Consider the following 127571-nt stretch of genomic DNA (forward strand, 5'->3'; position numbering starts at 1 on the left):
GTTTTTACTGCTTACATCAACTCTTCTCAATCCTCTTACACCGTAATAACCACTGTGTTATATGTTTAACAAAAGAGACAGTTGATTACTTCTTTCATCACTGCATTTACCATTTAGTTTCTAAGAATGTTAAAGTCATTAAATTAAAAAAATAATAATCCTATTGGGTTATTATAGTTACATTTACTTACCCCAGCTGTTTGAGTGTTCTGGTGGGTACTCCAGTTAACTGCTCGTTGGTGATAGTGGTGATAACTCCATGCTTAAAGTTAATGAGTCACAGGCACTTAAGAGTTGGTGAGGACACCAGATTCCACTTTTTCCATGATACCCTCATTTATTTTAAAGTTTACCATTAAAAAAAAAAAAAAAAAGGAGTGCAATGGTCGCTGGACCCAAAGCTTTATAATAGAGTTAGAGTTTTTTCCTCCTTTTTATTTGGAAAGAAAAGTGAGGGGACTGTAAGATCCAACACTGAGAAAGTTTACCAACCCCCATATGGGGTTTGGGGTTGACTGTAACCAGGTATCTGTAAGATTATGGAATGTTATTTTCTTAGAGATTTTTATTCTACTTTCTAAAATACATGGCAATAAAGGTTGGTTTCCATCCTTTGAACTGCCATTTTATTTCTATGCTTTTGAATTCATGTTGCTTCCTTCTAAAAAAAGTTTAAAAAAATCATCTATGGCCATAAATATGAGTAGAGTACTGAACTTAATTCTCAATATTTTTTTTTAAATTATTTTTATTTATTTATTCATTTTTTTAGAGGGGGGGAGAGAGAGAGAGAGAAAGAGAGAGAGAGAGAGAGAGAAGGGGGGGAGGAGCAGGAAGCTTCAACTTCCATATGTGCCTTGACCAGGCAAGCCCAGGGTTTTGAACCAGCAACCTCAGCATTCCAGGTCAATGCTTTATCCACTGCGCCACCACAGGTCAGGCTCAATATTTTTTATTAAAATAGTTGTGGTGGAACAAAGGATACCTGGGAAAAGGAACAGTTGATTTTCTCTTTTTAATTGGTAAAAGTAATACCTTCTTTCCCAGATAATTAATCAAATTCTTTCTTAAATATTTAAATTCTGCATAAAGGATGAAGAACCCTTGTATGAACTAGGATTCACCATAAGAACTGTAAAAGGTTAGTCTAAGGGGTCATTAACATCATCAGGTTCACAGCTTCATATTACACCATATTTTTGAATAAGAGAAAAATCTAAGTACCATTATTGTAATGACCCGATAACTATAAAGTTGTAGACCTCCCTTTGAAGGAAACATTTTGATTAAAGAGTTGAGAGTTCAGAGAGCCTAAATTTTTCTTCCATAAAAATGAGACATTAGAGTGAATGAAACCCTAAAGGATACACCCAAGTGTTATGCATTAAAGAAATAATAGAAATAACCTTTTATACCACTAGAGCATGCATTCACATTCAAATATGAAAAATACCACACAGAAAACAAACATTTTTATAAAAAGATTTAAGATCATAAATAGGTCATTGATGTCACAGCACATTTCAGAATTGAATAAACAAACATTTTGGCATTTTAGGAAAAGGATTCCTTTAAAAAAAATCAATTCCCTCATACTGAAAGGACTTGTACATTTTTTAATTTCCAGTCTCTAAGGCACAATATTTATTTAATTGGAATGCGAGTTTCACCACACTGCTGTAGCAAGAATAAGAGGCAAGATATTAGCAATAAGAAAAACAGGAGATTTTATGAACAAAATCATCACTCATTTAAAGAAAAAGAACAAAGAAACAGACCAAGTGATGATCATTTAGTTCAGAGGTCCCAGTGTTGTTATATAGGACTTGATGTTAAAAAAATTTTTTTTAATCACATATTTTACCTCAAACAGATTTAATTCACCACAAAGGAGCTATGAAAGAAAATGGAGATGGTAAAATACAGTATACTTTCTTTAAAAAAGACTTGGGAGGATAAAAATCAACTTAGAGAGTGGATGGAGGGGCAAACCTTGTATGGAACCCAGATCAGAGGCCTAGTTTATTTCTAGTCTTCAGGCAGATCCAGAAAATAGGCAGACAGACTAGGTAAACACAGTACCTAGGTACATACTATAAGGCATCTCTTCCTTAATCACACAACCCATTCTAGCCTACCACCCACCAACTGAGAGGCCATGGTATACTAGAGTCAGATGCTTAAAGTATCTTAACCTAACCAAAAAGTTCTTTAAAATTTAACAACCTAACCAAAAAGTTCTTTAAAATTTAACAAATGTAAAATTCCTCATTTTTAACTCTACCTTGCTTTGTCCTCTGAACGTCAAGGTTTTGTATGTACAATGTGGTGATTAATATTACTTTTAAAAGGAAAAAACCCACAGAGTTAGTGATTGTCCACAGATGAAACATGGGTGAGGTTCATAACTGAATCAATTATGGAGTGTTATGTTAATTGTAAACTCTTGCAAATTAGGACCGGGAACTATGTGCATCAGACACATCCGAGTACAGCAGGAGTGGAAGAGAAGCCTGTTTGTCATTCCAATTCTGACAAGGTGCATGGCCTTCGAAATTCCTGTCCACGTTCATGGAGCCATTTATTGGATACTGTGAGAGAACAAAATATATTAATTTTTCTCACTAGTATTTAATTCACTGATAGGATCCAGGTCTATAATAAAATTTTTACATGGGCTAAAAGTTCAAGATCAAAACTAGATAAAGAGAGATGCTACTTAGGCAGTCTTTTAAATACTTCACTGAATGTTGGGAACAGATTTTAGGTATATGTATAGTTGAGAGTCTATGTATGTGCATTTCCTAAAGTTTATGTTTAACATAAGACTTGAAATGAAACAGATGAAATTAAAAAGTAGGGAGAAACAGAACACTGTTCCACCTGTTTGCAAAATATTACCTCTAATACAAAGATATTTTAAAAATGAACATCAACTCTTCATTCTGAAGGAGCAACTCTATGATCAATCACTACTATCATGTGCTCACTGTTTCCTTGGTTCCAAGTCACTGTTTCCTAATGTAACCGCAAAGAATTAACATCCTATTCCTGCTCCTATATCATAGAACCTAACCAATGGCATGAACATGTACAAAATATCTGAACTAGGACCCATAAAAAGGGTCAAAAAAACCCCCAAATTCTCTACTCTCTTAACTTAGCTCCTATATCAATCTTTTATTCATCAAAGCCTGTCAATTTTCTTCACATCTCTTGAATATATTCTTTGCTCTCAAATCATTTTGCTGCTGCCTTAGTTCAGGCTTTCATCATCACCCACTTAGACAATGGAAAGAAGTCTTTCTAAAGTGGTCTCTCCTCCACTAGCCTCTTTTCATTCTACTCCAGTGATTCTCTAACATAATCGCTCGGGAAGATTTTAAAATCCTGATGATCAAGTGTCACTCCTCTATCTTCTGATGTCCAATACAGTAGCCACTGGACGCATGTGGCTAGTGACATATATTAAAATGAATATGTGGCGTTAAACAATATGTATTAAAATAATGTTTCTAGTTCTTTTTTTAAATGTGGCAAATCCTGCACTTCATGACCTTGACAGTGAGTGCCTCTCTCAACTCATAATGATCCTGGACCTGGTTCCTAACATGCCTGAACTATTGCTCTATTTCCAAGACCAAATTTAAAAATTAAGCTTTGAAGAAGCCTCTGCAAATGTAAGAGGTTGCCATCTTCTGTTTGCATCTCTGTATTAGTAGGTGCTACACTATCATTTATCCATAGTATGTCTCATTCAGAGACAACTTTGAACCCCTTAAGGGAAAGATATTATCTTATTCAACTTTGTGTCAATTAATGATTCTTAGAATAACAAGTGTATTAAAAATAAAAACTGTCAATCAAAATACTGATCTGTTAAAAAGTGAATTTATATTAAGATCAGAAACTTGCTGGGGAGAATCCCATTCAATGTTAAAGTCATAGCAGGCAAATCTGTTGAAAGTTCTGTTTCCAATTTCTTTTAAGATGTAGATTATAATTTCAAAATATGAAACGAAAATCATAAATTCTATTGAGACTACAGGAAATATTTACCCCATTTGTTTCCAACGAGCACTGGACAGGCTGCGTGCCGTGTGCTATAATCTCCTTCTCCACTGGCAAACAGGTTATACCAGAAAACAGCAGTTCCCTGTGGAGAGCAACACAGAATTATCCCCAAAGAACATCTCAGGTCATACTTTTGGAAGTAATTAAACCTCCCTCTGCTCCTGTGAGAAAGATCTTCTATAGCAGCTATATCTTCCTCTAGTATACTTCTGAGGATAGTCTCATCATTTACAAAATTTTGGTGATCACATGGAAACATTAGAACTACAAAGTTGCTCGACAGAAAAGGGTATTTGTCAAAAATAAAGCTAACAAATCTTACAATAGTAGGATGGGGGGAACATCATATGGAACCCATTTTAGAAACGAACACTTTTAAATACAAATCACTGGTGGTTCTCTACCTCTAGGTACTCATGGCAAATTGTGCCATAAAACTGTCCACAGTTTTACCTAGAGGCAATGTGGTCCATAAGTATACTACTACCTTTAAAAGTGTAATTCATTAATTAGACCATGAGATAAAGGTGCAGCTCTTCCTTAGGAAAAAAACAGACACAAAGATTAAACCAAATTTACCTTCTTGGGCCAAACACTGGCTCCTACTTCAGGAAAAACAGTGGCGCCTCCTGCCGACACGTCACTCATCTATAAAGGTAAGAGAGCAGTAGAATAAAGATAAACATGCCACTGTGAGGAGACTATGACATTGAATACTAGAAAATAGATGTGTTGTGGATACTATTCAGTTTTTTAAAGAAACAAACAAGATGCTGTTTAGATTTACTATATATATAGATATGGAAATTACAAAGTCATGTAAGGAGATGGGGATATAATTTGGGATAGGAACTCCACTTACAGCCGGAGGTAAAAAGGATAGTTTAAAACTGGTAAGTAATAGGGGTATAAATATATATTGTATTGGACTAGAATACAATCTTCATCTGTCTTGTTCATTGCTGAGCTTTCATGTCTAGAACAGTATCTCAAAATATTGTAGGTGTCAGTAAATGAATTTAAACAAAAACCAAGAAAAAAATAACAATAAACTAAAATCAGTTGTCATTTCTTGTGGTAGAGAATCAACACATATTAACTGAGAAGTAGAAGATTAAGGGAGTATATAAAGTTATAGTCTTACAGGTGACCTAGAATAAAAACAAACCTTCCAAATTAACCAAGGAAGTACATGCAGAAAACATGGCAAAGAAAACGAATCATACAGTGAAGATTTTTTCAAAAGCAACTTAAGACTATATAGACAAGGACTGTACCACAAAGCAAAACCAAGAGTCACACCGAAAACAATGAAACCAGAAAGGTAAGATTTGCCAGGCAAATGCTGTACTGAAGAAAACAGTATGATCTTAATATCAGACACGGTCTGAACAAGGTAAAAAGCATCAAGTGAAATAAAGAATAAAAGCAATAACAAAGAGCTAACAGCTCTTAAGCAATGAAAAATAATTTTGGGGAAATTTAAAAGTTGTGCATGCGACCCACCTAGGAATAGTATTTAAATAATTAGGGGTGGGGGGAATGAATAATAATCTAATCCAGGGGTCTCAAACTCGCGGCCCGCCAAACAATTTTGTGCGGCCCGCAGACTAATCCATTGAACTTCGTGAGACCCTTGAATCAAAATGTTATGTAATTAGAAGAGGGATATAATAATTAAATAATCTAACATATAATCTAATATAGAGGGATACTGGACCAAATAATATAGCTTCATAATATTCATAAAAGCAAAGAAACAGGCCCTGGCCAGTTGGCTCAGCGGTAGAGCGTCGGCCTGGCGTGCAGGAGTCCCGGGTTCGATTCCCGGCCAGGGCACACTGGAGAAGCGCCCATCTGCTTCTCCACCCCACCCCTCCTTCCTCTCTCTCTCTTCCCCTCCCGCAGCCAAGGCTCCATTGGAGCAAAGATGGCCCGGGTGCTGGGGATGGCTCCTTGGCCTCTGCCCCACGCGCTAGAGTGGCTCTGGTCGTGGCAGAGTGATGCCCCGGAAGGGCAGAGCATCGCCCCCTGGTGGGCGTGCCGGGTGGATCCCGGTCGGGCGCATGCGGGAGTCTGTCTGACTGTCTCTCCCCGTTTCCAGCTTCAGAAAAATACAAAAAAAAAAAAAAAGCAAAGAAACACAAGAAGAAACAAATGCAACCCAAAACAAATGTTTAATGGCTCTTATTCAACCTCTCTAATCAGAGAAATTCAAGTTAAAGACACACTAACTGCCAATCTGGTAAGTGAAAGGTGTATAGATCAAAAAGTTTGAGAAATATATCACATGTAAAGGTGGGATAAAAATTGGTAGAATCTATGGTGTTAATCTCTAAACGTTATAGAAGACACACACAGCATAAATTTTGTATAACGTATCATCTTCTCTCCTGGTTTTCCCTATGTGATCATTTGTTCTCATTTTAAATTTATCATGTAAGTCTTAAATCCTTTCTTAATCCTAAATCCTTTCTTTATGGTACCTTAAATCTTTTTTTCCCCCCTATAGTATCTTAGATCTTTTTGGAAACAAAAAGTTGTGAGGAGGAGAAATGTGAAGGAGGAAGAGAGATGAGGAGAATGTGAAGGAGGAAGAGAGATAAGGAAGGATAGTAGGAGGGTGAGGTTGGGTTGGATACAGGAAGGTTGCAAGGAGCAAGGAAGAAAACAAAATGAGTAGAAACAGACGCATTTGGTAGGGACCGAGGTCCAGCAGATAGCAAAAAGAGATGCTGTTTTATATCATTCAAATGGGTAGGTGATGGAAAGAGTGATAAAATAAGCAATTCTAAGTCTACATATAAAACATCGTTTTATAAAACAAAGATTACATTGCAGAAGATTTTTAAAATATAATGTATCCCAATCTATCCTGTCCTACATGCTCTTTTTACATTAACACTGACACTCTTCTTGAGTGGTAAGGTCTATGTCCCCTCCCCCTGAACGTGGCAGGCATTTGTAATTGCCTCAATTAGTAAAATAGAGCAGAAGTGACTCTATTTGATTTGCGAGGATAGGTAATGAAAGTGCCCCGCATTTCTGCCTTGGATTGGGGGGATACTTGCTCTTGCAAGACAGTCACCATGTGTGAGGGAGCCTCAGCACATGCAGGTATTCTAGCCCAGCAGCCAGCCTCAATGTCAGCCTTCGAGATGGACCCCAGCGCTAGTCATCTGACTGCAAACGCATGAGATCCAGGACCATGAGTGAAGCCAGTCAACCTCACCACCATGACAGATAAAATTATTTTAAACAATACAGTTTGGGGGTGATTTGTTATGCAGCAGTACTTAACAAGGGCAAATATTATAGCTTATTTTTTGTATGTATGAATATATACATTTTTAAAAAGATCATACTGTTTTGAATCTTCAATAAACAACGTGAGAAAGATTACCCTTGATGGGGCTTCTCAGGTGCCATAACGTGCTACTTCCCAATCTGGATGCTGCTCTGCCAGGTGTGTGTTCACTTTGTGAAAACTTGTTATAGACTAATGATTTGTATACTTTTCTGATATATATCAATAAAAATTCCAAACCTATGAAAAAATTCAAAACTAAAAGTGTATCTGCAGTCATCATATGACTGCAAATATGTAGATTCATATAAACATAAGAAGATATTTATATATACCTAGATGACTAAACAGTCCATACTAAAAAATATTAACAATGACTGTCTCCAAGTAGTGAGATTATCAGTAATTTAAACTTTATTCTTCAGGCTGTAATATTACAATTGAAAAAAAAAATTCTAACTCTCTTTACTAAGCTGTAAAAACTTTAGGATGCTAAGAGCAACCATCTGAACACATCAAAATAAATAAACCATGTATGTGCTCAAATCCCAATTTAAAATAAAAAGTTTAGGCCCTGGCCGGTTGGCTCAGTGGTAGAGCATCAACCTGGTATATGGAAGTCCCGGGTTTGATTCCCAGCCAGGGCACACAGGAGAAGTGTCCACCTGCTTCTCCACCCCTCCCCCTCTCCTTCCTCTCTGTCTCTCTCTTCCCCTTCTGCAGCCAAGACTCCACTGGAGCAAAGTTGCCCCCAACGCTGAGGATGGCTCCACGGCCTCCTCCTCAGGCACTAGAATGAATCTGGTTGTAACAGAGCAACGCCCCAGATCAGTGAGCATCGCCCCCTGGTGGGCATGCCAGGTGGATCCCCATCAGGCGCATGCAGGAGTCACTCTCCCTCCCTGCTTCTCACTTTAGAAAAATACAATACAATACAATACAATACAATAAATAAAATAAGAAGTTTAGCTGTAACTTACATAAAACAGCCATGTGGCAATTCTGTTTCCTGTCCCCAGCTCTTTAAAAGCATCTGGCTCGTCTTTCTGTAAATAAAACACAACTAATTCAATGGTGTAAAATTCAGTAAAGCAAATTCTCCAGTGATGAGTAAACATTGCTAATGTGCTGAAGGGTATGCCAAAACAGCCTAAAGTTTCCTTTATAACATCCAGTGCACGATACACAGCAGGCATTAAAATATCTGTTGGTTGCTGATTCAGCCTGTACAATGATTACTTTTGATAAGACCAGTGGAGGAAAACCCCCAGATTTATTCACCTAAATAATGAGAACCAGCCTGACCAGGTGGTGGCGCAGTGGATAGAGCGTCGGACTGGGATGCGGAAGGACCCAGGTTCGAGACCCCGAGGTGGCCAGCTTGAGCGCGGGCTCATATGGCTTGAGCAAAGAGCTCACCAGCTTGGACCCAAGGTCGCTGGCTCCAGCAGGGGGTTACTCGGTCTGCTGAAGGCCCGCGGTCAAGGCACATGTGAGAAAGCAATCAATGAACAACTAAGAAGTCGCAACGCGCAACGAGAAACTGATGATTGATGCTTCTCATCTCTCTCCGTTCCTGTCTGTCTGTCCCTGTCTATCTCTGCCTCTGTAAAAATAAATAAATAAATAAAAAATTAAAAAAAAAAAAGCCTTAAATAATGAGAACCAATAGCTACTATCAAAAAACTGTTTAAAAAATTAACATCTGTAGTCTCAGCTTCCAAAAAAAACAAGACGTGAGTCTCTCAGCTACATTCATGAAGTCTATCCTCTGTGGGTAAAAAATTCACCTCGAAATTTACTTTGAACTCATGATCCATTCAAATGTTTTCTTTCTTTTGGACAGTCAGCACTTTGCCCTCGCTGGAGAATTCCTATCTGGCTATTTAAACTAAATTAAAATATATCTCTTGGAATTTATCGCATAAAAATGAAAATGTATTTTCCACACATAAATTTACATACTTCTTTATTTGTAACAGTCCAAAACTGGAAAGTACCCTAATGTCTGTCAGAGTGAATGACTAAAAAAAACTGTGACATGTTCATACTACAGAATACTATTCAGTAATAAAAGGGATACAATACTGATACTTTCTGTCAGACCTGGATAAAGTTAAAGGGAATTCTACTGAACAAAAAGACATTCTCCAAAGGATATATACTGTACAGGCATTCATATTACACTTGTGAAATAACAATTATACAGAAGAACAGAGTGGTGGCTATCAGCAGTGAGAGACGGAAGGCACACGGATTTGTGTATTACAGAGCAGTGCTGCAAGGGAGGCTTGTGCTGGTGTGGCTATGCATCTTTACTGTAGTAGTAGTTACATGAGCTACACATGTAATAAAACTCCAAAGACACACACACGTGCAAGGATAACTGCTGAAATATGAATCAGCCATGCGGCTTATGCCAGTGCAGTTTCCTGGTTCTGAAAGGGTACTATAGTTCTGCAAGATGCTAACACTAGGGGAGGCAGAGAGAGGGTGCATACATGAACTCCCTGCACATTTCTTTGCGACTTCCTAGGAATCTATAATTATTTCAAAATAAAAAGTTAAGAAAAAACATTAGCTACACTAATATCAGGACTTGAACTGCAGTCTTTCACATCAACCAAGACCCTCAGACATTTTTCAATAATTGAAAATAGAATAAAAGAGACTAAAAACATATTCTTTGCTAGCCCACATAGAAAAAGAGTCTAAGATTATGAGATTAAGCCATCCAAGGGTTATAATACAATATATAGACTATATTTTCTTTCAAAAGAATATACCTTTAAAATGGTAAAAGATCAAGAAGATTATTAAAATACCTGGCACATTCTTTAGAACTCATGTAATTACAACAAAGCTTTAATTAAGATTTGGTAATGCCATACTTTATAGCTCAATGTGTTAAAGAATAAAAAAGGTCCAATATTTATTAATCTTAAGTAAGAGTACTTGGGCAACAACAGCTTTTTAGCAAAGCGCTTTGATATTTATTCTCCAGTCTCTTTACACCTATTATATATTTTTATTATAATTTCTTCAGCTTTATCAACCAATTATTTATACATTTCAGCTGTCTCTGTTTAAACTTATCCACTAAATTTTAAATTTCAACAATTACTTTTTTTCAACTAGAACTTATTTTTAAAATATGTTAAATTATTTTGAGGTTATTTTTAGCTTATCTTTTAGTTTTTAAGTGTTATATAGTTATTTTATATTCTGCACCTGATAATTGAAGTATCTATCATCCTGAGGTGTCTCAGTCTACTGGTTGCTTTAGTCTCACCAATGGTGTTTTACTACCACTTGTCATTTTTTTAAAATGAGTTCATATTTAGCCGAACTTAATCTTTAAAATTTCCAGGGTGCTAGAATGAAAAGGTCTCTTCAGGGAGCCAAGTACCAAGGAACACTACTAAGCTGAACACCTTTAAATTAGTTTCTCCTTTTCCAGGGTAGTAAAAATGCAAACCTGAGACTCATGTGAGGGCAGGGGACACTTTCAGACTCCCAGAAGTAGCTCCCCACGCACACCACACTCCTGAAGGCTCCTGACAGAGAGCGGATTGTTTTCAAAGCCATTCTTTCTTTCTCCAAAGGGGTCATCCTTTTGGAGCTTTACGTTTTATGTGGTGGTTCCGGTTCTGTAGCTATGCTGGGGCAGGTCCTCTCATAGAGCAGTTAATCCCCCAAACTCTAGATTCCTGGAGACACATGCCTCCTGCCTCAGCTCTTTTTGTCCCCTTTAACTCTTTAATTTTAATCTCTAGGTTTTCTTTGCTCAGTTTGCCTTTGGGAATTTCCTCCACTTTCTTCCAGATTCAGCCATTCATTTAAAAGCATTCTAAATTCTTTACTGTGTATCTAGGTGTTGTTAACTGCTAAACAGGCTTTACAGAGTACTTACCCACCATGCTTCTATGAATTCCAAATAGGCTATGAATTTTTAATACTAAAGAACAGAATGAACGTGTCATGAGGTTTCAGGGGAACCCCTACATTTCTCTTTCACTTACCCGTGCAAAGTCAAAGTGGGGCTCATACTGCCCTCCCACTCCATAATTTGCTACCTAAAGGAGAGAAACAAAGCATGAATAAAAGAACTACCAAGATTACTATTCCAAAACTCTATGAGCCCCATTTTGGCCTCATATATAAATCATGGTTCAGAGAAATGAGAAGCAAGGCACTTAAATCAAAGAGCGTTCCTAAGAAACCAAGGATGAAAACCTATAAATAGTTATTATATGCTATTTTAGAACCTTGGTTAATATACTTTTATTTAGCAATGTTTGGGGGACATATTTTCCTCTAAAATACAACTTAAACTAAAATTTGAATACGAATTTTAGAATGAAAATTTCCTAGAACTAGAATTATAAGATTTCTATGATTTTCACTAAACACTTTCCTTTGGAATTTAAATTAAGACAAAGCCGAAAATGCTGGCAAACTCCTAATGTACTTTAATAAAATCCTTTTCCCCACATATTTCTGTCCCCTACTAAGGAAAAGAGGGGAGACGTTAACACCAACTCAATGACTCCTGTGGGAGGGTGGTAACAACTTCAGATGGTTGTGACAATGTCCTAGTCTGAAGCAGCGAAAAGTTAAGAAAAATATTTGGTCCTGAGTTCAAGTTCCAGCTTTCTCAGTTACAAGACATGTAACTTTGGACACAAGCTCAATTTTCTTACTTATAAATAAGAAAAATGTCACCTTCCTTTACTCTCTTCTTCCATCCTAATATGATAAAATGCTAACAAAAATGAAAGTAAAATGTGACTTAAAAAGTAATGCTGATGAAATGAGAACATAATTGAAAGATTGTTGCCTACAGCGAAGTCCAAGTCCAATATAAATTATTATTACTTTGGATATTTTACTTATGTTACAGATACCTTGGGTTGGATCAGCCTATTAAGCAGAAATATATCAAGTAGCCTGATGAGCCTGTGAAGGTTAGGCAGGTGAAAATAAATACAGATCAGGAAAGAAAAATACCTATTAAAGTGTTTCTAATAATCTGGCGAATACCAAGGAAGTGGTGGATTACCATGGAATAAATAACAATTAAGTAAATTTAAATATAGGCAGTCCTCAGAAAAATTGAAGTTGTACCAAGCATATTTTCTGATCATAAAGCCTTGAAACTAGAATTCAACTGCAAAAAAGAGGAAAAAAATCCCACAAAAATGTGGAAACTAAACAACATACTTTTAAAAAATGAATGGGTCAAAGAAGAAATAAGTGCAGAGATCAAAAGATATATACAGACTAATGAAAATGACAATACGACATATCAGAATCTATGGGATGCAGCAAAAGCAGTGATAAGAGGGAAGTTCATATCGCTTCAGGCATATATGAACAAACAAGAGAGAGCCCAAGTGAACCACTTAACTTCCCACCTTAAGGAACTAGAAAAAGAAGAACAAAGACAACCCAAAACCAGCCGAAGAAAGGAGATAATAAAAATCAGAGCAGAAATAAATGAATTAGAGAACAGAAAAACTATAGAAAAAATTAATAGAACAAGGAGCTGGTTCTTTGAAAAGATCAACAAAATTGACAAACCCTTGGCAAGACTTACCAAGGAAAAAAGAGAAAGAACTCATATAAACAAAATCCAAAATGAAAGAGGAGAAATCACCACAGACACCGTAGATATACAAAGAATTATTGTAGAATACTATGAAAAACTTTATGCCACTAAATTCAACAACCTAGAAGAAATGGATAAATTCCTAGAAAAATACAACCTTCCTAGACTGAGTCAAGAAGAAGCAGAAAGCCTAAACAGACCTATCAGTAGAGAAGAAATAGAAAAAACCATTAAAAACCTCCCCAAAAATAAAAGTCCAGGCCCTGACGGCTATACCAGCGAATTTTATCAAACATTCAAAGAAGACTTGGTTCCTATTCTACTCAAAGTCTTCCAAAAAATTGAAGAAGAAGCAATACTTCCAAACACATTTTATGAGGCCAGCATAACCCTCATACCAAAACCAGGCAAGGATGGCACAAAAAAAGAAAACTACAGACCAATATCTCTAATGAATACAGATGCTAAAATACTAAACAAAATACTAGCAAATCGAATACAACAACATATTAAAAAAATAATACATCATGATCAAGTGGGATTCATCCCAGAATCTCAAGGATGGTTCAACATACATAAAACGGTTAATGTAATACACCATATCAACAAAACAAAGAACAAAAACGACATGATCTTATCAATAGACGCAGAAAAGGCTTTTGATAAAATACAACACAATTTTATGTTTAAGACTCTCAACAAAATGGGTATAGAAGGAAAATATCTCAACATGATAAAGGCCATATATGATAAACCATCAGCTAACATCATATTAAATGGCACTAAACTGAAGGCTTTCCCCCTTAAATCAGGAACAAGACAGGGTTGTCCACTCTCTCCACTCTTATTTAATGTGGTACTAGAGGTTCTAGCCAGAGCAATCAGGCAAGACAAAGAAATAAAAGGCATCCATATCGGAAAAGAAGAAGTAAAGGTATCACTTTTTGCAGATGATATGATCCTATACATCGAAAACCCCAAAGAATCCACAAAAAGACTACTAGAAACAATAAGCCAATACAGTAAGGTCGCAGGATACAAAATTAACATACAGAAGTCAATAGCCTTTCTATATGCCAACAATGAAACAACTGAGAAGGAACTCAAAAGAATAATCCCCTTCACAATTGCAACAAAAAAAATAAAATACTTAGGAATAAACATAACAAAGAATGTAAAGGACTTATACAATGAAAACTATAAACCATTGTTAAGGGAAATCGAAAAAGATATAATGAGATGGAAGAATATACCTTGTTCTTGGCTAGGAAGAATAAATATAATCAAGATGGCTATATTACCCAAAGCAATATACAAATTTAATGCAATTCCCATCAAAATTCCAATGACATTTTTTAAAGAAATAGAGCAAAAAATCATCAGATTTATATGGAACTATAAAAAACCCTGAATAGCCAAAGCAATCCTAAAGAAAAAGAATGAAGCTGGGGGCATAACAATACCTGACTTCAAACTCTATTATAGGGCCACGACAATCAAAACAGCATGGTATTGGCAGAAAAATAGACAGTCAGACCAATGGAACAGAATAGAAAGTCCAGAAATAAAACCACATATATATAGTCAAATAATTTTTGATAAAGGGGCCAACAACACACAATGGAGAAAAGAAAGCCTCTTCAATAAATGGTGCTGGGAAAACTGGAAAGCCACATGCAAAAGAATGAAACTGGACTACAGTCTCTCCCCCTGTACAAAAATTAACTCAAAATGGATCAAAGATCTAAACATAAGACCTGAAACAATTAAGTACATAGAAGAAGACATAGGTACTCAACTCATGGACCTGGGTTTTAAAGAGCATTTTATGAATTTGACTCCAATGGCAAGAGAAGTGAAGGCAAAAATTAATGAATGGGACTACATCAGACTAAGAAGTTTTTGCTCAGCAAGAGAAACTGATAACAAAATAAACAGAAAGCCAACTAAATGGGAAATGATATTTTCAAACAACAGCTCAGATAAGGGCCTAATATCCAAAATATACAAAGAACTCATAAAACTCAACAACAAACAAACAAACAATTCAATAAAAAAATGGGAAGAGGATATGAATAGACACTTCTCCCAGGAAGAAATACAAATGGCCAACAGATATATGAAAAGATGCTCATCTTCTTTAGCTATTAGAGAAATGCAAATCAAAACGGCAATGAGATACCACCTCACACCTGTTCGATTAGCTGTTATTAGCAAGTCAGGTAATAGCAAATGTTGGAGAGGCTGTGGAGAAAAAGGAACCCTCATACACTGTTGGTGGGAATGTAAAGTAGTACAACCATTATGGAAGAAAGTATGGTGGTTCCTCAAAAAACTGAAAATAGAACTACCTTATGACCCAGCAATCCCTCTACTGGGTATATACCCCCAAAACTCAGAAACATTGATACGTAAAGACACATGCAGCCCCATATTTATTGCAGCATTGTTCACAGTGGCCAGGACATGGAAACAACCAAAAAGCCCATCAATAGATGACTGGATAAAGAAGATGTGGCACATATACACTATGGAATACTACTTAGCCATAAGAAATGATGACATCGGAACATTTACAGCAAAATGGTGGGATCTTGATAACATGATACGAAGCGAAATAAGTAAATCAGAAAAAAACAGGAACTGTATTATTCCATACGTAGGTGGGACATAATAGTGAAACTAAGAAACATTGGTAAGAGTGTGGTGGTTACGGGGGGGAGGGGGGAATGGGAGAGGGATAGGGGGTGGGGAGGGGCACAAAGAAAACAAGATAGAAGGTGACAGAGGACAATCTGACTTTGGGTGGTGGGTATGCAACATAACTGAATGACAAGATAACCTGGACTTGTTATCTTTGAATATATGTATCCTGATTTATTGATGTCACCCCATTAAAAAAATAAAATTATAAAATAAAAAATAATAATAATAAAAAAATAAATAAATAAATAAATATAGGCAGTCCTGCTTTACATAATTCCAAATGCACAAATCTCTGATAACATGATTTAGCTAATGATTAACACCAGGCCCCAACTACACAGTTGAAGTTTCAGCTACCATGGTATATTAAATATGAGTAATGCATACAGTACAAATGTCGCTGCTAGGTCTTCAGTCCACAGATTATCTTTATTATATGCAGCTTAAGTGTCTGTCTGTCGCCGATAGCTTATTGGTTGCTTGCGTAACTGTACTAGCCAATGGGGTGAAGTTGCCACGGCATTCAAATAGTCCCACCTTCTGGCATGCCACCTCACAAATTGAGGTTAAAGATTGGAGCAATTATTATGCTGTTAAGAAATCTTAACACCAGAAGGGGTCTTTGCAATGGTACAAGACTAGAGGTTCTCCAATTGAAAAATAATGTCATAATAGCTAAGTCTTTGACTGGCTCCTCTAAAGGTGAAATACATGTCATTTCAAGAATTGATTTGGCTCCATCTCAAACAGGATTGCCGTTTCAATTGAGACGTAGACAATTTCCTGTAAAACTTGCCTTTGCTATGACCATCAGTAAGTCTCAGGGCCAAACGCTTAAGCGTGTTGGCATTTTTTTACCTGAGCCTGCATTTGGACACGGTCAACTTTATGTTGCCTGTTCAAGAGTTCGTGAAAGAACGGACATAAAATTAAAAATAATTGATGGTCCTCTGCAAGGCGAGCTTAAAAATGACAGAAAGATCTACACAAGAAATGTGTACAAAGAGATCTTTGACATGTGAATTAACATTTTATTATTTAAATCACCTTTATTTATTGAGCTAGCGGTGGCTCTTAAGAAATGTACCGCCAGTGGTTTTCTTCATTGCACTCTACTTTAAGCAATTAAGCAAGTAGAAGGGGGAAACCCCGTGGGGCAGTAAGCAAAGGGGCGTCCTCGCCACCTGCCCTGGGTAATTCAGTTTGAATTAGCAGACACCTTTGCACAAATCATTTTAATTACAATTTATATCTAGAACAGCGGTCATTTCGTATGACCGCCGGGCTTTCTAGTTAGGTAAATAACAGCTGCACATCAGGATCAATGACCAATCACATCACTTCTTTCAAAGTCTGTCAGTGATTAGTCACTGCACATCTATTATTCAGTATATATAACATACAGCAAATCATATAGTTATATTGCATCCTTCTCTCTCAGTGAAAACCCATGTGATATTTTACAAAAATCTATAATTGAAAGAGGGAATTAACAACAAAGTCTGTCAGTGATTAGTCACTGCACATCTATTATTCAGTATATATAACATACAGCAAATCATATAGTTATATTGCATCCTTCTCTCTCAGTGAAAACCCATGTGATATTTTACAAAAATCTATAATTGAAAGGGAATTAACAACAAAGATAAACTACAACAGAAAAATGAAAAGCAATAATGCTTTATGTGAAATTCAAATTGCACTTACATGTGGAGTTATAGAAGAAATAGCTACAGGAAATGCTTCTACTTTTGCTAGTCAAACAACTCCACATATTTTGGAGATGGCTGTGGAGTAGGTGGAAACTACACTCACCTCCTTCCAGTGCCAAACTGGATTTACAGCTAAATCATAGAGCAGTCAACCTGAATAACCAACTGAAGGTTAGCTGAACAGAAGGATTATAACCAAGGATTTACAGAAGCCACATCGAGACTGGTAGGAAGGGCAAAGATGTAAAAAGGGCTGCTCTTGCACCCACGTGTCATGGTTGAGAATCTGGAGGGATCTGGCTGTGAAAATCAGCTGGGACTCTACCTGGAGGAGAGGGGAATCTGCTAGAAACTCAGGTGCTCTCTTAAAGGACCAGTGCATGGGATCTTGCTCTCTCAGACACTCATCCAGGGCTCTGGCAGAAGAAAGGTGACTCAGGGTATATGGAAGTCATAAAGAGAAGATCTGGGTAGCATGGTCCTGAAGAGGGATCTGCAGGGTCAGCCTCTAAGGTCCCTGTGCTGAGTTCCTATCCTGCACATGCTCAGATGCCATCTTCCCAGGGTTGAGCACTCCTATTCTTACAGCAGCAGCTGGGGAGCACACTAGCCCAGTCCTCCAACTACTAGCGACACCACCCTGCTAAGCAAGGGTGGCTTGGCTGGAGCCCCCCAGTCAAGGCACATATGAGAAAGCAATCAATAAACAACCAAAGTGGCACAACTACGAGTCAATGTTTCTCGGCTTTCTCCCTTCCTGTCAGTCTCTGTCTGTCTCTCTCTCCTTTAAAAATAAAGAAATATATATATAAATAACTATGTATGGCATCCAATGGGTATTAGATTTTTCAGTGTTATCACTTAATAAGTTATGTAAGTGTCTAATCACTGGGTTGTACATCTGAAGCTAATATTGTACATCAAGTGTAATTAATAAAAAAATATTAAAAAGAAAAAAGTTTAAAAAGTATATGTAGACTAAATACACACATACACAATGGAAAAAAAAAAGAACACTTGAGATTCATGGGAAGAGGCCAAAACAGCAACATTAACAGCAGTTTGGAAGAAGTTGATTCCAACCCCCATGGATGACTTTGAAGGGTTCTATCAGTGGAGAAGTAACTGCAGATGTGGTGCACATGGCTAGAGAGCTAGAATTAGAAATGGAGCTTGAAGATGAGACTGCAGTCTCACGGTAATGAGATACTACAATCTCAGGAGTTTTCTTATAGATGAGCAAAGAAAGTGGTTTCTTGAGATGGAATCTACTCCTAGTGAAGAAGCTGCGAAGACTGTTGAAATGACAATAAAGGATACAGAATATATATACTTAGTTGACAAAGCAAAGGCAGGGTATGAGAGGATTGACTCCAATATAGAAAAAAGTTCTACTAAGGTTCAAATGCTATCAAAAAATATTGCACGCTATAGAGAAATCATTAAAATAAGCTGTCTTATTTTAAAATACTGACAGTGCAACCATCACCCTGACAGGTTAGCAGCCATCAACACTAAGGTAACAGCCAGCAAAAGACTGCTGAAAACTCAGATGGCTTTATCATTTTTTAGCAATGAAAGAAATGTACATGTGCTTGCTTCGGCAGCACATATACTAAAATTGGAACGATACAGAGAAGATTAGCATGGCCCCTGCGCAAGGATGACACGCAAGTTCGTGAAGTGTTCCATAAAAAAAGGAAAAAATGTACACTGTTGGGGTTATTTTTAGACATAATGATACTGCACATGTAACAGACTACAGTATAGTGTAAACACAACTTTTATATGCACTAGGAAACCAAAAAATTGGTTTGAGGTCACGTTATTGTGATATTTGCTCTACTGCTGTGATCTGGAGCCAAACCCACAATGTCTGTGTGGAATGCCTGTACTTGAAGTAGATGAGGTTTCTTTTGAGGTTGATGAAAATGTTTTGGATTAGATAGTACTGGTGGTTTCACAACCATGGGAATATAACAAAACCAGGGTAAATTTTACAGTATATGAATTATATCTCAATAGAAAAGGGAAAAAAATATTTTTTTAAAAAAGAACTGCCCTGGTTACCTGCCAGGTCTAAGAAAGAAAAAATAATTACATGCCTCACCAGGCAGTGGCACAGTGGACAGAGTGTTGGACTGGGACACAGGGAACCCAGGCTCGAAACTCTGAGGTTGCCGGCTTGAGTGCAGGCTCACTAGCTTGAGTGCAGGGTTGCTGGCTTGAGCATGGGATCATGGATGTGACCTCATGGTCACTGGCTTGAGCCCAAACGTTGCTGGCTTGAGCAAGGGGTCATTTGCTCTTCTGTAGCCCCACGGTCAAGGCACATATGAGAAAGCAAATGATGAACAACTAAGGTGCTGCAATGAAGAATTGATGCTTCTCATCTCTCTCCCTTCCTGTCTGTCTGTCTGTCCCTATCTGACCCTCTCTCTGACTCTCTCTGTCAAAAAAAAAAAAAATTACAGTGTATTTAATAAATATCAGTGCTAAAAATTTTTCATTTCCCTATGAATTTATACTTGACAGTAAGTTTTTAATGTTTTAATAAATTTAAGCACAGAACAATCACAATTTTCCCACTGATTATTAAAATCACTGCATTGCATGGGCTCAGCTTGATTCTTCACCCTTATAGTCCCAACCTCTCATGTAAACTGAGTACTGCTTGTGCAGTATAGGAAATCTCATCTGAAGCATCTTTTGAAGAAGTGGAAAGATAACTTTAGGACAATGTGAAAGCCTATAATTCAAGGATAATGTGATTACCCACCTGTAATTCCTCTGCTGTGGAAACATCTAATCCTGTTAGATCTTGTATTCTCATATTAATTCGAGACACCACAGGGTTTTCATAGCCAGAGAGCCAGGCACTAAGAACAAGAAGAAAATATTAGTTTTACTGATAATGTTTCAATACATGAAGACCAACAGCTGTCATTTAAAAAGCTATGATATAGAAGACAATAAGCTGTTATCTATAGGCAGTTAGTTTATTTGCTTAATATGATTCTTATTAATAAATGCTGAAATTCAAAAAAGATGTTATATTTTATAGTTAAGAGTTGGAAAGGAGAAAACTAATCTCATTTATTACAGTTTCTATGAAAATAGTTAGATTAATGTAAGAAAGCTATATAGGGCTATCTACATTGAGAATTTTTTTTTAAATTCTGGAAAAATTCACACCGAACTTAAAACAATTGTTCCTTCTAGGTAAGGTATAAGAATTGCCTGGGGTGGAGGTCACAGGGTTTTTAGCATGATTTATACAATGCTAATATCTTATAGGAAAAAAATTAATATATTACTTGCATAAATAATTTTTAATAAGTACCCAAACACACCCAGTAAGATGACTGTAATAAAAAAGATGAACAGGCCCTGGCTGTTTGGCTCAGTGATAGAGCATCAGCCAGGTGTGTGGAAGTCCTGGGTTCAATTCCCGGTCAGGGCACACAGGAAAAGCGCCTATCTGCTTCTCCACCCTTCCCCCTCTCCTTTCTCTCTGTCTCTCTCTTCCCCTCCCACAGCCAAGGCTCCACTGGAGTAAAGTTGGCCCGGGCGCTGAGGATGGCTCCATAGCCTCCACCTCAGGTGCAAGAATGGCTCTGGTTGCAACGGAGCAATGCCCTAGATGGGCATGCCAGGTGGATCCCAGTCAGGTGCATGCAGGAGTCTCTCTGCCTCTCCATTTCTCACTTAAAAATAAATAAATAAATAAATAAATAAGATGAAAATGACAAGTGTTTGGTACATATGTGAAGAAATTGGCACTCTCATACACTCTTGATAGAAATGTAAAGTGGTGCAGCCACTTTGGAAAACAGTTTGACAGTTCAAGTTGTTTAATACTGTGTCATCATCTGACCTAACAATTCCACTCCTCAGTATACACCCAAGAGAAAATTAAAACATATTCATACAAAAATGTGTACATGAATGTTCATAGCACCATTGCTAATGGCCAAAAAGTGAAAATAAATCTAATCTCCATCACTGATGAACAGATATATAAAATGTGGTTATGGATTATCATGAAAAGTAATGCTACAATATGGATGAACCTTGAAAATACTATGTAAGATAAGCCAGATACAAAGGCCACAAATTATGACTTCACTTATATGGTATGTCCAAAACAGACAGACTGACACACAGAGTAGCTTAGTGGCTGGCAGGGGAGGAGGAAATGGAGAAAGGCTCCAAAAGGGCACAGAATCTTTGGGGGGTGGGGAGTGGGGGGGGGTGATCAAAATGTTCTGGAATTAGATGACTGCACAACTACAAAGGCTCAAAACAGCCAAACTGTACACCTGAAAGGGTAAATTTTATGATATGGGAACTAGTTCAATAAAAGAAAGGCACCCCTAAATTCAACTACTTCCTTTCCATGTGCTCTTCCCAGCCTATCAGCCTTTTCTTTCTTCACCTCTCTTCTCACAAAGCTCTGATTTCCTGACCTGCCATTTCAACAACATCCTTGCTAAAAGCCTCAATCCAACTGTGGCAAAACACAATCCTGAAATTTTTTCTTCTAATTTATACCTGTGTCACAAAACCCTATTGAAGCAAGCTGTGACATTGGGTGGACAGAAATACATGAACACCAAGTTCAAATGAGCCCTGACTCTTACCCCCTGCTGTACTCTGAGCCTCAACCCACCTCAGCCTCTCCCTTCACTCAGTACATAAAATTATCTCCTAACTCACAGAGAAAACAGAAATCTACCTACATGTGCATCTATCTGTTCCTTTTATCTCATTCTAGTTCCTTCATTCCAGTTCCAAGAGATTTCTCTCCATTATCTAAGGTTAATCCTCTGCCTTAGATTCTATTAGTTCCTGCCATTTTTGGAACCATAAATCACTAATTAGCCCTTCTACTATAATATCAACTTTCTCCTCAAAAACTCCTCTCCCAGCTTTTTTTTTTTTTTTTCATTTTTCTGAAGCTGGAAACAGGGAGAGACAGTCAGACAGACTCCCACATGCGCCCGACCGGGATCCACCCGGCACGCCCACCAGGGGCGACGCTCTGCCCACCAGGGGGCGATGCTCTGCCCATCCTGGGCGTCGCCATGTTGCGACCAGAGCCACTCTAGCGCCTGGGGCAGAGGCCACAGAGCCATCCCCAGCGCCCGGGCCATCTTTGCTCCAATGGAGCCTTGGCTGCGGGAGGGGAAGAGAGAGACAGAGAGGAAAGCGCGGCGGAGGGGTGGAGAAGCAAATGGGCGCTTCTCCTGTGTGCCCTGGCCGGGAATCGAACCTGGGTCCTCCGCACGCTAGGCCGACGCTCTACCGCTGAGCCAACCGGCCAGGGCCTCTCCCAGCTTTTAATTGAGCTTACGTCTCCCCATTAAATAAATAAGTTTTCCCCTCAGCTCTCTAGCTCCCTCCAGCTACCAAACCCCTCCGCCCCCCTCAAGTCGACTTTTTCATAGACTCCTCATATTTCAATCTATTCTATCAAAAGTTTTCTTGCTAATATCACCCTCGCTACCAAATCTAACAAGATTTTCTAATTCTCATTGTATCTGTTCTTTTGCAAACATATCACAATGTTCACCTTAAAACTCCCCTACTCCCTCACTCACTTTCCGGGTATGCCCTCAGTTTCTGGCTGCTCCATCCTGGTCTCCCTTACAACCTCTACCGCTGTATCCTGCTGGGCCCCGCCACACAAAGAACATGTTTCCTCTAGCCCTTCAGCTAGTGCATATGCTCTTCTCTCTGCCAACAATACTCTTCTTTGTCACTGTGCAAAGTGAAGCCTTTGGATTAGCACTCTAGTCATCTTCTCTTCTTTGGTCTTCCCCATGCCATACTAGGTCAAAGCTTGCTTTTTTTTTTGAGAAGGGGAAGGCAGAGGAAGTGGTTTTTACTAATCATAATGTGAAAATGACATGACATGCTATTAGAACTGAACCAGAACAAACTGTACTGCTATAAAATTTATATTTCTCAAAAAAATAAAAATAAATAAAAATAAAATTTATATTTCTCACATCTATTTCAAAGGAAAATATATTAGGATTCTTTTTCATGCCCCAATTTCAGTAAAATCATGTTTTAAATAGCAACATTTTCTCAGTGTGCTAAAAAGTTGTCAGAAAGGCAACTATAAATCTATAAAAATAAAAATAACTAACAGGGTTAAGACTGTTCTGTGAACACTAAGAACCACATCTGTTTTTGAGCGGTTAATACCAATGTCCTTTCCCATTGGTACAGCAACTGTTTACTGTGAATGACACCATGGTCAGCAATTTCTTCTTAACACATTGTGGACCAGTAGTTTTATTGCTAGCTTTACCCAGGGGCCAGACAAGTTTCTACGGAACGGGTACAAAAAACATTTTACATAAATGTTAAAGGCATGCTTTAAAATTAAATACTCATTGAATTTTGAAGTTATTTATTACATGGTCTTATGAACTAATATCTTTTTAAAAGAAAATCTTTGTATCTTACTTGGCTTTCTGGATTGAGCACTTGATAAATCCTGAATGAATTGAATAGTCAACAATTAATCAGGTAAAGCACTACTTTCTTCATCCATTTTATTGTTTTTCTAAGGGTACTACATGTTGAAAGATACTGGTCAGCAAGATCAACACCTTGCATATATTTATAGTTATTATACTGTACAATGGAAATTGGCTTATTTCCTCTCCAGTGTGCAAGTTTGTCTTTTCTGTTCTCAAAAGGAAGCATCATAGATAGTTGAAATAATTCAAACTTCTCTTTTATCCTTCCAAATCAATAAAATGTCACCTTTTCTTCAGGAGGCTATTTCACCTCTTTTAAGTGTAGATGCTTCATCTTTCAAACATTTTGGCAAGCCTCTATTTGTTTGAATTGTTCTGCAACCGCTTATTTTATGCAGTAATAAAGTGTCTGTAATTGAAATGCTATTGCAATAGTTATCTTGGTATATGTGATGCCCCACTTCCAGATATGGCCAAAGTAGTGACAGAATAGTCATTCAATTTTTTTCCTTCACCTGTGTAAATTTTCATATTGTGAATATACCCAGTCTTCTCTCACATACCATTCTTATAAGTAAACCATATTTGGTCATTTTAGCTGGGTTGTAAATTCAAAATAGAAGATGTCACCTCCAGGGAATCATGCCTTCATCTAATGATAATTCTCGCATAGGTTTATATGTTGTTTGAAATTTACTAATAAATTGGTCAAGTACAGATTGAATTTTAAATAGCCTGAATGAAGATTTAGTCATGTTTTCATTGTCACTGAAATGCCAATAAGTTCAGATTTGTTCAAAACCATTTCGACTCATCATCTGAGGAAATATTGGAACAGCTAGCACTGGATTTGTAGACCAATATTCTTTCCAAGTATCCTTTTGAGTATGCTCCAAGAGCAATATAAGCCCTAAAAAATTTTTCATGTCTGTTGGAGTAACAGGAGACCACTTTAATTGCTTTCAAAATTTTGTTCTTCCCCAAATTTTGGTTATAATATATGTTCGACTGATGACAAAATAGTTCAAACAGATTGTTGTCAAAAATCAAATTGGTGAGCGTCGGCCTAGCATGCGGAGGACCCGGGTTCGATTCCCGGCCAGGGCACACAGGAGAAGCGCCCATTTGCTTCTCCACCCCTCCGCCGCACCTTCCTCTCTGTCTCTCTCTTCCCCTCCCGCAGCCAAGGCTCCATTGGAGCAAAAATGGCCCGGGCGCTGGGGATGGCTCTGTGGCCTCTGCCTCAGGCGCTAGAGTGGCTCTGGTCGCAACATGGCGACGCCCAGGATGGGCAGAGCATCGCCCCCTGGTGGGCGTGCCAGGTGGATCCCGGTGGGGCGCATGCAGGAGTCTGTCTGACTGTCTCTCCCTGTTTCCAGCTTCAGAAAAAAAAAAAAAATCAAATTGGTGACTTCAATGATGTTCTTAGAATCAGACAGTATAACTGTAACCCCAGAATTATCTTCAAATTTTTCCAAGTTAGGTTGAAAGTCCTCTTTTGACCAATCATTATCTCAGCAACCAAGATGCAAATTACACTCAAAATCATGTGTGGCCCAGGCCGGTTGGCTCAGCGGTAGAGCGTCGGCCTAGCGTGCAGAGGACCCGGGTTCGATTCCCGGCCAGGGCACACAGGAGAAGCACCCATTTGCTTCTCCACCCCTCCGCCGCACCTTCCTCTCTGTCTCTCTCTTCCCCTCCCGCAGCCAAGGCTCCATTGGAGCAAAAATGGCTCGGGCGCTGGGTATGGCTCTGTGGCCTCTGCCCCAGGCGCTAGAGTGGCTCTGGTCGCAACATGGCGACGCCCAGGATGGGCAGAGCATCGCCCCCTGGTGGGCAGAGCATCGCCCCCTGGTGGGCGTGCCGGGTGGATCCCAGTCGGGCGCATGCGGGAGTCTGTCTGACTGTCTCTCCCTGTTTCCAGCTTCAGAAAAATGAAAAAAAAAAAAAAAAGAGAAAAAAAAAAATCATGTGTGGACAACAATCAAAACAGCATGGTATTGGCAGAAAAATAGACACTCAAACCAATAAAACAGAATAGAAAGTCCAGAAATAAAACCACATATATATGGTCAAATAATTTTTGATAAAGGGGCCAACAACACACAATGGAGAAAAGAAAGCCTCTTTAACAAATGGTGCTGGGAAAACTGGAAAGCCATCTGCAAAAGAATGAAACTCGACTACAGTTTGTCCCCTTGTACTAAAATTAATTCAAAATGGATCAAACACTTAAATATAAGACCTGAAACAATAAAGTACATAGAAGAAGACATAGGTTCTAAACTCATGGATCTTGGTTTTAAAGAGCATTTTATGAATTTGACTCCAAAGGCAAGGGAAGTGAAGGCAAAAATTAATGAATGGGACCACATCAGACTAAGAAGTTTTTGCTCAGCAAGAGAAACTGACAACAAAATAGATAGACAGCCAACTAAATGGGAAATGATATTTTCAAACAACAGCTCAGATAAGGGCCTAATATCCAAAATATACAAAGAACTCATAAAACTCAACAACAAACAAACAAACAATCCAATAAAAAAAATGGGAAGAGGACATGAACAGACACTTCTCCCAGGAAGAAATACAAATGGCCAACAGATATATGAAAAGATGCTCATCTTCATTAGTTATTAGAGAAATGCAAATCAAAACTGCAATGAGAGACCACCTCACACCTGTTAGATTAGCTATTATTAACAAGACAGAATAGCAAGTGTTGGAGAGGCTGTGGAGAGAAAGGAACCCTCATTCACTGTTGGTGGGAATGTAAAGTAGTACAACCATTATGGAAGAAAGTATGGTGGTTCCTCAAAAACTGAAAACAGAACTACCTTATGACCCAGCAATCCCTCTACTGGGTATATACCCAAAAAACTCACAAACATTGATACGTAAAGACACATGCAGCCCCATGTTCACTGCAGCATTGTTCACAGTGCCAAGACATGGAAACAACCAAAAAGCCCTTCAATAGAAGACTGGATAAAGAAGATGTGGCACATATACACTATGGAATACTACTCAGCCATAAGAAATGATGACATCGGATCATTTACAACAAAATGGTGGGATCTTGATAACATTATACGAAGTGAAATAAGTAAATCAGAAAAAAACCAAGAACTGCATTATTCCATACGTAGGTGGGACATAAAAACAAGACTAAGAGACATTGATAAGTGTGGTGGTTGGGGGGGGGGGGGCACAAAAAAAACTAGATAGAAGGTGATGGAGGACAATTTGACTTTGGGGGATGGGTATGCAACATAATTGAACGACAAGATATCCTGGACATGTTTTCTTTGAACATATGTACCCTGATTTATTGATGTCACCCTAGTAAAATTAATTTTAAAAAAAAAAGGATATCAATTTTAAACTTTTAAATTAAAAAAAATATCATGTGTGGAATTGTTCAAATTTTCAGGTTTGGAATAAGTTGAAATTACTATTTTTTGCCTTTTTGAAGGAATAACTATATCACTGCCACTGTCAGGTTTCATCAGTTTTACTTGGAATATCTGATAAATTGTCAGCAATTACATCCAGAATTTTATCATGTTCTTTGTCAGTATCCATGATTACTGAGCACTTTAAAAATATCAAATTGATATAAAAGTTTTTATTACTAATGACAAGAAATTAATCACTTTTAATTCCTTTTGTACTTTTTAACTTCAGTGAATGCATTTTCCGTTATACTGTTTCTCTCTAACAATGAAAAGCCAAGAATTCTGTGATTGGCCACAAGCCTTAGAAAAGAAAACAAGAGAATTCTTGTGATCCGTCCACAATGTGTTAAGTAACAGATACTTAATTGTTCAAGACGGAAGTGAGTTTTCTATATAATTTTGCCCTCTTTTGGAGCACAAATATCTTTGGCTTTTGTATATATGTAGGGAAATACTGTAATATGCAGCTGTTGTAATCTAAATTTTTTCCCTCACAATTACACAGCAGCAATTAATTATTATAAGGAATATACCTTTGTAATGCTTCCAGTTTTTAAAATAGCAAAGCTTCTAAATAACTTCTCAAAACTAACATTCCATTTTGGCACATGACCTGATAACATTACAGATTTGATTTGTATTTTAGTAATTTCTTCTCTTGAGTATACTTTGCACTCAATAAAAGTTAGTGTTGTGGTTTCAAACAATTTTTACATATTCTAGATCTTAGGTTTTCATTTCACCAAACTCAGTTTTTTTCATTCATGTACTTATAGAAGGTAATATGAGCACACATATTTGCATATTTATTTTTAAAGTAAGTTATTTTTACCATTAAAATAAAACTAGAGCCTGGCCTGTGGTGGCGCAGTGGATAAAGCGTCGACCTGGAAATGCTGAGGTCGCCGGTTCGAAACCCTGGGCTTGCCTGGTCAAGGCACATATGGGAGTTGATGCTTCCAGCTCCTCCCCCCTTCTCTCTCTCTGTCTCTCTCTCCCTCTCTGTCTCTCTCTCCTCTCTAAAAATGAATAAATAAAGTAAAAAAAAAAAAAAAATTAAAAAAAAATAAAAAATAAATAAAACTAGACTAGGCCTGACCTGTGGTGTCGCAGTGGATAAAGAGTCGACCTGGAAATGCTGAGGTCGCAGGTTCGAAACCCTGGGCTTGCCTGGTCAAGGCACATATGGGAGTTGATGCTTCCAGCTCTTCCCCCCCTTCTCTCTCTCTGTCTCTCCCTCTCTTCTCTAAAATGAATAAATAAAAAAAATTTTTATATAAAAAAAATAAAACTAGACTACATGGCCAACTATGAGAAACAATTTGTCTTCCTTAGAAATCCTTTTTTAGGTTGAGGAGGGACAGTACTCCTCCACGTGTAGCCCTGCCGCTGTCTCAGTACCGCGTCTTTCAGTCTAGAGACACTGCAGCACATGTTACCCAGCACAGCCTAGATCATCTAGCACGAGCCAGCCACCCCCCAGATGCTGCAGGGACCAGAACCCCTCAGCCCACTGGGAATCCTCTTCAGCCTATTTCCTCAGAAGATGGAGGTCTTGCTGGCACTCCACTTCTTTCTAAGGGGAAGGCAATTATCTTTTCTCTCGTATAATTTTAATATTTTCTTTGATGTAATGAAGTAAAATGTTCTTCATACTTTCGCTATCTAAAGAATCACAGTGACTTTGTAGGCACCTGTTGAGTACTACGATGGGAATCACTCCAGTGGTTGGGAGGGTGGAGAACGGTGGCTCCAGTACCGTGATCTGAGGATTCTCACAGCCCTCCATTAAACTCAGAGCTGGCAACTGCCTGCAGTCTGAAGCTCCTCAGGAAACGGTTAATTCCGTACACCTGGAAGTAGAGCAGGTGGCTGCTCCTAATATATTTTTATAGTGCAGGTACCAAAGAAATTGTACATTCATTAATTTGACTAAAGTAAAATGTCTTCATTAACTACTTAGTTCCAAATACATGTAAATACTGCTTGGTTTTGCTCACCACTATACCACTATACCTTCAGAATCTATTACAGTGCCTGCCACATAGGAGATACTCAATAAATAGTATTTTTTGAATGAATGAATAAATCTTGAAGACTTAGAACTAATCTAAGATTTACTCTATTTTAACATAATGATTTGTCCAGTGATCTCTTGCAATTAACATAGACTGGCTGAGTAGAATTACTCAGTGTAGCAGAACTAGGAAGGATTCAAAAATTTTGTTATCAAGGATGTGGCTAATAAATATACTAAGAACTTATTTCTCCCAAAAGCTGACTGAGTTCCTAACATATTATGGAAGTACCTACCTTTTCTTCCCGTCAATAATTTGATAGATTTTTGAACTTTATGAGCAAACAACTACTGACAAAATTTTTATAATTGTAAAAGATTTGCAAGCGTTCTAATAAAATTTCACACTAAATACACCTTGATAAGACAACTTTTCCTATTCCATACCAAAACCAAACACCCAGAGAACCTGCCTCCTACTTCTGATATCTTCAACTTCTTTCCTTGCTATCTCCAATGTTTAAGCAGCTATTGTTACCTTTCCTCTTGCACTTTGGTAAAAGCATTGTTCTTCAGCTTCACAAAAGCCGGTTCTTCTACCTATGCTTTTGAATTTGCCCTTTCTAGCTCCACAGGCCTTGCTGCACAGTTATTGCTGCCCTTATTCTAGTGAATTTTTCCTTTGACAATGCTTGCTTACTCTGCAGCCTGAAGTCTCGTGCTACCAAGAACACCTTCCCTTTGCCATTCTAGCAATTACCATTTCAGACTTTCACTTTACACTTGCAAAGACAAGAAATGCTAGTTATATTTTTAGAAATGGTCCTAGAACATTGGATAAGCACATTCAAAAGAAAGAAGTTGGACTTGGCTTGACCTGTGGTGGCACAGTGGATAAAGCATCGACCTGGAACACTGAGATCACCAGTTCAAAACCCTGCACTTGTCTGGTCAAGGCACATATGGGAGTTGATGCTTCCTGCTCCTCCCCCCTTTCTCTCTCTCTCTCTCTCTCTCTCTCTCTCTCTCTCTCTCTCATTCTCTCTCCTCTCTAAAAAATGAATAAATAAAAAAAGAAAGAAGTTGGACCTGTAAGTCTCACTATAAAAAAAGTTAACTAAAAAGGGATTAAAGACCTAAATATAAGAGCTAAAATTATAGATTTCTTAACAAAAACATAGATTTATTTCTTTGTGACCTTAGATTGAAAAGTGGTTTAGTTGTGCTATCAAAAGACCAAGCAACAAGTAAAAAAATAAATATCATCCCCTCCCCCCCAAAAAACAACTTGTGCTTCAAAGGATACCATAAAAAGACAACTTACAGAATAGAAGAAATTTCTTCAAATCAAGTCTAATAAGGACTTACATCTAAAATATATAAATAACTATTATAACTCAATAAAAGAGAGATAATTTTTAAATAGGCAAAGGATCTGAATATACAGTTTCCAAAGAAAATATACAAATTTCCAAGAAGTACATGAAAAGATGCTTAATACCATTAGCCACCTAGACAATGCAAATCAAAACCACAATGAGATAACATACCATACCCACAAGGATGGCTGTAATAAAAAAGATACTATAGCAAGTATAGGTGAGGACATACAGAGAATGAACACCCTCCTCCCCCCATACATTACTGGTGAATATGCTTCAACATAAACTTACGATATGGCCAAGCAAGTCCATTTCCAGGTATACACACAAGAAAAATTTAAACTTATGTTTACACAAAAACTTGTACATGAATGTTCGGAGCAGCATTATTCATAATAGTCAAAAACTAGAAACAACCCAAATGTCCATCAGCAGGTGATGAGAAAGATAAAATGTGGTATTTGCTTACAATGTAATATTTGTTTAACCACGAAAAAGAATGAAGTAAGTACTGATACTTCAACATGAATGGACCTTGCAAAAATTATGTTAAGTGAAAGGAACAAGATACAAAAGACCATATATTATAAAATTCCATTTATATGAAATATCCAGAAGAGGTAAATCCATAAAGACAGAAAGAAGATTAGCAGTCAACTAGGGCTGAGTGGGGGAGGAGGTCGAGGACTCGATGGTTATGGCAAAGGTGTGCAGAATTTCGCTCCGGGGTTATGAAAATATTCTTTGGGTTAAACACTGATTGTGGTGATACAATTCTCTGAATATATCTAAAGCCACTGGATTGTACTCTTTAAATGAGTGAATTAGGTGGTATATGTTTATCTCAATAAAGCTGTTTAAAAAAATACTTCTAATACTTTCAAACAATACCAAAATATTTACGTCCCTTTCCTAGTCCCACTCTTCAAGGTAAACACTATTAACAAAAAGGTATATAAGCCTTTCAACATTTTTCCCTATATATAAACAAATATAAAGAGAATTTTTTTAAAAATAGGAATCCACCCATCCTTCAATCTCCCACCTCAATATACACATGTACTTTTTTCCTGAAATACTTCTGACATCTTTCCTAGTCAATACATACAGCACTGCCTCATTTTAAGAAAATTACTGTGGCAAAAAAACCATAATATAAAATTAACCCTTTTAACTATAAAATATACATGACAAAATCTACTATCTTAATCATTTTAAGTGTACAATTCAGTGGCAGTAAGTACATTCACAAAGTAGTGCAAGCATCATCACTATTTCCAGTTAGATACAGTGTCCTCAAGGTTCATCCATGTCAGAACATGTATCAGAATTTCATTCTTTTTAAGGCTGAGTAATATTCCACTGCATGCATATACCATATCCATTCACTCATCAATAGATATCTGGGCTTCTTCCACCTTTTGGCTATTGTGAATAATGCTGTTGTGAACGTGAGTATACAAGTACATGTTTGCACCCTCCTTTTAAATAGAAGTAGAATTATTGGATCACATGGTAATCCTATGTTTAACTTTTTTAGGAACTGCCAGACTATTCTCCACAGCAACTGTACCACTTTACATTCATTTTCCTCATTGTTTTATAAACTACTGCCTTTTTTTTTTTTTTTTTTTTAAGAGAGACAGACAGACAGACAGGAAGGGAGAGAGATAAGAAGCATCAACTTGCGGTTCGAAACCCTGGGCTTGCCTGGGCAAGGCACATAAGGGAGTTGATGCTTCCAGCTCCTTCCCACCTTCTCTCTCTCTGTCTCTCCCTCTCCTCTCTCAAAAAAAAAAAAAAAAAAAAAAAAAAAAAAAGAATAAATAAATAAATAAAAAAGAAGCATCAACTTGTAGTTGCATCACTTTAATTTTTCACTGATTGCTTTTCATACATGCCTTAACCAGGGGGCTCCAGATGAGCCAGTGACCCCTTGTTCAAGCTAGTGACCTTAGGCTTCAAGCCAGCGACCTCTGGGCTTAAGCTAGCAACCATGGGGTCATGTTGATGATCCCATGCTCAAGCCAGCAACGCCATGCTCAAGCTGGTGACCTCGGGATTTTGAACCTGGGGCCTCAGTGTCCCAGGTCTACATCCTATCCACTGCGCCACCACTGATCAGGCACTACTGCTTTTCTTTTTAAAAATAAAATACAGTTAATTCCAAAATGATACTGAAAGTCTATCAATGGAGCACTGGTTACATATGGCTATTTTTTTTTCCCTATTACAAACAATACTATAACAAAAAAAATTCTAGCCCGACCGCAGTGGATAGAGCATCAAACTGAGACACGGAGGACCCCTCAGGTTCGAAACCCTGAGGTCGCCAGCTTGAGCGCGGGCTCATCTGGTTTGAGCAAGGCTCACCAGCTTGAGCCCAAGGTCACTGGCTTGAGCAAGGGGTAACTCAGTCTGCTGTAGCCCCCTGGTCAAGGCACATATGAGAAAGCAATCAATGAACAACTAAGGAGCCACAATGAAGAATTGATGTTTCTCATCTCTCTCCCTTCCTGTCTGTCTGTCCCTATCTGTCCCTCTCTCTATCACACACACACACAAAAATTTCTATATATCTTTGAACACTTGTGGGAAGATCACTATAGGATAAATTACTAGATGTGGAACTACTTGATGACTTTTCCATTTTGATAAATACTGTCAAACTGCCCTCTAAAAAAGTTACAGATTTACTGGTATACTCCTAAAGACTGTGAGAGTGCCCATTTCATAAAATACTTGCCAGTATTGATCTTTTTAAATTTTTGCCAATCATAAGAGGCAAAAACAGTTTAAATTTTTTATATATTTTTAAATTTTAAAATTTATTATATCATAAATGAATCTCAATATAAGGTTTGAAGCTTAGCAGTTAAAGATTGCAGGTTAAAAAAACTATTATCTTAATTGTGGTTCTATTACAGTCACTAGAGAAGAAAATTCTACTGATGCATTGGAAGTTATTTCGCTTAATTTGACTTTCATGTGAAAAACCTATATATTCAAAATATAGTGAGAATCTTAGCTGAAGAACTCCATACATTTAAAACATTTTATTCATCTGAATCCCATCTTTACACCATTATTTCGAATGTCTTTAATATTATTGTAGACTTAGCCAGTAGTCTAATAAATTAGCTCTGAATTCACACTGTTGTAACATCACTAAAATTTGAGTGAAGATGACACTGTAATACATGTTAACCATCTATTTTTCAGGATCAGGAAGTCTTATTGCTGCCTTAAATTAAATCCTCAGAAATCAAGGTTCTTTCTTCTAGTACTCAGCATCTGAGTTAGTTTGAATGTCAAGTCTATGGCGGTGCAGTGGATAGAGCACCAATCTGGAATGCTGAGGTCACCAGTTTGAAATCCTGGACTTGCTCAGTCAAGGCACATAGGACAAGCAACCAATGAACGGCTAGAGTGAAGCAACTACTTCTAGTCCTTCCTCCTGATCCCCCCTAAAGTCAATCAATAAAATCTTTTTAAAAATGTAACATTGTAGCATTTATTGTAACAGGAAAAAGCAAATGAAGAACACATCTTTACCTTGTTTACAATATAATTGAATTGTGAACTAAGTTTTACTATGTTTTTTCCATAAAACACAATTTTTTTGCCAGAGCAAAACAGAACTCTTTGTCCAGATAATTTTGTATGTACCACCTTTTCCCCATAATGAGATAACCCAAAATATCTTCCATTTTGTCTTAAAAGACAGGAACATGAGAGCTAATTTGTACATGCAGAGTAACATTTCAACATTTTTTTCTTTCTAATGAGTTTGTTGTTTAAAAAAACCTTTTATTCTTTTAGTAGATGATTTTTCAAAGTATCACTGTAATGCTTTATCTGAGTAAGAACCAACATTCTCAGGTTACATGACTACATTTTTAATACATAGTAGAGAAAGCATGCTCAAGTAAACAGACAATACCATTTTGGAGGTTTCGAAGACAGGGTACTGATCTCTTTTCCCTTAGACTGTCAAAAATGACAACAGTCAACATAACAATAGCTGGTACGAATGCCTTATCTTGAACAATAAATACAGAAATCATATAATAAAGTTGCATGTTACTGGTCATGTCACATAATAAGGTTGCATCTCATTGGTTAATTCAAGGTACCAGAAATCCTTATATACAAAGTATAGGTACCTGATTTTTTAAAAAGTCATTCTGGAGCAAAAAAGGTAGATAGTTACTATTATTATTGTTTTTGTAAATCAATCAAAATCATACCTAATTTTTTTTGTCAGATCAACAAAATATATTTCTAGGTGTGCCACAAAATTTTAGTAATTAGTTTATGTGTGCCATAAGATGAAAAAGGTTGAAAATTGCTTATCTAAACTAGTCCCTTTTGTTCTTAGTGGTACAATTATGCAATAATATTATAGGTCTGTCCAATTCAGTTACCTCAATCTGAGGAGCACTGATCAACCCAAAAGAGGCCAATGTTCTTGTTAAAAGTTATTCCACCCTGGCCGGTTGGCTCAGTGGTAGAGCGTCACCCTGGTGTGCAGGAGTCCCAGGTTCGATTACCGGCCAGGGCACACAGGAGAAGCGTCCATCTGCTTCTCCACCCCTCCCCCTCTCCTTCCTCTCTGTCTCTCTCTTCCCCTCCCACAGCCAAGGCTCCATTGGAGCAAAGTTGGCCCGGGCGCTGAGGATGGCTCTATGGCCTCTGCCTCAGGCGCTAGAATGGCTCTGGTTGCAACAGAGCAACACCTCAGATGGGCAGAGCACCGCCCCCTGGTGGGCATTCCGGGTGGATCCCGGTTGGGTGCATGCGGGAGTCTGTCTGACTGCCTCCCCGTTTCCAACTTCAGAAAAATACAAAAAAAAAAAAAAAAGTTATTCCAGCTGGACCAGGTGGTGGCGCAGTGGATAGAGCGTCGGACTGGGATGCAGAGGACCCAGTTTCGAGACCCTGAGGTCTCCAGTTTGAGTGTGGGCTCATCTGGTTTGAGCAAAGCTCACCAGCTTGGACCCAAGGTCGCTGGCTCAAGCAAGGGGTTACTCGGTCTGCTGTAGTACCCTGGTCAAGGCACATATGAGAAAGCAATCAATGAACAACTAAGGTGTGGCAACAAAAAACTGATGATTGATGCTTCTCATCTCTCTCCATTCCTGTCTGTCTGTCCCTATCTATCCCTCTCTCTGACTCTCTCTGTAAAAAAAAAAAAAAAAAAGTTATTCCAATTTAAAAAAACAATGAAATCATTCAAATTCAATGAATAGTTCTTTGTATTTGTCTCTACATTGTAAAAAATATCAATATAGTTTTGTACTGTATTTTATTAACATGAGTAAGTTAAATCTCAAGCACAATAAAATATCTTATTGTAGGAAATCTGTACTTCAGAGTAAAGAAATAAAAACCACTTCCAAGAATAACCCACCACTGACCAGGCGGTGGCGCAGTGGATAGAGTGTCAGACTGGGATGCCGAGGACCCAGGTTCGAGACCCCAAGGTCGCTTGTTTGAGTGCGGACTCATCTGGTTTGAGCAAAAGCTCACCAGCTTGGACCCAAGGTTGCTGGCTTGAGCAAGGGGTTACTCCGTCTACTGAAGGCCCGTGGTCAAGGCACATATGAGAAAGCAATCAATGAACAACTAAGGTGTCACAATGAGCAATGAAAAACTAATGATTGATGCTTCTCATCTCTCCGTTCCTGTCTGTCTGACCCTGTCTATCCCTCTCTTTGACTCTCTGTCTCTGAAAAAAAAAAAAAAAACCCACCAGAAACAAAGCTTTTTTTACTACACTAAATAGATTATTTACATATCTTATTTATATTTTTTTACTAGACTTCATGAGCTCACATAACTAAACTGTCTTTTCAGGGCACATAACTGAATGCTTACTTTTCAAAAACTAAAATTCCATTCCACTGATTTAGCCAAAATTATTAGCTTCTCTATTAATGAGCTGTAGTAAATATTTAGAGTACTTTTTTTAATATTGGCAAAGACATAGATGACTAGCCAAAAGTTCAGTCAAAAAAGTAAATAAAAACTTTATGTTGTTTAAACAGTAATGGACTTCCATACATACTTTTGCCAAAGAAAATTCTATTTTCTAGAACACTGGAACATATTTTTACTTCCAGAAAAGATGATGCAACCACTTAGAAATTTCTCAAAATATGGATATTTGAAATTCCCTTCTGACCCTCTCAAAATACAGATGTTCCCAAAGTGAAAAGGATAACATTAATTAACATCAATACATATAAATCCATTCATTTTAGATGCCTTTTTCAAAGGGATAATATATGAAGGAAACATAAAACATTCATTGATTTCACTTGTAGGAATCTTCAAAATTCAGTTTTACAGTGATGGGTAGAAAATATCTCGACATAGCCATTAAATCCCCAGAATAGTAAAAACTTTTTCTTTGTTAAAATGTGAAATGTATTGGATATTTTATAGAGTAAATTCCTCTTTAACAGTTAAGACTCTCTTTCAACATACATTTATAAGATGGTTGCTGAACAATTTTCCCAAGAGTAAAGATAAAAATCACTATGCTATGGAATTCCTTTTTCTACTAGGTTGTTTTGGACAGAAACACACACACTCTTTGTATACCTTGCCAAGACTGGTGAACTTACTCTGCTGTTAGTCTTCTAATGCTATTCACTCACTATTTTCTACTGCTATATACGATATAAAGAATGGGTTGTGCCTTTCTCAGAAATCTGTAAAACTGCCTCTCAGAGCCATAAAACTAGAATATTTAAAAAGGAAGCTTAAAATGTTTAAAATCATTTAGTCTTTTTAAAAAAATGTTTGTAGGTCACTTTTCCAAGAATAATTCATTTTGACTTGTTGGTAAGAGTCCAATGACTCTATAAGCTGGCATTTCTTCAGAATGTCTACTGTATATATAAAAAATTTCCAAAAAATGACTTCCAAAACACTAATAAGTTCATGACATTTTGTTTTATATGCTTCCTAAAAGCATCTAAATCTGGAGAATTTGGATATAAGCCTTATGACAGTAAAAATGCCGAAAACCATGCAATAATCTTCAATAAAATATATAAATGGCTCTTTTTTTTTTTTCAAAAATAAATAAGCAGACCTGGCCAGGTGGTTACGCAGTGGGTAGAGCATCGACCTGGGATGCTGAGGACCCAGGTTCAAAACCTCGAGGTTGCTGGCTAGACCACAGACTCATCTGGCTTGAGCATGGGGTCACTGGCTAGAGCATGGGATCATAGACATGATCCCATGGTAGCTGGCTTGAGCCCAAAGGTTGCTGGCTTGAAGCCCAAGGTCACTGGCTCGAGCAAGGGATCACTGGCTCGGCTGGAGTCCCCTGGTCAAGGCACCTATGAGAAGTGATCAATGAACTAAAGTGCCGCAACTATGAGTTGATGCTTCTCATCTCTCTCCCTTCCTGCCTGTCTCTCTTGCTAAAAGAAAAATAATAAATAAATAAATGGGGGTTCATTGTTTTTTAGACACAAACAAGGTTCTGTAATAAAATGAAAAATTAGCTTAAGCTCAACTTAAAATCAGAGGTAATTACAATGCACAATACAAATCAGCTTCTACAAATCCTTACCATTTATTAGTACTCCTGAATCAAAATCATACTGTAGGAAATTTAATTATGTCTTTTCACTGGGGCCAAGGGGAAGATAGTGGTATAGAACAGACAGTTTAGAATCCAGAATGTTTGTGGAGATGAGGAAAGTTAAAATGTGAAGACTAGACAGCTCTGCCCAAAGCAGAAGGAAACACATCAATGCAATCTATCCAGCCTTTACAGTACTTTTGTTTTGACTTAGAGCAGTAATACTCCAAATTTTTGTTTGAATACTTCCTAAAATAGTTTTTAAAATCTACATACTCCTTTGCACAATTCACTAGTTGAAAACTAAAACTTTTTTTTTGAAAACTAAAACTTTTTAACATAATTTCATAGGATTTAATTCTGTCATACTGAAAATAGTGGTAATTTCTGAAAAATGATTACTTTATAACATATCCAGTAAACTAAATACCATGATTTGACGCTATCATTTACTTAAAAAATACATAATGTGTTCATTAATACGTAACAATTTTACATCATTCTTTTTTTTCCCCTTGGACTTTCATTTTTATTCCATTCTTATTACAGTGGCTCTCAACAGGAGTCCTAGGGAATATGGGTAAAGATTTTGCCTACCAGGCGACACTTGGCAATGTCTGGAGACATTTTTGATTGTTACAACAGGGATGAAAGGTGCTATTGGCATCTACTGGGTGCCAGATATGCTACTAAACATCCTACAAAGCTCAGGACAGCCCCCAACAATGAAGAATTATCTGGTCCAAAATATCAATAGTGCCATGTCCTACAATAAAATATTTCTATGCCTAAAAGTCTTTTTTTAGTCATATTACACTTCTCTACAATAAAAATAACTATATAAATTGATAAAATATAAATTTCTTATAACAAAGGACTACATGTTTAATATGTCTTCATATAATTATTAGTAATATATATTATAATTAATAATATAGTTAATCTAAATAACACAAATAATCATTATCAAACATAAAAATTGAAAATATATTAAAATGTTCCTATTGAGATGGATAGGGCTATTTTGTTACTGTCAACTAAGTATTTTATCTGTGGATTACTTATTGTTAGAATAAGACTAAATTCAGCTCAATGTTTCTTTTTCATTTTTATGATAGCTAAGAAACTATCTTTACATAAATAGATGGAAAAGGAGTTCTGTTGAAATAATCTCACTTTTTCTGTGAGCCCCTTATACCTTACGTACATGATTTACACAGTTACCTATTATTAAAAACTATTTCATTGATCCAGACTTAAGTAGATTCTCTTTAAACACTGTTAAAGGAAGAATTTAAAACCAATTGACTTGCAAAGGATTTGTTATCTTTGAAAGCATTTACTTTCTTAGTACCTAAAACTACTGGGTGACCAGAGATTTCTAAACCCCTTCTTTATTTTCCAGAGCAAGTCAGGCCTTGTCCTGTGAAGGGTCTTTGGGAACTCCTCTTCAATGTAAGAATATAACTTTGCTCAGCAGGTAGGGTTTGGGGACTCACAGCAGGGATTTTGAAATTTAATAAGTAACTTTGGAAAATCTGTATTAATTGCCCCATAACCATGTCTGCTTATTAGTCAATCATGAAAATTCAAGCGTAGCTGTCATCAAACACCTATGCCTCACAGCCTAGGTCTCTGAAACCATATATGGATTTTACGAAAATTAGATTCCCAATAAAGAAAATGGTCCAGATATGACTAAAATTCTCTCCATTTCTCCCTTACCTCTTAGATACTCTGTACTGTGCTGTGGTCAATTTTCCAGTCTCAGGGTCATGTACTGTAGCTCGGCTCAGCTACAAAAAAAGAGAAAGGACAAGGACTTACTCACGTAGCAGGCAATTTTGGACTTTGTTTGGTTTGTTTTGTTTTGTTTTGCCAAGCCACAGGTGATCAGAAGGGTTCAGATTGATCTGGATGCCAGGTAATGGTTTCAAATCAGCAAAAACATTTCTATGTGGCAGCTAGAAAAGCCACTTTCAAATCTTGAGAAAACGAGTTGACAAATTTTTATTGTAGCTTTGTTGTCCTTTCACTTTTTTTTTAAATCATTTGAAGCTGTATGTAAATGATTTATAGAACTGCATTTCACAGGAACTTTCTCAGAGCTAGAAGTTCAATGTTCTTTAAACATTATGACAGAAGAATAATTAATAGTGTCTAGAAATTAATTTTTAAGACTCTCACCAAGACAAAAAGTCTCTCTGGCAAAGTAAAAAGCAACTTAATTCATAAGTAATTGCAGTTGGAAGACAGATCAGAAAAATAACTCTGTTCTTTCCATTGCCAACTTTTAAGTCAGCAGGTTTTTTAAAATAAAAAACTCCAACAGGCGGAATACAGATTACTACAAAATGACAATGATATTTTACAAGACATATGAACAAATGCCAATTAAACTACCATGAAGGATGACGTGTACTCACTGCAGCATTTACGAATGTGAAAGAGCTGCATAAACAAAGACTACTACCAGATTAATCTGGGCTGCTTTTTCTTTTCTTTTTTCCCCCTTTGATAAGAGAGAAAGAAAACAAGTATCAAGCCATTTCCTGGATATTTAATTTCTGACATGAACAGAGGTGCAAAGCCTATTAATTCCTTAAAAATAACACACTAATTAACGATTGAAAACAGAACTTCTAGTTAAAGGGAAAGGCCTGTGAAACACAAAGCAGGTTATCCATATGTATATAATAAACAGGTGGTGACTTGAGCTGGAGACTAAAAATGACCTACTTCCTTTAAATGAGTAATTCTTGCAGGATGTACAAAATACTCATTAGAGATCAAAATATGCAGCATACACATCTCTTACCTTTTGCTAATTCTGTAATGTACCGTCTCCAAGTCTCCTGTTATTGGGTTTGAAATGGTGGCTCGCCTCAGCTGTGAAGCCAACCATCAAAATACTTGCATTACACAACAAAAAAATGAATCACATTTACCCAACCAGTCAGTTCTGGGATTTTTTACAATGGAAGCTGAAAAGAGAAAATAACTCCACAGACTTCCAGCTGCTTTATGTTGAGCTTTGAAAGCCAGTGTTTGTTTATTTTTTAGGTTTTTTTTTAAGTTAAATTTTTTTTTTGTTTTGCATGAATAGAGGCTACATAAAAAATGAAATTAAAAATTAAATTTCTTTCAATGCTCAGAGAATGTGACAGTGAGGAAAAATTTCTAAAATCTGTAGTCTAATTTATAGTTATAAGATGGCTATTTAAAATTGATCCATTCCAAGATTTTGGTTTTCATTTTTTTTAGTGACAATACCATTTTCCAAAGGTTAATTTCAAGGTCAATCTTTTCTTCCTTCAAGATATCTGTTCATATATTTCACATATACAGTAAAATATCTTGGACCAAGCACAATGAAAATGAAAAGGACTCATAAATGCCAAAAGAAATTAAAGATGACAGCCAAGATAGTGATTATAAACTTTTTTAAAATGGAGGATGTTTCTGAGGTTAATGAAAAGAATATGAAATTTTTACTGCCATTGAATCTCTTTATCAAAATAATGTAACTGAGGCATCCCATCTGAAGATTTTGGCTTCCCAAACCTAGAGAAATAAGAATCTCCAAGCTGAAATGAACTCTTAAATATTCTACCAGATACTTTGGTTTACTAACCACAAATAATGGACTAAAATAGAAATCGAAAAGAAAATGGTAGAATATAATGTATTATAAATATAAATTTATAAGAATTCACTTGTACAGCATTCATATTTATTAGGCACCTTTCCATTTAAACTGTAATCTTTGGGGCACTGGCTGGTTTGCTCAGTGAATAGAGCATTGGCCCAGTGTGCAGATATCCCAGTTTTGATCCCGGGTCAGGGCACACACGAGAAGTGACCATCTGCTTCTCTTCCCCTCCTGCAGCCAGTGGCTTAACTGGTTTGAGTATCAACCCTGGGCACTGAGGATAGCTTGGCTGGTTCAAACATCAGACTCAGGCGCTGATTACAGCTCGGTTGATTTGAGCATCAGCCCCAGACGAGGGTTACCGGGTGGATTCCGGTTGGGTACATATGGGAGTATGTCTCACTATCTCCCCACCGCTCACTTAAAATAAATAAATAAATAAATAAATAAATAAATAAATAAATGCAATCTTTGGTTAAAAAGAAAAGTAGAAATTTGGAATAGTAAAATTTAACAACAACAACAAAAATTCTAACTTTAAGGTCATTTTGCAGCACAGACATTCAGATAATTCAACCTTTCTGATATCACAATGATCAGCGAACAGTGGCCCATGGCCCAAATTCATCCTGCCATCTGCTTCTGGAAATAAAGTTTCATTGAAATATAGCCACACTCACTTATGTACTTTCTATTGTTGCTTTTGCACTACAACAGCAGAGTTGAGTGGTTTTGACAGACCAGATGGCCTGTAAAGCCTAAAACATATTTACTATTTAAACCAGTGGTAGTCAACCTGGTCCCTACTACCCACTAGTGGGCTTTCCAGCTTTCATGGTGGGCAGTAGCGGAGCAACCAAAGTATAAATAAAAAGAGATTTAACTATAGTAAGTTGTTTTATAAAGATTTATCCTGCCAAACTTAGCGAAAATCCAACATAAAGTACTTGGTAAGTAATTATTATTATATGCTATAACTTGCTGTAACTCTGCTTTATAAATTTTATAAAGTTAAGTTACTTCCTTACTTTATAAATTACCATTACTGTGGAACCGATGAGCGGTTAGAAAATTTTACTACTAAGAGATACAAAAGTTGGCAGTAGGTATAAAAAGGTTGACTAGCCCTGATTTAAACCTATAAAGAAGAAATTTGCCAACTCCTGTGTGAATGCCTAGTGTTTACTTAACAATTTCTTCATGAAAGTGATGGCAGTTTGTATTTTACTATCAAGAAGTCTAAGAACATAAAGGGTAGTCTTTCTCATATTCTCACAAAAGAAGAATTTCTACACTAAACATTATTTATAGGATAGTATTTATGTTGAATTGTTTTTCTTATTAAGATAAATGATGTGAGTTGAAACCATAAAACTATGATGTGACTATTTCAAATTAGCATGATGCTTGTGTGTAACTGTATCTTTCTAGTAATAATGTGTCTAAAAGATAATAAAAATACTTCAAGTATTCTTTCAGATAAAAATACAGAATGAAAAGTTGGTTTTTGATTAGTCTGTGAAAGTAAAGACTCCAAAATACATAGAAAACTTTTTCAGGAAGATGCTAAAACAAATTTGGTAAGTGTGAAATAAAAATATCTGTAATTTTGACAATTAAGAATTTAAAACCTATTTCCATATACAATGTTATTAACCAATGTCACCCTAATAAATTTAATTTAAAAAAAAAACTATTTGCAAGATACATTATTTGTGTTTAGAGCAAACTGAGAAAAAACTGGTATAAATACAGCTTAGTTAATAACTCCATTATGATGTGGCAACAATATCTAACACTATCTGTGAGGTTACTGCCTTATCAATTATCATTTCTATAATCTTGCAAAGGAAAAACATACACAGGTATAATAAATTGAGGAGAGAAAATTTAAAGCAAGCTATTTACCCTTGGTTTTGCTAGATCTTTGACAATTTCAATTTCTGCATCAGAAATAATATCATGGAAGCGAATAATACGAGGCTTGTCCCACTCATCCTCCTGTTTGACTGGAGCCAGAATAAATTTGGGATTCCGGTTTCCATCATGGTAGCGGCAAAAGAGTTTTTTCTGTCTCCGAGGAGTCTAAGCAAAGTAAAAAAAAAAAAAGATATGTTAGAGTAATAATATTTCTAGTGTTTGTTTCTATACAAAAAAGAAACAATAGTCATGCTCATGTATACACAGAGTTATCTGTAGAAGAAGACACCAAAGAAACGGTTCTCTGCAAATATTTTGCATCAAACAGGACCTTCAGAATTTAAAATTCTTTATTAAAAGTATTTTTTGGAAGAGAGATTGTAGGTCTCAAATAAGAAATAAGGTAGGGTTTCTCTTTTAACAATCCTCTCATCAAACAAAGTGCAGGTGTTATAAATATGAAAAAATGTTTATGGAAATATGAAATGAATGATCAGCATTGCTCCAAGCTTCACTAAGTAACTAGGAAATACCTAGAAAGCATCTAAAAGAAAAAGACAAAACAAAATCTAACAAAATAAAAATTTAAAAGCTAAGGTGAAATGGGTAGCTCTAAACACGAGAAAATAAGTTATTAAACAAAGAAGTCAGGTGTTTTTATTAGTGGTTATTTAAAACAGAGCAGTCAACAAAACAAATAAATGTTTCTTTCAGTTGCCTGTGTATTAAATTAATTAAATAAGTTATTACATTGCTGACTGTTCTCTTGATTTAACAAGTATGTCATGTATGAAGTAGGAATAATATTAGTTTTTCTTTGAATTTTTAGTTAAGATACTTAAATAATGATTCATGTTTATTCTCCATGTATTTTATTTTCCTAGAGTAAAATTCAAAGCTTTATATCAAATAAATCTTTTATATAATGAATTTATTCTGAAGAAAAAGATGGACCTTTGATCTTGGGGAGGGTTGACATGTGTGTCACATTAACAAACTGGAAAATTAGCAGACTAATGTTTTATACTTATAGTTCTCTTAATAACATATTTATTAAGGGCAACAAAAAATATGCTATTGGAAATTTGAACACTTTAAACTAGATATTTGATATTATGAAAACACTGTAAACTTTTTTACGTATGATTATGATACTGTGATTATTTAACTATCTTCAAAAGATAAAATATTTAGATGTACAATAAAAAAGAATGTTTCATGAGTCTAACAAAGTGTTATTATCCTTGTCTTTACTCATTAGCTTAAACACTCATAAACTTAAAACACTCAAAAGTGTCAACATAGATATGATCTACTTATTTTCTATTACAGGTTATGCTGTCAACAGTAAAGCACTGAATATCAAAAAGTCATCAATACCAAAATGTAAAGCCCAGTTTGAGTTTATTAGTTGAAGAAAAAAAGTTAAACACTATTCAAATGTTTACACTTAAAAATACTTAATTTAAAAATTCACTAATTCACTTCCTTCTATAAATATCCACATTCAAATGAACACTAGACTAGTACCATACGATATTCCTTAAAAGAGGTTTCCATTATCAGTTCATGTTGGGAAGCAATGTACAGCATATCCATAATGCACATTATCGTAAAAGCAGTCTGAAAATCCTGAAGCTGAACCTATGTTTCCTGGGCTTGATTGAATGCTTTTGTTTTGCACTATTATCTATTACTATTCTAAAGCACTGGTACTCTAAGTTATAAATACACAAATACAGAGGCACAATAAACAAAGGGATATTTATAGACATATTTTAGTATTTCAAATAAATCTTAAAGCCAAAGTCTCTTGAAAATATTTCTACATTTTTAACATTTCTGAATTAGACAAACATTCCACTAAGCAATCTTGTCAAGACTGACTAGGAGCAAAACCACAAAGATGACTGTATAGATGAATACACTGTTTCACAGGCTGGATTGGAATGGTATATTATTTCTACTGAAAATGGCTGAAATCTCTTTTGCTTTAAGATATAAAATAAAAACTTTGCCTGACCAGATGGTGGCACAGTGGATAGCGTCAGACTGGGACACAGAAGACCTAGGTTCGAAACCCCAAGGTCACCAGCTTGAGCGCGGGCTCACCAGCTTGAGCACGGGGTCACTGGCTTGAGCGAGGAATCACAGACATGACCCAAAGGTCGCTGGCTTGAAGCACAAAGTCGCTGGCTTGAATAAGGGGTCACTCGCTCTGCTGTAGCCCCCAAGTCAAGGAACGTACGAGAAAGCAATCAAGGAACAACTAAGGTGATGTTTCTCATCTCTCTCCCTTCCTGTCTGTCTGTCCCAGTCTGTCCCTCTCTCTGTCTCTCTCTATCGCACACACAAAAAAAGATATAAATAACTTTATCACTTCCCTTAAATTATCTGTTGCTTCACCTTTTAATCTATGAAAAGGGTAATATTACCAAAAATGCATGTAACGGATATATGATTCACAAGCTTTATTTCAAAGCTATTTCATTAAAATTTGGAGCATATTAAGTGTGTCACTCACAATAAGGTGACGTGACATACTATAATACTTTATGCTGCAATTCTGATTTCTATCACAGAGACTTAAATATAAAGGAACTTGACTCTCTAGAACTATGTACGACACATACACACACTTGCACACACACAGTTGGCTTTTCCACTTTACCATTTTGATACCCTCCCCACGGCACAGCATTTCGTACTTCTGTCTCTCTGGCAGGTAGTCCACAGCAGCCCCTTTTTTCTTCTGGGTGCTTTTCTGATCAGACTGGTCATCTGAAGCAGACTTATTGGCATCTTTCTCTTTAGCCATTATATACTCAAAATATTTTAAATTACCATTTGCTCTCTGATGTTCAGGATCTATTAGAAGAGAAAGAGCATGTTCATGAGTGAACTTCCAGTTGTTCAAACATCAGGATACAGTACTATAAAAACAGAGGACCACAATTTACCTTCCAGGATGGTTTTGAGAGTGAAGAAGGCAGCAGAGTTCTGGGGACAGAACTAGCCATTTATTTCAAAGTAGCAATTACTGCTTCTACTTTGAGAACTTACTAATTAGCCAAAGGAACTATATGTGATCATTTGATGTCAAATGAATTTTTTAAATATTCCCAATTCCTTTTTTCTTTTTCCTCAAGTGAGAAGCGAGGGGGCAGAGGGACAGTGTCACACAAGAGTGCCCGACCAGCATCCACCCGGCAAGCCTGTTAGGGGGCAATGCTCTGCCTGTGTAGGGCGTTGCTCTATTGCAACCAGAGCCATTCTAGTGCCTGAGGCAGAGACCCTGGAGCCATCCTCAGCTCCCGGGCCAACTTTGCTCCAATGGAGCCTTAGCTGCGGGAGGGGAAGAAAGAGATAGAGAGAAAGGATAAGGGGAAAGGTAGAGAAGCAGATGGGTGCTTCTCCTGTGTGCCCTGGCTGGTAATCAAACCCGAGACTTCCACATGCCAGGCCGACGCTCTACCACTGAGTCAACTGGCCAGGGCCCCGATTCTTATTTAAAGCAATGGAAAAAATTTTTTTGAGACTAAAATGTAATTACCATGGAGAAGACACTATATAAGTTCAAAAGCAACCTTTACCACAGATAAATTATAAATGCAGAACACAGCCTACTTCTGAGGGCTGAATAGATTTTAGGCCAAACTTCTAAATGAGACAGAAAAGAGAACTAAAGATGTAATTTTCAAATAAGCCAGAATCCACTAATTGTCTCTGAATTGCTAGTCATAATTTTTAGCTATCTCTTAGGAGGGGAAAAGACGACTTACTCCACCCATCCGGAAAGGGGGGGAAAAACAACCACACACAAATAAAAAAGGAAGCACAATATGTAGAAACTTCACTTGCGACATTAGTTGAAGTGTTTAGGAAACCTAGACTTATTTGTAAAGAGTTCTTATCTTTGAGAAATTCCTCACAATATATGTAGTGGTATACAATATATGCCTAATTTTGTAAAAGAAAGGGAAAACTGTATGCAAAGGGTGTGTATACAAAGAAATAAAATTGTTGGCATTGTTGGGTGTTTAGTTAATGAAAACTCTACTTTATCTTTTTTTATTTTAAAACTTTCCTACAGCCTGACCAGGCGGTGGCACAGTGGATAGAGCGTCGGACTGGGATGCAGAGGACCCAGGTTCGAGACCTCGAGGTCGCTAGCTTGAGCACAGGCTCATCTGGTTTGAGCAAAAGCCCACCAGCTTGAACCCAAGGCCGCTGGCTCCAACAAGGGCTACTTGGTCTGCTGAAGGCCTGCGGTCAAGGCGCATGTGAGAAAGCAATCAATGAACAACTAAGGTGTTGCAACGCGCAATGAAAAACTAATGATTGATGCTTCTCATCTCTCTCCGTTCCTGTCTGTCCCTGTCTATCCTTCTCTCTGACGCACTCTCTGTCTCTGTAAAAAACAAACAAACAAACAAAAAAAAAAACCCTTTCCTACAGTGAGTCAAGTTTTTTTAGGTCAAGAGAAAAAAAAAATCACTAAAAGATATTGGAAAAACCCTGACCAGGCAGTGGTAGTTAACAGGCATTGACCTGGGATGCTGAGGACCTATGTTCAAAACCCTGAGGTTGCCGGCTTGAGCGCAGGCCTCACCAGCTTGAGCGCAGGGCTGCTGGCTTGAGTGTAGGATCACTGACATGACCACATGGCGGCCGGCTTGAACCCAAAGGTCGCTGGTTTGAAATCCAAGGTCGCTGGTTTGAGCAAGGGGTCATTAGCTCAGCTGAAGCACCTCCAGTCAAGGCACATATGAGAAAGCAATCAATGAATAACTAAAAAGTGCCACTACTACAAGCTGATGTTTCTCATCTCTCTTCCTTCTTGTCTGTCTGTCCCTGTCTGTCCTCAAAAATAAAAATAAAAACTGGAATAAAAGGCTACTTGAACTAATATCTCAAGTTATTCATTCAATAACCAAATTATCAATATTTCACTTTCAGATGACCAATCCTTTTGAACAGTTTCACTCTTCTGACATATACCTATTTATTCATTCATAAAATAATTTAATTTTTAAAGTGTTAAAGCTTCATCATATACCAAAGGCTGCCTGAATTTATTAGTATACAACTCTAGCTCCAAAGATTCTGAGTAGGTCTGAGATAGAAATCAAGGAATTTCCATTTCTAATAAGTATCCAAGTAATTCTGGTACATATAGCCCCTTGGTAGTACTTGAGAGAAATGCTACATCTCTGTTTAAAAAAACTAGTAGTAAAATACTCATAAGATATCACATTTTCCTATCATTTGAATATGAAAAATATATTTTCAATCTATTTATTTCAAATCTTTAAGTATGAAATGGAACAAAAACATCCTTCAAAGGAAACTGGTTAATATTTAATAAAGTAACATGATAAAGAAACATTTTGACCAAGTTAGTTAGATTAGGTCCAATTTTGAAATTCCTGAAGAACACGGAGCAGAGAAACAAAGCCACTATTGGAGTACTATTTAGGTGAGAAAAATCAATTGCCATTTATCAGAGGATAATCAGAAAGAGGATTAAGTATGTCCAACAAATGAAGCAAATGAATTCTAACATAAAAAGTAGCAAAGCTGCCTGACAGATGGTGGTGCAGTGAATCTAGTGTCGACCTGGAAGGCTGAGGTCCCACGTTTGAAACCCTGAGGCCCCTGGCATGAACATGGGCTCATGTGGCTTGAGTGCAGGCTTGCCACCTTGAGCATGGGGTCACTGGATTGAGAGTGGGATCACTGACATAATCTCAAGGTCACTGGCTTAAACCCAAGGTCGCTGGCTTGAGCAAGGGGTCACTGGCTGGTTTAAACCCCATCACCACCACCATCACGTATGAGAAGCAATCAGTGAACTAAAGTAACACAAGTTAATGTTTCTTATCTCTCCCTCTCACCAAAAAAAAATAAAAGTACCAAAGCTGTATGATGAGATACACGGTCATATATCTATAACCTTAAATTAGGCCAAGTTAACATACCTAGTTCAAGAAGCTTCTTTGTGAGTAGAAGTGCCTTATCAAGGTCTCCCTGCTGGTACACTGCATAGCTCAAATAATCTAGAACAGAGACTTTATCAATGGTGGAAACTTCGCCTTCGTCCAGCTGCCTCAGTGCTTGCTCCATCCACAGTTCTGTGTGGTAATAATCCGCTTCCGTATAGGCCACTTTGCCCAACTCAAAACAGTCCTCAACTGTTAGAAAAGATTTGTGTTTTACTCCTATGAAAAGAAAATACAGAGAACTTTAGAATTCTTATTACTCTATATTTATTTAGGACTTTCATTTGAATTTCACAACTATCCTCAGGTAGGAAAAGCAGGAATTAGCTTAAATTTATAAGCAGAGAAAACATTTACAAGGTTTCATTACATGGTAAGAATCACGGGCCCTGGCCGGTTGGCTCAGCGGTAGAGCGTCATCCTGGCGTGCGGGGAACCCGGGTTCAATTCCGGGCCAGGGCACATAGGAGAAGCACCCATTTGCTTCTCCACCCCCCTTCCTTCCTCTCTGTCTCTCTCTTCCCCTCCCCCAGCCAAGGCTCCATTGGAGCAAGGATGGCCCAGGCGCTGGGGATGGCTCTTTGGCCTCTGCCCCAGGCACTAGAGTGGCTCTGGTCGCGGCAGAGCGACGCCCCGGAGGGGCAGAGCATCGCCCCCTGGTGGGCAGAGCGTTGCCCCCTGGTGGGCGTGCCGGATGGATCCTGGTCGGGCGCATGCAGGAGTCTGTCTGACTGTCTCTCCCCGTTTCCAGCTTCAGAAAAATACAAAAAAAAAAAAATTAAATTAAAAAAAAATTAATCACACAGCTAAAAGGGGACATGGTACCTAGATATCACAAGACTTCAATTATCAGCCATCATACCAAAATGAAACATCAATTTAGTTGAAGCAAGCTGTTTTCTAACACAGCAGGAATCCCCATCTGAGATATATCTATCTCCTTCCTAACCAACGATCTGGGCAAGCAATATACGGACAGGAAGAGAAGCAAACTTGCCAGCTGGTTCCCTTCCCTCCTTCTTCTCTTTCTCTTTCAACAGCATTGACATGTAATTTACACACCATAAAGTTCATCCATTAAAAAAAAACAATAGAAGTGACGTCACGGAAATGGCGCCGTGAGCAGCGCGTCCGACAGCTCTCCCCTAAATCACAACAAATTTATCAACTAGAAACAGAAAAATTTATCCTCGGAGCATTCCGGAGTTCCACACAAACTGATAGCGAAAGGACTGTTATCACTTGAATCTGAGAGACGAGGGTGTGGAGGAATCTACCACAGGGACGTTCTTTCAAACCACAAGGAAGTGCGCCTGTGGTGAGTCAGCCCATATACTTGGGAACCGCGAGCCGCCACCGCGAGCGGCCGCCGCGAGCAGCCGCGCACGCGCCTGGTCCGGTTAAGCACCGCTGACGTTCCCAGCGGCCCGCACACTGCGAGTGGGGGTCGCCGGCCACCAGTGCCCGGAGCGCCCCATTCGCGCGCGTGCCTTGGGCATTCCACGCGCCCAGGGCGCCCTGCCGGCCCGCACACCCAGGGGGCTCCATTATCCTGCGCCTGGTGCGGTTCAGCCGCCAGCAGCGGGGCGAGTGGGAGAGGCTTGGGAGATTCTCTCCGAGGGCGGGGCACCTCACCCAGCCATTCAAGCTAACAATCAAGCGTTGGGGGAGGGGCGCGCGCAGGCAGCCTAAAATACCTTCGGAAACACAGCTGCGACCCAATCACTGAAATTAGCTTAACCCATAAAATCTGCGCACCCTCGGTTCTAATTGATAAGATCTCTCTCAGTTCAGCGATCCAAGACAAGAGGCGTGATATTTTTTAGTGCCTCTCGCTAAAGGGGCGGGGGCAACTTCTGATTGATAGAGCCTCCATATTCAGGGATAAACGCTAACAAGAAGGACTTGGCAGATAATAAGGTCTATACTACACTAGTCGTAAGCAGAGACTAGTGCCTCTTCTTCCCTGCAAAAACAGGCTACAAAGTGTGGGAAGCCTGGGTTGAGAGGTCCAACTAAATGATAGGCGCTGAACAGTCACCTTGACAACAATTGACTCCCACCCCCGCCTGATTACACTGGAGGCCCTGATTGTCAGAGCCTTTCCCAAAGCCTTGCACTGAGTGGGGATAGAGTGGGGATTTCCCAGCTCTTTGAGCCTCTTACTACCCAGGCAGAAGCAGTTGCAGCCTTATAGCTGGATCACCAGGCTGCTAATTCAGAAAGGGGGGACTAGGAGAGAGAACCCAGGAAAGCAAACTCTCTCATCCTTGGACCCTGCAAACGCCAACAAGCCTTTACTTCCAGCAAGACTAAAGCCAATTATATGACATTGCCATAGAATCCCATCAACTGCAAATCCCTACCTAAGAGTGACACAGGGGCAGAGCCTGGGGTACAGAGTCACCGACCAGGAAGAGGGAGAGAAAAGAAAAAGGAAGAAGTTAACCTCTCAAAATCAAGAAAAACCCACAGACTTTACAACTTGATCCACTAATTTTTTTTTGTTGTTGTTGTTGTTTGTTTCTTCTATCTTTTTGCCTTTATTTCCTCCACCTCGGTCCTTCTATTCTCTGCCCATCTTATGCTTCCCCTTTCTTGAACTACACTACCCATGAGTGTTGCATTTTATTTTTCTTCTTCATCCTCACCTTCCTTTAAGGTTATAATCCAAAACACTTAACTCTCACTCTCTCCTCTTTTGTTTTGTTATTTTGTCTTGCTTTATTTTGTTTTTTTCTCTTCCTATTTTATTTCTTCCTTCGTTTTTCTTTTTCTTATTTTTTCCTTTCTATTCGTTTTTTCTTTTCTCATTTTACTTTCCTCCCATATAATCCTCAATCACGAACAAATTAGTTAATTTGGGACTCAAGGCTTTTTTTTGGCTTTATTTCTCTTTTTTGCTTTTGTTTTTATTTTTTTTTTCTTGTTTGTTTAATTTTGTGGCATTTTGGGTCCTCCCAACCCAAGGTCTCCATTGTATTTAGTCTTCGCTACACTTAATACAACAGATTTTTACTTATTATTTTTATTTTTTTCTTCTTTATTATTCTTTTTTGGTCCTTTTTTCTGGTTCCCTCTTATCCCTCTCATTATATCTCTTAGTTGACCATCACATACAAGCAAATCATCTTATGCTTGTCTAAGATTTTCTTCCTTTTTTTTTTTTTTTTTTTTGCATTTAGTAGGTCCCTACTCCCTATTTTTTGCCCCTTGAACTCTTCACCCTAAATCAGGCCCTCCATTATAGGCACGATATTTCCCTGAGGAGGGGAGAGGAGGGAAAGAGAAGAGAGAAAAAAAGGGGGAAATAATAAATTATTACTGTTTTTTTTTGTGGGGTATTTTACCTTTTTTTTTTTTTTTTTTTTAACTTTTTACTCTTTATTAATTCTAATTAGTGCTATCAATAAGACCACCCTCAGATGCCGATAAGAAAGAGGAAATCGAATATTATGGATACAAAAGAAAGAGGTAACACAAATAGATGTGGAAAAATCTATGGAGAAAAGACTTAACATATTGGAAGCCTTGGAGCTAAATGACAGAGAATTTAAACTAGAAATCTTAAAAATACTCAGAGATATACAAGAAAACACAGAAAGGCAATATAGGGAGATCAGAAAACAACTCAATGAACACAAAGAATATATTACCAAGGAAATTGAAACTATAAAAACAAATCAAACAGAAATGAAAAACTCAATTCACGAGCTGAAAAACGAGGTAACAAGCTTAGCTAACAGAACAGCCCAGATTGAAGATAAGATTAGTGAAATAGAAGACAAACAACTTGAGGCACAACAGAGAGAAGAAGAAAGACTCAAAAATAATAAAAAACGAGAAAGCCCTACAGGAATTGTCTGACTCCATCAGAAAGAATAACATAAGAATAATAGGTATATCAGAGGGAGAAGAGAAAGAAAATGGAATGGAGAATATACTCAAACAAATAATAGACGAGAACTTCCCAAGCCTGTGGAAGGAACTAAAGCCTCAAATTCAAGAAGCAAACAGAACACCAAGTTTTCTTAACCCAAACAAACCCACTCCAAGGCACATCATAATAAAGATGACACAAACCAATGACAAAGAAAAAATTCTCAAGGCAGCCAGGGAAAAGAAGAGTACAACATATAAAGGAAGGCCTATTAGATTATCATCAGATTTCTCAGCAGAAACTCTACAAGCTAGAAGAGAGTGGACCCCAATATTTAAAGCCCTGAAAGAGAGGAACTTTCAGCCAAGAATACTATACCCATCAAAGCTATCCTTCAAGTATGAAGGAGATATAAAAACATTCACAAATACAGAAAAGATGAGAGAATTTATCAACAGAAAGCCCCCACTCCAGGAAATACTAAAGGGGGTTTTCCAACCAGATTCAAAGAACAAAAGAAAACAACACCACAAGTAACAGCTCCACCAAGAACACAATAAAACCAAACTTAAACTGTGACAACAAAGGAAAAAAAAGGGGGGAGAGGATGGAGATTAACAGTAGCAAAGGATGATGAAGTGCAGAAATACTTATAAGATAGGGTACTACAATGAATATGGTAGGTACCCTTTTCATTACTTAATGGTAACCACCCTTAAAAAAACCACCACAAAAACACTTGACTTAAAAAAGGTAGCAACAGAGGAAAGAAGTATGGAACACAAACAAACAAAAACAAATGATAGAAAAACAAAAGAGAAGAATCAAACTAGATACAAAACTAACAGAAAGCAATTTATAAAATGGCAGTAGGGAACCCACAAGTGTCAATAATTACACTAAATGTAAATGGATTAAACTTACCAATAAAAAGACACAGAGTAGCAGAATGGATTAAAAAAGAAAATCCAACTATATGCTGCCTACAAGAAACACATCTAAGCAACAAGGATAAAAACAAATTCAAAGTGAAAGGCTGGAAAACAATACTCCAAGCAAACAACACCCAAAAAAAAGCAGGCGTAGCAATACTCATATCTAATAATGCTGACTACAAGACAGAAAAAGTACTCAGAGACAAAAATGGTCATTTCATAATGATTAAGGGGAAGTTGAATCAAGAAGACATAACAATCCTTAATATATATGCACCAAACCAAGGAGCACCAAAATATATAAGACAGCTACTTATTGACCTTAAAACAAAAACTAACAAAAATACAATCATACTTGGAGACCTCAATACACCGCTGACGGCTCTAGATCGGTCATCCAAACAGAGAATCAATAAAGATATAGTGGCCTTAAACGAAATACTACAACACCTGGATATGATAGACATCTACAGGACACTTCATCCCAAAGCGACAGAGTATACATTTTTCTCTAGTGTACATGGAACATTCTCAAGAATTGACCAGATGTTGGGCCACAAAGACAATATCAGCAAATTTAGAAAAATTGAAATTGTACCAAGCATATTTTCTGATCATAAAGCCTTGAAACTAGAATTCAACTGCAAAAAAGAGGGGGAAAAACCCACAAAAATGTGGAAACTAAACAACATACTTCTAAAAAATGAATGGGTCAAAGAAGAAATAAGCGCAGAAATCAAAAGATATATACAGACAAATGAAAATGAAAATACGACATATCAGAATCTCTGGGATGCAGCAAAAGCAGTAATAAGAGGAAAGTTCATATCACTTCAGGCCTATATGAACAAGCAAGAGAGAGCCGAAGTAAACCACTTAACTTCACACCTTAAGGAACTAGAAAAAGAAGAACAAAGACAACCCAAAACCAGCCGAAGAAAGGAGATAATAAAAATCAGAGCAGAAATAAATGAAATAGAGAACAGAAAAACTATAGAAAAAATCAATAAAACAAGGAGCTGGTTCTTTGAAAAGATCAACAAAATTGACAAACCCTTGGCAAGACTCACCAAGGAAAAAAGACACAGGACTCAAATAAATAAAATCCAAAATGAAAGAGGAGAGATCACCACAGACATCATAGATATACAAAGAATTTTTGTAGAATACTATGAAAAATTATATGCCACCAAATACAACAATCTAGAAGAAATGGATAAATTCCTAGAACAATACAACCTTCCTAGACTGAGTCATGAAGAAGCAGAAAGCCTAAACAGACCAATCAGCAGGGAGGAAATAGAAAAAACTATTAAAAATCTCCCCAAAAATAAAAGTCCAGGCCCAGACGGTTATACTAGTGAATTCTATCAAACATTCAAAGAAGACTTGGTTCCTATTCTACTCAAAGTCTTCCAAAAAATTGAAGAAGCAATACTTCCAAACACATTTTATGAGGCCAACATAACCCTCATACCAAAACCTGGCAAGGATGGCACAAAGAAAGAAAACTACAGACCAATATCTCTAATGAATACAGATGCTAAAATACTAAACAAAATACTGGCAAACCGAATACAACAACATATTAAAAAAATAATACATCATGATCAAGTGGGATTCATCCCAGAATCTCAAGGATGGTTCAACATACGCAAAACGGTTAACGTAATACACCATATGAACAAAACAAAGAACAAAAACCACATGATCTTATCAATAGATGCAGAAAAGGCTTTTGATAAAATACAACACAATTTTATGTTTAAGACTCTCAACAAAATGGGTATAGAAGGAAAATACCTCAACATGATAAAGGCCATATATGATAAACCATCAGCCAACATCCTATTAAACGGCATAAAACTGAGGACTTTCTACCTTAAATCAGGAACAAGACAGGGTTGTCCACTCTCTCCACTCTTATTCAACGTGGTGCTAGAAGTTCTGGCCAGAGCAATCAGACAAGACAAAGAAATAAAAGGCATCCATATCGGAAAAGAAGAAGTAAAGCTATCACTTTTTGCTGATGATATGATCCTATACATCGAAAACCCGAAGGACTCCACAAAAAGATTATTAGAAACAATAAACCAATACAGTAAGGTCGCAGGATACAAAATTAACATACAAAAGTCCATAGCCTTTCTATATGCCAACAATGAAATATTAGAAAACGAACTCAAAAAAATAATCCCCTTCACGATTGCAACAAAAAAAATAAAATACCTAGGAATAAACATAACAAAGAACGTAAAGGACCTATATAATGAAAATTACAAAGCATTGTTAAGGGAAATTGAAAAAGATACAATGAGATGGAAAAATATTCCTTGTTCTTGGATAGGAAGAATAAATATAATCAAAATGGCCATATTACCCAAAGCAATATACAAATTTAATGCAATTCCCATGAAAATCCCTATGAGATTTTTTAAAGAAATGGAACAAAAAATCATCAGATTTATATGGAACTATAAAAAACCCCGAATAGCCAAAACAATCCTAAGGAAAAAGAATGAAGCTGGGGGCATTACAATACCTGACTTTAAACTATATTATAGGGCCACGATAATCAAAACAACATGGTATTGGCAAAAAAATAGACACTCAGACCAATGGAACAGAATAGAAAGCCCAGAAATAAAACCACATATATATGGTCAAATAATCTTTGATAAAGGGGCCAACAACACACAATGGAGAAAAGAAAGCCTCTTCAACAAATGGTGTTGGGAAAACTGGAAAGCCACATGCAAAAGAATGAAACTCGACTACAGCCTGTCCCCGTGTACTAAAATTAATTCAAAATGGATCAAAGATAGGAAGAATAAATATAATCAAAATGGCCATATTACCCAAAGCAATATACAAATTTAATGCAATTCCCATGAAAATCCCTATGAGATTTTTTAAAGAAATGGAACAAAAAATCATCATTTATATGGAACTATAAAAAATATAAGACCTGAAACAATAAAGTACATAGAAGAAGACATAGGTACTAAAATCATGGACCTGGGTTTTAAAGAACATTTTATGAACTTGACTCCAATGGCAAGAGAAGTGAAGGCAAAGATAAATGAATGGGACTACATCAGAATTAAAAGTTTTTGCTCAGCAAGAGAAACTGATATCAAAATAAACAGACAGCCAACTATATGGGAACTGATATTTTCAAACGACAGCTCAGATAAGGGCCTAATATCCAAAATTTACAAAGAACTCATAAAACTCAACAACAAACAAACAATCCAATAAAAAAATGGGAAGAAGACATGAACAGACACTTCTCCCAGGAAGAGATACAAATGGCCAACAGATATATGAAAAGATGCTCAGCTTCATTAGTTATTAGAGAAATGCAAATCAAAACTACAATGAGATACCACCTCACTCCTGTTAGATTAGCTATTATCAACAAGACGGGTAATAGCAAATGTTGGAGAGGCTGTGGAGAAAAAGGAACCCTCATTCACTGTTGGTGGGACTGTAAAGTAGTACAACCATTATGGAGGAAAGTATGGTGGTTCCTCAAACAACTGAAAATAGAACTACCTTATGACCCAGCAATCCCTCTACTGGGTATATACCCCAAAACCTCAGAAACATTGATACGTGAAGACACATGTAGCCCCATGTTCATTGCAGCACTGTTCACAGTGGCCAAGACATGGAAACAACCAAAAAGCCCTTCAATAGAAGACTGGATAAAGAAGATGTGGCACATATACACTATGGAATACTACTCAGCCATAAGAAATGATGACATCAGATCATTTACAGCAAAATGGTGGGATCTTGATAACATTATAAGGAGTGAAATAAGTAAATCAGAAAAAAAACAAGAACTACATGATTCCATACATTTGTGGAACATAAAAATGAGACTAAGAGACATGGACAAGAGTGTGGTGGTTACCAAGGGTGGGGGGGGAGGGAGGACATGGGAGGGAGGGAGGGAGAGAGTTAGAGGGAGGGGGAGGGGCACAGAGAACTAGATAGAGGGTGACGGAGGACAATCTGACTTTGGGCGAGGGGTTTGCAACATAATTTGATGACAAAATAACCTAGACATGTTTTCTTTGAATATATGTACCCTGATTTATTAATGTCATCCCATTACCATTAATAAAAATTTATTAAAAAAAACAATAGATTTTTAAAAGGGTAAAGGATGACTGTTTTCAATTTAACACTATTCTGTTACATTCTTATGACTCCCCATTATTAATAAAAGTTCAATATACTACAAAAAAAATACAATAGTGTTTATTATATTCAGAGTTGTGCAACCGCCATAGTCTAATTTTAAAACATTTTTCTCACTCCAAGAAGAAACCCTGTAATGATGAGCAGTCACTACCCATCATCTTTCTCTCCCTATCCTAGCCCTCAACAACGACTGTTCTACTTTGCGTATCTATAAATTTGCCTATTCGGGTTATTTCAAATAAATGAAACATTAGATCTTTTCTGACTGTCCTCTTCACTCAGCATGTTTCAAGGTTCATCGATACTGTAGCATCCTGTTTATTGCCAAATAATAGTCCACTGTATGAATAGACTATATTTTGCTTATTAGGTGAAGAACATTCAAGATGTTTTCACTTTTTTGCCTAACCTGTGGTGGTGCAGTGGATCAAGTGTCAACCTGGAATGCTGAGGTTGCTGGTTCAAAACCCTGGCCTTGCCCAGTCAAGGCACATATGAGAAGCAACTACTACGAGTTGCTGCTTTGTTTCTCCCACTACCTTTCTCTTCCTCTCTCCTCTCTCTAAAAACAATGAAATCTTTAAAAAAAAAAAAGGCGGGGCGAAGAGGAGTCCTGACCGGTTGGCTCAGCAGTAGAGTGTTAGCCCGGCGTGTGGAAGTCTCGGGTTCAATTCCCGGCCAGTGCACACAGGAGAAGCACCCATCTGCTTCTCCACCCCTCCCCCTCTCTTTTCTCTCTCTTCCCCTCGCGCAGTCAAGGCTCCATTGGAGCAAAGCTGGCCCAGGCACTGAGGATGGCTCCATGGCCTCTGCCTCAGGCTCTAGAATGGCTCCGGTTGCAACAGAGCAATGCCCCAGATAGGCAGAGCATTGCCCGGCCCCTGGTGGGCATGTCAGGTAGATCCCAGTCAGGCACATGCGGGAGTCTGTCTGCCTCCCTGCTTCTTACTTCAGAAAAATACAAAAAATAATAATAATAGGGTAGGCAAGGATACAAAGAAATGGGAACTCTCATACTTTCTTATACTTTCTCATACAGTGAAGTATAAATTGGTGCATCTGCTCTGGAGAACAATCAGGTCACATCCATTTACCCCGACTTCTTACACCCTAAACTCTGGCATGTGTGTACATGGACATAAACAGAGATGTTTGCTGAACACTTATTTAAGGTTTCAAAAAATTGAAAATAACCTAAATATTCATCAACCCACAGAAGAATTAATAAATCAACATATGCTACATACAGCAGTTAGAGGATTTTGATGAACATGGATGAATTTACTGAAACACACTGCAAGGTTACAGAAAGATATAGAGTATAATATATTATTTGCTTAAACTTTAAACACACAATAATATAATAAATGTAGTTCAATATAAAAGATACACACCAAGTTCAGAATAGTCATTACCTCTAGAAAGGAAGGGAAGGCTTACAACACGGGGCCTTCAAACATATATGTGATCTTTTATCTGTTAATACCAGAGTAAGGGCTGGAGAACAAAAAATGCCTAAAAACTGTTTACTAGTTCACTCTGGTGTTATTTTTAGCACTTACAGGATATAATTAATATGCTTAGAAAATTTCAGTTACTATATTATAATGAATCTGTGTGAAAAGATAATTCAGTAAGAATCAGCCCAAAACAGTAACTTGAAGAAGAGAAGTCAATAAGGAGATACAAAGTGCATGAGCAAAGATGAAAAAAAAATTGAGATATTGTCCATCAATAGATGAGTGGATAAAAAATTGTACATATATACAATGGAATATTACTCAACCATTAAAAAAGAATGGAATCTGCCTGACCAGGCGGTGGCGCAGTGGATAGAGCGTCGGACTGGGATGCAGAGGACCCAGGTTCGACACCCCGAGGTCGCCAGCTTGAGCGTGGACTCATCTGGTTTGAGCAAAAGCCCACCAGCTTGAACCCAAGGTCGCTGGCTCCAGCAAGGGGTTACTTGGTCTGCTGAAGGCCCGTGGTCAAGGCACATATGAGAAAGCAATCAGTGAACAACTAAGGTGTTGCAACGCGCAAGGAAATGATTGATGCTTCTCATCTCTCTCTGTCCCTGTCTATCCCTCTCTCTGACTCACTCTCTGTCTCTGTAAAAAATAAATTAAAAAAAAAAAAAAAGAATGGAATCTTACCATCTGTGATAGCATGGATGGACCTAGAGGTTATCATGCTAAGTGACATAAGACCCAGTGAAAAATACTTAGAGTGGTTTATTTTCAGTCATTCTCTATGAAAGTCTTACAAACTGACCTCTAGATTAAAGGCTAGGTGCTTACAAACTGACCCCTAGATTAAAGGCTAGGTGCTTACAAACTGACCCCTAGATTAAAGGCTAGGTACTTACAAACTGACTCCTAGATTAAAGGCTAGGTACTCAGAGGAACTAACAAATTTCCTAAGACTAAACACAAGAAAATCACGGTTAAATAATAATGCCATTTTGAAAGAAAGATAATAAAATTTTAAATAAAATATAGTAAACTAAATGAAATATATTATCCCACATACACCAAATCTGTTTCTGTTGTGTTCTCTATTTTCCAGAATGGGATCCATCTAGCTGCTGAAGAAGCCAGAAACTCATTATACTATTTTTCATTTTCTGTTGCATGACCTCATATAGAACTGTTTCTATATATTTCCATATATTTCTATATATTCTATATATTTCTGCATCACTCATTTCAAATCTGAAATCCATTTTTTGGTGCATGCTCTAGTTTTTATGACATTTTAATTTCTTTCTGTTACAGTTAATGGCATGCATTGGTTTTTAAATTGGAGTTAAAGGGCAATGGCTCTTGGATTGAACATAACCATAAGGCAATTAATGTTTTACAAACATCACTTTTACAAAATTTAGTTGTTTTTAAATGTAAAAAATTATTATCTGATAAAAACACCCTCTTATTTTGTTTTAAGATTAAATCATGTAAACCATCAGCTAACATCATACTAAATGGCACAAAACTGAAGGCTTTCCCCCTTAAATCAGGAACAAGACAGGGTTATCCACTCTCTCCACTCTTATTTAATGTGGTACTAGATGTTCTAGCCACAGTAATCAGACAAGACAAAGAAATAAAAAGCATCCATATCAGAAAAGAAGAAGTAAAGGTATCACTTTTTGCAGATGATATGATCCTATACATCGAAAACCCCAAAGAATCCACAAAAAGACTCCTAGAAACAATGGCCAATACAGTAAGGTCACAGGATACAAAATTAACATACAGAAGTCAATAGCCTTTCTATATGTCAACAATGAAACATTTGAGAATGAACTCAAAAGAATAATCCCCTTCACTATTGCAACAAAAAAAATAAAATACTTAGGAATAAACATAACAAAGAATGTAAAGGACTTATACAATGAAAACTATAAACCATTGTTAAGGGAAATCGAAAAAGATATTATGAGATGGAAGAATATTCCTTGTTCTTGGTTAGGTAGAATAAATATAATCAAGGTGGCCATATTAACCAAAGCAATATACAAATTTAATGCAATTCCCATAAAAATTCCAATGACATTTTTTAAAGAAATGGAGCAAAAAATAATCAGATTTATATGGAACTATAAAAAGCCCCAAATAGCCAAAGCAATCCTAAAGAAAAGGAATGAAGCTGGGGGCATTACAATACCTGACTTCAAACTATATTATAGGGCCACGACAATCAAAACAGCATGGTATTGGCAGGAAAATAGACACTCAGACCAATGGAACAGAATAGAAAGCCCAGAAATAAAACCACATATATATAGTCAAATAATTTTTGATAAAAAGGCCAACAACACACAATGGAGAAAAGAAAGCCTCTTCAACAAATGGTGCTGGGAAAACTGGAAAGCCACATGCAAAAGAATGAAACTGGACTACAGTTTGTCCCCCTGTACTAAAATTAACTCAAAATGGATCAAAGATCTAAACATAAGACCTGAAACAATAAAGTACATAGAAGAAGACATAGGTACTAAACTCATGGACCTGGGCTTTAAAGAGCATTTTATGAATTTGACTCCACAGGCAAGAGAAGTGAAAGCAAAAATTAATGAATAGGACTACATCAGACTAAGAAGTTTTTGCTCAGCAAGAGAAACTGATAACAAGATAAACAGACAGCCAACTAATTGGGAAATGATATTTTTAAACACCTGCTCAGATAAGGGCCTAATACCCAAAATAGACAAAGAACTCATAAAACTCAACAACAAACAAACAAACAATCCAATAAAAAAAAGGGAAGAGGATATGAACAGACACTTCTCCCAGGAAGAAATATAAATGGCCAACAGATATATGAAAAGATGCTCATCTTCTTTAGTTATTAGAGAAATGCAAATCAAAACTGCAATGAGATACCACCTCACACCTGTTAGATTAGCTATTATTAACAAGACAGGTAATAGCAAATGTTGGAGAGGCTGTGGAGAGAAAGGAACCCTCATTCACTGTTGGTGGGAATGTAAAGTAGTACAACCGTTATGGAAGAAAGTATGGTGGTTCCTCAAAAAACTGAAAATAGAACTACCTTATGACCCAGCAATCCCTCTACTGGGTATATACCCCAAAAACTCAGAAACATTGATTCGTAAAGACACATGCAGCCCCATGTTCATTGCAGCATTGTTCATCGTGGCCAGGACATGGAAACAACCAAAAAGCCCGTCAATAGATGACTGGATAAAGAAGATGTGGCACATATACACTATGGAATACTACTCAGCCATAAGAAATGATGACATCGGATCATTTATAGCAAAATGGTGGGATCTTGACAACATTATACGGAGTGAAATAAGTAAATCAGAAAAAACCAGGAACTGCATTATTCCATATGTAGATGGGACATAAAAGTGAGACCAAGAGACATTGATAAGAGTGTGGTGGTTACGGGGGGAGGGGGGAGAGGGAGAGGGAGAGGGAAGGGGGAGGGGGAGGGGCACAAAGAGAACTAGATAGAAGGTGACAGAGGACAATCTGACTTTGGGTGAAGGGTATGCAACATAATTGAACGACAAGATAACCTGGACATGTTATCTTTGAATATATGTATCTTGATTTACTGATGTCACCCCATTAAAAATGGAAGGAAGGAAGGAAGGAAGGAAGGAAGGAAGGAAGGAAGGAAGGAAGGAAGGAAGGAAGGAAGGAAGGAAGGAGATTAAATCATGGCTTCTTCGAGTAGGAGTAAATGTAACAATCCTGACACCTTCTCTTATATATGTGGCTGTTACACATTTCAATGTCAAAGGCTCCATATTTCATCATTTGTGACACGTGCATATATTGCTTATTTTCAAGTTCCCCTTGGCGATCAAGACAAGAATTGGGCTCCTCATACTGTGCGTCACAATTGTAAGGAAATGCTTCGTGACTGGACAAAAGGAAAATGCAAAGGAATGCCTTTTGGTATTCCCATGGTTTGGCATGAACGTAAGGACCATAGCAATGACTGTTATTTCTGTCTGATCCATACAAAGGGCAGCAGCAAGAAAAAACAGCATATGATCGCATATCCTAATATTCCTACAGCAATACGACCTATCTCACACTCTGAAACACTCCCGATTCCAGTTTTCAATGGTTTTATTTCTTCTAAGGATGAAGAAAGTGAACATGGTGATCAAGTGTATTTTGGTAAGATGCATGAGGAAATGGTTGTAGAATCTGAAGGGTCTTCTGATGCCAAGCAGTCATTAACCCCTCAGCAGTTTAGCCAACTCGAATCAAATGACTTAGTAAGAGACTTGGGCCTGTCAAAGAAAGCAGCTGAGTTATTAGCCTCCAGGCTTCAACAAAAGAATGTACTTCACCGGCAGCTAAAGTATTCCATTTCAGGATGCATGAACAAATTTTTGTGGACTTTTTTCCCAAAGACAAACAGTTTGTTTACTGTCATGATATCAGTAGTCTTCTCAGCCAGCTAGATGTTACCACTTACAGTCCAACAGAATGGCGGCTATTTCTTGACAGCTCTAAACGGAGTCTGAAACATGTTCTCCTGCACAACAGTATTGTCTATGCAGAGGTTTCAATTGGTTATTCAACTCATCTGCGAGAAGATTATAATGACATAAAAATTGTCCTCAACTTTCTGAAGTATGAGGAGTATAACTGGATCATTTGTGTGGATCTTAAAATGTTAAATTTCCTGCTAGGACACCAGAGAGGTTTCACAAAGCATCCTTGCTTTCTGTGTTTGTGGGACAGCCGAGCTCGGGAGAAACACTGGACACAGAAGGAGTGGCTGAAACATGAAACTCTGGAAGTAGGGATGCAAAATATTGTGAATGAACCTGTAGTTAATTGAGACAGGATCATTTTCCCCCCACTTCACATCAAACTTGGCTTAATGAAGCAGTTTGTTCAGGCTTTGAATAGAGAAAGTGAATGCTTTCAACATACTATTTCTGCTTTTCCTGTCTTATCTTTTGAGAAGATAAAAGCAGGTGTATTCGATGGACCTCAAATTCGAACCCTCATACATGACAAAGAATTTGCCAGGAAAGCCTGACCAGGCAGTGAGTGGCACAGTGGATAGAGTGCCGGATTGGGATGTGGAGGACCCGGGTTCGAGACCCTGAGGCGCAGGCTCATCTGGTTTGAGCAAAAGCTCACCAGCTTGGACCCAAGGTCGCTGGCTCGAGCAAGAGGTTAGTCTGCTGAAGGCCCGCGGTCAAGGCACATATGAGAAAACAATCAATGAACAACTAAGGTCTCGCAACGAAAGACTGACAGTTGATGCTTCTCATCTCTCTCCGTTCCTGTCTGTCCCTATCTATCCCTCTCTCTGACTCTGTAAAAAAAAAAAAAAAAAGAATTTGCCAGGAAGATGAATAAGGAGGAGAAAGCAGCATGGCAGTCTTTCGTGGCAGCTACAAAGAACTTCCTTGGCAACAAAAAAGCAGAAAACTATGAACTTATGGTTCAAATGATGCTGTTGGCTTTCTGCGACATTGGATGTAACATGAGTGTTAAGATTCGCTTCCTGAACAGTCACCTTGATAAGTTTCCCAAAAATCTTGGAGCTGTCAGTGATGAGCAGACTACTGCTGGAGCATCAAACGAGATTGTCCTCAACAAGTACACAAACGCAAGGGCTACAAAAGCAAATTTTTGCCTGAATAGAATTTAAATAAGTTTTGTGCAAATTTTATGATTAAAATAAGTGTTTTAATATGTTCTATTTTGAAATTGTAGACAAATTCTGATGCAATCGTATCTTTTAGTGTATTAGTGTATTTATCGCATTATATAAATTATATTTTCACAAAGATGATATCCAAGAAGACATTCTACTTCATTATGTTAAACTAAATGTTGAAAATTTTACAGTAAGATGAAAACCTAAAATCTTGAATTGCAAAAAAACTGCAGCTTACAGAAAAAAACTAATTTCAGATTTGAGATCAGCACACTAAAATTAGGTAAGAACAAGTGTTTTTGTTGATGCAACAAAAATTTTGTTCCCCAGTGTTATCAATTTCCTCATCAAATTCTACCATTCCATCTCCTAAGTAGCTTTAATAACCTACCCACTAGCTACAAATGTCTTCGCTTACTTAAATTTTTACAACAGCCTTCTCCCTGATTTCTTTGTCCCTATCTTCAGTTCTCAATCCAGTCTCTATTTTGCAGCCAGAATATATCTAAAAAAAAAAAAAATCTTATAACTCTATTTAAACCTTTTCAGCGGCTTCTTATTGCACTCATGTACAAACCCCACATGGCTTACAAAGCCCTTCAACAAGACTTTTGATTACTTAGCTAGCCTCATCTCTCACCACTCTCACAAAGGTATACCCCCATCATTCCCAACTCATATACTACCTCTTGAACAAACTTCTAGTTAGATAGCTGATATAAAATGTTCTCTCCTCAAAAGAAGGAAATCTAAATTTTAGTGACAGTATGAATGGACCTGGAGATTATTAGCTAAGTGAAATAAATCAGTCAGAGAAAGACAGGAACCATATGATTCCACTTCCATGTGGGACCTAATGAACAAAATAAACTAACAAACAAAATAGAAATAGACTCATAAATACCAAGAGCAGACTGACAGCTGTCTGAGGGGGTGGGGGTTGCAGGGCTATATAAAAAAGGTAGAGGGATTAAGCAAAAAAAATTTATAGACATACAACAGTGTGGGGCTGCAGAGGGAATCGGGGTAGGGAAGGTGGAAAAGGGTAGACGGGATAGATGGTGATAGAGGAAGCCTTGACTTGGGGTGTTGAACACACAATGCAATATACAGATGCTGTATTGTAGAACTGTGTACCTGAAACCTGTATAATTTAATGACCAGTGTGACACCAAAAATTCAATAAAAATTTAAAATAAAATGCGCTCTCCTCCTCTCTGGCCTTTATACATGTTTTCAATGCTTGGAATACTTTCTTCATACCCACTCTCCTCCTTACCCTATTTTCCTGGGAAATTCTTATCCATTATGTCTCAATATTTTATTGTTCATTTGTTTTATTACAGTTTGCATTCAACATTTTTTTGTATGAGTTTCAGATGTATAGTATAGCAGCTAGACATTCATATAGGTTACATTGCTTCCTCTAATAATTCAAGGGCCCAACAGTCACCACAGTATTGTTAACTATATTCCCTACACTTTACCTTACACTCCCATGACTATCTTACATGAAGTACTAATGAGTACTTCTTAATTCCTTCACATTTTTTCTTACTGGTTTTTGTTTTTGTTTTTTTAACAGAGACAGAGAGTCAGAGAGAGGGACAGATAGGAATAGAAGACAGGAAGGGAGACAGATGAGAAGCACCAATTCTTTGTTGCAGCACCTTAGTTGTTCAGATTGCTTTCTCATATGTATCCTGATTGGGGGCTACACTAGAGTGAGTGACCCCTTGAGCAAGCCTGCAACCTTGGGCTCAAGCCAACCACCATTGGGTCATGTCTATGATACCATGCTCAAGCCAGCAATCCTGTGCTTAAGCTGGTGATCCCATGCTCAAGCAGGCCACCTCAGGGCTTTGAACCTGGGTCCACTGGGTCCCAGTCTGATGATCTATCCACTGTGCCACCACCAGGTCAGGCTCCTATCACACTTTTTTACCCTGTCCCACAACACCCATCCCTCTGGCCTTCATCAGTTTGTTCTATGTGTCTATAAGTCTGGTTTATATTTTGTTTGCTTATTTTATTCTTTATATTCCAAATATAAGTGATATCATATGGTATTTGTCTTTCTCTGTCTGGTTTATTTCATTTAGCATGATACCCTCTAAGTTCATTGATGCTGTCACAAATGGTAAGATTTCACATTGATGCTGTCACAAATGGTAAGATTTCATTCTTTTTTATGGCCAAGTAATATTCCATTATATATATGTACAACTATATATTTTACCCACTTGTCTACAGATGGACTATTTCTCAATGCTGTTGTGTTCTGTTGTTTTTTTAAATTATTTTTATTTATTTATTCATTTTAGAAGAGAGAGAGAGAGAGAAGGGGGGAGGAGCAGGAAGCTTCAACTCCCATATGTGCCTTGACTGGGCAAGCCCAGAGTTTTGAACCGGCAACCTCAGCATTCCAGGTCGACGCTTTATCCACTGCACCACCACAGGTCAGGCTGTGTTGTTTTTTGAAGAGAGAGAGGAGAAGCATTGACTGATAGCTGAATCACTTTAGTGGTTCACTGATTGCTTCTGATACATGCCTTGACAGGGTGTCTCCAGTTGAGCCAGTGACATTGGGCTCAGGCCAGTAACCATGGGATCATGTCAATGATCCCACACTCAAGCTAGCTACCCCATGCGCAAACTGTTGAACCTGCACTCAAGCCGAATAAGCCCACACTCAAGTTGGCAACCTTGGGGTTTCAAACCTGGGACCTCAGTGTCCCAGGTTGATGTCCTAACCACTGTGCCGCTACCAGTCAGGTTCAGTGTTTTCAATGTCATGTCTTCCAGGAAGTCTTCTTTTATGCCTCTTATCAAGTCTTAAATTAGGTTTCCTTCTATGTGCTCCCATAGAGTATTCTAAATTATCCCCAGCTATGCATTCATCATGCTATATCATAAATTGTAAGTATCCTAAGGGCAGGAGTAGTGTCAGCCTTCTTTAGTACTGCATCCCTAGTACTGAACACAACTAATAGCTATTAAATAAGTTGATGCTTTAAACCAGAGCCAATTTTTAAAAATAAGTTTATGAGGCCCTGGCCAGGTAGCTACATTGGTTAGATAGTTGTACCTATATGCCAAGACTGCAGGTCAGGGCACATACAAGAAGCAACAAATGAAGCATATGAAGTTTATACAAGAAGCATAAACACAATATTTCCCCATATATAAGATGCACCTTAATTCTGGGGCTGGAAATTAAAAATAAAAAAGTATTACATAGTTATTGAACTCAATTGTTATTCATCATAAAATTCATACAACTCCTCATCACTGTCAAAACTTCCATCCATTAGCTTGTCCTCATCTGTGTCTGATGACAAATCACTGTCTTCATATATTGCCTTATCCTTGGTTCTATCTATGGCATCTGAAATGCCACACTTTTTTTATTTTTTTATTTATTCATTTTAGAGAGAGAGTGAGTGAGAGCATGAGCAAGAAGGAGGGAGGAGCAAAAAGCATCAACTCCCATATGTGCCTTGACCAGGTATGCCCAGGGTTTTGAACCGGCAACCTCAGGGTTCCAAGTCAACACTTTATCCACTGTGCCACCACAGGTCAGGTGAAATGTCACACTTCTTAAATGACTTGACAATGATCTCAATCTTGGTATTATCACAGGATCTTTTCACCCAGGTCTAACTTCTCCTATAGTTGGTTTCTTCACTCTTCCTGTTGGTGTCAAATTGTCCTCAGAAGACTTCATCCATTGGTTCCATTTGTCTCTCATGGCAGCTTTGAAGGGTTTGTTAATGCTGACATCAAGTGGTTGGAGTTGAATGTCAAGACTCCAGGTAGGGCGGCAAGTTTTGTTTTTTGCTCTGCAGCAATCTTTGTGTTTTTTGTGTGTGCCCAGAACTGCACCAATAGGGCAGGTTTGTGTAAGAAAGAAAATATTAGAGACGAGGTAAATAAAATAGAGAATAGAAAAATAATAGAGAAAATTAATGATTGGTTCTTTGAAAAGATCAACAAAATTGACAATCCTTTAGCTAGTTCAACCATAAAAAGGAGAACATTCAACTTATCAAAATCAGAAAGAGTGGACCTTATGACAAATTCTACTGAAATACAAATAATTAGGGACAGCTGTCAGAAGGAAAGAAGATGAGGGGATGAAATCAGAGAAAGTGAAGGTATTAGTGAAATTATATATACATAACACATACAGATAACAGGACAGCAAATCCCAAAGGGAAGTGGAGAGTTAGGGGGAGGGGGGCAACGGTGAGTAATGGGGGACAATGAGGTAAGGGTGAGGGAGTTATATTGAGCGGGACACTTGAATACATATTAACACAATAAATTAAAATTAATAAAATATTTTTAAAAATTTTTTAAAGAAATACAAAGGATTATAAAAGAGTACTAAGAAAAACTTGTACACCAACAAACTGCATAATCTAGATGAAATGGACAAATTCCTAGAAATATAAAATCTACCAAGAAAGAAATAGAAAATCTGAATAGACCTGCAACTAGTAAAAAGACTGAGTCAGTAATGAAAAGTGTTCTGACAAAAGCCCTGGATCTTATGGTATCACTGGAGAATTCTATGGAACATTTAAAGAACTAACATCATTCCTTTTCAAACTTCTCCAAAAAACTGAACAGGAGAGAATACTTCCTATCTCATTCTATGAAGTATTACCCTTATACCAAAGCCAGGCAAAGACACCCCAAGAAAAAAAAATTCTAGAACAATATCCCTTACGAACACAGATATAAAAAATCCTCAACAAGGCCCTGGCCGGTTGGCTCAGTGGTGGAGCATCGGCCTGGCGTGCAGGAGTCCCGGGTTCGATTCTCGGCCAGGGCACACAGGAGAAGCGCCCATCTGCTTCTCCACCTCTCTCCCTCTCCTTCCTCTCTGTCTCTCTTCCCCTCCCGCAGCCAAGGCTCCATTGGAGCAGAGACGGCCCGGGCACTGAGGATGGCTCTGTGGCCTCTGCCTCAGGCCCTGGAATGGCTCTGGTTGCAACACAGCAACGCCTCAGAGGGGCAGAGCACTGCCCCCTGGTGGGCATGCCAGGTGGATCCCAGTTGGGTGCATGCGGGAGTCTGTCTGACTGCCTCCCCGTTTCCAGCTTCAGAAAAATGCAAAAAAGAAAAAAAAAAAACCTCAACAAAATACTAGCCAACAGATTTCAGTAGCATATTAAAAGATTATAAACCATGACTGAGACTTATTCCTAGAATGCAAGAATGTTTCAACAAATGAAAATTCATCACTGTAATATGCCACATTCATAGAATAAAGGAAAAACACTACATGCCTATCTCAACTAATGCAGAAAAATAATTTGACAGAATTCAACACTCTTTCATGATTAAAAAAAAAAAAAACACTCAACAAACCAGGAATAGAGGAAATTACCTTAACATAATAAAAGTTATATTTTAAAAAGCCACAGCAAACATACTCAGTGGCAAAAGAAAGAGCTTTTCTTTTAGATCAAGAATAAAAACAATAAGCACATTTTCACCTTCTATTTAACTTAGTACTAAAGTTCAAGCCAAAGCACTTACGCAAAAAAAAAACAATAAAAGGCATCCAAATTGGAATGGAAGCAGTAAAATGATGTTTGCAGGTGATATTATTTTAAATGTGGAAAACCTGAGATATTCCACAAAAAACTGTTGAGTTAATAAATTAATTCAGCAAAGTAGCAGAATTTAAAGTCAACACGCAAAAATCAGTTGCATTTCTGTATCTTAACAATGTATAATCTGAAAAGAAAATTACTAAAATAATTCTAAGAATAAAATACTTAGGAATTAACCATGGAAATGAAAGACTTAGATAATTAAAACTACAAAACATTGCTGAAAAAAATTAAAGACATAAACAAATAAAAACATATCCCATGCTCATGGACTGGAAAACTTTTATCATTAAGATGTCAATTATTTACCATACTTCCTAAGCAATCTACAGATTCAATGCAATCCCAATGAAATTTTTGCACTAATTAAAAAAACCATCCTAAAACTCATATGGAATTTCAAAGGACCGCAAAAACCCAAAACAAGCTTGAGAAAGAACAAAACTGAAGGTTTTATACTTCCTGATTTCAAAACTTAATACAAAGCTACAGTCATCAAAACAGTATGGTATTGGCATACAGACAGACATTTAGATCAATAGAACAGAGCCCAGAAATAAACTCCCACATGTATGGTCAAATGATTTTTGACAAGGGTGTCAAGGCCATTCAATGAGGAAAGGCCTTTTCAACAAATGGTGCTGGGAAATCTGGTTAGCCAAATGCAAAAAAATGAAGTTGGACCCTTACATAACAACATATGCAAAAATAAACTCAAAATGAATCAAGAACTGCCTGGCCTATAGTGGCACAGTGGACAGAGCGTCAACCTGGGACACTGAGGTTGCCAATTTGAAACCCTGCGCTTGCCCAGTCAAGGCATATACAACAACAAGACTTACCCTCTCTCCCTTCTCTGTAAAATCAATAAATAAAATCTTTTTTTTTTTTTTAAAGGAGCAAGGATGTAAATGTAAGACCTAAAACAGTAAAACTCTTAGAAGAAAACACAGGACAAAAGCTTCACAACATTGGATTGAACAATGATTTTTGTACACGATCCTCAAGACAAAGGAAATAAAAGAATAAACAAATTGAACTCCACTAAAATTTTGTAATTTTGTACAGCAAAAGACAGCATCAATAGAATTAAAGCAACTCACAAAATGGAAGAAAATATTTCCAAATCATATACTATTAATACCTCCTAAGGAATTAATATCCAGAATATGTAGGGAACTCCTAAAACTCAACAACAAAACCATTATTTAAAAATGGGCAAAAGATTTGAATATATATTTTTCCAAAGAAGTTATGCAGATGGCTGCTAAGTACATCAAAAGATGCTCAACATCACTGATAATAAGAGAAATGCAAAACCTTAACAAGATAGCACCTCACATCTATGAAGATGGTTACTATAAAAGAAAAAGAAAATAGCAAGTTTTGGCAAGGATGTTGAGAAATTGTGCACCGTTGGTGGAAACATAAAATGGTATATCTACTATGGAAAATAGTATGGCTGTTCCTCAAAAAGTTAAAAATAAAATTACTATATAATCTAGCAATTCCATTTCTGAGAATATACTCAAAGAATAGAAGACAGGGTCTTAGATATTTGCACATTCATGTTCAGAGCAAAATTATTCACAATAGCCAAAATGTGGAAGCAACCCAAGTGTCCACTGATAATAAATAAGCAAAATGCAATATATACATACATATAATGGATTATTATTCAGCCTTAAAAAGTAATGAAATCCTGACATATGTTACAACATGAATGACCTATAAGGACATTACACTAAATGAAATAAGCCAAGTTACAAAAAAGACAAACACTGTGTAATTCCACTTATGAGGTACTTAAAGTAGTCAAAATCATAGAGAAAGAAAGTAAAATGATGATTTCCAGGGGCTGGGGAAAGGGGGAAATGGGAGTTATTGTTTAATGGGGATAGAGTTTCTATCTTACAAGATCAAAAGAGCTATGGAGATGCATGGTGGTGATGGTTGTACAACAATGTGAATACATTTAATGCCACAATTAAAATTGATTAAGATAGTAAATTTCATAATATAAAATAAAAATTATATGATAAAAATAATTTTAAGTAAATTATCAAGAAATAATCAGGTGTAACTTTAAAAAAAGGGTTTTGCCGAAAATATGTCAGCAGGATGTTCTACATTGCAGAACACTTTAAATTCTGTGTATACCGGTGACGTCAGAGAAATGGTGCCGTGAGAGGTGCTCCCAATCTCTCTACTTGAAATTTCAACAAATTCAACAACTAAACACAGAAAAAAATCTCAGGAGCACCTGAAATATACACACACCAGACAAAGTTATGATTGGGTGAAAAGGTGGCTGAATATATAAAGCACTCTGAAGGAAATAAGACGGAGAATGGGGAATTTCGCTTCCCTCACTGATCTGAGGAATGAACATTTTCGTCTGAAGCAGAGGGTCTGAGGCAGAGGGAGAAAGCTGGGTTAGGGTGGATGCTCAAGCAAAAGAGAGAATATACCAGCTCTGCCTGAGATCACGAACATGGGGCACCCACAGGCAGTGGACTCCACCTAAAGTTACCGGTGCAGGGTACCCATGTGAGCCGGCACTCGCGCCAGCAGCTTTGTGTATTCCTGGCTCCACGATCACTGGCGGTGTGCGAGTGGCTCCACCTGGCACCAATGGCATGGGCGCATATACACATGCAGGCTGGAGAGCTTAGCTCAAGATCAGCAATAGGCACCTGCATGGACTATTGCCAGCGTCTTTGTGCATTCCTGGCTCCATGATCACCAGTGCGGGGCACATGCATGGGCCGAAATCCTTGGGCCTGGGACTGCCTGGACAGGGCACCTCCAAGGCCAATGCAGGATTCTGAGTGTATTCCCGGCTCTGACTGAGATCACAGGCGCTATGCACCTGAGAGGGCAGGTGCAGGCCTCTGTGTGCATTGCTGGAGTTATGGGGGCTGAGTACACACGTGACTTGCTGTGGGCTACCAACCAGTGCACAGGGGAGAAGCCTGTGGAGATTAGACCTGCAGCACGCTGAGGCATGATAGGCATGCCCCCACACCCTTAGAAAGGCGCCAGATCTGCAATCAGCTCCCAGCCCACAGCACACTGAGACATGCCAGACCTGTCAGCAGGCCCTTAGAAAGGTGCTTGATCTGCAATCGGCTCCCAACCCCGCCTGTTTTCGCAGGTGGCTCTGGGTGACACAGCTTTACCCAGAACTGTGCTTTGAACGGTACTGGAGGAAGGACCTGGCTGCTCTTAGAGCATCTTGCTCTGCAAACAGTTGCTTGGGAGAACCTCACAGCTAAGTCCCCAGGCTGCTAGATCAGGTGGGAGAGACATGGGGAGAGGCACCTGGAAAACTGAGAATCCCACTGTCAGAGGCTCCAAGCCCTAACAAGCCCCGCAAGCCAATGGGACTGAGGCCCAGTCTATGTCATTGCCAAAGCAACACACCAGCAAACCTCTGCCCAAGAGAACCTGTAGTACACTGCCACCTGCCAAAAAAAAGGAAAAAAGCTACCTCTCAAAACCAGAAAAAAATTACATTTTATAACTTTTTTAAATTAATTTTGGTCATTTTACCTTCTTTCTTTTTTATTCTTTCAATTTCCTTTTGAACTTCATTATCCATAGTTGTTACATTTTTCATTCTTGTTTTTTATGAGTTTCATTTCAGAAACCTTTTTTTTTCCTTTCTCAATTGATCATTATCATCAAATTATTATATTTTGGATGCCATATTTTTCTTGTGGCATTTTGCGTGTTTTCTACTTCATTCTTTATATCTCTTGTCATTTTTCCTCAGTTCTTACTCCTTATTCTCTAGTTTTTGTTCCACTTATTATAGAACTTTCAGTTTTTCACTGTATCTTTTTAATTTTTATTTTTTTAATTATCTCTTACTAGTGTTATTAACAATACCACTCTGAAATGCCATTAAGGAAAAAGAAATAAAATATCATGAATACAAAAGACAGAGATGTAGCTCAGATACATGATGAAAAATCACAAGAAAAAGTTTCAATTACTTAGAAACCTAGGAGTTAAATGACAGAGAATGAAAAACTGAAGTCCTAAAAATAATCAGGGAAATACAAGAAAGCTCGGAAAGGCAATTTAGAGAGCTCAAAAAACAATTTAATGAACAAAAAGAATACTTCACCAAGGAAATTGAAACTATAAAAAGGAACCAAACAGAGATGAAAAACTCAATAGGTGAACTGAAAAATGAGGTAACAAGCTTAGCTAATGGAACAGGTCAAATAGAGGAGAGAGTTACTGACATAAAAGACAGGCAACTAGGGATATTACAGACAGAAGAGGAGAGAAAATCATGAATTTAAAAAAATGAGAAAGCCCTACAGGAATTGTCTGACTCCATCAGAAAAAGCAACATAAGAATAATGAGTATATCATAAAGAGAAGAGAGAGAATAAGGAATGGAGAACATATTCAATCAAATAATCGAGAACTTCTCAAGCCTGTGGAAAGAATTAGAGCCTCAAATCCACAAAGCAAACAGATCACTGAGTTACCTTAACCCAAACAGACCTACTCCAAGACACCTCGTAATGAAATTATCATAAACCAATGACAAAGAAAAAATCCTCAAGACAGCCATGGAAAAGAAGAATACAACATATAAAGGAAGGCCCATTAGGCTATCAACAGATCCCTCAGCAGAAACTCTACAAGGCAGAAGAGAGTGGACCCCAGTATTTAAAGAACTAAAAGAGAGCAATTTCCAGTCAAGTATGCTATATCCATCAAAGCTATCCTTTAAATACCAAGGGGGGAAATAAACATTCACAGATATAGAGAAGATGAAGGAATTTATCACCAGAAAATGTTCACATCAGGAAATAATAAAGGGGGTTACCCAACCAGATACAAAGAACAAAACAAAACAAAAATCACAAGTAAAAGCTCCAACAAGATCACAATAAAAACAAGATTAATCTGTGACAACAAAAACAAAAAAGGGGAGAGGACAAAGATTAGCAGTAGCAAAGGAGGATGGAGTACAGAAGCAGTCATGAGATAATATACTACAATTAATATGATATATATCCTTTCTAATGGTAACCACCCCTGAAAAAAACCACTACAGAAACAAATGGCTTAAAAAAAAGAAACAGAGGAAAGAAGTATGGAATACAACCAAACAAAAACAAATGACAGAAAAACAAAAGAGAAGAACCAAACAAGAAACAAAGCTATCAGAAAGCAATACTATACAAAATGGCAATAGGAAACCTTCAAGTGTCAATAACTACATTAAATGTAAATGGATTGAACTCACCAATAACAAGACACAGAGTAGCAGAGTAGATCAAAAAAGAAAATCCAACTGTATGCTGCCTTCAAGAAACACATCTAAGCTACAAAAATAAAAACAAATTCAAAGTGAAAAGTTGGAAAATGATTCTCCAAGCAAATAACATCTAAAGAAAAGCAGGTGTAACCATACTCAAATCTAACAATACTGACTATAAGACAGCAAAGGTAATCAGAGACAAAGATGGTCATTTCATAATGATAAAGGGGACACTGAATCAAGAACTCATAATACTTCTTAATATGTATGCATCAAACCAAGGAGCACCAAAGTATATAAAACATCTCTAACTGATCTAAAGATAAAAACCTACAAAAATAAATCATACTTAAATACAATAAAATACAACATCATTTTATGTTTAAAACACTAAACAAAATGGGTATAGAAGGAAAATATCTCAACATAATAAAGGCCATTTATGACAAACCATCAGCTAACATCGTATTAAATGGCAAAAAACTGAGGACTTTTCCTCTAAAATCAGGAACAAGACAAGATTGCCCACTCTCTCCACCCTTATTCAACGTAGTGGTGGAAGTTCTAGCCAGAGCAAACAGTCAAGAGAAAGAAATAAAAGGCATTCATTTTGGGAAAGAAATAAAGGTTTCACTTTTTGCAGATGATATGATCCTGTACATAGAAAACCCCAAAAACTCCACAGAAAGACTATTAGAAACAATAAACCAATACAGTAAGGTAACAGGATAGAAAATTAATATACAGAAGTCTATTGCCTTCTTATATGCCAATAACGAAACTTAAGAAAATGAACTCAAAAAAATAATCCCTTTTACAGTTGCAACAAAAAAAATAAAATACTTAGGAATAAATATAACAAAGAATGTAAAGGACCTATATAATGAAAACTACAAAGCATTGTTAAGGGAAATCGAAAAAGATACAATGAAATGGAAATATATTCCTTGTTCTTGGATAAGAAGAATAAATATAATAAAAATGACCATAATACCGAAAGCAATATACAAATTTAATGCAATTCCCATCAAAATTCAAATGTCATTTTTTAAAGAAATGGAACAAAAAATCATCAAGTTTATATGGAAGTATAAAAAACCCCGATTAGCCAAAGAAATCCTAAGGAAAAAAACAAAGCTGGGGGCATTACAATCCCTGACTTCAAATTATATTATAGGGCCACGATAATCAAAACAGCATGGTATTGGCAGAAAAATAGACACTCAGACCAATGGAACAGAACAGAGAGCCCAGAAATAGAACTACATATATATGGTCAAATCATCTTTGATAAAGGAGCCAAAAACACACAACGGAGAAACGAAAGCCTCTGTCAATAAATAGTGCTAGGGAAACTGAAGAGTCACGTGCAAAAGAATGAAACTAGACTACAGTTTGTCTCCTTGTACCCAAATTAATTCAAAATGGTTCAAATACCTAAATATAAAATATGAAACAATAAATTACATAGAAGAAAACATAGGTACTAAACAAATGGACGTTGGCCATAAAGAGCATTTTATAAATTTGACTCCAAAGGCAAGGGAAGTGAAGGCAAAGATAAATGAATGGGACTACATCAGACTAAGAAGCTTTTTGCACAGCAAAAGAAATTGACAACAAAACAGCCAATTAAATGGGAGATTTAAAACTACAGCTCAGATAAGGGTCTAATATCCAAAATATACAAAGAACTCGCAAAACTCAACAAAAAACAAGCACACAATCCAATAAAAAATGGGAAGAGGACATGAACAGACGCTTTTCCCAAGAAGAAATACAAATGGTCAATAGATATATAAGATGCTCATCTTCACTACCTATTAGAGAAATGCAAATCAAAACTACTATGAGATACCACCTCACTCCTGTTAGATTAGCTATTATCAACAAGACAGGTAATAACAAGTGTTAGAGAGGCTGTGGAGAAAAAGGAACCCTCATTCAGTGTTGGTGGGAATGTAAAGTAGTACAACCATTATGGATGAAAGTATGGTGGTTCCTCAAAAAATTAAGAATAGAACTACCATATGACCCAGCAATCCCTCTACTGGGTATATACCCCCAAACTCAAAAACATTGGTATGTAAAGACACATGCAGCTCCATGTTAATTGCATCATTGTTCACAGTGGTCAAGACATGGAAACAACCAAAATCCCTTCAATAGATGAATGGATAAAGAAGATGTGGTACATATATACTATGGAATACTACTCAGCCATAAGAAATGATGACATTGGATCATTTACAACAACATGGATGAACCTTGATAACATTATACTGAATGAAATAAGTAAATCAGAAAAAACTAATAACTGTATAATTCCATACACAGGTGGGACACAAAATTGAAACTCATGGACATAGATAAGAGTGTGGTGGTTACCAGGGGGAGAGGATGGGAGAGAGGGAAGAGGCGGGGAAGGGGAGGGGCATAAAGAGAATCAAATAAAAGGTGATGGAGGAAAATTTGACTTTGGGTGATGGGTATACAACATAATCAAATGTCAAAATGATCTGAAGATGTTTTCTCTGAACCTATGTACTCTGGTTGATCAATGTCACCCCATTAAAATTAACGTCTAAATAAAATAAAAATTAAAGTTAAAAAAAAAGAAAAAAAAATTCTGTGTATACTCAACAGGTCTTGGTTTTTAAATTACTGACCACGTCTCTCGCTCACGTTCTCTCTCTCTCCCTCTCCTCCTCCCCCTCCCTCCCTCCCTCCTTAACCTTGCTAAAAAAAAGAAAAATAAATTACTGACCACATAAACTTTTATTATCAATTTCTTTATAACATACAAACATTGATTGTTCTAAAGAAAAACATTTGGAAAAATGTTTCTTTTTCTTATACACTACAACTGCCTACTTAAATACAGTCCCTATAATTATAAGCTTTCAAAGTAACAAGCTAGCAGTTTATCCACAACTTTTAAGCCCTATCGAAATGAAGGGTTGTTTTGTCCTCAAAGACTGTAAAACAAGCTAAAGTTAAAATCTTAAAATGCAAGTCTTTTTAAGGTTAACATTGTCCTACTGAACTGAACAGAGAAGTCAGGTAATAGGTGTTTTATAGAGTAGAAGCATTCTTACCTGGAAGATTACCCTTTGAGATGGTATCTGTATCCAAATTGTAGGTGTCCTGGAGACGCAACAAAGCTTTGGCTGCCCCAACCTGATCTTCATCGTTAGGGAAGTACTGTCTCTGAACAGTTAGGTTAGAGATAAAGCCTTGAAATAAGAGGGGGGAAAAAGACTGTAGAACCTCAGAAACTTCAAATTTCCAATATAATCTTTACAAAGATTTTTCAAAATTAATTTTAGTATAAGTTTCCACCATTCTACGTTCCACATGCTCAATGAGAAAAATTAAATACATTGAATGAGACTTGACATAACTCTAATTCAGGGGTCCCCAAACTATGGCCCGCAGGCCGCATGCGGCCCCCTGGGGCCATTTATCCGGCCCCCGCTGCACTTCTGGAAGGGGCACCTCTTTCATTGGTGGTCAGTGAGAGGAGCATAGTTCCCATTGAAATACTGGTCAGTTTGTTGATTTAAATTTACTTGTTCTGCCCTGGCCGGTTGGCTCAGCGGTAGAGCGTCGGCCTAGCGTGCGGAGGACCCGGGTTCGATTCCCGGCCAGGGCACACAGGAGAAGCGCCCATTTGCTTCTCCACCCCTCCGCCGCGCTTTCCTCTCTGTCTCTCTCTTCCCCTCCCGCAGCCAAGGCTCCATTGGAGCAAAGATGGCCCAGGTGCTGGGGATGGCTCTGTGGCCTCTGCCTCAGGCGCTAGAGTGGCTCTGGTCGCAACATGGCGACGCCCAGGATGGGCAGACCATCGCCCCCTGGTGGGCAGAGCGTCGCCCCCTGGTGGGCGTGCCGGGTGGATCCTGGTCGGGCACATGTGGGAGTCTGTCTGACTGTCTCTCCCCGTTTCCAGCTTCAGAAAAATGAAAAAATAAATAAATAAAATAAATAAATAAATAAATTTACTTGTTCTTTATTTTAAATATTGTATTTGTTCCCGTTTTGGTTTTTTTTACTTTAAAATAAGATATGTGCAGTGTGCACAAGGATTTGTTCATAGTTTTTTTTATAGTCCGGCCCTCCAACGGTCTGAGAGACAGTGAACTGGCCCCCTGTGTAAAAAGTTTGGGGACCCCTGCTCTAATTCATTCAATCTTCCTAATCCCTTTCTAATGTTGCTGAATCTGAGGTCACTGCATAAATTATGCTTATATGTATTAGTAGATAAAGATCAACTAACATAATTGAGCTTTTAGTTAAAAACATAGCCGTCATTGAGATTGAAAAATGAACAATTTATGGATTTAAAAATGATATTCACTGGTAATCAATTATACTTTCAGATAACAGATGGTAAGTAAAATGTAAGCTCTTAAATTCTTTATTTTTTGCCTGACCTGTGGTGGCGCAGTGGATAAAGCATTGACCTGGAACACTGAGGTCGCCGGTTCAAAACCCTGCACTTGTCTGGTCAGGGCACATATGGGAGTTGATGCTTCCTGTTCCTCCCCCCTTCTCTCTCTCTGCCTCTCTCTCTCACCCTCTTTCCTATCTAAAATGAATAAATTAAAAAAAAAAAAAACTTTAAAAAAATTCTGTGTTTTTCTTCCATATGCCACACATTATATAAGGATGTAAATATACATAGTTTGGTGAAATTGCCTGACCAGGCGGTGGCGCAGTGGATAGAGTCATCAAATAGGGATGCGGAGGACCCAGGTTCGAGACCCCGAGGTCGCCAGCTTGAGCGCGGGCTCATCTGGTTTGAACAAAGTTCACCAGCTTGGACCCAAGGTCACTGGCTCAAGCAAGGGGTCACTAGGTCTGCTGAAGGCCCATGGTCAAGGCACATATGAGAAAGCAATCAATGAACAACTAAGATGTCACAACAAAAAACTGATGATTGATGCTTCTCATCTCTCTCCATTCCTGTCTGTCTGTCCCTATCTATTCCTCTCTCTTTCTCTGTAAAAAAAAATAAATAAATAAAATATCAAGTCTTCTTAATCAAAAAAGTGTATCATAGTTTGGTGAAATTTTTTTTTTTTTTTGTATTTTTCTGAAGCTGCAAACGGGGAGAGACAGACAGACTCCCGCATACACCCAACTGGGATCCACCCGGCACGCCCACCAGGGGGCGACGCTCTGCCCACTAGGGGGCGATGCTCTGCCCCTCTGGTGCATCGCTCTGTTGCGACCAGAGCCACTCTAGCGCCTGGGGCAGAGGCCAAGGAGCCATCCCCAGCGCCCGGGCCATCTTTGCTCCAATAGAGCCTCGCTGCGGGAGGGAAAGAGAGAGACAGAGAGGAAGGAGAGGGGGAGGGGTGGAGAAGCAGATGGGCGCTTCTCCTGTGTGCCCTGGCCGGGAATCGAACCCGGGACTTTTGCACGCCAGGCCTACGCTCTACCACTGAGTCAACCGGCCAGGGCAGTTTGGTGAAATTCTTTAAAGGGAGAAAGTTATTAATGATATATTTAAGATTATCAGGTAAGCTAGTTTATTAAAATATATTTAGATCTATTTAATCATTAAATATAGTGTTTATCAATCAAGATTTGTCCTATGTAAAACTTAATTTTAAAACTTCGTATGTAAAAAATAAATAAAACTTTGTATGTAAAATACATTAAAATCAAACTAACAAACTAATTACTGGTAAACATATACCCCTTAAGGAGAATGTATGCTAAACACTCCTTAAGCAAATAAAAAAAAAACAAAAAGTGATTTAAAAGTTTAATAATATGTCATCGTTTGCTAATAAAAGTTTGGTATGTGACTTCCCTTCCCTCTCATTTATTCGTCAATCAGCAAAGGGCTAGGATTTTTATGTTAATGAAAATGTAAAAATGGCCTAACCAGTGGTGGCTCAATGAATAGAGCATTGACATAGGGTGCTCAGGTCCCAGGATTGAAATTCCAAGGTCGCCAGCTTAAGTATGGGATCATAGCTTGAACCCAAAGATCACTGGCTTGAGCAAGGGGTCACTGGCTTGGCTGGAGCACCCTGGTCAAGGCACGTATGAGAAGCAATCAATAAACAACTAAAGTAACACAACTACGAGTTGATGGGTCTCATGTCTCTCCCTTCTTGTCTTTCTCTCTCTCTTGCAAAAAAAAAAAGAAAAAGAAAGAAAAAAAGAAAATGTAAACAACTGGACGGAAGAGGGCTAAAGTTCATATCAAACATATTTTTTGTTTTAAGACCAACTCTCAGTCACAATACCCACATGGAATTTAACAAGTAAGTTTTACAGATAATTTTAAAGTTTTTATGTCCCAAAACAAAATTCAAGGCATTGCTTAAATCCTGTCTAATAAAAAGAGAAGTATATATGTTATAGCATTTTAGTTGACTACCACAATTAAAAGGTTAAAGTCTCAAGGTTTACCTTATAAAAGAACTCAGGCCATACATATTATTTGAGAATTTTAAGTAAACGAATGAATACATATGTGAGTACATATGTGTATATAAATGTATACACACACGACTTTTAAAATGTTCACATGGTTTTATATAAAAGAACTAATAATCACAGATATTTTTTTCTCATTGTGAAGTATCCATAAGTGCTTGCCTTAATTTTTCTTTTCAAGGTTTCCTGTCCTATGCAAAATAGTTTAGTTTACAGCTCACAGATACTTGTAAGCACCCTCAGAGTATTTAATCTACATAATTTACTCAATTCACTCCCCTTCACTCTTTAAAAAAAAAAAAAGCCACCTTTTTCCACAGATATTTGAGCTTCTACTATGTATTAAACACAATCCCTTTATTTCCTTAAACTTCAGAGTTAGGTCTATGTCTGTTATTAAAATACCTTAAACGGCCCTGGCCGGTTGGTTCAGTGGTAGAGCATCGGCCTGGCCGTGCAGGAATCCCGGGATCGATTCTCGGTCAGGGCACACAGGAGAAGCGCCCATCTACTTCTCCACCCCTTCCCCTCTCCTTCCTCTCTGTCTCTCTCTTCCCCTCCCGCAGCCAAGGCTCCACTGGAGCAAAGTTTGCCCGGGCGCTGAGGATGGCTCCATGGCCTCTGCCTCAGGTGCTAGAATGGCTCTCATGGCAACAGAGCAATGCCCCAGATGAGCAGAGCATCGTCCCCTGGTAGGCGTGCCAGGTGGATCCCAGTCGGGCGCATGCCAGAGTCTGTCTGACTGCCTCCCTGTTTCCAACTTCAGAAAAATACAAAAAAAAATTAAAAAATTAAAAAATTAGGCCCTGGCCGGTTGGCTCAGCGGTAGAGCGTCGGCCTAGCGTGCAGAGGACCCGGGTTTGATTCCTGGCCAGGGCACACAGGAGAAGCGCCCATTTGCTTCTCCACCCCTCCGCCGCACCTTCCTCTCTGTCTCTCTCTTCCCCTCCTGCAGCCAAGGCTCCATTGGAGCAAAATGGCCCAGGCGCTGGGGATGGCTCTGTGGCCTCTGCCTCAGGCGCTAGAGTGGCTCTGGTCGCAACATGGCGAAGCCCAGGATGGGCAGACCATCGCCCCCTGGTGGGCAGAGCGTCGCCCCCTGGTGGGCGTGCCAGGTGGATCCCGGTCGGGCGCATGCGGGAGTCTGTCCTGACTGTCTCTCCCCGTTTCCAGCTTCAGAAAAATACAAAAAACAAAAAAACAAAACAAAACAAAACAAAAATTAAAAAATTAAATTTATCCAAAATTTTGTTTGCCATAAACACAATTACAAAACCACAATTAATAGTGGAATTCTTCAATTAGATGCAACTATAGTTCATAACAAAGTACATTTTTAAAGATTTATTCTGGACTATTCCTACCCTTTAATGTGCTGACTTTATGATACATTTTTAAAAGGATAGTCCTTTCAATGTAGAGGAAAAGAACAGACATTGGTCTAGCACAGAGTCAAAGGCAATACCCAGAAATTATTACAGTTTGAAGGTAATCCTAAAATTAAAATGACTACCCCCAGAAATGAAGCTATATGCCAAATAATTCACATTTGTAGATTTCAAAGCAAAAAGCATGTAGCGTTAGTCACCAATAGTAGAAACTTTTTTTTTTTGGACAATGAAGTTTTATTTTTATTTCTTTGTTTCCAGTTTTTATTCATTTTGTGGGGGAATGGTGAGGGGTAGATCTAGAATAGTGTTTTTTAACCGCTGGTCTACCAGAAATTTCGAGCAGGTCCATGACAGAGTTAACCACCCTGATGTTGTATGAAGATACAGACCCAAGGATCTTAGTCAAATTTGCTTGTGCTCAGGGTGCTTTCTGCCTTAGCCACCCCAGAAATAATTCTATTATAGCTGGTCCCCAAGTATCAAAAAGTTGAAAACCACTGATCTAGAATAAATTAACTCTGATCAAACCAAACATACCTCAGCAATAATTCAGTCAGTAACAGTAAACACTTGATGCTCTAAGAACTGAATATTTCACTACTTTTGACATTTCTACGGATGGTAGCCTAAACATTTAAATTGGTTTAATTATTTGATGCTGTCTTACTTTTTTGGACTCATTAGTCTTACCATCTGACTTACCATCTGACATATCTTTAAGGACTAGATTCTCCAACTCACTCCACTCAGTGTTCAGGCGTTTCATTAACTTGAATGCATTTACAGGGTGCCCAATAAACCCTTCTGGGTCTTTTGTCGCTGCGCTAGTTAGCCGATCTAACTTCTCTGCCCATCTATACATGTAAGACATATAATAAGAAAAATACAATTTAGTAAAGCACTCAAAAAAAAGAGACTAGATTAGAAGTTTTTGAATAAAACAATACCTAATAAAGTTTTTTTTGAAGAATTTTTTTAAAAAGAAGTTCTCTTACAGATAAAATCTAGCATGGCAGAATCAAAATATAACTACAAGACATTTTTCTTTTTTTTTTCAGTTTTTTCTTCCTAACTAGTTACAGTAAATGAAAAAAAAATTTTCTTAGTAAATTTGTAATTTAATTGGATCTCTCTAGTAATAGATATAAAAATTCATTTCCCACAGGTCCTTAAAGCCAAATAATTTATTTATAAAGTATAAATTAGCCTAATCCAAATTCAGTTACAAGTCCATTTAAATCAAACTTACACCAAAAATTTACATTCACTACCTAGAAATTGTATTTTAAAACAAAAAAACGGAACAGTTAGCTACTCAGTAAGCAAAAGATAGGAATTCTCAGGTCAGGTTAACTATAAACCTGAGTCAATTAAAAATAAACTACCATTTGAGGAAAAACAGTATCAATTAAATAATACTAACCATACTTATCACTGTATTCTCTAGAATGAAACCATACGAGTAAAGGATAAACAGAATTCAGAAACTGCTCCAGAAAGTGGCTTGATTAGGGAAGTTAAAGGACAGAAGATGTTAGCAACCATTTTTTAAAATTGTCAGTCAATAACCCATACCCATTTATATTTTCTCTCAACCCAAGTTCTTCCATGTGAACCCCTGGCCCAGGCCTAACTCTTGTTTTCTGTGCCCCTATTTTAGCAGTTTCGGCTGGCTTTCTAAGACTACAGATGTTCATTTCCACAAATGTTTTAGCTCTAGAAAGAAAACAGGTGAAATCAAGAGTCACAATAAATAAAACACTTAGCTTACTTTTTTATTTGTTCTAATTTGTCTTCTTCTGCCTTAATATAGTCTTTCAGAGAAGTCACCAGATCTTTCTCTGTATGGATCAAATCAGTCATCTGACCTAAAAGAAGGCAAGAAGATGATCAAATACCCATATTCATCAATCTAAGTATTTTAGACTAATTTAAGAACAAGAGTACCTCCTGCTATGAGACCATTTAACTGGCATGAGTCAGATATATTGGAGAGAGCATCTTTTTTCTTCTTTTATAAAAATCAGATAAAAATAAAGCCAAAAAATTTCTACTCCATGTTCCAACTCTAATTTTCAAGCCACTTAATTTTGCAAGCTTGGACCATATTGGCAAATTACCTTTTCATCTAAAAATATGAAAACACTAGTTTCCAAGGACCAATCTTTCTTCTTTCCCAACTCCCTCCCTCACCTTTTTTATGTTTTTGAAGCTAATTAGAATTAAATTTTTATTCCATTAATAAAAACTACACTAACCTGACTGGTGGCAACACAATAGATAAGAGCATTTACCTGGTACACTGATGTCCCAAGTTCAAAACCCCAAGGTTGCTGGCTTGAGTGCAGGCTCACCAGTTTGAGTGTGGGGTCACAGACATAATCCCATGGTTGCTGGCTTGAGCCCAAGGTCACTAGCTCAGCTAGAGCACTCCCCATCAAGGCATGTATGAGAAGTAATCAATGAATGACTAAAGTGCCGCAACTGAGTCGATGCTTCTCATCTCACTTCCTTCCTGTCTCTCTCTCCCTCCATCTCTCCCTCCCACTAAAACAACAACAACAACAAAAAAAAAACAATAAATAAATATGGTTTCTTTTTTGGTTCTTTTTTTGGAAGAGAAGGATGAGAGAGACAGGAAGGGAGAGAGATAAGAAGCACTGACTCCTTGTTGCAGCACTTTGTTGTTCACTGATTGCTTCTCATATGTGCCTTGACAGGGTGGGAGGGTGCTCCAGCCAAGCCAGTGACCCCTTGTACAAGTCAGTGACCATGGGCTCCAGTCAGCAACCATGGGGTCATATTGATGATCCCAACCTCAGCCTGGCTACCCTGCGCTCAATCTGGTGAGCCTGCGCTCAAGTTGGCAACCTCAGGGTTTGTACCTAGGACCTCTGTGACTCAGGTCAATGCTTTATCCACTGCACCACCACCAGTCAGGCAAGAATTTATATCCTGAAATTAAATGTCATAAATATAATGCTTGTGTTTCAGTTAGCTCTACAATCACACAAGGGTAAAGCTGGTCAACAGGATGACGAAAAACATCTCATTTAAGACAGATGAAGCATACATACAGGAAAATATAAAAAGATATACACCAAACCATGAGGAATATTTCTGGGGGGGGGAAGATGACATGCGAATGTCTTATATTCTATATACTTCTGATTTTCCCCCTTTAACCAATATGCTAATGCTTTAAAGATATTTTCTTAATTATGATGTAGAAAAATAAATTGTGTTCACAGAAGAAACTGGAAACAATGTGAAGTACATCAGTTGAATACCCGTGCATTAAAAAAGACTAAGTATATGCATTAAACTATTTGCTGAGTGAACCCATTAACAGAAAATTTTCTTTGGTATGCTTTCCTAAATTTTCACAAGTTTCTGACCTATCAATGTATTGCTTTTGTAATCAGAAAAAATACTAAAAGAAAAACAAAACTGACTTTAAAAAAAAGAGTGTTTTTTAGAGGGGCAGGGACTGAAGCAATGCTTCAATCTCTGGGAATACAGTGTATTTCTTTTTACTAATTTAAAACAGTAAAAAATGGAAAATTTTAAATCCAAAAATGATACAAACCAAAAAAGAGTTTAAGACTTACCAATTGAAGTAAAAAAGCCTGGATGGGCCAAAGACTGGTGAAGTAGAATCCCTACAGTTAAAATACACCAGGTCATCTTGGAAGTCTTAATTTTACAGGTTCACACACCTACAAGAAAAATGTGAACATTACAAAAATTTTTTAAAAGGGTAGGAAAATTTCTACCCAATTCATTTTTCTTATGAACAAAAATGTAAGTCAGACAGACCCCAAGGTTGCCCATGGAACCATCCTAATTCTTTTAAATTGATTTAGTTATTTAATAAGTGCCACTATTTTATTTTTATTATAATTAGAGTACTAATTTTTTTAGTATTTCATGTTTAAAAAAAATACATGTTTGTTACCACCTGATAATTTATGCTTAACAATTAAATCTGAGTTTATTTTCTCCTTAACTACTAACTACTACAGATAGAATAACTGGATAGTAGTACTGTTTTCATACAGCCTGAAAAATAACTTTTCTGTGATCCAGAACTAAGCCATCAATTTTCCATAAAAATATACTGCTTTACTAAAGTAACAATTTAAATATTAGCAAATTACATTCTAAAATATTGGAATATAGCCAGGTAGCTTGATTGGTTAGACTGTAGTCCTGAAAAGGCAAGGTTGCAAGTTCGATCCCTGGTCAGGGCACATACAAGAATCAATCAATGATGCATAAATAAATGAAACAACAAATTAAGGTTTTTTTCCTCTCTCGATCCTCCCACCTTTCTCTCAAAAATAAAAATTTATAGGAAGATACTTTAAAAAATAAATAAAATGGCCTGACCAGGTGGTGGCACAGTGGATGGAGCATCAGACTGGGATGCGGAGGACCCAGGTTCGAGACCCCAAGGTCGTCAGCTTGAGCACGGGCTCATCTGGTTTGCACAAAAGCACACCAGCTTGGACCCAGGGTCGCTGACTTGAGCAAGGGGTTTCTCGGTCTGCTGAAGGTCCATGGTCAAGGCACATATGAGAAAGCGGTTAATGAACAACTAAGGCATCGCAAAGAAAAACTGATGATTGATGCTTCTCATCTCTTTCCATTCCTGTCTGTCTGTCCCTGTCTATCCCTCTCTCTGACTCTCTGTCTCTGTAAAATATAAATAAATAAATAAATAAATAAATAAATAAATAAATAAATAAATAAATAAAATGTTAGTGTGTTTTAAAATGCTCTTCAATAGAAGATTGGATAAAGAAGATGTGGTACATCTATACAATGGAATACTACTCAGCCATAAAAAATGATGTCATAGGATCATTTACAGCAACATGGATGGACTTTGGTAACATTATACTGAATGAAATAAGTAAATCAGAAAAAGCTAAGAACTGTATAATTCCATACATAGGTGGCACACAAAATTGAGACTCATGTACATAGATAAAAGTGCAGTGGTTACCAGAGGGAGGGGAAGGAAGGAAAGGGAGGGAGGTGGAAGGAAGGAGAGGGGCTTAAAGAGAAAAAAAATATAGAGTGACAGAAGATGATTTGACTATGAGTGATGGGTATACAGCATAATTGACTGTTCAAATGATGTAGAGATGTTTTCTCTAAAGCTATGTACTTTGGTTGACCAATGTCACCTTGTTAAATTTGTCTAAATAAGTAAATTTTTTAAAAAGAGAAAAAAGTTTTCAGTACTTTCTGATTAATTCTTTAATTTCCAACTTGCTCCATTTTTTTCCCTATATGGCTTTAAATTTAACAGTAAGTTTAGTTGGCTCAGTGGTAGAGCATCGGCCTGGCGTGCAGGAGTCCCGGGTTTGATTCCTGGTCAGGGCACACAGGAGAAGCGCCCATCTGCCTCTCCACCCCTCCCCCTCTCCTTCCTCTTTGTCTCTCTCTTCCCCTCCCGCAGCCAGGGCTCCATTGGAGCAAAGTTGGCCCGGGCGCTGGGGGTGGCTCTATGGCCTCTGCCTCAGGCGCTAGAATGACTCTGGCTGCAACAGAGCGACGCCCCAGACGAGCAGAGCATCACCCCCTGGTGGGCATGCCGGGTGCATCCCAGTCGGGCGCATGCGGGAGTCTGACTGCCTCCCCATTTCCAACTTCAGAAAAATACAAAAAAAAAAAACCCCCAGTAAGTTTAATTAAAAGTTGTAGGTATGGGAGTGATGAATTGTTCTAACCCGGGCTGTGGTGACTGATGGCTGAAGAACATTGTGAAAGCAATGAAACCCACTTAATCAAGAACATTAAATAGGTGATTTGTATGATATATGAATTCCACCTCAATAAAGCTGTTATCTTTAAAAAGTTGTATGGAATCCAAAAAGAATAAATAGCCCTGCCATTTAAGCCAGCAATTTCTCTCAAAGGACTCAGTGTTGAGTTTTTCTCTTATCTACTGTGTTCTAAGTAAAAAAGCCATAGTCTAGTACATAGCTGTAGTTTTTTGTTTGTTTAACCTGGCAGCAAAGCCCGCCTGACTTTTTTCTTCATCTCCAGTAACATTGTCTCTTTAGTATGTATTCTTCATGGTTGATGCAGGTATCAATTAACCAACAGAAAGTTTATCCTGTTTTCCCAAAATACACTACTGCATTCTTCTCTTTCTCCTTCTCCATCACATACATGGACTTTAAGTCCTTATTACCTTACAGGAGAATAAGCTACCATTAAAGAACCGTTTGCCCCAGTAACAGGCTCCCAACAGTTAGTCTGACTTGTCACTCTATTCCAATTTGTGCAGGCACCTCTGTCTTCACAAGTGACTTCACCTAAGCCAGCAAGTTCAAGTTCACATTGGAAAGCTCCCTATTCCAAAACAAAACAAAACTCCACTTTCCTAACTTGAATCTCAATAAAAAGAGATCACCATAGAAACTGACATTCTGGAAGTACTCCTAAGTCTCCTCCCTTAAGTTTGCTGCAAACTTCCAGATACTTCCAGAACCACACAGTAGTCAAGTAGACTGCTCTCTTGGCTGCTTTACAGTGACAACTCTGGGAAGGCTTCTAGAATGTAGCAGATGCAGACACTTCCTCTCCGGGGCTCCTGCCAAAGCACAAGGCTTTTTCAAAATCCTGGATTGTCTGACGAGTCTAGAATCTTCTCACTTTAAACAAGTTTCTGCCATAATTTTCTTCATTAAAAAATAAATATATCTAGAAAAAATATATTAACTAGAAAATACAAATGCTTTAGCTGTACTAATAGGATAATCAGAAATGCCTCATTTTTAACTCTGATGAGGAAGTTTAGATTTGTTAGATAAGAAGTTATCATTTTTTATTGCTAAAATATATTGTCACTAAACTTTATTTGCATCTTTCCTCATCCTTAAACCTCACAATGACTCAAGAACCATTGGCCTACAGAAATTACCAAAAAGAAGCTTGAAAATTGCATTTTAAGAATGATAAAGTTTATATAAAAATTAAAAGCATTAATCATATGAAGAATAAATATCTTACACCATGCACAAAATAAATTTTAGATGGATTAAAGCATTATAATCAACAAAAAATAATATTGGATCTCTCAAAGGAGATACTTTTCAAACATAAAAATATTAAAATAACCTACTGAAAGCCAGATAGGATGCCTGACCTGTCTGTAGTGGCACAGTGATAACGTGTCAACCTGGAACACGGAGGTTGCCAGTTCAAAACACCGGGCTTACTGGGTCAAGGCACATATGAGAAGCAACCAGTATGAGTTAATGCTTCCCATTCCTCCCCACCTTTCTCTCTCTCTTCTATAAATCAATAAATCTTAAAAAAAAAAAAAAAAAAAAAGGAAGAAAGCCAGATGGGATTTAAATATACAATAATTTAGGTTTATATATGTTTTAAAAAAACTATAGGGGCCCTGGCCGGTTGGCTCAGTGGTAGAGCATCAGCCTGGCATGTGGGAGTCCCGGGTTCGATTCCTGGCCAGGGCACACAGAAGAAGCGCCCATCTGCTTCTCCACCTCCCCCCCCATCCTTCCTCTCTGTCTCTCTCTTCCCCTCCTGCAGCCAAGGCTCCACTGGAGCAAAGTTTGCCTGGGCACTGAGGATGGCTCTGTGGCCTCTGCCTCAGGTGCTAGAATGGCTCTGATTGTGGCAGAGTGACGGCCCAAGATGGGCAGAGCATCGCCCTCTGGTGGGCATGCCGGGTAGATCCCGGTAGGCGCATACAAGAGTCTGTCTGACTGCCTCCCCGTTTCCAACTTTAGGAAAAAAAAAAACACAAAAAAACAATAGGGCCTTGGCCTGACCAGGCGGTGGCACAGTGGATAGAGCGTTGGACTGGGATGCCGAGGACCCAGATTCGAGACACGGAGATCACCAGTTTGAGCGCAGGCTCATCTGGTTTGAGCAAAGCTCACCAGCTTGGACCCAAGGTAGCTGGCTCGAGCAAGGGGTTACTCGGTCTGCTGAAGGCCCACGGTCAAGGCACATATAAGAAAGCAATCAATGAACAACTAAGGTGTCGCAATGAAAAACTGATGATTGATGCTTCTCATCTCTCTCCGTTCCTGTCTTTCTGTCCCTATCTATCCCTCTCTGACTCTCTGTCTCTGTAAAAAACAAAAACAAAAAAACTATAGGGCCCTGGCCAGTTTGCTCAGTGGTAGAGCATCAGCATGTGGAAGTCCTGGGTTTGATTCCCAGTCAGGGCACAGAAGTGACCATCTGCTTCTCCACCTCTCCCCCTCTAATTTCTTTCTCTCTCTATCCCCCTCCTGCAGCCATGGCTCAAATGGAGCTAGTTAGCCCCAGGCTGAGGATGGCTCCAAGGCCACCCCCTCAGGCACTAAAGACAGCTTGGTTGTTGAGCAATGGAGCAACACCCCAGATGGGCAGAGCATTGGCCCCTAGTGGGCTTGCCAGTGGATCCCTTTTGGGCCACATGCAGGAGTCAGTCTCTGCCTCCTCTCCTCTCACTGAGTAAAAAAACAAACAAACAAACAAAAAACTAGAAACTACAAACTAGGAAACTAAAGAAAATAAAGCTCATTTAAGGTACTCATACAAATCAGTAAGAAAACCACTGAGTGTTAATACATAAGTTGATTAAGAATGTAGAAAGTCACAAAAGAGGAACATAAATAGATCACTAAACAAGAAAGCTCAGTAATCAAGGACACAAAAAAATTGAAATAAGATAGCTATTTTTGCCCATCAAGTAAACAATTAAACAAATTTAACAAATTAGCAATTAAAAATATCTAGCGCTGGCTGGATAGCTCAGTTGGTTAGAGTGCCATCTCCATATGCAAAGGTTGTGGGTTCAATCCCTGGTCAGGACACATACAGGTACAGAGTGACGTTCCTGTCTCTGTCTCTCTCTCCCCCTTCTTCTCTCTCTAAAATCAATAAGTTTAAAAATTAAAAAATATATAAAAATATATATCTAATGATGGTGCTGCATGTCAAGAAACTTAAAATGAACTTGTAAATTTAAAAAAAAAACAAATACAACTGGACTGTGGGTGATGACAATGCAGCATAATCAAATGTCAAAATAACCTAGGGAGCCTGACCAGGCGGTGGCGCAGTGAATAGAGCGTTGGACTGGGATGCGGAGGACCCAGGTTCGAGACCCCGAGGTCACCAGCTTGAGCGCGGGCTCTTATAGTTTGAGCAGAGCTCACCAGCTTGAACCCAAGGTCGCTGGCTCGAGCAAGGGGTTACTCGGTCTGCTGATGGCCCGTGGTCAAGGCACATATGAGAAAGCAATCAATGAACAACTAAGGTGTCACAACGAAAAACTAATGACTGTTGCTTCTCATGCCTCTCCGTTCCTGTCTGTCTGTCCCTCTCTCTCTCTCTGTCTCTGTAAATACACACACACACACAAAAATAACCTAGAGATGTTTTCTCTGAACATATGTACCCTGATTTATCAATGTCACCCCATTAAAATAATAAAAAAATAATAATATTGAAAAAAAAACAAATATGAAAATTAGCATCAACTTTCATTGCTGGTGGGAATGCAAAATGATACAGCCACTTTGGAAGACAGTTTGACAGTTTCTTTTAAAATTAAACATACTTTTACCATACAATCCAGAATTCATGCTCCTCGGTATTTACTCAAAGGAGTTGAAAACTTACGTCCACATAAAAAACTGCACGCAGCCTGACCTGTGGTGGCGCAGTGGATAAAGCGTCAACCTGGAAACACTGAGGCTGCCGGTTCAAAACCCTGGCTTGCCTGGTCAAGGCACATATGGGAGTTGATGCTTCCTGCTCCTCCCCCTTCTCTCTCTCTCTTTCTCTCTCTCTCTCTCCCCCCTTCTCTAAAATGAATAAATAAATAAGAAATAAAAAAAAAACTGCACACCAAAACTTGGAAGCAACCAAGATGTCATTCAGCAAATGAATAAGAAACTGTGGAACATCTAGACAATGGAGTATTATTCGTTGCTAAAAAGAAATGAGCTATCAAAGCCATGAAAAGACATGGAAGAACCTTATATGCATATTACTTGGTGAAAGAAGCCAGTCTGAAAAGGCTACATACTGTAGGATTCCAAGTACATTCTGGAAAATGCAAAACTATGAAAATAGAGTGAATGGGTAAAGCAAACTATGAGCTTTGGGCAATTATGACGTGTCAGTGTAGATTCATCAACTGCAACAAATTTAACACTCTGGTGGGGATGCTGAGGCTATGCACGTGCAGGGTAAGAGAGTATACAGGAAATCTCTGTACCATCCTCTCAATTTTGCTCTGAACCTAAAACTGCTCTGAAAAAATAAAGTCTTTAAAAATTAAATTGATGGCATATATGGACCTGGAAATCATTATGCTAAGTGAAATAAGCCAGGCAGAGAAAAAATAGTATCATATGATCTCACATATATGTGAAATCTAATGAACAAAGTGAACTGAGGAACGGAATAAAGACAGAGGTAGGGTCACAGGGGCCAGAGGGACAGCTGTCATAGGGACCAGGGATGAGGAGATGGGATCAGAGAAGGTACAGGGATTAGTGAGATTATACAGTGTGTCCGTAAAGTCATGGTGCACTTTTAACCGGTCACAGAAATGCAACAAAAGACGATAGAAATGTGAAATCTGCACCAAATAAAAGGAAAACTCTCCCAGTTTCATACCTATTCAGTGCAGTTCTGTGTGGGCTCATGCACAGATTTTTTAGGGCTCCTTAGGTAGCTATCCCGTATAGCCTCTACAGACTCGTCACTGACTGATGGCCTACCAGAACGGGGTTTCTCCACCAAACTGCCGGTTTCCTTCAACTGCTTATCCCACTGAGTAATGTTATTCCTATGTGGTGGCACTTCGTTATAAACGCGCCGATATTCACGTTGCACTTTGGTCATGGATTCGAATTTAGCGAGCCACCACAGAACACACTGAACTTTCCTCTGTACCATCCACATCTCAACTGGCATGGCCGTGGGCTGCTCCGCTGTATACACGGTGTTACGTCATCATCTGAGCATGTGCACATGCTGCCACATCATCCTGCAGAAACTGGGAGGGTTTTCCTTTTATTTGGTGCAGATTTCACTTTTCTATCATCTTTTGTTGCTTTCCTGTGACCGGTCAAAAGTACACCATGACTTTACGGACACACTGTATATACATAACACAAAGATATAGATAACAAGACAGCAAATCCTAGAGGGAAGGGGGGAGGGAGTTAGGAGGAAGGGAGTGAGAGTTATATTCAGTGGGACACTTGAATCCATGTAAACACAATAAATTAAAATTAATAAAAATTTAAAAAAAAAGAAAAATTAAATTAACATACAACCATGGTGGAATCTGTATTGAATGTGATTAAGTTTCTACTACTCAGACAGAAAGTTATAAATATTGGTCAAAACAAATTTTAAAAATTAATATAATCAGGCCCTGGCCGGTTGGCTCAGTGGTAGAGCATCAGCCTGGCATGCGGGAGTCCCGGGTTTGATTCTCGGCCAGGGCAAACAGAAGAAACGCCCATCTGCTTCTCCACCCCTCCCCCTCTCCTTCCTCTCTGTCTCTCTCTTCCCCTCCCGCAGCCAAGGCTCCATTGGAGCAAAGTTGGCCCGGGCGCTGAGGATGGCTCTGTGGCCTCTGCCTCAGGCGCTAGAATGGCTCTGATTGCGGCAGAGCGACGCCCCAGATGGGCAGAGCATCGCCCCCTGGTGGGTGTGCCGAGTGGACCCCGGTCAGGCACATGTGGGAGTCTGTCTGACTGCCTCCCTGTTTCCAACTTCAGAAAAATATAAAAAAATAAAATAAAATAAATTAATATAATCATAACTATGCAAGAAAATATGCAGAGGAAATTCACCAAAATGTAGTCATCTCTGGACAGCAAAACATGAGGTAATTTTTTTCTATTTCTCTGTATTTTCCAGTATCCTAGAGAATACAAACTTTTGTAATGACAAAAAAATTAACTCAACACAAAACAATAAACCTAAAACGTCAACTCCCATATTATGGCACCTTAAGCCTTTAATAAAGTGGTTAACTGCTGCCTAACTAAAAAAGTTAGCTAACTATACACATTTGAAACCTGTTCCACTTTCTAACTCTATAAGCCTCCAGATTTCTCACCATGCCTCAAAGACAGGTGAGCTCATTTGAAAGCAACCCAGATCTCTAGTAATGAACTACATACACTGTCAGAATAGTACACTTTTCTATTCTCCTTTCTTCCAGAGCTAGACACATAGCCCAGGCTAAACCAGTCACTGACCCTCATGCCCATGAACATAACTGGGGAGGGGTGGGACTTGTGAAATGGTAAAAAGCAGCTCTTACTGCTTGTCTGTCCCTCTCTTGACTCTCTCGTTCTGTCAAAAGCAAAAAAGAACAAAATACATTATACATCCCCAGAAGATGTGAATTTGGAGCTGCCTGTGACCATCTTTCCCACTTGTCAATGATACATAAGAACCCAATCAACAAACAGGAGAAAGTCCTGCAGAGACAAGCAGTTCCAAGCTCCTCAATCCTGATTCTTCTTAATTATTGCCTTCCATCTGTGAGCTACCCCATTAATGGGGTAGCTAAGGGACCCAACTAAGGGACCCTATAATTTCCCCCTTTTTTGTCCAAGCACTGATTGGGGCCTGCTCTGAGTCCTAGGAGCCCCTCTTCCAGCGGCTGGATAGGCTCGAACCTTTAACAGTTGTCAGGGCTGTTCCCATTTGATTCTGTTAATTGGCCCTCACCCAAAACATTCTGTAAAGCTGAGTAGGGCCCAGGGCTATCCACTCCTCCTTCCTCTACACATGCCCACGCCTCCCCCTCACCACCACCAAAAGATTTGTTACTTGCAATAGAAATTTCTGACCTATATAGCATTAATCCAAACTACCATGCCAACCTAAGCTAGTTTATAAAAACAGCCCCATATAACACTGGTTCTCAAACTTTAGCTATACTGGAATCACCTAAAGATTCTGAGATATTTAGATAATTGACTCAGGTCTCAGGTGATGGTGAGGCTGATTGATACTAATGCTGCTGGCCTGGGGATCAAAGTTAGAGAACAATGGATACAAACATCCCTTTAAATAACCAAAAAGGTACTCTCTGCCTTTAAAAGAGATTTTACCTTATTTTTTTGAAAAATATCACTGAATTTCTAATTATTCTAGGGAATGGTTCCTCTAATGTATTTTGTTCTTTTGTTTTGTTTTTGACAGACCGAGAGAGTCAAGAGAGGGACAGACAAGACAGGAAGGGAGAGAGAAGCATCAATTCTTCGTTGTGGCTCCTTAGTTGTTCATTGATTGCTTTCTCATATGTGCCTTGACCAGGGAGGGGGGAGGCTACAGCAGAGTGAGTGACCCCTTGCTTAAGCTAGCAACCCTGGGCTCAGGCCAGCAAACTTGGGCTTCAAGCCAGTAACCTCTGGGCTCAAGCCAGCGACCACTGGGTCATGTCTATAATTCCCCACTCAAGCCAGCAACCCCTGTGCTCAAGCCAGCGACCTTTGGTTTTTGAACCTGGGTCCTCCATGTCCCAGTCTGATGCTCCATCCACTCCGCCACTGCGCCACTGCCTAGTCAGGCTGTATTTAATACTATGTCTCATCCACATTCTTTCAGAAACCTAGCCTGATGAGACAGTGGCACAATGGATAGACCATCGGCCTGGAATGCTGAGGACCCAGGTTTGAGACCCCAAGGTCACTGGCCTGAGCATGGGCTCATCCTGCTTGAGTGTGGCTCACCAGCTTGAGTGTAGGGTTGCTGGCTCGAGCGTGGGATCACAGACATGACCCCATGGTTGGTGCCTTGAATCCAAAGGTCACTGGCTTGAGCAAGGGTTCACTCACTCTGCTGTAGCACTCTGGTCAAGGCACATATAAGAAAGCAGTCAATGAACAACTAAGGAGCCGCAACAAAGAACTGATGCTTCTCAGCTCTCTTCCTGTCTCTAAAAAAAATAAATAAATAAATAAAACAAAACACAGTATATATGTATCAATCACAGGTTTTTAAAACATAATGGTTTCCTTACTAATGAAGTCTTACTTCCATTTATTTCCACCTTCATCCAGTTAGCAGCTTGCAAAGCAAATCATATTTACAAGCATCTACGAGTCAAACCTCCCAAAGACATTATTAGAGATTTATCAAAAACAGTAAGACATAAATGTCTCCTGTTTTAAATCCTCAAACAAACTTGAAATAGAGGGGAAATGGGTTTAAGAGGATGCAATCTCCTTGAAAAGAAAGGTAAATCTCAGCTCCCTGAGAAGACCTGATGAAAGAGAGAGAAGAAGGGAGGAGGAAAGAAGAGTCAAAGATACAAAGATAAATTTATACTGGAGTAAAATTTAGTGCTGAAACAGTATGGATAAAGTTACTAATAATATTTGATTCTTGACTGGATAGTAAGTTAATGAGTTATTATCTAATTTTATAACATACATGAATATTGTTTTGGTTTTATTTATTTTTTCAATAATTTCTTTTTTTTCCTTCTTTTCCAAGTTGAGGGGAGGGGAGATAGACTTCCGCATGAGCCCCGACTAGGATCCACCTGGCAACCCGTCTAGGGCCCATGCTTGCAACTGAGCTAATTTTAGCGCCTGAAGCAGAGGCTCCACAGAGCTATTCTCAGCACCTGGGGCCAACTTGCTCAAACCAATTGAGCCATGGCTGCAGGAAGTGAAGGGAGAAGAGAGAAGACAGAGAAGAGGGGAGAGGAGAGGTGGAGAAACAGATGGTTGCTTCTCCTGTATATCCTAGCCAGGTATCGAACCTGGGATATCCACAGGCCAGGCCAACACTCTATCACTGAGCCAACAGGCTAGGGCCAATGAATATTGTTTTACAAACTACAAAGAAAAAATGGCATGGGAAAAAAATCTTCCTAGAAAACATATCCTCAGGTAGGCCTGGATAAAAATAAATTGCAGGCCCTGGCTGGTTAGCTCAGTGGTAGAGCGTCGGCCTGGCATGCAGGAGTCCTGGGTTCGATTCCCGGCCAGGGCACACAGAAGCGCCCACCTGCTTCTCTATCCCTCCCCCTCTCCTTCCTCTCTGTCTCTCTCTTCCTCTCCCGCAGCCAAGGCTCCATTGGAGCAAAGTTGGCCCGGGTGCTGAGGATGGCTCTGTGGCCTCTGCCTCAGGCGCTAGAATGGCTCTGGTCGCAACAGAGCGACACCCCGATGGGGCAACAGAGCGACGCCCCAGATGGGCAGAGCATCACCCTCTGGTGGGCATGCTGGGTGGATCCCGGTCAGGAGCATGCGGGAGTCTGTCTGACTGCCTCCCTGTTTCCAACTTCAGAAAAATACAAAAATAAATAAATAAATAAATAAATGCAAAGTGTATTATTGATCTAAAACATTCATAGTTTTCCTTCCAGGAAAGTCCAGTCCCCATCAACTCACAGGTCAATAAAACCTGGGAACAGATTTTAAACAGTTCTACTATGTACACTGGACATATTTACAACTTTGAGTTATCAGAATTCATTGAATTATATGTCAAATTTATTCAATGAATTATTAGAACAGGGCATTTAGCAAAAATTCTATTAGCCTTTCAGTCTAACATTTTTCTTCCAAGAAAAAAATTACAAAATTTCTAAAAGTCTGTCTTTTCCAAATAAATAATTCAAAAAATAATAAGGCAGGCTAAAGAATGCTTAATATTCTAAGCTAAACTTTCTGACACTAAAAGTTTTCCATAGGGCTTCTTTTAACAGTCCTACAATACCTCCCACAACTATTACAAACCTGCTGTTAGAGGGTTCCAACTTTATATTTATTTTTCCTCAGAGATATCCATATTCAACTGTTGGTCTTCCTAACATCTGTGTTAGACTTTGATCTTTTTGACAGTTTTTATGGTCAATGCAAAAAACCAACACAATTCAGGCTTCTAACTCAGGCCAATACAATGTGGTATATATCAAGACTTGGCTTGTCTCTTCCATATAAGCAAGATAAATTTTCCAAGACAACTAAGAATGATTACTAATAGCACTATATTTTCTGCTCTTCTCTATAATCCCTCTACAAATTGCCATTTGTTTTAATTCCATGAATACCAGTCATACTTCTGCTCCCAAAGAGAGTGAGTTACATCTTTAGTACTTACAGTCTGACGGACAAGTGCTTTAATGGTATAACCAACTTTTATATCAAAAACTCAGAAATCATGCTTGCCTCTTTCCCATAGCTCTCTCTACTTGAGCAGTGAACTCAGTCATTGGCATAATTCCAATTGAATAGCATTTCAAGATTTGGTTGGAAAGCAGCTCTAAATCAAGATATTGTCCTTGTGAACACACAATGCAACATACAGATGATGTAGAATGTACACCTAAAAGCTGTATAACTTTATTAACCAATGTCGCCCTCAATAAATTCAATAAAAATTTTTAAAGAAAAATAAGCCAGGTTCTATAGGCTTCTGCTTCCCTCTTTGCCTGACCAGGCAGTGGACACAGGGGACCCAGATTCGAGATCCCAAGGTCGCTGGCTTGAGATCAACGTCACTAGTTTGAGCAAGGGGTCACTCACTCTGCTGTAGCTCCCTGCCATCAACGCATAAACAAGAAAGCAATCAATGAACAGCTAAGGTGCCGCAACAAAGAACTGATGCTTCTCAGCTCTCTTCCTGTCTGTCTGTCCCTCTCTCTGTCTCAAAAAAAGAAAAAAGAAACACACTGTGGTGATGAATGTGTGGTGTAGTGTACAGAGAATGTATTATGGAATGGGGCACCAAAACCTATAGAATTTTATTAACCAATGTCACCCCAACAAATTCAATTTAAAAAATATAAATAAATAAAGATATTGTCCTTAACTGAAAGTACTACACAGGTTGTATTTTGGAAATTCTTTCAAAGCTCAAAATCTCCCTGTCAGAAAAAATCCTGATGATAAAATTATTTTAAAAATATCTCTTTTTTGCCTATATGGCACCTCTAACACCCCTATTCCCTTCTGGAAAATACCCCCTTCTACCTTATTTCTGGCCCATAGTTTCAACAGCCATTTTATATGGCATGATACTCCTCCCTAACTAAATGGCTAGTCAAAGTTCTTTACTGGAAATTTGAAAATGAAACTGAGAAAGGAACGGCATTCTCTGAAATCCTGAACTATATCGATAAAGCTCAGGAGTAGGTTAAGACCAAGTTTGGACATACAGATCAAAAAGTGAATAAAGCATATCTGAAAAGATTAAAAATGAAGCAGATACATAGAGAGGAAGACAAATAAGAGACTAAAGAAAATATTTTGATATTCCAGTTATTTCTGAAGTATAATCACACTCCTGACCTTGGTTAAAACAACTCCCTATCCCCACAATACAATTCCACTGTGTGCTAGTATGAATTAGGTTTCTGTTTAATCCAGAGTCCCAATAAATATCCTTTCTTTCATCAACACTGCAGTTAATACTGCCTTAAGCAAAATAAAGAATTCTCATGTATTTATTCCTCTCTTCACTATCACCAGAAAGCAATCTTTTTCTTTTTTTTTTCTTTTTTTTGCATTTTTCTGAAGCTGGAAACAGGGAGAGACAGTCAGACAGACTCCCACATACGCCCGACCGGGATCCACCCGGCATGCCCACCATGGGGCAACGCTCTGCCCACCAGGGGGCGATGCTCTGCCCATCCTGGGCGTCGCCATGTTGCGACCAGAGCCACTCTAGCGTCTGGGGCAGAGGCCACAGAGCCATCCCCAGCGCCCGGGCCATCTTTGCTCCAATGGAGCCTTGGCTGCGGGAGGGGAAGAGAGAGACAGAGAGGAAGGCGCGGCGGAGGGGTGGAGAAGCAAATGGGCGCCTCTCCTGTGTGCCCTGGCCGGGAATCAAACCCGGGTCCTCCGCACGCTAGGCCGACGCTCTACCGCTGAGCCAACCGGCCAGGGCAGCAATCTTTTTCAATGATATTTAAGAACTTTTTTGCTTAATTGTTAAAGAGCCAATAAATGCTACTTCTATATCACAGAATAGAGTTTAAGATTAAATGTGATTTTAATCTATTTTTTAAAGATATAAACTGAAATTTGGAATCACAACTGAAGTTAAACTCAATATCTGAAGTTTTTGTTTTAACTAAGAAAGTCAAGTTCCTCTAACTCAGAAACATTTTACAGCCTGACCAGGCGGTGGCGCAGTGGATAGAGCGTTGGACTGGGATGCAGAGGACCAGGATTCGAGACCCTGAGGTCACCAGCTTGAGTGCGGGCTCATCTGGTTTGAGGGAAAGCCCACCAGCTTGAACCCAAGGTCGCCGGCTCCAGCAAGGGGTTACTCAGTCTGCTGAAGGTCCGCGGTCAAGGCACATATGAGAAAGCAATCAATGGACAACTAAGGTGTTGCAATGTGCAATGAAAAACTAATGATTGATGCTTCTCATCTCTCTCCGTTCCTGTCTGTCTGTCCCTGTCTATCCCTCTCTCTGACTCACTCTCTGTCTCTGTAAAAAATAAAGAAAGAAAGAAAAATTAGAAACATTTTACAAATAAATATAGGCTAAAGGGGAAGATTTGAGAAAGAAATTAATCCTATTATTTATTATTAAAATAGTGCCATTCTTCACTGACTTTTAAACTGTAGAATAAAACCTCTCAACTATTTTGAACATGTCAGTTAGAAATGCATGCATTTCCCAGTGTAGGAAAAAAGGTCAGGATTATTGTTCCCAGGATAGAGAATACAAAAAGTTAACTATAGTGTTATCAAGAACCCCAAATTAGTAAGATTCATCAAGAACATCCACCTTTATTTGGTGGTCCCTCTATCAAGAAGCACAATAGAGAAGAGATAAAGTATCAAAATATGAGGCAAAATCTGATCACCAGCAAGTAAAAAAAGAAAACAAACAAACAAAAACACCCAGCAATAATTTAGATGAAAGTGCCTAACACATTAGAAGGATGATACCTGGCACACAGAAGACACTTAAGAAATGTTATTTGTATAGGGGGCAAGACGTCAAGAACGGCTGGATTTGTTGCCAAGAGTGTCTCAAGGCACATCAGAAAAGACAAGACTTGGGGAATGATGGGAAACCCACGCAATCTCAAACCTTGGCTAAGACAGCAAGATGAAAGAAGCAGCCCAGTGTATAATACTAGTTAGCAGACAGATGCAGACTCTTTCTAGTTCAGGAATTTGTGTGGGAGAAGAGAGTAGACAGAGGCAGTAGAAGAGAAGGAGAAGTAAATATTAAATTGTACACGCTTTTCTTGATGCTTATAAATGTTGTTATTTCTAAATATTAACCTATATATTTCTCACTTTAAGAATTTGCAGCCTGACCTGTGGCAGCGCAGTGGATAAAGTGTCAATCTGGAAACGCTGAGGTTGCCGGTTCAAAACCCTGGGCTTGCCTGGTCAAGACACATATGGGAATTGATGCTTCCTGCTCCTCTCTCCTCTCTCTCTCTATCTCTCTCTCTCTGTCTCACTCTCTCCCTCTCTCTCTCCTCTCTAAAAATGAATAAAATTTTTTTAAAAATTAAAAAAAAAAAAGAATTTGCAGTAGTTTCTCTTGTTTGTTTAGACTGATGAAACTATATTTAATAACATGGATATCAAAACACTGGTTAGAGTATTAAAAAAGCAGCAATCCTTCTGAGATTTAAACTCTTAAAACCAGGTTTGTTTTCTAATGTGGGAAGTTTTAATGTCTAATTTCTAAGTTTAAAGAACACATTTAGGCCCTGGCCACGTAGCTCAGTTGGTTAGAGCATCATCCCAATACAACAAGGTTGTGAGTTGGATCCCTGGTCAGGGCAAGTACAAGAACCAACCAGTGAATACATAAATAAGTAGAACAACAAACTGATGTTTCTCTCTCTCAAATCAGTAATTTTAAAAAAAGGAACATATCCCTGGCTGGTTGGCTCAGTGGTAGAGCATCAGCCTCGCGTGCGGGAGTCCCAGGTTCGATTTCCGGCCTGGGCACACAGGAGAAGCACCCATCTGCTTCTCCACCCCTCCCCCTCTCCTTCCTCTCTGTCTCTCTCTTCCCCTCCCGCAGCCAAGGCTCCATTGGAGCAAAGTTGGCCCAGACGCTGGGGGTGGCTCTATGGCCTCTGCCTCAGGCACTAGAATGGCTCTGGTTGCAACAGAGCAACACCCCAGATGGGCAGAGCATCGCCCCCTGGTGGGCGTGCCGGGTGGATCCCGGTCGGGCGCATGCGGGAGTCTGTCTGTCTCCCCATTTCCAACTTCAGAAAAATACAAAAAGAAAAAAAAAAAATAGCTGATTTAGACATCACTATTCAGTAGGCCCCTTTGTCCATTGAGGCACATTCCAAAATCTCCTGTAGATGCCTGAAACCGCAGATAGTGCCAAACCCTATATGTACTTTTTCCAATACAAAAATACCTATGATAAAGTTCAAGTTATAAATTAGGCATAGTAAGATATTAACAATAACTAATAATAAGACAGAACAACTATAATAATATACTGTGATAAAAGTTATGTTAACATGGTCACTCATTTCAGAGGCTTCTTTGGAACATATTTAAAATATATACATAAAGACTTTAAAACTTTATATAGTAATTAAGAGAACTTCAAAAATATTAACACTGTCAGAGATATGGGTTCACAATCAATGCTCTTCACTCAACTTCTGCCTTTTCTTTAAGAAACATATTAATATTTTTATAAACAAATAAATTAGCTAAAAACAAAGTCAAAGTAGCACTAAAGTGAAAAGATAAATTCGAATCACGGACAGAGCTAGCAAAATCCAAATTATCAACTCCACAACTCCCCTAGCTGGCATAATGCCAGCATCAGTTCCTTTTACTTCAAAACAAATTTCATACCTTGATTTAAATAAGAAGTACTCATTAGAGAACTTTAGTGTCTTCACTACCCTAAGGACACAAGTGAAAAGTAAAATTTTATATAATGTACATATTTTAAGCTTAAGTAATGAATATGAGGTGAAGGCAAATTATTCCAAAAGCCAAGTTTTTAATGAATCATTAAAGACTGAATTTTTTAAAGCAAGTTATACTACTTATACAATAATCATTTGAAAACAGATGGCATTCCCTTTAGAAAAGGATCTTTTTATACAAATAATAATCACAGGAAGCAATAAGAAAGTATCTCATGTGCAATGGCAACACACACATTAATTACCTGAAAATAAATTTAAGAAAACTTAAATTGACCCTAAAATGTTCTTCAAATGGATCACAAAGACTGTCTGACCGGTGGTGGCACAGTGGATAAAGCGTAGACCTGGAGCACTGAGGTTCAAAAATCAAGGAACGTAGGAGAAGCAACTATCAATTGATGCTTCCCTCTTCTCCCCTCTTCCCCCCCTTCTCTCTCCTCTCGCTAAAATCAATAAATAAAATCTAAAATATATATCTATTTATTCAAATGGATCAAAGACTATTCTTAACTTTAAAACTATAAACCCCTTAGGAAAAAAAAGGTGTAAATCTTCATAGCTTTGATTAGGCAATTAGATATAATACCCAGGCAAGTTTCTTAGATATGACACTTAAAGCACAAGAAGCCAAAGAAAAAATGGGATAAAATGGACTTTATCAAAATTTAAAACTTTTATCCTTCAAGAAAGTGAAGAAAACCCAGAGAATGGGGGAAATTTTGCAAATTGTATTTCTAATAAAACTTTAGGACCTGGAATATATACAGAACTCTTAAAACTCAACAATAAAAATAATAGAAATAATCCATTTTTTAAGTGGGAAAAAGGTGTGAAGAGACATCTGACCAAAGATGATATACAAATGGCCAATAAAGACATGAAAAAACATCAACATCATTAGTCATTATAGAAATGCAAATCATAACACAATGAGATACCACTTTACAATCCCTAAAATAGCTATAGTGAAAAAAAAAATTGACAAGGATGTAGATAAACTGGAACACTCATACATTACTGGTAGGAATATAAAATGGTAAGGCTAATTTGGAAAACAGTTTTTCAGTTCCTCAAAAAAGTTAAACACAGAGTTATCATATGACCCAACAATTCTACTCCTAGATCTATACCTAAATGAAATGAAATCTTGTGACTATAAAATATTTGTACATAAATGTTCTAGCAGCATTATTCATAATAGCAAAAAAAAAAAAGGTGGAAACAACTCAAACGTTGATGAATGGATAAACAAAATATGGTGCAGCCATACAATGGAATATTATTCAGTGGTAAAAAAGAATGAAGTACTGATACATGGCACAATACACTTGAACCTCAAAAACAATATGCTAAGTGAAAAAAATCTACAGAGATAAAAAGTAGTCAGAGCTGCCTAGAGGATCCAGAAGTGACTGCTAATGAATCTGAGTTTTCCTCTTGGAGTGATAAAAATGTTCTAAAATTGATTCCTGTAATGGCTGCACAACTCTGTGCATATGTACATTTTAAAAGGTCAATTGCACCTGATCCGTGGTGGCAGTGGGTTAAGTGTCCATCTGGAATGCTGAGCTCACTGATTCAAAACCCCAGGCTTGCCGGGTCACAGCATATACAAGAAGCAACAACTACTACTTGATGTTTCCTGCTTCTCCCCCACCACCTTTCTCCCTCTCTCTCCTCTCTAAAATCAGTAAATAAAATCTTTTAAAAATAAATAAATAAAGGTCAACTGTACTGTATGTGAATCAGATCTCAATATAGCTGTTAGAAAAAAGAAATTATATAAATTCCCATCTCACTGGATAAATACCTAGGGGTAGGAATGCTGGGTTGTATGGTAACTTTATGTGTACCTTAGAAAGAACTGCCAAACACTTTTCGAAGTCACTATACCACTTCCATTGCCATCAGCAATGGAGGAACACACCAATTGTTCCCCATTCTCATTAGCATTTTGTATTATCATTTTTCCTTTTTTCCTTCATTTTTATTAATTTATTTTTATTTTTATGGCTTTGAGAGACACAGGATGAGAGAAGGGGTAGAGAGTGAGAAGCATCAACTCGTGGTTGCTTCACTTTAGTTGGTCATTGATTGCTTCTCATATGTGCCTTTGACGGGCGGTGGGGGACCCTCAAGCTGAACCAATGAACCCTAGCTCAAGCCAGCAACTTTGGGCTCAAGCCCATCACCTGTAGTTTCAAACTGGGAAACTCAGTGATCTGGGTTGATGCTCTATCCACTGCGCCACCACCAGTCAGGCCATTTTTCTTAATTTATTAATTTTCTCACTGGGTACAAAATGGTATCTTGTTGTGGTTTTAATGTGCAATTCCACAATTATCAATGATGTTTAATATTTTGGGGTGTGTTTGTTTTACCTTGTTTGGTAAAGTTTTAACTTGAATATTTTGCCAATTTTTTTTTTTTTTTTTACAGAGACAGAGTGTCAGAGAGAGGGATAGTCAGGGACGGACAGACAGGAACAGAGAGAGATGAGAAGCATCAATCATTAGTTTTTCACTGCGCATTGCAACACCTTAATTGTTCACTGATTGCTTTCTCATACCTGCCTTGACTGTGGGCCTTCAGCAGACCGAGTAAACCCCTGCTCGAGCCAGCGACCTTGGGTCCAAGCTGGTGAGCTTTGCTCAAACCAGATGAGCCCACGCTCAAACTGGTGACCTCAGTGTCTCGAACCTGGGTCTTCCGCATCCCAGTCCAACGCTCTATCCACTGCACCACCGCCCAGTCAGGCTATTTTGCCAAATTTTTAACTAGGTTGTTTACCTGTTATTAAATTTTGTGAGTTCTTTCAATATTCTGGATACAAGTCCTTTGTCAGATATGTGATAGAGGAATATTTACTCCAAGTCTGTGGCTTGTCTTTTCATTCTCATAGCACAGTTTCCAACAGCAGCAGTTCTTGATTTTGATGAAGTCGAATTTATCAATCTATGCATTTATAGATCAGGCTTTTGGTGTAAAATCTAAGGAAAAAATTTTTGAGAGACCAGAAAGGAGAGAGAGAGAGTAAGAAGAATCAACTTGTAGTTGCTTTCACTTTAGTTGTGCATTGATTGCTTCCGAGAGACAGAGGAGAGATGAGAAGCATCAACTGCTGGTTGCATTCACTTAACTGTGCATTGAGTTTCTCATCCGTGCATTGACTGAGGCTGTGCCAGTGTCCCCTTGCTCAAGCTGGAGATTTCTGGACTCGAGCTGGTGAGCTTTGGGATCGTGTGGACACCAGCAAGCCCGCGCTCAAGCCTGAGACCTCAGCATTCCCGTTCAACGCTGTTATCTACTGCACCACCACTGGTCATGCTTTGAAATATTTGCCTGACTGAAGATGAAAAAGATTTTGTCTTATATTTTCTTCAAGATATTTTATAAAGACTTTAGGTGTTACCTCGAGGTCTATGAAACATTTTGAACTAGTTTTTTCACTGACACCCTGCTTCCCTCCCCTTTTTGCCCCACATCTAGATAAAAAAAAATAAGAATACCCAGGCATTCAATTCCTCGTTGTTGGTGGGAAGTTAAAACCATGTAAATCCCACACATGGGAACTATCACAGGGGTCCCTCCTTCAAGCCACAATAAAAACTAAAACCAGCCCTGGCCGGTTGGCTCAGCAGTAGAGCGTTAGTCCGGCGTGCAGGAGTCCCGGGTTCGATTACCATGCAGGGCACACAGGAGAGGCGCCCATTTGCTTCTCCACCCCTCCCCCTCTCCTTCCTCTCTTTCTCTCTCTTCCCCTCTCGTAGCGAGGCTCCATTGGAGCAAAGATGGCCCAGTGGCCTAACCTGTAGTGGCGCAGTGGATAAAGCGCCGACCTGGAAATGCTGAGGTCGCCGGTTTGAAACCCTGGGTTTGCCTGGTCAAGGCACATATGGGAGTTGATGCTTCCAGCTCCTCCCCCTTTCTCTCTCTCTGTCTCTTCTCTCTCTCTCTTTTTCTGTCTCTCCCTCTCCTCTCTAAAATGAATAAATAAAAAATTAAAAAAAAAAAAAAGATGGCCCAGGCGCTGGGGATGGCTCTGTGGCCTCTGCTGCAGGCGCTAGAATGGCTCTGGACTCAACAGAGCGATGCCCCAGAGGGACAAAGCATCGCCCCCTGGTGGGCATGCCAGGTGGATCCCAGTCGGGCGCAAGCAGGAGTCTGTCTGACTGCCTCCTGTTTCCAGCTTCGGAAAAATGAAAAACAACAACAAAAAAAAAAAAGTAAAACCAACCACCTGTTTCAATCTTGCTTCATGCTGGACTAAGCCTAAGTCTTTGTCCTCGAGGAATCCTCTTGTAGTTTACTGTGCAAGTAAATTTTATTTTGTATTTCATATCCATCGGTGCCGCTGTCTGAACATTTAATAAATGTCTGGGCAGGGACTGTCCAGTGTCTAACAGAGGCTACTAGGTACCGAATGAAACACATATATTTTTGCACATGAATATTCAACTATTCCATACTACCCTTTCTGTACTGAATTGCCTTTATACCTTTGCCAAAAACAAGTTGATCATTTTTGTGTGTCTGGATTCTCTACTTTGTCCCATTGATCTGTATGTCTATTTTTTCTCCAATACAACACTGTCTAGAGTAGTGCAGAAATATAATAAGTTAAAATCGGGTAGCGTGAAGTTTTTCAACTTTGTTCTTCATTTTCAAAATTGGTTTGCCTTTCCTAGTTCCTCTTTTTAGATTCAGCTTGTCAGCTTCTATACGAAATCCTGCTAAGATTTCGACAGGGATTGTATCAAATCTATAGATCAGTTTAGAAGGAATGGAAAACTTAACAAGAATGAGTCTTCCAATCTATAAATATGACATATTTCTCCATTTATGTACGTCTTCTTTGGTTTCATTCATCAGTATTTTATAACTTTCAGTATACAAATCTTGGACATATTTGTAAAAGTTAATACTTAAGTATTTCATGGGTTTTGGTGCTACTGAAATGGTACTTTTAAATTTAAATTTCCAATTGTTCTTGCTAGTAAAAAGAAATACAACTGACTGTTATATACTGATGTTCTTCAACCTAGCTAAATTCCCCTATTAGATCTAGAGCTTTTTTTATAACACCTTTCAAATTTTCTATACAAACATACTGTCTGTGAGTAGAGATAATTCTTGCTCTTTGAAACACACTATTTTAAAAATTGAAGACAAGCCTCAGACTGGAAAAAACATTTCGCTATAACATAAGATATAGCTATTCTACTCCTAGAGTTTTACACAAGAGAAAAGAGAGTATATATCTCTCCAAAGATTTGTAAATGAATGCTCATAGCAGCTTTATTTATAAAAAGCTAGAAAACAACCCAAATGTCTATCAACTGGCAAATGGGGCAAAAAATATTGTGATTTATCCACACAATGTAATACTACTCAGCAAAAAAAAGGAATAACATACAACATGGATGAATTTCAAAATAATTATGCTGAATATAAGAAGCCAAAGTCTCCCCCCACCCCAAAGAAAGAGTAGGTACCATATGATTTCACTTATAGAAAAATCTAGAGAATACAAACTAGCCTTAAGTATCAGGGAAAAAAATGATGAGGAAAGGGCAGGACAGAGCAGGAGGGAGGGATTACAGAATCATGAGAAAACTCTTGAGGGTGATGGATCTGTTCCTCAGCTTGCTGTTAACAATTTCATGGGTATATAGCTTTGTCAAAACTTATCAATTGTAGGCCCTGGCCGGTTGGCTCAGCGGTAGAGCGTCGGCCTAGCGTGCGGAGGACCCGGGTTCGATTCCCGGCCAGGGCACACAGGAGAAGCGCCCATTTGCTTCTCCACCCCTCCGCCGCGCTTTCCTCTCTGTCTCTCTCGTCCCCTCCCGCAGCCAAGGCTCCATTGGAGCAAAGATGGCCCGGGCGCTGGGGATGGCTCTGTGGCCTCTGCCCCAGGCGCTGGAGTGGCTCTGGTCGCAACATGGCGACGCCCAGGATGGGCAGAGCATCCCCCCCTGGTGGGCAGAGCGTCGCCCCTGGTGGGCGTGCCAGGTGGATCCCGGTCGGGCGCATGCGGGAGTCTGTCTGACTGTCTCTCCCTGTTTCCAGCTTCAGAAAAATGAAAAGAAAAAAAAAAAAAAACTTATCAATTGTACAGTGTAAATATCTACAATTGATTACATATTATATCAATTACTTTATTAGTAATCATAATTATGTAACACATTGGTGTTTTATTTACTTATAAAACACTATCTCTAGGTAGTGATCACTGTTGAAGTTATCAAATAACATCATTATTTAAGATTTTTAATTCAAACACTATAAATTGAGATATACGCTCAAAATATCTTTAAAATAAAAGGTCTACCAGAAAGTTCTGTCCGTTTTTGGAATAAAACAAAATACAAATTTTTCTTACCGTCAATAAACTTTATTAAATAATATATTTCCACACCAATTCTATCTTCCGAATATGGTCCAAAATGGTTTGCTGAGCTGAATTAAGCCTTTCTGCGATCTCCAATGTTGTCAGAAAAGGATCTTGCTCCAACATGGTCTTAACAACATCGTCATTGATCAAAGATGGTCACCCAGAACGTGGCTTATCAGAAAGGTCGAAATCACCTGTTCTGTATTTTTCGAACCATCTTCTGCATGTCCTATCAGAAACTGTACCTTCACCACTTTCAATAAATTTCTACATGCTTCTGTAGCATTTCTTCCTTGTTGAAATTCATATACAATACAGTGGTGTAAATGAACTTTATCAGTAGCCATGGGTACACTATCGCCTCACACATAAGACTAACGTGAATCAACTTTGTTTTAGTTAATTTGCTACCTCAGTATGTATACATTAAGTGATAAAAATAGAGAGGCACACATGCGCCAAATAAACATGTGCTTACGTGTCGAAACTTGTGATAGAAACGGTCAGTTGGTTGGAGTGTTGTTCGGGAATGTAGAGGTTCCCAGTTTGATCCACAGTCAGGGCACATACAGGAACAGATTGATGTTTCTGTCCCTCTCTCTCTTTCTCACTAAAATCAATACATTAAATTTTTTTAATTTGAGCATGTAAATTTGAGAATGTCTTCATGCAACTTCCAAATATAAATAAAATCTTGCCTGAGCTAAAAACAAAAAAGGGGTTATTGGAACAAGGGGGCAAGAAAAAAGGGCCATATGTACACAGAAAGTAATGCTTTGAGGTACTAAATTCAACAATAAGTTTTAGAAATACTCACTAATCATTTTTTGAAGGGAATAGATTTGCAAATACAGTAATAAAAAATTAAAATGTAAAAAAAAGAATTAAAATGTAAAACAAGTATTTTTTTCTTAAGTGAGAAGCAGGAAAGCAGAGAGAAACTCCCACATGCACCCCAACAGGAATCCACCCGGCAAGCCTCCCACAGGGTGATGCTCTGCCCATCTGGGCCATTGCGCCATTGCTCAGCCATCAAGTTATTTTAGCACCTGAGGTGAGGCTATGAAACCATCCTCAGCACCCAGGGTCAACTTATTCCAACAGAGCCATGGCTGCAGGATGCAAAGAGAGAGAGAGAGAAGGAAAGGGGGAAGGGGTGAAGAAGCAGATAGTCACTCCTCCTGTGTGCTCTGACTGGGAATCGAACCTGGGACATCCACACACCAGGCCAATGCTCTACCACTGAGCCAATCAGCCAGGGCTAAACAAGCCTACTTAAAACCTGTTAATGTTTGCTAATTGCTATCAAATAAAATAACTAAACATAAATTTATATAACTGTCCTCTTGTATGTTACTTCAAACACAAATTATTACAATTATTCCAGCTCAATATTCAGGACATAATAACAAATGCTCAATAAATACTTAATAAGCACAAAATATATAGAATCAAGAACACCAGCAGGATAATTTCTCTCACTCCTCCTAAACTAAACACTAGTCATGACTTGTATGCAAATTCCCTTCTTAGCCGAAATTCTTTAAAAATTTCAAAAGACAATTCATGGTTGAAAAGCTTGAGAATTTATTAGGACAATAGAGTTAGTTACTGATGTGAAGAATCTGATACATATTCATAAAATAGATTAAAAGAGACATCTGAAAATTAGTGATTAATACTCTACAAGTTTCCATTTCTATTACTTACTCCCCAGAAACCTTACAAAAGCACTTTCTTCCCAAATTTTAACAGTGCTCATAGGGTCCATTCCTGTCATGGCTACACACATGCATAACAGGAGATATGTTCTATTTGATGCTTCAGATCAATGTTCAATGCCTTTTTGTTTTACAAGTATTGATTACTAATTCTTGGGTCTTACTGTAGTTCCAAAGTCAAAGTAAATCTAATGCCTGGAATGGGAATCATCCAAACTAACTTTTGTTTAACCGATTCTGCTCAGATAAAGCAAAAATTCCCATATGGCCTGACCAGGCGGTGGCGCAGTGGATAGAGCGTCAGACTGGGATGCGGAAGTACCCAGGTTCGAGACCCCAGAGGTCGCGCGCGGGCTCATCTGGCTTGAGCAAAGAGCTCGCCAGCTTGGACCCAAGGTCGCTGGCTCCAGCAGGGGGTTACTTGGTCTGCTGAAGGCCCGTGGTCAAGGCACGTGTGAGAAAGCAATCAATGAACAACTAAGAAGTCGCAAGGCGCAACGAGAAACTGATGATTGATGCTTCTCATCTCTCTCTGTTCCTGTCTGTCTGTCCCTGTCTATCTCTGCCTCTAAAAAAAAAAAAAAAAAAATTCCCATATGTACCTATAGTATTTCTTAAATACTCTTACTAATACAAAAAAGATTATATATACTTTTTTTTTTTGAACAGAGACGGAGAGTCAGAGAGGATCGGACAGACAAGAAGGGGAAGAGATAAGAAGCATCAATTCTTTTTTTTTTTTTTTGAGAAGCATCAATTCTTTATTGTGGCTCCTTAGTCATTCATTGATTGCTAGATTATATCATATATACTTTTATTTTTATTTTTTTTATTTTAGATTATATATACTTTTAATCTCTGACCACATTCCATTCAGGTGAGGCCCATCAGTCCAGAATACAATACCCAACACTCGCTGTAGCAGCCCCTCTCCTCCTAATGAATTAATTATAGCTCTGAGGCCTGGATATACTTTGCCTCATCTTCATCCTTCCCAAGGCACTTGTGCAAAAATTCCATTTTTCTTTACCCTAGTCTCCCTTTCCTCTAACCTTTAATGCCCTCTTTTATCCTCATGTCAGATCCAAAGTTGAGGAAAGTATATACATAATAAAACCACATATCCTAGAAAATGAATCTGTGGTTACAGAGGATGTGAATCTAGATATGTTTCTATTCAGCACTTATTCAGATTTAAAAACAAGTAAAATGTTAGTGGCATGTGTACATATCGTGTAACATTCACATCAGATTTCTCTTATGAAACATTTTTTAATCAATCTTTTGATTCTCCCATAGTATGTACTGAGTACATTATAAATGCTTTTAAAATCTAATTGAGTGGAATGACTAAGTTAATTACTACTAACCCTTCCTTATTTTAACTCTAGATGTTGAAAACATGTCTGATACATTGTTAATATGTTATTAAGTTGATTGTTTTTCCTTCCTTACTTCAGAGTCAGTTTGACCAATTACCAAGGATGGAGTAACATGAAGTGTGAATCAGAAAATAGACAACCTAGCCCTGGCTGGTTGGATCAGTGGTCGAGTATCAACCCGGCATGTGGAAGTCCTGGGTTCGATTTCCGGCCAGGGCACACAGGAGAAGCTCCTATCTCAGGCAAAGCCAACATATGGCCCGTGGGCCGCATCCAGCCTGCATAATGAAGTTATGCAGCCCGAAATTGAATTTTTAATATTCTCCGCACGACACACTGTGGAATGAAATACTCTAAGTGGTACTTTTAAACCATTATACATAAACTACAATATCTTCAGTAATCTTCAGCACAATTTATATTTGTGAACAAACTTTTTCTTTAATGAATCTAAATAAAAGTATAAGATCAAGATTGGACGATTTATATTTGGAGGCTGTGTTAAGAATAGCTACTACAAGTATAGATCCAGATATTAAAAAAATAATAGGCGATACAAAGTGCCTCAACACATCACATTAGTTTTTTAAATTTATTGTACTAAATTACTTACATTTATTCATAAACAAATTAAATAATAAAATTTTGTTTACTTAAACGAATCGTTTTTGTATTTAACATTTTTTAATTTTAATATCTATTTCATTCGGCCTGTGAAAAAAGTTTTCTTTCTAATCTGGCCCGGGGGCAAAAACTGTTGGCCACACCTATCCCATCTGCTTCTCCACCCTTCCCCCTCTCCTTCCTCTCTGTCTCTCTTTTCCCCTCCTGCAGCCAAGGCTCCCTTGGAGCAAAGTTGGCCCGGGTGCTGAGGATGGCTCCATGCCCTCAGCCTCAGATGCTAGAATGGCTCCGGTTGCAATGAAGCATCACCCCCCAGTGGGCATGCCAGGTGGATCCCAGTCGGGCGCATGTGAGAGTCTGTCTCTCTGCTTCCCTGCTTCTCACTTAAAAAAAAAATAAAAGAAAATAGACAACCTGAGTCCAAGTCATGGCTCTGCCACTCACTATATCTTGGGCAAATTACTTGACTTTTCTGAACCCTAACCTACTAACTCTTTTTTTTTTTTTTTTTTTGAGAGAGAGAGAGAAAGAGAGACAGATAGGGACAGATATAAAAGAAGAGAGATGAGAAGCATCAACTCATAGTTGCAGCACCTTAGTTGTTCACTGATTGCTTCCTCATATATGCATTAACTGGGGGGTTCCAGCTGTGCCAGCGACCTGGGCTCGAGCCAGCAATCTTTGGGCTCAAGCCAGCGACCATGGGGTCAGGTCATGTCTATGATCCCACACTCAAGCCAGCGACCCCATCCACTGCGCCATCACCTGGTCAGGCCTACTAACTCTGTTTGTACAGTGGGGATGATATAAAACCACCTCACAAAATTATTTTAAGGATCAAATTAGATAACATATAAAATAACACTTTATAAAGTTTTTATTTGTATTAAGTAGATTAAAACATCTGTTTAGGGCCCAGTTCAATCCCCATAGAAAATTCTTTTAGAGGGAAGAAAAATTATTGATATATTTTCATTAAAAAAAATGCAGCTAGAAAGAAAAGTGGTTAAAGTTTATTGTAACTATACAGGTGGAAACTACTTTTAATGGAGAAACAGCTCAAATGTCCAACAAGAGATAAAGACTGAGTATATTAATTTGATATATTACTATTTAAATTAAAAATATGTAAACCAGTAAAACATGGACACATAAATAAGAAACACTTAAGCAGGAATAGGAAGAAGTCCCAGATAGTACAACTATATTAGAAGGAAATTTCCATATATACTGCATTTTTTGCAAATATCCAACCAAATATTCTAATAGCCATCCTGGTCATCCAAAGCAGTATCAGGGAATGTTTTTTATTATATCAAGTTCAAGAACTGCTGCTGGAGTAACCTTAAGGAAGTCTTTTGGGTTACATTAGTATATATTGAAGCACAATATTTGGCTAGAGGGAAACTAATGAGAGGATAGCTTCAAATTATACAAATAAATTTTGTTGAGTAAGAGCCTGACCAGGCGGTGGTGCAGTGGATAGAGCATCAGACTGGGATGCAGAAGACCCAGGTTCGAGACCCCAAGGTCGCCAGCTTGAGCGTGGGCTCATCTGGCTTGAGCAAAAAAGCTCACCAGCTTGGACCCAAGGTCCCTGGCTCGAGCAAGGGGTTACTTGGTCTGCTGAAGGCCCACGTCAAGGCACATATGAGAAAGCAATCAATGAACAACTAAGGTGTTGCAACGAAAAACTGATGATTGATGCTTCTCATCTCTCTCTGTTCCTGTCTGTCTGTCCCTCTCTCTGACTCTCTCTCTGTCCCTGTAAAAAAAAAAAAAAAAAAATTTGTTGAGTAAAAATGAAAAGCTTTACTAGTTTCACAAATATACATACCCTGCATTTGACTTATCTCATATATAGTCATATACACATACCTCATTATGATTTACTTAAAAGGTTTAAGATCTCACTATAAGAAGAGCAATAAAGCTTAACATGGGTCTGTGAAATTTATTTTTGTTCACCTTCAAACATGTTCCACTTTCAGAGTAGGACCAAAGACCTACATGGGTGCGGGGGATATATGGGGAGAGGGAGAGGAGGAAATATGATATGTGATTGACTAGACGATTTAGCAATTCAATAGTTCTCCTACCAACCTCTTTTTTATTATTATTATTTTTGTGTTTTGTATTTTTTTTAAGTTGGAAACGGGGAGGCAGTCAGACCCGGCATGCCCACCAGGGGGCGATGCTCTGCCCATCTGGGGCGTTGCTCTGTTGCAACCAGGGCCATTCCAGCGCCTGAGGCAGAGGCCACAGAGCCATCCCCAGCGCCTGGGGCCAACTTTGCTCCAATGGAGCCCTGGCTGCGGAAGGGGAAGAGAGAGACAGAGAGGAAGGAGGGGGGAAGGGGGGAGAAGCAGATGGGCGCCTCTCCTGTATGCCCTGGCCGGAATCAAACCCGGGACTCCTGCACACCAGGCCGACGCTCTACCACTGAGCCAACCAGCCAGGGCCCCTACCAACCTCTTCCCCCCCCCCCCCCACCAACCTCTTAACGTTTGCTAAAACCCTTTTAGCAAAAATTTATTAGGGCCATCTATATACTTAGTCCAGTCAGACTTACAAGCCCAGCTCAATTTTCAGAAATATTCAATAAACACTGCCTCAAGATACCCAGATATCCTTAAAGATTAACTTCACATCTCTTTTATATTTTAATTCTTAAAATAAAGTTTCTAGATACGCTGGGGGGGTGGGGTATCTGTAAGTGGACTATAATATCCCATGCAGATGTGTGCATGCACTTGAATTTTTTTGACCCACGGTCCACACCTTCTATTAGATTCCCAATGGATTTCATGACCTTAGAAGAGGTTGAGCCCTAGCCAAATATTAGCTCGGTTGGTTAGAGCATTGTTCCAAAGCACAGAGGTTGCCAGTTTGATCCCTGATCAGATCACATACAGAAACAAACTAACCTTCCTGTCTTTCTCTCTCTAAAAATCATTAATTTTTAAATTTTTAATTAAAAAAAAAAGTTGAGAACTGCTACTGTGTATTTCACAGGGTATGCTTTTCAAATCTAAAAACAGTAATTTTATCCCAGTTGATTAATCAGTAAGTAAAATAAGGCTTTACATCCACAGAAAAGAAGGCTCACAAGCTTTAAGATTGCATCCCTGGAATAAAAGGAGGAGTTTAAACTTAACTGCCCTATGAAAGATACTGCTTGTCAGGATACAACCCACTCTGTAGTTATACAAAAGGTTAACAACTCCTTACCAAAACGCCAAGAATCGCCCACAATAACCTGAACTACCTAGCTGATATAAACTTTTCTTTTCAATAGTCTTTTGTACTAAATTTTTTGTAATAATTAAAAGTTGTATACAATTTGTTATCTATTTTACTACCTTAGGTACCAAGACATAAAAGAGCCATTGTAATTATCTGCTCACCAAAACCCTGGCTTTCAGTACTTTGAAATAAAACTCATTTTAAGAGGTCAAAGGAAAAAGCATTAGCCATCTAAAAAATGACAGAGTAGTTCTTTTCCTAGTTAGTCTATGTTAAATTTATAAGAAACATTTGCCATCAGCTATCTAAAATACTGGCAGGACTTAAAGCATAATGTTCCAAAACCAAAAATGACATAACTTTTAAAGGTAAGGAATAAAACCTATGATTCCCACAGAACGAAAAAAGTAAAATTTGAAGTTCATATTTAAGATTCTAAAGTTACATTCACAGGCTAAAAACCAAAGTTAAAGAAAAATCACAAAATGTCTATTTAAAATTAAAATCAAGGCCAAACATATGGAAGGTATGTTCCTCACTTCCAGCTTCCTGAATATTTTCTGCTTAAGGTATCCACTTTCTCCATAGAAACTTGATCGGAAAAATCCCTTTGAAATGTTTTAGAAATTCCAGTGTTCCTGCCATGCAGAATGAATATTTCATTTGATTATTTTAGGAAAAGACTAGCCTCATTCATAAGCTACATCTAAACCTAAAAGGGGAAATATGTTTCTTTCCAGAACCTTTAAAAAAAATGAGCAAGAAAGTTGATGAAAAGAACATTGCTGCCACGTCTCTTCCCCTCCCCCACTCACGTAGTGGCTATTTCGTCCTTTTAGCTTGCATTCCAAGGGAAAGTCAAAGTGCCACCGCTCCCCGAGAAACAAGAAACAGTTAAGTTGAAACTGGCAAGCCTCTTTGGCCTTTTAGATCAATTCCTAAAAGGAGATCTAGTTTCCTATTCATGCCTTTCTAAAGCAAAGAATTCAAAAATTTCACGAGTCTTTTTCACTCTATGCCGGACGCATAAGACATTTAGAGTTTAAACACTTAATTGTATATTAATACATTCAATTATTTACGGAAACAGTGTCTCATTTATGGTACCATGCTCCCTCCCCTCTAAGACATGGATCTGGGGGCCATTCATGCACTCCAACTCCAAGTTCTCACACAACCATGGAATTCGTTTCACTCATATAGACTTTAAAAAGCCGGAAATTCTGCTGAAAGAGAGGAAAGTGGGTAAGCAGCTCCTGTGCCTTTTAAAAAACATCTGTGTAAAAAGAGGGAAGAAGAAGAAGAGCTTCCCCGAAGACAGGCGGGTCTGACAGCCGACTTCCCCACCAGCCAGTCGGAAACTCGCCGCCCGGGGCTACATCTGGCTGCTACAGCTGCACCGCGGTGCGCAACAGATGAGTTCAGCCCGAACTTCTCTTCCCCGACCCGCGGACTTCCCATAGGGTGAAACTGCCCGGACAGGTTCGGCTGCGAGCTTTAAAGTCTGCTCTCCACTGCCACATGCTTACCATCTGCTGTCCCGGAGGCCGAAAACCCACGCCCCGCACGCGCGATCCCAGCAGCTTTACAGGGAGGACTAGGTATGAGAGGAGCTCGGGAAAATCAACAGGGAGATTCCTCCCCGGGAAGGAATATTCAAGAAAGTTCTGGTCCCCGGGGCGGGGACTGAGGCTGCCGCCGCCCGAGCGGCCGGGGGCACCCACCAGAAAGGAAGGCAGAAGGGCAGCCCAGGGAGGGCAGAGGGCTCTCGGCCGCCGGGGGTCGCGCGGCGCAGGGCGAGGGCCCGGGTCTCCAGAGCAGAGACTGAGGCTGCGGTAGACACTGGAGCACCCCCGCCCCCCAAGGCATCCCACCTAATGGGACAGGAACCGGACCGCCACCGCCGTCCGAGAAGGACCACAGCTACCTCAGGGCCTCGGGCCTCGGTCTCCAGAGTCGGAGGAGAGTCCCACCTGGGAAGTGGGACGGGAGCGCTTTCTTCAGTCCCCAGTCGCCTGCACGCGGGCGGGCTACCTTCCCCTCTCCTCAGTCCGCTGCGGGAGCAACTGGGCAGCAGAGGGAGCCAGTAAGCCTTTTTATAACCCCCAGGCCGCGACGGTAACGCTGGAGAGGAGGCGACTGCAGACCTCTACGTGAGCTCTATCACACCAGCGTCCCGCCGACTGCGCAGGCGCCGGCCCGGCCTCCCTCCCGCCCACAGCCCGGCCACGCCCGCACTCTCCACGAGCTGCTGGGGTCTGAGGCCGGAGGTGGGGCCGCAGGCGGCCTGGGATGTAACGCGCCTGCGCACGGGCCTTGCCACGCCGCCGTCACCGTGGTTACCTCGGATTTGCCCAGTTTTGTTTCACCCGATTATTTAGCGCCTTAATTTCAGGATCAGCCTCAGATCTGAACCGTGAAGTCACCAGCAAGGAGGTATCTTAAATATGAGGCGTAGAGCATCGTCATGGTAGCGAGAAAATAAAGCATAAAGCTTCCGGTGGAAAAGAATACAGTGCATCTTTGGTATCTAGCCGTCGTGGCCCTGAGGCGTTTTGCCACACTATCCTCCTCTCAACTCTATTCGGTGCAATCTCCATCGCCCACCTTTATACTTTATCAGTAGAAATCAGTAGATAACGGACTCTGAGTACCAGATGCAGATTGTCTGGGTTCAGTTCCTGGCCCAGTCCCATACAACGCTGGGCATTAACCTCTCTGAATCTCAGCTTCCTCATCTGTAAAATAGTAATAAGGGTAGATAACCTCATAGGATTATTATGAATTAAATGGTAACATATATAAAGCACTTAGCACAAGTCTAACACACAGAAAGGACTTAGTAAATACTAGATTGTAGTTTGTAGCATATAAGACTCCCTATGTTGTTTTTGGTCTTAGTCTAACATTTGCTTTGGTCATTATATTCCTAAAAGAAAAAACCTTACTATCAGGAAGCATACAATGAAAGAAGTCATCTTTCCCTTGTCAGAGAAAGGGCTTCTCTAAGACTTACTGTTTATTAAGAATTGTTTCTAAAGTTTTCCATGTATACTAAAAAGCATGATAATTAATAATTAACATTTGACTCTTATCTAGAAGAGAGTTTGATTATATTGACAGAAATAGAGTACTTTGGGAGCCCTGGGACACCAGAAAGTAGATACAGTAGTCCCCTCTTTTCTGGGATTTAGCTTTCTTCAGTTTCAATTATCTGTGGTGTGGGGCAGCTGTGTTAGGCTTGCTCATATGGTTACCAGCTGCAAGCACTTGACCTGATTGGTACATGAGTGCATGGCTGCACCACGTGTGTATGGCCTATGTAAGGCTATATGGGTGCTTGCTGCACTCAAGAGAGAGAGATTGGGAATTGCGGATGCCCAGATTGCCTGTCCGCCACTGTGAGGGGCCATTTTGTGGTTTGGTTGCCTAAGAGGAAGTTTCCTCTGCCTGTGTATTTGTCTGCCGTTGTGAAACTTGATTAAATGGAATGGCCCAACCCTTTCTGGCTCCGCAGTTTTTCTTCCGTCTGCCCGAATCCAATGTAGACCTGCCTGGCATGACGACGGCTACCGGCATTGCATGTGGTCAGTTGTGGTCTGAAAATATTAAATGGAGAATTCCAAAAATAAACAATTCAATAAACAATTCATAAGTTTTAAATTGCACACCTCTGGGTACCGTGATGGAATCTTGAGCCATCCTGTTCTACCCTGCCCCAGTCATGAAACATCCCTTTGTCCAGTTTACCCACAAAGGTAACCCTCCCTACCCATTAGTCACTTAGTAGCCCTCTGGGTTATCAGATTTCCTAACACAGTATCACAGTGCTTGTTTTATTCAAGGAACCTTTTTTTTTTTTTTTTTACTTAATGTCCCCAAAGCACAAGAGTAGTGAGGCTTTCAATCTGGATATACCAAAGAGAAGCAGCAAAGTATTTCCCTTAAGTGAACAGGTAAAAGTTCTCAACAAGGAAAGAAAAATAATTGCATTTTGAGGTTGCCAAGAGTCTATCTGTGGAATTATGAAAAAAGGAAAAGAAATTTATGCTACTTTTGCTGTTACACCTCAAACTGCAAAAGTTATGGCCACAGTGTGTGACAAGTGCTTAGGTCAATGAAATGACATTAAATTTGTGTGTGGAATACATAAACAGAAAGCCTTATAAACAATTGATGGGAACATGTTGCAACAGAAAGCAGTGAACCTCAGCAAAGAAGCCCCTGAAATGAGTGACCATGTTAACATAACTTTTATCACAGTATATTATTGTAGTTGTTCTGTCTTATTATTAGTTATTGTTAATAACTTACTATGCCTGATTTATAACTTGAACTTCATCATAAGTATTTTTGTATTGGAAAAACTTAGTACATATAGGGTTTGTCACTATCTGCGGTTTCAGGCATCCATAGGAGATTTTCGAATGTGCCTCAATGGACAAAGGGGCCTACTGAATAGTGATGTCTAAATCAGCTCTTCTTTTTTTCTTTTTGTATTTTTCTGAAGTTGGAAATGGGGAGGCAGTCAGACAGACTCCCGCATGCGCCCAACCGGGATCCACCCGGCACGCCCACCAGGGGCGATGCTCTGCCCATCTGGGGCGTTGCTCTGTTGCAACCAGAGCCATTCTAGTGCCTGAGGCAGAGGCCATAGAGCCACCCCCAGCGCCTGGGCCAACTTTGCTCCAATGGAGCCTTGGCTGCGGAAGGGGAAGAGAGAGACAGAGAGGAAGGGGGTGGGTGGAGAAGCAGATGGGCGCTTCTCCTGTGTGCCCTGGCCAGAAATCGAACCCGGGACTCCGGCACGCCAGGCCGACGCTCTACCACTGAGCCAACCAGCCAGGGCCTAAATCAGCTATTCTTAAAGCATGGTCAGGGGGCCCCAGAGTCAAAAATTATTTCATACTAAGACTTTATTTGCCTTGTGTAAAGCTGGTGGCCAAGGTCAGGCAGGTTCACATTGGATTCAGGCAGATGGTAAAGAAACTGCAGAGCCGGAAAGTGTTGGGCTATACCCTTTTATTGGAGGCTCGCAAAGGCAGGCAAGCAAATAAGAAAAGGGAAAGAGCTAATAAACAAATGAAAATCTGTTATTCGCGGTAAGGGCAAGGGAGCAAGGAAAACCGCACCTCAGGGTGAGGTGGTGAGAGAGCAATCTAGGAGAATTGCCCCCGAGGAAGCTCCCATAGCTATGCGCATGTGCCTCTGCCAAGTGCTCACGCACTAATCAAGCAAACACTTGCAGCTGGTAACCCCCGAGCAAGCCTGACACGGCTACCCCACAACTTTTTCTCTGTAGTGAAAGCAGAAGGGGTTTTCCAGAGAGAACCTGTTCTGTGGGACAGCTCAGACACAGAAGCACATTCGAGAGTTAGGCCAAGCATTAAAGAGGTTTGCAGAAATGGAAAATAATGCCACTCATCTCACTAAATTCTTTTTGCTTTGGAAAATATAGGTTTTTTTCATTTAAAAATGTTATTTACCTGGCCTCTAATGGTGCAGTAGATAGAGCGCCACCCTGGAACGCTGAAGTCGCCGGTTCAAAACTCTAGGCTAACTGGGTCAAGGCACATATGACACGCAAGCAATGAGCAGCTAAAGTAAAGCAACTATGAGTCGATACTTCTTGCTTCACCCCTCTCTGTAAAATCAATAAATAAAATCTTTAAATAATAATAATAAAATATGGATAGTGGAGGAGAAGCAAAATTGAAGCAGTAGGGAGCCTTAAGCTAACCTATGTGAAATTCTTCCAATTATTGGATATATAAAATTTTTAATTAAAGATTTAGTACTTATCAGTGCTTAGTCAATAAAAGGAAATTTTTCATCAGAATTTAATGATACCCACAACAAACTAGAGTGTCATCATCTTAAAGAAAACTGATGTGCCCTTAATCTTTTTAAGTTATATAGTACATAGCCTTATTGAGATTTTCCCAAATATGACAACAATCCGAAAAAATTACTTGATGTTATCAATAATGAGTTGTAAAGCTGGAAGAAACTTCTGGCCTATCCCTATTAATATAATTTGGTTGCCCAAAAAGAACATTTCATATCAAATCTACATACGACTACTCAACCTAATCATCCCTGCTTGGTTACAGTGAAGATGAGAGGTACTGTGGGGAGTAGAGAAAGCATGATATGACACCCCTCTGAATAGTCAAACATCAGAGCTGCTCTAGCTTTAGTACTATCAACCTCCAATAAATCTCTTCTTCTTGCGTCCGAAAAAGTTGAACATGTTCATCAATGAGTGAATGTTTTGTCTTGAATAAAGTATTGAACATCCTATATTTTTAAGGAAGAAAAGCTATTATGTAGCTATCGTAACAACTAAGGAGCAGAAGCTATTTTATTTTTTCTTATTTTCCAAGTGAGAGGAGAGGAGGTAGAGAGACACACTCCTGCATGCACCCTGACCGAGATCCACCTGGCATCCCCAATCTGGGCCAACACTCTGCTCATTTGGGGCCATGCTTGCAACCGAGCTATTTTTAGCACCTGAGGTAGAGGCTCCATGGAGCCATCCTCAGTGCCAGGGGCTGATGCGCTGGAAGCAATCAAGCCATGGCTGTAGAAGACAGAGAGACAGAAAGAGAGAGAAAGAGAAAAGGGAAAGGGGGAGGGGTGGAGAAGAAGACGGTTGCTTCTTCTGTGTGCCCTGACTGGAAATTGAACCCGGGACATCCACATGCCAGGCCACACCAGGCTAATACTCTACTGAGCCAATGGGCTAGGGCAGAAGCAGAAGTGATTTTAAATTTAATAGATCAATGGCTACTCAACTTTGTGAACAAGCCTCTAAAAAAACAGACAACTAGCCTCCCAGTTTTTAAAGTTACCCAAAGAGCAAAAGCCTTACTCGAGTGAATACATGTCTAAAAATTAGTCAATTGCCAATACTCTCTACCAAAGTAATCATCCTTCAACTGAGTTAACTCATTCCCGCCTTTGAAAGTCAGCCAACCTCTCACCTCCACCTTTTACAAAATACTATATAAAATCCAGAGATTATATCTAATAAACATAGTGCTTCTAAACCTAGAAAATAATAAAAATAACTTTTTATTTTACATTTTGTTTTTTTTTCTTTTAAATTTTTTTTTTAAGATTTTACTTATTCATCATAGAGAGGAAAGAGAGAGAGAGAGAGAAGGGGGAGGAGCAGGAAGCATCAACTCCCATATGTGCCTTGACCAGGCAAACCCCGGGTTTTGAACTGGCAACCTCAGTGTTTCCAGGTTGACGCTTTATCCACTGTGCCACCACAGGTCAGGCTATTTTACATTTTGAATGATGGTTTCTTTCTTTGACATTGAGCATCTGTGTGATTAACAAAAAGGGAAGCCAACCCACATAGAAGACTGTTATTGAAGTGCTTTTAACCAAATAGCATTCACACATATGAAACAGTTAAAAATCACTTGAGAGAGTGAATAAGTACTGAATTGAGAGTATTATAAAATACTACATACCTTTACTTGAGAGGGGAATGAAGTTGATTTTGATGAAATAGCTAATAGTGGAGAGATTGTTTTGCTGGGGATTAAAATGATGAAAACGATATTTTAGAAATATTATGCTATTAGAATTAGAAGAGAAAGAAAGTCGCAGGGGTCCCCAAACTTTTTACACAGGGGCCAGTTCACTGTCCCTCAGACCGTTGGAGGGCCGGACTATAAAAAAAACTATGCACACTGCACATATCTTATTTTAAAGTAAAAAAACAAAACGGGAACAAATACAATATTTAAAATAAAGAACAAGTAAATTTAAATCAACAAACTGACCAGTATTTCAATGGGAACTATGCTTCTCTCACTGACCACCAATGAAAAAGGTGCCCCTTCCGGAAGTGCGGCAGGGACCAGATAAATGGCCTCAGGGGGCCGCATGCGGCCCTCGGGCTGTAGTTTGGGGACCCCCTGAAGTAGAGTCTAGGTTAGTAATCCAAGATTCATTGAATGAATATCTATGGACTCCTACCTACTGCATCTGAAACACTGCCAACTGGACTGTGGAAGATCAAACTTTAATTAGTTTCTGTTTTTAAGGCGTTTATAATCTTTTTGGCTAGTCAGTTTGTTGATATTAAGCAGATTTCCATATTCCAGATATAAAGGCTAAAATTCTGACTATTTACAGTTCTAATTTAAAATTAATCCATGATTTCTTTAGATTTCTTTCTGCTCAACTTGAATCAACCATCCATTAACTACTTGTGTCTTTCTGTTGTGAGTTGGTAGGGAAGGCTACTTCTGTGGTATTCAGTAGTGTTGTTCATCAAATATTTCTAGAGATCTTCTCTTCCAAGACAGAAAGGTCTGCTCTTCTCCACCTTCTTTGAAATTAGT

General features: G+C 38.6%; 1 protein-coding gene and 1 non-coding gene across 11 annotated transcripts; one reads left to right on the top strand and one right to left on the bottom strand.

The window, feature by feature from the left end:
* Positions 1-1418: 1418 nt before the first annotated feature.
* Positions 1419-121321, bottom strand: P4HA1 (prolyl 4-hydroxylase subunit alpha 1). Of its 10 annotated transcripts, none has more exons than XM_066242360.1 (18): positions 121179-121321; positions 112711-112842; positions 108629-108828; positions 88523-88630; positions 86683-86779; positions 85614-85765; positions 80163-80300; positions 49924-50163; positions 46614-46810; positions 43931-44107; positions 40096-40166; positions 20193-20292; positions 11404-11457; positions 8362-8427; positions 4654-4722; positions 4060-4156; positions 2227-2591; positions 1419-2195 (listed from the first exon to the last, which is right to left on the bottom strand). In XM_066242360.1, exons 4-17 carry the CDS (start codon positions 88596-88598, stop codon positions 2521-2523), a joined length of 1605 nt encoding a protein of 534 aa, XP_066098457.1. In that variant the 5' UTR covers positions 88599-88630; positions 108629-108828; positions 112711-112842; positions 121179-121321; the 3' UTR covers positions 1419-2195; positions 2227-2520. The 10 variants fall into 10 exon arrangements, with proteins under 10 accessions (XP_066098457.1, XP_066098453.1, XP_066098458.1 ...); XM_066242356.1 differs by having other exon boundaries at positions 121133-121321; XM_066242361.1 differs by lacking the exon at positions 112711-112842.
* Positions 19005-19111, top strand: LOC136313749 (U6 spliceosomal RNA). The gene has a single exon (XR_010727194.1). It is a non-coding gene; the product is annotated as a U6 spliceosomal RNA (small nuclear RNA).
* Positions 121322-127571: the final 6250 nt, after the last annotated feature.

The sequence above is a fragment of the Saccopteryx bilineata genome, chromosome 9 (genome assembly GCF_036850765.1).
Source record: "Saccopteryx bilineata isolate mSacBil1 chromosome 9, mSacBil1_pri_phased_curated, whole genome shotgun sequence".
Classification (NCBI taxonomy): Eukaryota; Metazoa; Chordata; class Mammalia; order Chiroptera; family Emballonuridae; genus Saccopteryx; species Saccopteryx bilineata.

Bases quoted from the DNA above. Each gene is read 5' to 3' on its own strand.
- P4HA1 (XM_066242357.1), bottom strand. From the start codon at position 88,598: ATGACCTGGTGTATTTTAACTGTAGGGATTCTACTTCACCAGTCTTTG. The intron at 4,723-8,361 runs GTAAGTTACAGC...TTACCTTTATAG, and splicing joins TTGCCACATGGCTGTTTTAT to ATGAGTGACGTGTCGGCAGG. The intron at 2,592-4,059 runs GTAAATATTTCC...GTTCTCTCACAG, and splicing joins GCTCGTTGGAAACAAATGGG to TATCCAATAAATGGCTCCAT.